Source organism: Balaenoptera ricei, chromosome 3, assembly GCF_028023285.1.
Source record: "Balaenoptera ricei isolate mBalRic1 chromosome 3, mBalRic1.hap2, whole genome shotgun sequence".
NCBI classification, from domain to species: Eukaryota; Metazoa; Chordata; class Mammalia; order Artiodactyla; family Balaenopteridae; genus Balaenoptera; species Balaenoptera ricei.
The window spans coordinates 95,028,904-95,172,917 of record NC_082641.1 but is presented as its reverse complement, the minus strand read 5'-3'; the positions used below and the strand labels follow the sequence as shown (position 1 = coordinate 95,172,917).

General features: G+C 42.2%; 1 long non-coding RNA gene and 1 pseudogene across 1 annotated transcript; one reads left to right on the top strand and one right to left on the bottom strand.

Moving 5' to 3' along the window:
* Positions 1 to 39,530: 39,530 nt before the first annotated feature.
* Positions 39,531 to 96,077, top strand: LOC132363725 (uncharacterized). Its single transcript, XR_009502650.1, has 3 exons — positions 39,531 to 39,554; positions 55,297 to 55,374; positions 95,833 to 96,077. It is a non-coding gene; the product is annotated as an uncharacterized LOC132363725 (long non-coding RNA).
* Positions 96,078 to 104,029: 7,952 nt separating this feature from the next.
* Positions 104,030 to 104,728, bottom strand: LOC132363371 (GTP:AMP phosphotransferase AK3, mitochondrial-like; annotated as a pseudogene).
* Between the last annotated feature and the right edge of the window lie 39,286 nt (positions 104,729 to 144,014).

Below are 144,014 nucleotides of genomic sequence, written 5' to 3'. Positions count from 1 at the left end.
CGCCACCAGGGAAGCCCGGGATTTTCAGTTTTATAAATTAAAGTCGAATCAAGGTTATTCTTATATTGATATTCTCCCTAGAAATCAATTACACTTAGTTAATGGACCAGGAAACCATAGAAGTATAATTGTGACCTTGGGCATGTCCATGGAATTCGGTTCTGAATGTGAACATTGTTTTTCCTCTGCCACAATAGAAAACAAAGTTGCTTAGAGCAGCCTGTAATGAGGCCAAGACTTGGGGCTGAAAACCTTTGAGCCACAGAGCGGTCTTCATTTTGTAGTCACAGACTGTAGACTTAGCTGAAGTAAACCCTGCTGCAATATCCACGGCAAAAAGGAGGATGAGAGTTTGTATAATGCATTTCCTCTAATTTACTAGAAAAATTCATTCATGGGTTATTTAGGGGGTACAAAGTACATCTTATATTTTTATGTACATGTATGTGAAACATTTAGTGTTTAATGGCCCTTTAAGACAATGTCATATGCCTCTAGCAACGAACTAGTATCTCAAGATATCTAAAAGAAGAAATGTGTATTTAATGTATCTTTTCATCATAAGCATTCCATTAATATATGCTATATATTGACCCTCATGACACTCCATTTAATATACACATATATAAATTTAAATATATACTTACATATGTGTGTTTGTGTATGTGTGTGTGTGTATATATATATATATATATATATATATATATATATACACACACACACAGAAAGAGAGAAGAGAAAGATCCTTCCCAAGACACGATTTAATATATAGCTAAATAGTAATGCACTTTGGGCTTCCCTGGTGGTGCAATGGTTAAGAATCCGCCTGCCAATGCAGGGGACACGGGTTCGAGCCCTGGTCCGGGAAGATGCCACATGCCACGGAGCAACTAAGCCCGTGTGCCACAACTACTGAGCCTGCGCTCTAGAGGCTGCAGGCCACAACTACTGAGCCAGCATGCCACAACTACTGAAGCCCGCGTGCCTAGAGCCCGTGCTCCGCAACAAGAGAAGCCACTGCAATGAGAAGCCCGCGCACCTCAATGAAGAGTAGCCCCCGCTCGCCAAAACTAGAGAAAGCCTGCGCACAGCAACGAAGACCCAACACAGCCAAAAATAAACATAAATAAAATAATAATAAAATAAATTAAAACAAAAATAGTAATGTGCTTTGTTGGATTGTGGCAACGGCATAACAGTATATTTGTTGCAGTGCTTGTGTTCACGTTAAGGAGTGGCTTATTTAGTTATAATGGGAGTACTGTTTTTAGTCATAGAAAATGACAGCCATTCAAATGGCAGGTGTCTAAGTACAAATTGGGTGCATCAGATGGGAACACACTTTAAATAATTGTGACCACATTTGTTTTGCTTGGTAGTTTCCTAGTTACCCAGGACAGAACTGCAGACACAGGGAAGAGGTGGTAAATTACCCTGATTATCAAACAGCTGAGAGAATAGTTTGGCTCTGGTGTTGAGAAACTTGTTTAGAAAATAAATCAAAGCTCATTGGAGCTTTTTTACTACATTGAATTCATTCAAAATACCTTCTTTGTAACAGACAATTACAGTGTTAAAGGATTAAGTATTCATTATGGATGTGTTCAGTTTCCTTAGGTAACTACTGAATACTGCCTTTTCAAGAAAGGTAAAATTCCATGTGATTTTATTTATTCATTCACTTAGATTCAACAAATCAATGGCAGTGATGAGCAGAACACAAAATTAAAAACTAATAAATAATTTATTAGGGGGTAAAGATTAATATATTACTTGACGCATGGGTCTCTATTACTAGCTGTGTGACCTTGAGCTAGTTAACTTTTCTAAGCTTCAGTTCCGTGGTTAATGAGGGTTAATAATGCCTCACAAGGTTTTGCTGAGAAGTAAGTAAAGCATTTAAAGTGCTAAGTAGAACACCTGGCACATAATAATGTCTTAATAAATGTAGTAGCTATTAATATTATTTGGTGGAAAAGTAGCTAATAAAATAAATGCTGGATTTATTTGGATTTTAATCTTTGAACAAACTTAATAGGTGCAATGAGCTTATTTTATACTTGGTCAAAAATGTAAATTTTTTTTATTTTCTGAAATCCAGAATATAAAACTGAAGAGTGCAGCTGGTATTCAAGACTAATAATTCATACTTTCTTAAGAGATGAACTTGGAAGGTAGTAGTAGGAGGGGAGAGCCTAGAATTAGAAAAGCTTCATTCTTTTTTTTTTTTTTTTAATTTTTTGGCTGCACCACACTGCATGCAGATCTTAAGTTCCCCGACCAGGGATGGAACCCACGCCCTCCGCAGTGGAGGCATAGAATCTTAACCACTGGACTGCCAGGGAAGTCCCAAAAAAGCTTCATTCTTAATTCTGAATCGCGAAGAGCAAGGCTGTGAGACCTAATACATTAAAATTCTGTAATATCTTTAAAAACAAGCCCTGCAGTAGCAGGCCCTGGAATGAGAAATGTGCTCGACTTTTCAAAAGCTTTACTTTGAAGGGTCACAATTGTATTGTCTTTCAAATGTGGAGAACTGATTTCTAATTCTGCATCTAAGAGAAAATTGGCCATATTTTCAGTATTATGAGCAGATTCCTAATGCCCAAAGGGGATTATGTTCTGTCTTTTATTGCCTGTGGGAGGGGTGTTGCTAAGAAACAGAATTCCTGATACATTCTGAGGAAGGCAGCCTGTCATTTTAGTGATGCACTGAGAATAAAACACACTGAAGGCAATGTATTTTCAAAATCTAAAGCTGTTACTATCCAAAGAAGACTGTATCTCTGGTTGATTAGATGTAACTCATCTGCTTATGTGAGGCTCAGAAAACAAACCTTAAAAGCCTGTATATTGATGCTCTAAAAGTATGTATGGCCTGCCAAATCATTCTTTTATGAGTGTTTGAAGGACAAAAGGAGATGACCTACAGAGTCTGAAGGCTGGAAGGAAGCAAGCATGCACTGAGGACTTCCGTACAAGCACTGGGCCGGGCTCTGTCACGGTCGCACCTTGCTCATGATCCGTGATGACCTGTCAAGCAGGAGGCATAATTTCCACTGTACAGATAAGGGAATAAGTTCATCTGAAACTCGACCAGTTGAGTGTCAGTTCTCATAACTTCAGACCTATGTTTTCTCACTCCAAGTGCGGAATTCTTGCCACTATGCTTACCATCTATTGGCTTCCATTTTTAGAGACTAAAGTAGGGTCAGGGTTAGACTACAACTGCAAAGGAGATTGGGGGAATTCTATGATTCATGACACAGGCCTAGATACTCTGGAAGGCCTAGATTTCTGGTTCCCTTCGGCTGCTGAAGAACAGGTGCTTCGTCATCATTTTTCATCCTCTGAGTTACTGTACCCTCAAGTGAATATGAATTCTTGCCAGAGATCTTTAAGGTACACAGACCAGGGAAGTACTGACAGCCTTTCAGTGACAGTGCGATCTGGTACAGTGTAGGGATCTCTAGGGGCCCTTCCAATTCTGCTTCTCTTATACCACCACATTTGCAGACATTTATTCTCACCTTCTCGGCACCCAGTGCACTCAGGCACTCTCAGCTTTTCGTAAGCTTTCTCTGTTACAATAACTGGGATCATAACTAGCTCATGGGAATAATCATTGTATTCAGAAGCAGGAGAATTCATTCATCCAGCAGGTATTGATGGAGAGCATACTGTGTGGTAGGCAGTGTCATAGGAGCTGGGAATCAGCAGTAAAGACAAAGTTCCTGTTCTCACGGAGCTTATCTTCCAGTGGAAGAGAGACGTATATAAAATAATTTCAGATATTAATATGTGCTCTGCAGGAAAAAAATAAGAGCAATGTAGAGGGATGAAGAGTGAGTAGGAATGGGACTGTGGTGATGGTTTAGAAAGGAAGGTCACTGCAGGCCCCTACAAGGGTCTGCCATTTGCACTGAGTCCTGAGGGCTAGGAAGGAGGGAGCCGTACCACCACCAGGAGACAGGGTGTTCAAGACAGAGATGATAGCAGAAGTGAGGTCCCGAGATGGGCTCTAGCTTGGTTATTTAAGGCCTGGCAGAGCCATAGCACCTGAGTGGGAGAGGCTGACAGGTGCATTATATCAGGTCTGGGTGGTCGTGTGGAGGAGTTTGGGTCTTCTTTTGGGTGTGATGGGAAGCCATTAGAGAGTTCTGACCTCAAATTGACATGCTATATGTTATTGAAAGATAGCTCTAGCTGCTGTCTGGACAGTCAGCTGTTTGAGTGGAAGCTGGGAAACCTTTCAGAGGCTCTTGCTATAGTCCGGATGAAAGATGGTGGTGGCGGGGGCTAGAGTGCTAACGATGGAACTAGAAGTGGAAGGATACAGGCTCATGCTTAGAGATGGTCCTTAAAGGTTTGCTGATGGGCTGAATGATGAGTATGAGGGGAAGAAGGAGTCAGGGCCTCTATAAGCAGATGCTTGGCAACTTGTCACTTTCTTAACAGTTATCAGACAGAACTCCCAGTCATTTCTGCCACTCCCTGAAACACAGCAGCAGTGACTGACAGTATACATTGCACTTGTGAGTGATGACAGGATTTTTCAATTTGAAGCTTTAAAAATTTTTTTAAATTATTCGTTTTAATTTTTCTCAAAAAGGGAAGAGCAGATATTTCTTTCGCTGTCAGAATCTTAAGAAAGACACACACACGTACAAATCCAGACACACACAAACACACACACACCACCACCACCCCAAATGATATTTGAATTCTACTACTTTTGAATACAATACATGGGCTTTTGAAAATAGCTGTCAGAATCTTTAAAAGGAAAAAAACCCCAAAGGCGTAAATAAATGAACTCTACAAATGACTTTGGTTCACATAGAACATAAAAATAAAATCCACAATGAAAAAGCCAGTTTTAAAGATGTTGGCTTGTTTAGAGACTCATGGGAGGAAATGTTAAGGCAGTTTAACCATCCATGATTGGAGTACGTTTTTTCCCGCCCAAGATAACAATGGAGCAAAAGTGCAAAAACAATATAACAATATTCAGTTTATGGGTGTCCAAGGAGTGCAGGGAATTAATACATCTGAGTCATAAAACAGAAAAAGTGAAGCACAAAGTGGTATATGTACTGTGAGAAGTGGATGAAAAGAATTTGTTAGCGCGTGGGAGAAGGGAGACAGTACCTTCATTGGAACACAGGATATTCCCTCCGGTGCAACTTCAAGACAATCACCAGGCAAAGTAGCTGTCCCTGATTGCTAAGCCAGTGCATGGAGAAAGAGACTTCTCCTAATATATTAGTATTAAATAATGTATTAAATCAGTCACTGTCATCAAATTAATACTGAGAAGTACATGACCAAGATGAAAACACCTTCCATCAGTAAGTCACTTGGTAATTGAGGATGGACCTTTATCCGTCCCTCCCCCATCCAAACCCCACCCCCAGCCCCCAGCATCATCCATTCTTATACATTTTTTGAAGTCCCATAGTCAATTTATGTTGCCTTTTCTGTCTTCAGAAGGGTTCATAATTCATTAAAATGCCACTCTTTCCTTTGTGACTTGCTCTCAGGGCAAATGGTAGAAGTCCAGATTGAACACAAGGCACAGATCAAGCCAGGGTGATCAGGCTTACAGAGTCTGACCTGACAGAGGCCTGAGCAGGGATTGGCCCAGCACCCAACACATGGAGAATGATGAGGGTGAGTTTGGGAAGATGGAAGAAAAAGAGGGTGTTTCGTTTTCTTCTTTTTCTCTACTATTTTTTTTTTTTCAGCACCTTCAACATGGTGTCATTCTGCACAATAAATCTGTTGCTTCCTTGGTTGAAATGAAGAACCTATAATTTAAGAAAGATATTCACAAAGATACAGAAGGATAATAAAGCCACTGAAGAGAAAGGCAACTTAATTTATAAATGACATGAAAGACAGGAGAAGTAGGATGATCATTAACTTATGTAACCAAGTTCATGTAGAAGAGGTGTTGTGGCTGGGGTAGGGCAGTGTGCGCTTTAATTTGCCATAGGTAAGGTATCAGTAAAGAAGGAGCAATGCACCAGATGAAAAAAAAAAAAAGGTCAAATGCCATCACAGAGACTGCATTTCTTCCAGCATTGAGTCATGGTTGGAGGAGGGTCTTCTGGAGATAAACTAGTCAACTTACTTGCTTTTCAGTCCATCACCTTAAACAATATTTGTTATTACCCTAAATTAAGAGAGGGATCCCAACTCCTCAGGCCTTGTGTTTCATGAAGGGTCTTCTGCTAGCAAGGCCTTCTCTCCATCCCTTACTCCCAAGGAGAAGTAGTATCTGATTGTAGAGCTTGTGACTCAGCCTGGGGGGGTTTCTCTCCCTGGCCAGCCTGCCCTTAAGACAGGGCCTTCTCCTGTCACTCCTGCCCCCATACAGTCTGCACACCTGGGTCAGGCCCAGAACCTATCTTCTACGTGCACTTTTGGAGACCTTTGTCTCTTTGTCCTTGCTGTCGGGGTTCAATCGGTTATAAGGCTGATTCAATCGGTTATGGTGCTGATTGGGTAAGTTTTGGATAGTCTAGAGGCCCAGTCTCTTCTGCAGGTGGGTCCTAAGATCCAGACCCAGGAAGCAAGTGGTACAAATTCCATCCAGAGGTCACCCTGATTCAAGGCAAGCCCAAGTGCCGTGGAGAAGTCATAGCAGTGTTAGGGAGTGGAAGGTGGGGGAGAAAAGGAGATAGGGTAGTCAGGGAAGACCCCTCCGAGGAGGTGAGGTTTAAGCTGACACATGAATAATGGGAAGGAGAAAGCCATTGTGAAGATGTGGGGACAGAGTTTTTGGGGCAGAGGGCACAGCAAGTGTAAAGTCCTTGATGGGGAATTAGCTTGGGTGTTCCAGGAATGGCAGAAAGGCCAGTGTGGGAGAGTGGTAGGACATAAAGTCAGAGAGAGGGGCAAAGGAATGTGTAGTGCCTTTGCCCCCTGATTAGGGGTTTGGAGTTTATTCTGAGCAAGTTGGAAACCATGGGAGGGTATTGAGTACAGAAGGGATGTTGTTAGGTTCATGTTTTGAAAATGACACTGACAGCTTTTGAAGAATTGGGGGTTTCTGCTTTTTCTCTTTCTTGTCCCCCCACCTCACCCCACCTCCCTCCTCCAGCAAAGAAGAGGAACCCGTAAGTTTTAGGGATGTTTGTGCATATAGACTCTCATCATATGTAACTTGGTTTGAAGAGAAGTGTTTCCATTGTAGGTGTGTCTTGCTGTAAATATTTGTTCATATTTTTGTGAATTCAATACTATGTACCACTGTATTATAGTAACTTTTATAAAGCAAACCATAAAAAAAAAAAAAAAAAAAAGAAGAGATGGAGTGGATCTAGGATGGAGACAGAGAAGGTGGTGAAGATGATGAGAAGTGGACAGACTTGGGATATTTTTTGGATATAACTGATAAGTCTTCCTAAAGTTTTGAATATTGGATATAAAGAAATAAGAGAGAATCAAGGATGCCTCCTCGGTACTGAGCTTGAGCAACTGGGGGTATGGGGGTGCCATTAATTAAGATGGGTGAGTGGAGGGAGAGAGTGGGAGTGGAGGGCAGAGTTCTGTTTGGGATATGTTACGTTTGAGATCTTATTGGGCATCCAAGAAGAAATGTGAAGCGTAGTCCAATCTGCAACTCTGGGGAGAGGTTGGGGCTGGAATATAAAGCCATCAGTGTAGAGATGATGATATTTAAAGTCATGGGTCTAGCTGATCTCACCTATGGGGAGATTTAAATAGGGAAGATTATTGAGGACTGAATGTTGGAATGCTTCCAGTATTTAGATTGGAAAATGGAAGCTGAGTCAGCAAAGGAGACAGAAAAAGTTGTATTAGTTAGGGTTCTCCAGAGAAACAGAACCAATAGGATGTGAATATATAGAGAAAGAAATTTATTATAAGGAATTGACTCACACAAGTGTAAAGGTTAGCAAGTCCAAATTTGCAGTATGGGCCAGCTGATTCAAAACCGGGGAGAGCTGACGGTGCAGATGAAGTCCAAAGGTAGTCTGCTGGAGAATTCTCTTTCACTTGAAAGAGGGTCAATCTTTTTGTTCTATTCAGTTCTTCAGCTGATTGGATGAGGCCCATCCACATTAGGGAGAGCAATCTGCTTTACTGATTAAAATGTTAATCTAGTCTAATGTTAATCTAGTCTAATGTTAAATCTATTGATTTAAATGTTAATTTCACCCCCAAACACCCTCATAGAAATACACAGACCAAATGTCTAGGCATCCTGTGGCCTAGTCAAGTTGATATGTGAAATTAACCATGACAGTGCTGGTTGGCTTCTTGGCTCTTAATACTTAACACTTTCTCTCATGCATATGCATATGAGCTGAACAGAAGTGGCAAAGAAAAATGGCACATTTGAGTCCACTTTTCAGCAAGAAGCATAGGACCCTGGAAGAGACCTTAAAGGCTGGCTAAGACAACTTTCCATCCAGTGTAGATTTTTCCGTCTCTGCTAAAACATTTCCAGTGCTAGGGTGCTCACTACTTTCTAAGATAAAAAGTTCTGTTAATGAGACTCTCTATTTCTTAAAAAAAAGTTATCCTTATATTGAGCAAAAATCTTCCTCATGAAGCCTGACTAGCTCTCAGCTTCCCTAGCCGGTAGTAAGAATGCAGAACTGCCACACCACCTCTGCCAAGGACTGTGTCACTTCTGGAGCTTTGCAGAGTTTGGAGAGCTTTATCAGTCCTGGAACACAAGGCTTTTTCTCCTCAGGGCACAGACATGCCACCCAGGTAGTTGGGTGAGGATGGATTCAAGTACTGTTTATCTGAAACCACTTACCAGGCACTCAAGCCTTACTGCTAAATCTGCCAGGCTGCTTCAAAATGGTGAACTTGCTCCCAGACACCTCTCTGACCCCACAAGCTGGCTTCTGTCAAAGCCTGAAGGCTGTCAGCCCTGTCTGTATAGGTCTGAGCCAACTATGGACATGCTTCTTTTTTTTTTTCCTCAGCCTATGTTTAGGTCAGTAGAGGTAAATAGATATGAGGAAGGAGGGGTGTGGTCCAACTCCAAATACCTATGCAAATGTTAGCTCCATTCTGACTGGAGATCCTTTAGTTGGGAAGACCAGAAATTGGTTCTGATTTTGTTCCCTGGTGACACATTCCCTTTTTAAAGCCAGTAAACTCGGATTTGCCCTAATACTAACTCCATCTTTATAAAAATGTAAGTTGTAACCTAGGCAGCGATGAACAAGACTATTTCCTTGTAAACAAAGCCCCTGAATGTAAACCACATTCCAGAGGCTGCCACACACCCAGCATTTCCAGTGCCAGTGGAGAAACAGGCCTCAGAACTGTGTAGACACCACTCTGCTAAGAATCTTTGATTGGAAGATTGACCACAAGCCTAGGAGAGAATAGTCATGTAATCCAAAGAATGAGGATTAGTACAGGGTTTGGTCCAATCCCTTTATTTATTTATTTTAAAAAATTTATTTATTTTCTTTATTTTTTTGGGCTGCATTGATCTTAGTTGCGGCATGCGGGGTCTTTGTTGAGGCGTGTGGGATCTTTCGTTGCGGCATGGGCTCTTTGTTGTGGCACGTGGGCTTCTCTCTAGTTGTGGCGTGCAGGTTCTCTCTCTCTAGTTGTGGCACGCAGGCTCCAGGGTGTGTGGGCTCTGTAGTTTGTGGCACGTGGGCTCTCTCGTTGAGGCACGCCAGCTCAGTGGTTGTGGCGCGCGGGCTTAGTTGCCCCGCAGCATGTGGGATCTTAGTTCCGCAATCAGGGATCGGACCCGCATCCCATGCATTGGAAGGTGGATTCTTTACCACTGGACCACCAGGGAAGTCCCTTGGTCGAACCTCTTTAAAGTCTTGCTTTCTACTTTAATAAATGAAAGCACTTAGTAGAAAAACTAGTTCTGGAGGGCTCTGACAGTCAGAGCACCGCTAAGCAATCTTTTTAGCCTGCTGTTTACAAACACTAGGACATAACACAAAGATGGAATGTTTGTGTCCCCCCCTACATTCATGTATGTTGAAACCTAATCCCCAGTGTGATGGTATTAGGAGGTGAGGCCTTTGGGAGGCAGTTAGGTCATAAGTCAGAGCCCTCATGAATGGGGTTGGTGCCCTTATAAAAGAGACCTCAGAGAGCTCCCTCATCCCTTCCACTGTGGAGGACATAGTGAGAACATGAGAACAGTCTTTGTACCAGGAAGCAGGCCCTCAGTAGACACTGAATCTGCCAGTGCCTTGATCTTGGGCTTCCAGCCTCTAGAACTGTGTGAAATAATTTCTGTTGTTTATAAGCACTCAGATCTGTGGTATTTTGTTATAGCAGCCTAAAGAGACTGAGACATATAACATCTTTTGTCTTTTGTTTCTTTGGAAAATTCAGTGGCCATGACTTTTTTGACGTGTTTTTAATCCTGAAGACGACTTGTTACACAAATATGCACCAATGATACTTCTGGTTATTGGGTTTTATTAAGGAATTTCGGACACCACTGAACTGAGGTCTGGCAAACAGGAACCACTCTGGATGTGAGTCCTTGTTTTCTTCCCTACAATGCAATGTTTATCCTTCAAATCCTCCCCAACCCCACCTCTCCTCACAGGATAACAACTTTGTGCATCCAAGAATTACATGTGCACATCAGCATTCACAACTCTTTCCTCAAAAAATGGACAGTTTCTCTTAACATAAATTTTTCTAAGAACACTTATGCCTTTTGTAGTATTTGTAATGACATCATTGGTTATTAAATTTTGTTGATTCAATTGTGAGCTTGAGAAAAGGATATCTCAAACATCTTTTTAGGCTCATATGTCTTAAATACAGTCCTGTGCTTAATGAACTATAAATATTTAATGAAGGGGTAAAAATAATAAATGCGTTATAAAGAGATTCCTGTGTACTAATATCTTTTGGGAGTAAATTGCTCTCTTTTTAAAAAAGGATTATATATACATAGTATATACAGTCGGCCTTCTGTGGCCACAGGTTCACATCCACAGAGTCAACCAGCTGCAAATAGAAAGTATTCAGAAAAAAATTCCAGAAAGTTCCAAAAAGCAGCACTTTGTACATAGTTGCCAGGGTGTTGTGCCCTGGCAACTATGTACATAGCATTTACATTGTATTACTTATTATAAGTAATCTAGAGATGATTTAAAGTATACACAGGCGGATGTGCATAGGTTATATGCAAATACTATGCCATTTAACACAGTGTAAGGGACTTGAGTATCTGTGGATTTTGGTATCCAAGGCAGTTCTGGAACCAATTCCCCAAAGATACTGAGGGACAGCTGTACATATTTTTGAAATTTTGAAAAGAATGAGTGTCATTACAATTCTGCTGTCCAGAAGCAACAATTACTGAAATTTTGGTGTGTTTACTTTGGTCTCTGGTTAGTGGAACTATCACATCAAACAACTTCCATTGTAAGTCAAACTTTCCTTGTATAATTGTGCTGTTTCCAGCTTTTCCCTCACAGTAGTGATCTATTAATAGGTAAAAAGAAGCTAATGTGATTTCTGTGGTTTATTTTGTTTAGCGAGAATCCTCCGTACTCAGGGGCAAGTTGCTTAATTGACCTGGCTGTTCAGATCTGAGAGGTGTGTGCATTGCTTAGAAGAAGCAACTCCCAACCCCTCCCTATTGAACTGCAGAGTTTCAAGATATGTCTACAAGTACAAAAAATGACTTGAGGCGATTATTCAAATTTTAAGGTTGCTTTTTTGGGGGGAGTGTTGTTAGTTTGTTTCTTACCGTTTGCCTTAATGATTAGGCAAAGTTGTTCTGAGATCTGAGTTATCTCGTTAGTCATCCCAGTTCTTCAGTTTTCCACTGTGTGGCTTTCACCAACAAGTTGAAATGTCTTCGTGGTGTCAACCCTCTAGGCAACCTTTGGAGATGCTACTTGTTTTCTAAAAAATGTGGTTATGACACAGATCCTGAGGCCGGAGCTTCCTTGTCCTCTGGAATGTCTGAATGGGTGTGTAGATAAAGGTAAAGAGCTTTGGGCCTCAGGATTCTCATGAAAGATGCTATAAACTGGTTTACTTAGCACCCATTCCAGCACCCTTCTCTCTTGACTTCCTGTTCAAAGGGGTGGAGAGCTGAACATTCCTTTCTCCACCTCCCTTGCCCTGAGGGCTCTGCATGTGACGTTGCATCAGCTAAATCCCTGGATCTGTGTGAGACTAGGAGTATGTGCAAACAGCAAGGCAGTGGCTAGGACTGGGAGCGGGATGGGACACAGCTCTTTTGATAGGCATTGCACTAGAAGCATCTATTCTTTGGGGGCAGCTGAGGCAGAGTTTTTGGCATTCAGCCCCTGCTGATGTAGATGCAGTGCAATAGACAGTAGGGGGTGTCCAGGTCTGCCAACACAGTCACATGGTGTGGGGTGGCTTTTTTCCAGTGCTTAGTTCTCTGGTCCTCCCAGATTCCATAAACTGCTAGGATCTTTTCTGTAATCCCTTTGCCTACCCTAAATAGAAAGGACTCTCTTGACCTTAAATAAGAACCAGGTTGTAGAATGAGATCTCTGGGCTACTGCCGTAGTAGTTCTCCACTGTTTGAATTTTCTTGGATAGAAAAAATTTCCAAAACATATTTTGGAATTCCATTAGTGTTGCCAACTTTTCTTTTTCCAAGAAAGGGGATTAACAATACAAAAGCAATTTACTATCACCATAATTTATCTGAAGAAATATTTTTGAAGACCAAAAAAAGTAGGAAGGACATAGATGCAGAAAAAAAGACAGTTTTTAAGTTGAAAAAATTTAGCTTTATGAAAAACCTCACAGAAACATCCTTATATTTTCTTTTATTGCCCTTGGTGAAATGTATTCTTAGAAAGTCATTGGGTAGGAGACCAGTGGTCTAGAAGCAGTCAGCACACTTCAACCCACCACTGACTGTTTTTGTGCATATAGTTTTTCTTTAGAACCCAGCCAGGCTCATTCACAAGTGCTCATTCACTATGACTGCTTTCATGGACAGCAGCAGACTTGAGTAGTCGTGGCTGTGACCATGAGGCCCACAAAGTCTGAAATATAACTATCTGGTCCTTTAACAAAAATTTGCCAACTCTGAGTGACCTATGAGACTCCTTCTACCTGGAAGAGTCTAAACCTTGAGCGCTCTCTTTCTGGACAAATCCGTTGTTTGTACTCCCAAGAGTCATTAGGGAATTAATTCCTTCAGCAAACATTTATCGAGTCTCTGTATGTGCCAGACTGTCTTCTAGGTGCTGGGACACAGGGATGAATTACAGAGAGAAGTTCTCTAACCTCATGGAAAGCATGTTCTAAGAAGAGACAGACATTAAATAAATACATGAAAAGATGAACAAAGATTATTGCGTTTAGTAATGAATGTTTCCATGAAATCAAAACAGGTTCAGTGATGATGAAGACTGACCCAATGGGAGGATGGCTGTATACTCACTTAGGGTGGGTACTCAGGGGTAGTTATCAGTTCTCATGTCTCTTTATGCTGAATGGGTTTGACCATAAAGGTACTAGTTGGAAATCATGTGTAAGCGCTTCTGCCTGGGCCAATGCATAACTGTGAGTAGGGCAGGAAAAGAAGATGCGGAAACACATAATCCAGAGAATGTAGTCACAGGCTACCAATAATGTAAAGTCCTCAACCTGGGGAAAATCGATCAAATAACAGAGAGCTACAAAACTAGATCCTAGCTCTAGGTTTTAGACTTTTTTCCTATATCAGGACACAGAAACAAGTTCAAAGTCAAAATGCTTTACTCTGCACAGAACATTGTGATATAGTTTTTGAATTGGGAGGGACATGTACTTTTGGGTATTTTTCTATGTGTTATGTGTTTTTGTGAAGCCACTGTGGTGAAGGTGGGGACATACTATGACCAGGTTGGGAATCTCTTAAACAGGAAATTAAAGGTGATACTAAATTGGCAAACAGGAGTATTATAGAAACCTTGTTCTCAGGAGAACAATGGTTGCATACTGTAAGCTATTTCATTTATTTTTCTTTTGTTTCTCATTATTTAATAATAAGGCATGCTCTTCTACCTAAATCAATGACACAGAATAAACCAGTTTAATTAGACTCAACTATCCCTGCCTGAATTTCTGGTCAGTCAAGTTTTTTTTTTTTTTTTTACAAATTTATTTATTTTATTTATTTATTTTTGGCTTCCTTGGGTTTCGTTGCTGTGCACGGGCTTTCTCTAGTTGCGGTGAGCGGGGGGCTACTCTTCATTGTGGTGCGAGGGCTTCTCATTGTGGTGGCTTCTCTTGTTGCAGAGCACACAGGCTTCAGTAGTTGTGGCTCGCGGGCTCTAGAGCGCAGGCTCAGTAGTTGTGGTGCACGGGCTTAGTTGCTGTGCGACATGTGGGATCTTCCCGGACCAGGGCTCGAACCCGTGTCCCCTTTATTTGCAGGCGGATTCTTAACCACTTCGCCACCAGGGAAGCCCCACATTTTCTTGCTTATAGTTTCCTTTGATCAAATTCCTCAAATCATTACCGATACTAAAATACAGACAGTCTTGACTGGAACCCTGCCACAGGGCTTAGGAGTGGTGGTGAAAAGTGGACTTGAAGTGTCTGATCTTTTGCTTGTTTTGGAACAATGAGCCCCATATTGTTAAAATGGCAGAGCTCTTACGGTCCCTGGTTGAGCATAGCTAATTCCCAATCCGTGGGAGCATGTTTGTATTACAGTGATCCTAATTTACCCATAAATAAATTATTCTCCTCTGAAGCCCATAATAAATATAGTTTTAATTGCATGCCAACTGTTAGACCCTAAAATTAGACAGCTTCAGTCTTCCTTTGCCAGTGGGAGGAGATTTTCTGTGGCTCCAGAGGCACTTTGGGAGAGAGAAGAGGCAGAGAGATTTTTGATGAATGTCTGAACAGATTTCAGTTGTAGAAGCCTTATTTCGGGGTCAGACAGAAGCCATGTTTGTATGTTTTTCAACCATTTGAAGGGTGGTGTCCCAGCCATGCCTTTTATCATCTCGCTTCGAGTCCCCGGGTCCATTTTCATAGATGAAGCCAAAGAGGGTGAGTCAGAAACTGCTCTGCTGCCTGTGCCAGCCTTCAGTCTGCCTTAATCAGCAGAAACAGTACCCGCTTCGAAAAGATGTTTGTGCCCTTGTGATGAAGAGCCTTCAAATAGAGTCACTCTCTAAAGGAAATTGTAGGACAATCTTACAAATTAACTTGGGCACAAGGGAATACAGGCCAGGTGTGAAATTAGGTTGGCCCCAATAGAAGTGAGGTTAGGAGCTGGGGGCAGATTTCGAGCTACCCTACCCTCGTCACACTCCTTTCCCAGCCCCCTCCCAGCAGAGCAGCTTGTGGGAGCTGAGTGACTTTGGGCAAGTGCTTAACCTCTTGACCCCCGTTTCCTCATTTGAAAAAACAGGGAGCATAACAGTACCTGCCTCACTGAGTGGTTGTAAGGACTGAATCAGATGATGTTTACAAAGTGCACCCCGCCCCACCCAGGAGTGTCAGTAAAAGTTACTAATTGCTTCTCCCCTTTCTTATGTAGAGAGTTATCTCCTAGCCCTGCTTTACCTTTGCTTCCCACTTTTCTCTATACCCACATTTTCCGTCTGTGGAATGTTGAAGGGCAGATGCACCAGGTAAGTTACTTTTGAGAGAAGGGGACTGTGTACTAATACTGAACCCCAAACCCTGTAGTTCTTGTTTAATGTGGCAGTTGATAGAAATCACAGTTAGAGCCAATCGAGGATCCTGGGGCTGCCTCAGGATCAAGTTGCAATGATGGAAATCAGGGTATTCTTGTCTGTTACCACTGTAGCATTCTAGAAGCATTCTTAACCTGCTTGACTTATTTTGGAGCAAGGCACCAAGTGTCCTTTTATTAGTCAGTTCACATTTTTAACAGATAAGAGCAAATCTTTTAAAACAATTTTTCAAGCAATTTGGAAGATTCCTGTGTTCTTTCAAACTGTATCATCTTTCTCGCCTTTTTTAAACCTTTATTTACTTAGGTATATTCAGAATGTCAATAACATATCTGCAACTCTTTATTTTGCAAGTATAGAGTAGTATTCAGTTAATAGAACAATTATTTGAATTCCTTGTTTCCTCTTTGGGAGGAGTGTAGGTGGTTTTTTGTGTGTTTGTGTTTTTTAAGGGTTTTTTTTTTTGCCTTTTTTTGGATTAATTAGTGCATTTTTAAAAAAAATTTATTTATTTTTGTCTCCCTGGGTCTTCGTTGCTGCACGTGGGCTTTCTCTAGTTACGGAGAGCGGGGGCTACTCTTCCTTGTGGTGTGTGGGCTTCTCATTGCGGTGGCCTCTCTTGTTACAGAGCACGGGCTCTAGGCGCACGGCCTTCAGTAGTTGCAGCAGGCAGGCTCAGTAGTTGTGGCATGCGGGCTTAGTTGCTCTGTGGTATGTAGGATCTTCCCGGACCAGGGTTGGTGTCCCCTGCACTGGCAGACAGATTCTTAACCACTGCACCACCGGGGAAGTCCCTAGGAGTGTAGGTTTTGATTTCTGTTTCATAATGGTCTTTGTTCACCTTTGCCATGCCTTCAAATTTACTTTCTCTTTGGCAGATCTGCTCTTCCACATTTCTGAGCATGTTTAGGAAATTTCCAAATAGTTGGCTAAAGCATTTGGGTGCTTCTTTTTTCTTGTGCTTCTTGGCTTCTTAGAATTTCCTTTGCCCGTGTTTAATTATTTTTCCAAAGATAAGAAAATATTGTTGCTGATTCTTGTGCTTCCACTATATAAGGAATAAACAGGAAGCAGGAGAAACAAAGGAAATAAATTCTGGAAGCAAATTCCAGTCTCAATCATACATCAGTCAAGCAATTCAGGATTTCCCAATGATTTCTTTTAAAATATCCCATTTGTTCGAGACTTTGCTCGTAGGAGGGTATGTTTTCTGGAAGGGATTGGGGCATCCTTGTTAACCCCCAGCGCTGCAGCTGACTTTCCATTTACAGTTTTGAATAGATAATACATATACATGTTCTAATCTTTTATGGATCTCTGGGGTAATATTGTGAACAAGTGCACCTCAACGTTTGTTTCCTTTGCTTTCACATCACTTTCCCTCCATTCCCAGTTCCCCAACCACCAGCCCCTGCTACCACTTTCATTAATTTACTCATATACCCTTCCAAGATATTTTAAACATATTACAAGTATGAACGTACATGTAATTCCTCCTGATTTTCATACGGTTGTCACGATACTCATCACAGTGTTCAGCAACTTGCCTTTGCCACGTAACAATACAGTATGCGTAACAAATCTTTACGCAAACTTTTCTATGTTTCTAAAGACGGTTTTCTTCCCCTCCTTGTTACCTGCATACATGTGAAGCTTTCATTAAATAATTTTTTTTTTTAATATTTGCTTATTTATTTGGCTGTGCCAGGTCTTAGTTGTGGCACGCGGGATCTTCGTTGCCACGTGCAGGAATCTTTAGTTGTGGCATAGGTGCTCTTAGTTGCGGCATGCACGTGAGATCTAGTTCCCCGACCAGGGATCGAACCTGGGCCCCCTGCATTGGGAGCGCAGAGTCTTAACCACTGGACCACCAAGGAAGTCCCTACAAATAAACTTCATATTTGATGTCTCTTCTTGTTTTTTACCTGCTCACTGTTTGTTGACCACAGCCACTTCCTCTCTGCTGAAATGCTAAGTTAGTGGTCACCAATGCCCTGCTAGTGATCAAACTCAGTATATTTCTTCTTCATTAAATAATTTATTTTGCACACTTAATGCCTATATCTCTCTCTTTTGTAAATAGGGGACTAGACATAGAAACTCAAGGTGCCTGACAGTTTAGTGAGGATTCTGTGATGCTCTAAACTACTTCTCTGCTTGTTACTGAATGCAAATTAGTGTGCCCGACAATGGACAGTGAGACCAAACAAACCGAAACGTCGGAGTTTGGATCAGAGAAAGGTTTATTGCAGGGCCATGCAAGGAGATGGGTGACTCATGCCCAAAAAAGCCCAATTTCCTGGGAGGGTTGGAGCAAGGCACTTATAAAGGCAAGGTGAGGGAGGGGCGTGGTTGGTTGTTCCCAACCTCTTGGTGTCAGAATCCTTTATTCTTGCAGCTGTCCACGTGGGTCAGGTCGTGATGTTCCTGTAAACCTCCAACAAGACAGATGTTCTTCTCTGTTCTGCAACTTTTTACCTTTCTATGAATGGACTCTTAAAAGTCAGAGCCTTCAGAATAGGCTAACCTGTATATTTCAGGCTACAGGCAACATTCTTTTACAAAAGGTACAGAGCCAGCATGACTAAGCACAGGCAACAGAGCACAAAGATTAAAGTAAAAGGAGCAGATCTAATAGCGAGTCAGATTTGTTCTTCCCTGTTACCCGCTGTTTCCCTCCCTGCCTTGGGTCCCGGGTATACGTCCAGGACAGTATTTTTGTCAAGAGGGAGCCACAGTGGACATGTCTGTTTCAGGTCCCATTCCAGCCCAATCTTGTCCTAGATTTTTAAACTGATAGTCTATGATACCTTTCTTCGTTCTCTTGCTCATTTACATTAGTTCCAAGGAAGTGGAGACTTTGGGGATAGGGGTTGGGGATATGTGGGAAGAAGTAGGAAGGTAGATTACTGTGTTGCCAGCAGTGATTAAATAAACACCCTTCTGTCCTCTGATCTTACAGATAGATATACTAAAAAAATTTAGAATTGACTAGAGATTTGTTTTCTTTTGGGTATGATTGGTGATAGACATGCTCCCAGATCTAGCACAGAGTTAACAGCTATTACGAGTTGAAAAGTCATGAGTCTTAAGCGATGGCCAGAAGTGTTTGTTGCTTTAGGACTATATAGCCAGTCACCTTTGCCCACAGTGCCCTGATTTTTTTTCTTTTGTAGATTGCCTTTGCACTTCTGTGTGTGGTCTTGGGAGGAAGCCCAGGAACCCAGGTGATGCCTCTTCCTTGGAATAGTCTTGGGGAGGACAGATGACAGGTTTGGCCACTGGATGGTATCTTCCCTAGACCTGGGCAAGAGGACCCCACTTTTATTCCTCTGGCTTCACCTCCGTCCACCCAGAGCCCATACCCTCTTTTCTAGACCATATTCTGGGCATCCTGCCCAAAGTGCCCCAAGCCTGCGAGGGCAGATCAGGCCACAGGGTTCGCACTCCCAGGTCCAAGGGGTGGCTGAGAGCATATTTTGGAGGGAGAGTGGTATATAGAAGGAGCTTGTATGAGAGCTACTCACCAGTGTGTAAAGGCCCCTTGTGGAGTGAAATGGGGCTGCAGCTGGAATGAGAAAGTGGGTGGGTTGTGGGCACAGGCCCTGGGCTCCATCTGAAGGCTTGTCCTGGACCCTGTGAATGTTAAGAGTGAGCCTGGCTGTGATCCTGATGCCTCAGACTCTCTGGAACAGCCTTGATTCCAGCCTGTTTTCAGAGCCTGAACTTCAGCTTCCTGTGGATTCTGTGAGTTCCTACTAACCTTCTAAACGGTTTTGCTTGAGACAGAGTTGGTTTCTGCTGTATGAAGAAGCACAAAGAACACAGACCGAAACAGAAATCTTAAAGGGAATTTCATCCCACCTTCCTTCCAGTAAACACTTTATCTCCCCATCACCCTGGTCAGCATCACGTTTTGTTGGGGTTAAACACCCAGGTTAGAGGCCACAGTCACCCATCCCACACTCACACCCAGCCACTGCTTCATCTTCAGGCCGGATCAGAAAAGGATAAACAAATGAAACCTATTAGTAGTTACACTTTTAGCAAGTCATCACCTGGGTTTCATCTGCTCTGGAAAAAATGACACAGTCTCACACATTTAAAATATTAAATGTTGTTAGAGAAACTTCACCTTCTGATGCTTTTTCAGTGACTTCCATTTCAAAACCTGTGAAATTCATTATTCTTTCTAAAAGGCCTTTATTACTTTAAATATTTATTTGAGAAGTATTTATATGTGTAATGTTTACTTAGTCACAAGTCTTCACTCCCAAACTGGAGTAGGTCAGCTCTTTGAGGGCAGGAACTGTGCCTGAGTCATCTCAGTAGCCTAGTGCCCTGCGCACAGTAGGACTTCAGCAAATATTTATTGACATCATATATTTTATTTAGCATTTATAATAAGCATTACTATGTGCTTAGCTAGCATTTTTCATATGCTGATTCAGCACCAGTCCCTGTGAGATGGGGAAAATAGATTGAACTTAAAATAAATAAAAAGAATACACGGGACTTCCCTGGTGGTCCAGTGGTAAAGAATCTGCATTCCAATGCAGGGGACGTGGGTTCAATCCCTGGTCGGGGAACTAAGATCCCACATGCCGCGGGGCAACTAAGCCCACGCGCCACAACTGTTGAGCTTGTGTACCTCAACGAGGGAACCCGCATTCTTCAAACTACGGAGTCCACGTGCTCTGGAGCCCGTGCACCACAACTAGAGAGAAAACCCGCACGCCACAACTAGAGAGAAGCCCATGCGCCACAACAAAGACCCCGCACGCTTCAATGAAGATCCCATGTGCCACAAGTAAGACCAATGCAGCCAAAAAAATAAGGAAAATAAATAAATTAAATAAATAAATATTTTTTTAAAAAAAGAATACACATACATGTATTTACCACCATCCCAGAGTAAAAAGTTCGAGGCACATTGAAGAGGTTATTAGTAATGATGCATAAAGATTTAGGTTGAAGGGAAAATGGAGTTATTGGAGATGATGGTAAGTAGTGACATAGTAGAGGATAAAGTTCCAGGCAGGAAGCCAAAGAAGAGTATGGGTGATAAGAAAGAATGAGACAAAAATTGGAATTGTTGGAAGTAAGTATAAATAATGTGACATTATATGTTGAGTTTCGGTCTTCAAAACTTTGTATTTGGAGCCTGTCATCTCTGGAGGGGTAGATGGGCTGATCATGTTACTGAAGAAGCACTCAATGTTCAGAGGCCACGTGGCTGTTAAGAGAAGGAGCAAGAATTGAAAGCCAGGTTTTTCTCTGCTGCTCTTGTGACAATTTGCCGAGTGAGAGACAGAATAGAATAACGGCATCTTTATGACAAAAGGACAAAACCTGCTAACAATAGCTGACCTTTATTGACAGTTTACACGGCAGGCATTTGTATTAACTCGTTTAATCCCACAACTGAATGCCTGTTACTCCATTTTGCAGATGAGAAAACTGAGGCCAAGAGATGGTTCAGTAACTTCCCCAAGATTACATAGCTCCTAAATGGTACCACTGGAAGCAGCTTGGATCCTGTTTGGTTCCACAACTGCATTCCTACATTCCTAATCTCTTCCCCTCATTCTGAACATGCTTCTGCGGCCCCAGAGAAGAAAGAGTCTACTGTAGTAGCACATATAGACATGTTCAATAGCTTCTGTGATTGTTGGCATAGCAACTGATCTGGCTTCTGTGCTTGTTGCTAGGCTAGAAGTACTAAAGATAGTTTCACTTATTTATTGAGCACTTACTCTGTGTGGCTTAATTTTATTCTCAAACATCCTTTAGATATTGACCTTCTAAGCTGTGGAAACAAAGGCATAAAGGGTAAATAATTGCACAGGTTCACACAATGAGAAAGTAGCAGAGCCAAGATTTGGGGTAGAACTTTGTGATTCCAAAGATTCTTCTCTTAAGAGTTACAGTAAACAGCTAAAGTGCCCTCTCCCCTCTCCCCTCTCCCCCATGTACAGCTCTCTCTCCTCTCTCTGTACTCTGTGACCAGAGTTTTCATCATCATTATCGAGGTGATTGATGTTGGTTGCCTTCTCAACAGCCATACCCACCTTCTTCCTTGCTAAGGGAACCATGATATTGTTCATCTCTTGAGAGGCCAGTGATAGCTTTAGGTGTTAGCATGTGTATGGAATTCTGGCTAATGAGTTGTTGTCACCCAGTTCAAACTTATGCTGCTCGCCATAGGACAGGCCAATAAATCGAGAGACGAGTTGTTGGGCGAGGAGTAGCGACTATTCAGAAAGCCAGCAGATTGAAAAGATGGTGGACTTGTGTCCCAAAGAACTGTCTTGCCTGAGTTAGAATTCAGGCTTCTTTTATGCTTAAGGAGGAGGGAGTAAAGCTCTGGAGGGGTTGTGTTAATTTCTTCCCTCCTGCAGTCATTCACAGGTAGGCCTGGTCAGGAAGTTTCCTGTGAGCTAAACAAAGGTATTTTAGCTTAATGCTCATTACCTGGGAGACAGAGTTCCCAGAGATGGGCCATATATATAATTTAAGTTTATAAGCAACATCCCTATAGTGATTAACTTGTAATAGAATACAAAGTTTCTTCCCTATTACACTGTGAGGGAAGGTCTGCTGATAGAGGGTGGCTTCCAGAAAAATTTTCCTTTTTCTTGAAAAGGAAAGACGTGATCTTCTCCAACTTTGGAGATTGTTAGAAGAAGATGTGGTATCCAGAGTGATGTCAGCCATCTTGCACCCATGAGGTTTAACCCAAGTTAGGAAACAGCCTACGTGTTGAGAAGCTCGGAATGAAGGCAGGAAAGAGCATAGCTGCTTGATGGCATTTTTGAGCCAATGAATTACTCATTCTGGAACCTCTTGACCTTGGGACTTTTCATCATGTAATAACATTTCCTTACAGTTTAAGTCACTTCTGTTTGGGGTTTCTGTCACGTACAGTTGCAGGCACCCTAACTAACACAATTAATATCATCAGCATCACCATCATCATCATTAATACCTGTTAAGTGCTTACTGTTGCCGGACGCTGTTGAATTTGTATGTGCGTTGTCTTATCTAATCCGAACTACAACGCTACGAACTAGGCACTTTTATCATTTTATTTTACAGATGAGGAAATTGTAGCTTAAAGAGGTTAAGGTTAATCTGTCCCAGGACCCATGGTGAGGGAGTGGCAGAACAATAATATGCAGAGCCAGGACTTTCCTTCCTTCCTCTTTATTAATGCTTGCAATAAAATACAAGTTTTATGATCCTTGTTTTATTGGTGAGGAACCTGCAGTTTAAAGAGATTAAGTTCTGCCTCCCAGCTATTAAGGGCAGATTTAAACTGAGGTCCTTCTTTTTTTAGGTTGTACAATGTGATTTTCTTTTTAATGATGTACAATGTGATGATTTAATATACATGTATAGTGAAATGATTACCACAATCGAGTTAATTAATAAACCCATCACCTCATATAGTTACTACTTTTCGTGTGTGGTGAGAACACTTAAGATCTACTCTGTTACCAAATTTTAGCAAATATGGTACTATTATTAGCTATAGTCACCATGCTGCACATTAGATTCCCAGAATTTATTGGTCTTATAACTGAAAGTCTGTACCCTGTGACTAAGCCGAGGTCTTTGTGACTCCAAGGCTGTTTTTACTGCCCTTCCCCGACTCTGAAGGACACCGTGTCATGAGTCTTTTCTTTAGCTCTTCCTTCCCCACCTCCTACCTGCCCCAATCCTTCCACCCCTTGCCTTCTCCCAGGTGATGATGGATACTAATCTCTGCTTACAAGTGATCTAACTAATCAGCTGCATCTCCTAGTAACAGGATGGCTTAAGTCTGCTACTGTGCATCTCCTAGTAACAGGATGGCTTAAGTCTGCTACTGTGCACCTGTCTCCTGGCAGCCCTGAAATCTTGATGACAAGTAGGCACATGACAGGGTAAAGCACGAGGACCCTGGGCCTGCTTTGGATCACTGTGTACTGGCATCCTGTTGGGAATGCTTTCCTGCATGTGGCTCTGCTCCTTAAACAATTAGAATGCAATACAGAAAAACCTGTATTTAGCCCAAGGTAGAATCAAAATATTGACAATGTTGAAACATCAGAGACAGACAGAAAAGGAAGAGGACAGAACGAGAGTCAGTCACTACTCTCAGTGATGGAGCGTTCATCTGGTCCCTCAAATTCCCATCCATTCTTGCCCGTGTGTCTCCCCCTCTCCTAGGGGCTGATTGCCCTCGGAAGCCGTGGCCCTTCCTCTCTGCCACGGTTCTCACACTTGTGCCAGACTCCTAGCCTTTATCCATGCAGAACTGCATAGTTCCTGCTGCTACCCCAGCCCATCTTTCCATCCAGTCCTGCGCATTCTTCAAGACTTGGTTCAGGGCTTCCCTGGTGGCGCAGTGGTTGAGAGTCTGCCTGCCAATGCAGGGGACACGGGTTCGAGCCGTGGTCTGGGAAGATCCCACGTGCCGCGGAGCAACTAGGCCCGTGAGCCATAACTACTGAGCCTGCGCGTCTGGAGCCTGTGCTCCGCAACAAGAGAGGCCGCGATAGTGAGAGGCCTGCGCACCGCGATGAAGAGTGGCCCCCGCTCGCCGCAACTAGAGAAAGCCCTCGCACAGAAACGAAGACCCAACACAGCCAAAAATAAATAAATTAATTAATTAATTTAAAAAAATAAAATAAAAATAAAGGAATTCCTTTAAAAAAAAAAAAAAAAAAGACTTGGTTCAAGTCCTGTGTTCTCCATGAAATTCATTGGCTCACCCATGTCTCTAAGTTTCCCTGAATTCAGGTTGCCATTTAGGAGTTGTGATGATTCAGCTCATAAGCGTGGATTGCTTCTGAAATTTATTCACCATTCTCTCCAAGGCCTTTGCGCTTATGCGCCACGGACATGACTGATCCTTGGAACTGCTGACCTGTGAGCTGCCCCTGCTTGTACCCTAAGCAGTCTTGGCTACACAAGACCACCACGTGCCCCTGTCGAGGGCATTTCATGTTCTTGTCTGACCTCCATCCTTTCCTTCTTCTGGTAACATCACCTCAATTTTCCTTTGGAGTAACAGGGCTCCGGAGGGCCAAACCTGGCCAATCAGCTTATTTCATTTTTCAAGTTTCCTGATTTGTTTAAGCAGAGAGAGCATGCCGTGCAGGTCAGTCCATTGTGAACCAGTCCTGGGGCTTATGTGGAGCTATTCAAAAGGAGAGAAGCTCTCTTTCCTTAGTCTAATTGAATGAAAGCCTGGATTCTTTGGGAGTGCCACATGATGGTGTGCTGAGAATGAAGGCAACATAGAGGAAATTAGATGAATAGTTAGCAAGAGAGAGATTGATTCCTGGCATCATTTGGTCTGAATTAGGTATCCAGCCAGAGCCCCCCGTGAAATGTTCATTTCCCTGAGGCAATAAATTCCCCTTTGCTCATGCCTGCTGAGCAAGGGGATGTTTCTCAGTTGCAACTCAGAGAGTCCCAGCAGATTCATCCACCCAACATGTGGGGTTTCCTGATGTCGTTATTGAACCTGTGCTCTAAGCCCACACCTGCCAGAAAAAAAAACTACTATCATCCTAAAACAACAACAAGTGCTATAGTTCTTCCTTGTTTTCCTCCCTTTCTCCCTTAGAGTGTAGGAAAGCAAGACGGGGCCCAACATGTAGTCTTGAAAACCTTGGCTTTGGACTTGTCCTCAGAACAGCGACTCTGTGCTTAGAAGGAACTGAGCCTGGTTCCCCAGAACTTTATACAACAGCACTCTGAGCCCAGTGAAATGGTTGCACCAAAGGGCCTTTGTTCTTGGGGAAATCTGGTGCTAGGTCTTTCCTGGAAATGCCCAGCATTCCAGACCCTCTGGACAGACTGGGGTGATTTGGGCACGTTCTGAGCTTGGAGGTTGTTGGAGATTCGGCAACAGGAAGGCATTTTCAGAGAAAGAACAGAGAATTTTCAGTAGTTTCACTACTATAGTGGTAGGGATTTTTGAACAACTTTTGAACAAGTTTGTATACTCTAGAGGCATGGCGAGTTTCAGGGCTCTCCGTAAAGCAAGAAAGCTAGAGAGGCGAAGCGGAGACGACATTATGGATACTCAAGCAGTTTTCAACCGGAAAATGTAGCAACTGCAAAAAACCAAAAAAACGAAAGAAAACAGAACTGATACTTCCTTGACTGCTCTTGCTGCAGGAGCACTTTTTTTTTTTTTTGTGGAACAGATTTAAAAAATCGAGTCATCAGATTGTTCCAAGGGTTTACAAGGCAGGAGGAAACTCCTTGTCCCTGCGTTGATTCCCAGCAGCCCCTCTGCGTTGGGCCCCAGCCTGAGTCCTGGTGTGGAAGGCACTGGCTATGAGTGGCTGCCTGAAGTCTCCCGGCTCAGCTCGTCCTGTGGGAGAAGGGAGGGAGGGAGGGGCAGGGGGTCTCCCGCCAGGGCTTGGAGGAGTGACCCAGAGCACGGATGTTTCCTCACTTTGCTTCATGCAGATGCCCAGACCTCAAATGCGGGAGAAAGGAAGTGAGGCTGATGGTGGGTTTCTAGGTGAGGCTGGTGGAAGGCCACTGTGGCGGGCGAGGCTGGGGAGGCTGCCGGCAGAGATTGCTGGCGTTTTCCTCAACCAGGTGACTCACTGGACGAAAACTAGTCAACTGACCAGTTGCTTTGGCATCTCGTAGGCCCCACCTCCCCCTGCGAGTCACCTCACTGGTAGTTAAATCCAGGGCTTTGTTCTTGGGGACTTTTTACTGTGCTTCCCAAGCCTCCCAAATTCCTTGAAGCATGTTTGAGACTGTTTTCTTTCTTCTTCTGTTGTTGTTGAACTGTCTCCTTAAAATTACACAAAGAATTCATGCTTATTTTAGAAACAGTAGAAAATTCAGAAAAACAAAATGAAGAAGTAAGAATAAGCCCAGAGGTCATCTTTGTTAGCATTTTGTAACATACATCTTTCTCTTTTTGTGTTTGTTGCTTGGCAATCTTCTTTTTCTTTGAGTATGATCTAGATACCTTTCTTTGTTAATACACTTTGATACAGTCATTTTAAAGGTTGGCTGCATTGTGTGGTCCAGGAGGTGGAAATTTCCTCCTTACCTGTCTTGAGTTCTTTTGGCTGGTCTGATAATTAAATTGACACAAGACCGATGAGCAGGAGAAAAAACCAATTTAATTCATATGCACAAAGGTCTCATAGAAATGGGACCCCTCTCCCCCAAAGTGACCAAAGCAGGCTGTTTATATATTATTTTTAGACAAAGAAACAATTATTTGTGAAGAGTTAACCAAGGGGCTTGTGCTTGGGGTAGCAGACTAATGGAGAAGCAACACAGTCTGTTTATACAGCTTTCTTAGCCTTGAATTCCCGAACTCTGGTGATAAGGATGCTTTCTATCCTCCTGGTATAGGGAGGATACTTTCACAGGGGAGAGTTATTTCCCCCTTTCAGGGGGAAAGAGAGGCGTCAGAGTGTTGTTTTTTTTTTTTTAATATCGTCCCCCCACCCCCAATGGCTGTTTCTGAAGTAACTTTAATTCAAAATCATCAATATACCATTGTGGGATATCTTGGGGCGACCTGCTCTGAGCTCCAACAGTGTCGTATTGTCTGGATATACATAATTTATTTGCATGTCCCTGCTGTTGGATGAGAAGGTGGTTTCTGGTTTTTCTGTATGTAACATCCTTACAGGTACAGGTTGTGTTTGTATACATCTGTGAATATTTCACATAACTCCCTTGACTTGGAATTTTGACAGAAATTGTGCTGGTTTTAAGGTTTTTATGCCCTTCGCACAGTTGCAGGAAGGTTGTGTCGGTTTACGAGTGCTGTCACTTGAACAGCAGTTTTCAGGTACTAATGATAATTCCTCTAGGCTGCTCCCGGGGTTCAGCCAACCACACAGACTCACTTTCTTTTGCCATCTATTTCCATCTTCTTTGTGGTTTCACTTCTCATTGTCCTGGATAGAGTAAGAACTTTCAGAAAAATGGAGACATCTTGCCCCTCCACACATTTAACGAATATCTGCTCGATGCCAACCGTGTGCTCGGGCTGTGGGCTCAGCAGAGCCATGAACAGGACCCAGACCCTGCCCTCAAGGAGCTTGCAGCCTATTAATGAGGACCAGAATCTCATGTGAGTGATAACTAATTTGTGCATAGTAATTTTTAAGTTCCCTCTTCATACGTATTACCTCATTTAAATTACACAGCAACACTGATATCAGTATTACTGTCCCCATTTTACGGATGAAGACATCAAGGCAAAAAAATACCAGCTGAAAGCTTATGCAACTAACACACGGCAGAGGAGTCACTGTACATCGCATGCTCCTTCCATTCTACCCCTAAGAGAGCAGAGGGGAAAGAAAAGATTATATTAAGGGCAGTAGAAAGGCCTGCTTGCACAGAGTTCTTTGCCTCGTCTCTCTTCGCTGAAAATCCTTCATGCACTTCTTTATGATAAACCTTACCTCTTGAGATGTACCTCTTGTTAAGAGGTAAAGAGGGACTTCCCTGGTGGCTCCGCCTGCCACTGCAGGGGACACGGGTTCGAGCCCTGGTCCGGGAAGATCCCACATGCCGCGGAGCAACTAAGCCCGTGCGCCGCAACTACTGAGCCTGCGCTCTAGAGCCCGCGAGCCACAACTACTGAAGCCCGCGCGCCTAGAGCCCGTGCTCCGCAACAAGAGAAGCCACCACAGTGAGAAGCCCGTGCACCGCAACGAAGAGTAGCCCCCGCTCGCCACAACTAGAGAAAAACCTGCGTGCAGCAACGAAGACCCAATGCAGCCAAAAAATAAAGAAATAAAGAATAAATAAATTCATTAAAAAAAAAAGAGGTAAAGAGACGTAAAGCCCCAAGAAAAATAACAATGTCTGTAGATTTTCTCTTTATAGGAAGGGCTAAGAGTGGAGGTTGGGTTGCAGAAATGGGAAAAAAGATGAGTGTACTTGATGCTACAGAACTGTGCACTTAAAAATGGTTAAAATGGTAATTTTTATGTTATGTATATATGTAAATGATCACACACCAGGTTTTAAAAACGTAAACAACAAGCAGACAAACAAGCACTGTTATATGTCAGGTTAAAAATAAAAGAAACGGGGGGGCAGGATTTCAGGAGATGAGCATCCCCTCCCCCACAGTTAGTATACATGGACCCTCCCACCATAAGATGTTGGGACTCTAATATGAAAATAATTGTTATTTTAAGAGATATCAATTTTTAGAGTTGTTTGACAGTTCAAGTTCAATAATTCATCTGTATTTCAGAAGTATAACTCTATACGTTATAACATCATCACATATTCCCTGCATAGAGGTGTACATAAAAGTCCAGAAACAAGACAGTGGCCTTCTGACTCTCCAGTGTTGGCAGAATCAGTTCCCAGGAACAGTAGGTCAGCCCTGACTGTGATTTAATCAAATTGGGAAAACCCAAGATCTGGAAGGGTCACCTTAGAGTTTAGAGACAGGAGAATTTTTGTTTCTGTTAATAAACAAGTATGTTTCCTTTTATTAGGTAAGAATTTAAAAATTAATAGTTTTCCTTTTTTGCCTTGGCTATCAGGAGCACGGAGCTGATTTGGGAGATGATTACAATGATTGTCTATAGCTTAGACTATATTATACAGTGCTTTCCTGGTTTTCCAATCCAGGCCCTGGTTCTTCTATTTTGGTTTTAAAGGGTCTGTTGGATTTTTGGCTTTTGTCATAAGCTTCCTCATTTTTTAAAAAGGTGAGGACTAAAAGATCAATAAATGGAAGGAGATATGAAAAGCAACCACTTGGCTGGCAGGCTGAAACCAAAGGACAGAATAAATGTCTTTATCAGTCACCCATCCAAGTTTAGACACCTACCCGGCTGCATTTTACCCGAGGCAGCTGCTTTCCTGCCGTCCATTTGCAAGGTGCGTGTTCCCTCATCTGTGACTTGCTGGGGCCCGGCCCATGGAAAGAAGCCCGCTGGTCGTCACTTTGGCTTCTGAAGTTAGTATTCTCATGCTCAGAGAGCCTCTGTTGGAGGAGAAGTGCGGTGTAAAAAGTCTACTCTTCACACACTGTCAGAAGAAATGTTACTCGAGCCTGAGTGGGCAGGGTCACCAAAGTACTGCTGCTGGAGAACTGAGGCCCCAGGACTTCTAGATGGTAGCAGGCACAAGAAGAAGGGCAGCCACAGAGCTTGCTCTGAAGGTCAAGCCTGAGTTGGGGTGGTCTTCCTCTGAGATGCCATCTTCCAGTGGCAAAGGGTGTGTCTGCAGACCCCTCTGTACCTGAGTGTGATGTAGTTTCTGCTGGTATCCTGATCCCTGAAGGCCTGTCTTGTGTTTTAGGCTGGTTGTTAGAAAGGGTTTTCTGTGTGAGATTTGGAGTGTGATGCATGAGGACAGTAGTGAAGATCCTCTGACCCTGTTTAAAGGAAGAGAAATGAGCCACTTGGGCTGGGGGCTGAATGAGAGCAGGGCCTGTCATTCAGGGTGAGGTCACTTCCTGTTCTTTCTGCTCCTCACCTACCCATCTGGCTTCTGCACCACCCTCGGGCCAAAATGATCTCGAGATCTAGAAGCTCACCAGGGAGCCTCCTGTAAGCATTTGTTTTGATTTTATGTGGGTGAAGTCTCTACAGAACTCTAAACAGTTTATATTGGGATTAAAGAAGTGAGGAAATCATATCAAAATGACTTATTTTTCTCACTTCTCTCATTTACTCGTCATTCTGGAAAATCACATATCGGTTCAAATATAACAAAAGTTCAAGATCTGTTTCTAGGATTAATTTTAATATGTCCTTAAGAAAAGCTGATTTTTTCCCTTCCCCAAAGCAGATAGCTTCGATTCCCAGGCATTTCCTTTGCACGTGGGTTTTCTCTCTTTATTTTCAGGGACCACACAAAGATGGCAAAAATGTTGGGAGCAGAGGTTCATTCTTAGCAACTAGGAAAAAGTGTCAGAGGATTTAGAAAGATGGAAACTCAGCTAAGAGCAATGACGCCAACTTATTATACTACAAGTTCAGGAGACTTCTTTGTTTGTTACTACTTTTTTAGAGGATCTGTGGCCATATATTCTAATTTCTGTTGCTCAAAGTATAGTATGTAAACCAGCAGATATGGCATCACATGGGAGTTTTTCACAGAAGTCTTGGATGCTCTAGATTTACATTAACATTGAAAGAGATTGCATCAACTGTTAATATTAAGAGAACCCAAATTTCCTTTGCTTCATCAGTTTATTAGTCCCAGTGAGCTCTCATTACCGCAACTTCCCTAGCTCAGATTTCCCTGGCAGTGCCTGAGACCAGATTCCAGTTCACCTTCAAAGTGCCCTTAAGCTTTTCTTGGGTTCCTCAGAAGGTTGCCACATGCTACCCAAGGAGCAGGTTCCCCTCCCCCACTGTTGTCTGTTGCTTACTGCCTGCTGGGGTGTTCCAAGGGAACCCCAAGTTCCCTCCCAGAGACAGACAATGAAAGGGCCATGTTTCCTTCAGTATTCACCACATCAGACTCCTCTAGGTCATGACCAGAAATGAGGAGTGCCACCTCCCCCAATCTCTGACACTCTCTTGTGTATACCTTAGTATCATTTCCAGCCCGACTCTCCATAGATCTAAGACATCATGAAGGCCACAATTTTGATAGACACCTATATCCTCACTTCTCATTTTCATCCAGGCACTCTGGCACCAAGTCCTCTCCACAAGCTATTTCCTCCATGAAAATTACCTCATGCATGGGCTTCCCTGGTGGCACAGTGGTTGAGAATCTGCCTGCCAATGCAGGGGACGCGGGTTCGAGCCCTGGTCTGGGAAGATCCCACATGCCGCGGAGCAACTGGGCCCGTGAGCCACAATTACTGAGCCTGCGCATCTGGAGCCTGTGCTCGGCAAGGAGGGGCCAGCGATAGTGAGAGGCCCGCGCACCGCGATGAAGAGTGGCCCCCACTTGCCACAACTAGAGAAAGCCCTCGCACAGAAACGAAGACCCAACACAGCCATACATACATACATACATAAAAAGAATGTAAGCAGACAAGAATAGCATTTAAAAATAAAAAAAATTAAAGTGGAGATCGTGGCAAATTTAAAAAAAAAAAAGAAAAATCACCTCATGCAGAATGGTCACTGCCTATGGGTCACCATTAGTACCAGTTCATCAGATAATCTCAGCCTCTGAATCCCAGTTCAGGCTCAGCTGGAACCACTACTATGAAAAGCAGTAGTATAATGTAGATGGTTTAAACAACAAATCAACAGCCATATCGATAGCCAATGCTTGCTTTTGTTTTGCTGCTAATCAAACCAAAATACTTGGAGAAGTATTCTTCCTGGATCACTGATGATACGCTTAGAGCTATCTGCTGAGATCACAGCAAGGATGTACAATTTAGTTTCGGGAACTAGATGTTAAGATGGACATTCATAAACTAGAGAGGACCGGTATAGGCAAGAAGGTTGTTGAGGTGTCTGGAAAGCATTTATATACAGAGTGAAAGGAAGTGGAGAGGTTTAACCTGGAAAATGGAGGTCAGGATAATATCTTTAAATTTTAAACACTGTCGTGGGGCCAGATAAATTCTCTTGTTCTGGATTATTCTGGTGCACAAAGATTAATGAGAGGAAATTACAGAGAGGCAGATTCTAAGACCACAGGTCGACAAAGAAGGAGTGAATGCCTTGGGAAGCAGAGTTCTATATCACTCATGTGTCTAAGCTAAGAGGAGCATGGTTACATTAGAGCACTTTAGGAGAAATTATTGGCTTAAGGGGGGATTTAATCCAGATAGCCTAGTATCTTGAAAAACAAAAGCTAGAAGGAATCTTAGAGATTATTATCAGAGTTTAGGAGACTAAGGCCCAGAGTGCAGATTTGACTTGCCCCAATTTACACTAATTGCTGGCAGAGAGGGGAATGGAGTCCAGATTTCCTGTCCCTGTCTCAGTGTACTTCTTGTTACATACCATTCTTCCCCACTCTCAACTTCTTTGATGCTATGTCTCCCCCACGGGGATCAGGTGAATGAATGGGAAAATGGAAAAAAATTTGGTGGAACTTGAAGAATTTAAGTAAGTTAATGCGTCCAGGCTAAACTGTCTACGTATCCTAGGACTAGTGTTTCCCACCAACCAATTGAATCCTTTCATATCTACAAATTGATATATCTTTTCCAGAATATATTAATAGAGTTCTAAGCTATTCTCCATTTACACTTTGACTTTATTTGATAGCCATTACAACATGGGGAACCTAATTGAGATTGAGATGGGGGCATTTAACAGAGAACTCTGAGGTCTTATCAGTGAACGGGAGCTGGTGTGGAGGAGAGCAGGAAAGTTTTCCGGGAAGCAGTAACAGCATGAGTCAAGGTCTTGGGGTAGTTTCCTGGTATCTTGAGAAACTGAAAGTTTGGTGGCCAGTGCTCAGTGGAAGGAGGGAGAGCAATAAGATATGAGTTGGTAGAGGCTAGATGATGTGGAGCTTTTTAAGTCATGATAAGGATTTTGGATTTGATTCTAAGTAGACTTGGAAACAGTTGAAACATTTAAGCACGGGAGTTACATGACTCAATTTGTGTTTTAAGAAGTGCCCTCTGGCTGTCATTAGAAAGACTGAAAAAGATGGAACAAGGGTTGATGTGGAGTCCAGGTGATGGTGGTTGGGATGGTACAGTGATATCAAGACCAATTTGAGTCTATGTTGGGATTAGAGAACAGGATGACTTTCTAATTAGTATCAATCGTATCTGGCTAAGCTGCATTTTGGGTTCTTCTCTTCCCACTTAGTGAGTTTTGAAGAATCTGTAATTTGTTTTTCAGTAATTGTCTCTGATCCCCTTTTCATGTTTTTTTTTTTGGCCATGCTGTGCGGCTCGCGGGATCTTAGTTCCCTGGACAGGGATTGAACCTGGGCCACCGCAGTGAAACCACCGAGTCCTAAGCACTGGACCGCCAGGGAATTCCCCCATTTTCATGTTTGATCGATATCAACATCAACTCACTCAAAAGTCTCTCGTCCTGGTTCTCACTCCTCAATTCCTGGATTTCCTTTGGCTCCACGGTGCCAAGCTTCCCTGGGCTCTGTCTTCTCTCTGTCCTTCCTTTCCCTGTCTCCTTCCTGTGGGGCAGAAAGGAGGAAGCTGGTGGGAACCTGTCGAAGGAGAAAGGAAGGACTATAGGGGAGGGAGCCAAAATGAAGGCTGGGGTCCAGAGGCACTTTGCTGACCTCTTCCAATCTTTGCCACGATTTTTCTTATTTCTGTCATCTGTGCTTAGAAAAAGAGAAGCTGTGGGCAAATCCCTTTTCACATCCTACCTCTCATACCCTCTCACAGTAGGAATGATGACGATGAGGCGGCTCCTATGAGCAGAAATATTGCCCTCGAGGCCTGGCATTCAAAATGCCGACAATTATAGGGATTCCCTTGGAAAACAAAACCAACCCCCCACCCTCAGCAGGAGAAAAGTGTTTTTATAATTTCACTGATGCCTGAAAATCTCTGAGGGAAGTAAGGGAGTGCTGCAGTGGGGCAGGACACAACCCCTGGCCTCTTTGGGGAAGGGGGAACCGACCAGAGTTGCTTGGGGACCTTCCTGGGGAGGGTTTGGAGTGGACCTCATACATCTGTTGCATCCCTGGGCTTAAGCACTGAAGATTTCTATGAGAAATCAGGTGAAGTTCCTGGAAAGCACAATACATGAATGCATTGACCTTTTAACTCTGAACGCTTTATTAAATTATGGAATGGGGAAGTGTTCAGCATTTTCTTAGTTGACAAGAGCTTCCACTGGACCTTGTGTTAGGAGTGTTTTTTGTTATTCATAATGAGCTCTTTTCAACCTTACCTAAGTTTATGCTGATGGGTTGACTCTTGAGCCATGAGGGGGGTCCTAGATAGTTTCAGGATGGGGCTAGTGGCCAGAAAGACCAAACAGGTGATGAGAGGGTTGGAACTGTCAGCCCCTGCCCACACATTCTTCGGGGGAGGGTGAGAGGTTAGAAATTGAGTTCAATCACCAGTAGCCCATGATTTGATCAGTTGTGCCTACATAGTGAAACCTCCATGAAAATCTCTAAAGCCTGGGCTTGGATAGTTCCAGGAGAGCTCTGATTAACCCACTCTCAACAATGTAAGTTGATCCTGGTCACCCAGTAGTTGTTTTTTTAAAAAATAAATTTATTTATTTATTTTTGGCTGCATCGGGTCTTCGTTGCTGCGCACGGGCTTTTCTCTAGTTGCGGTGCACGGGCCTCATTGCAGTGGCTTCTCTTGTTGCGGAGCATGGGCTCTAGGCACGCGGGCTTCAGTAGCTGTGGCTCACGGGCTCTAGAGCACAGGCTCAGTAGTTGTGGCGCACGGGCTTAGTTGCTCCACAGCATGTGGGATCTTCCCGGCCCAGGGCTCGAACCCGTGTCCCCTGCATTGGCAGGCGGATTCCTAACCACTGCGCCACCAGGGAAGCCCCCGCCCAGTAGTTTTGTTAAACATTTTTGTTGGCTAGATTTTGCTGCCCAGCATCCATCATCCAGTTCCCCTTTCCTCTGATAACAGCATGTTGATTTTCCTGCAGGACACATCCTCCCTCTCTTTCAGGCTGTGGGAAGAGCGACCCTACCCCCAGTAATAGGAGTAGTCCGTAACCCATGGTGGCCAGGCAATAGATTCCATCCTTTTAAAAAATAATAATAATAATTGTTTCAAGAATGGGCACATGAAACAAGTTAGTTCAGAAAACTCAATCCTTGGATTTTTGCCTGATATAACAAAAGAAAGTTCTCTTTTTCTTTTGAGATTGCTAACCTGGGTGAATGTAAACCAAGACCTTCTGGTGGCCATCCCACCTCCGTGAGGGTGGTGTTGCCTGAGAATGGAGCCAAGGCAAGAGGAAATTGGAGACAGGGTTTGGGGGTGGGGGGAGAGAGAGAGAAAGAGAGAGGGAGAGACTTTCTATTATAAGAACCACTAAATTCTTCTTTAGTGAGTTCAAGTTGGGTTTCTGTCACTTGGAACCAAATATAGCCTTCTTAGCATTTCCAAATTCCCCTTCCACTCTAGTCCCAGATGGCCTGGGAGAACATAGACAAAGCTCCTAAGTCTCTTGTCTGAAATTATTTAGGGTCAGGAGACTCAGTTTAAGTCCTGGTACCACCATCATTTACTAATGATGATCAGGACAGGCTATATAATCTCCTGCAAAGCGTGGATAAAAATGCCTCCCCTGCCTCCCTCATGGGTTTTTACTATAATGGACTGAGGTGAAGGATGTGCATTTACTATCTTAGCCATGTGAATATATTAAAATGTTAGTATGGAACAGAGGAGAAAAGCACTAATGATTTTTGGTGTCCGCTTGCTCCAGACGTAATGCAAGGCACTTCACATATATAATCGTATTTCATCTTTACATCAACCCAGCACCTAATATATTTCCTGGTTTGGAGAGGTTGCTCAATACATTTTAATTTCCTGTCATAACTGTGCTACCGGCTTAGGGATCTAGGATAAGTAACATCTCCAGTTCTCAGATTTCTTCAACTGTAATATGGGGGCTTGAATGGTATTTAACATTCCATCTAGTAGGCTGAATTGTTTAAGACAGACTTTGGAACTTGGAATTTGGAAAAAGAGTTCTGTGATCAGAAAAGTTTGGGACATGCTGAAATCAAAGGTAAACAGGGTCTTGTCCAAGGTCATGTAGCAAATCTGTAGCCAACTTGGGGTGACTGGGTGTCCTACATCTTGATAGGGGTTTGGGTCACCCAGGTGCAGGCATTTGTCAAAACACAGCACCTATTCTCTTAGTATTTGTGCAGTTCATAGTATGTAAATTTTATATCAGAAGGAAAGATCTGTAAAAAAAAATATCGAGCTCCAGTTAATAATATGCATGCTGCAGTATTTAGGGGGAAGGGTATGGAGGCCTGTAGGTCACTTTGAAATGCACCAAAATTAACATGGAGTAATGGATGGATAGAGGGATAGATGTGATCAAGAAAGTAGTATAGCAAAACAATCAAGATAGAATCCAGGTGGGATTATGCCAGTGTTCCCTGGAAAGTGCTTTCAGCTGTGCTGTATGTTTGAGATTTTTCAAAATAAAGTGGTAAAAACAATACCCTACAGCTAAGCCCAGATTCCTGCCCAGAGCTTTGTATCTCTCTGAGCAGCCCACAGCTTCTGCTTCCCTCTGAACAGACCCAGGAGAAGACCCACTGCCTACGGGCCTGAGAGCTCAGTGTCTGCAAGGCCTCTCAGCTGAAGCAGGCACACTGTTTCTTGTGGTGATTCCGCTCCTAGGTAAGATGTCTCGCCCTTTTACCTAACAAGGGGAGCTAAATTTCCTCATGTTAACAAGAGCCAAAGTGCTCCATAAGCCACAGTGAGCAGTTCCGCAGCCACCCCTCTGCTTCAGCCGTCATCACTTCTGTGCCCAGGTGGTGTCCCTTGGCCTCGGCACCTCCTCTCCCTCAACAGTCACTCTGTCACCATCACCCCCACCTCAGCTTCCCTCCTGGCCTGGCTTCAGGGCCTTAGAAGCCCTGGAACCTTCTGAGCTTCCTCCTTTGCCCTCTGTCTTTCAGTCTCATCTGAGATGAACCCAGGGCTTTTAAGCAGACGGTTTTTAGTTTTCAGATATTTATGCTTTTAGTTTGTTTAACAAATTAATCAGGCACATCAAATCTGCTACTGCTGTGAAACTGACTTCCGTCTGTATTTGCATAATAATAATTCCTTTCATTTGCATATGCTTTTCTTTTCTTTTTTGCATATGCTTTTCTTAATTCCAAGCACCTTCCATCTTTCTCCATAGCTCATTTAAATTTTCACAGGATAGACTGGCAGATATCATTCAGCTTTCACAGATGGAGAATCTGGGAGAGTGCAAACTAACATTTATTGAGTTCCTACTGTATGCATTCATTTCCTGCATGTTGCCCTGTACGCTGTCCCACTTAAAGCCCACAACCTCCCTGTGAGGCGCTCACTGTATTGGCACCACTTTAACAAATGAGGAAACTGAGGCCCGGAGAATGTTTTTTGAGGTCCAACAACCAGATGACAACCGGCACCAGAAGTGCAGTCCCACAGAATGACAGAGCAGGAAGGGACGTTAGTGGCTTCCTAGGCCAACCGTTATATTTTCCACTTGAGGATCCTGAGGCCGCGGGAGTAGATGTGAGCTATTTAGAGGAGAAGCTAGAATTAGAATTCAGGTCTAAATTTTCTGACTCAATTTAGAAAATGAGAAACTCCATACAGATTTAGACATACGGGGAAAGTTGGAGTGTTTCATGCCCACAGGATAGCTGTATGCCACTCTAGGCTGGCGTTACAGTTATTAAACCTGGCGTGAGCTGAGTGCCGGGTAGTGGTGAAAACTCAGCCACTCACAGTCTGTGAGACACTTGAGCAGCCCAGACATAATCAATGTTCCTTGTGTGACAATCATCTCATGTGCTAGGAGGCTTCGAAAGCAGGAGCAGAATCAACACTTGCCGTATAAACATTGAAATGAGTAGTAAGGGGAAAAAACATGGTGAGTAGACCCCAGACCAGCCAGGTACCTGGGCCTGCTCTTTTACAGCTTCTTCCTGTCACATCCTGACTCCATTTGATTGGGTCTGATGGTGAATGGCTTGCAAAGGCCCAATTTCCTCTCTGATCTGATCTGCATCACCTTCCTGCAAATAGCATAAGCTTGCTGATCAGATAGCTAGCCTTTGGATATTGCCGTTCACACCAAATGTTGCAGACAGAAAGATTTTCACTTCTGAGCTGATATTTGTCTCCATCTCCCAACAGAGTTAGTAGATAGGTGCGTGGTTTATTTGTATATTTAGGTGCTTGTATATCTGCTAAAATTTCTTAGTCCTCCTACATCCGGAGGTCCTGCCATTGAAGGTGAACCGTGCTGGGTGAACCATCCTATGGACAAGTGGCTTGTAGTCTGACTGGCCTGTAACAAGGCCAGACTTGAAAGTTCATTTGGACTCCTAATTAGCCTAGCTCACCTCTCACTGGAAGGGTGACTGGAAAGGGACAGTGTTGATCTTGTCATAATGCAAACCTGGATAGGATGGCTGATGTCCCACGCATGATATGTAAGACTGAATGAGCCAGATTTTGGTAAATGTACTACTTGCAGGCAATTGGAGTCTGACTGTTGTCCGGTCCCACAGGGCCTGATCATTCCCTTGGTTCTGGGGATGGGCTTTTCTGGAAAGGAATGGGTATTCTCACTGTCAGTCTTAAGAGTAGATTATTCCTAGTCAAGGTGACTATGAAACTTAACATCCAAACTAAGGCTGTCTGGGGAGTGGAAGGGGACCTACCAATAATTACCCTGGGACATCAGGTGTGGAGCAGGACGGATGGTTCACGGATGGTTTGCCCTCTCTTTGGGCAGTCAGAGGCAAAATAAGAGAGGATCCGGCCTCCCTGGGCTCTGAGGCCGGAGAGGCCTGGAGCACTTCCCTGCCACAATAGCAGAGGCTGGGCCCTGCGAGGGAGAGGGATGTAAGGGACGCTGAGGGGGGATCTGAGTCTTGGCACTTACTGGAAGCTGTTCCCTGAATTGTACACATCCATTATCTCTGGCGGTTATGTGTAGATTCCTTAGATGTCACTGCCTGGACATTTGTTGTGTGTGTAGAGTGAAGGGCGGGGCAGGGCTGGGCATAGAAAACCCCCGGGGGGCGGGGAGAATTGCCCCCTCCCTTGAGAGCTGAGTGGAGGGAGCAGCGGGGGAGGGAGGGAGTGGAGATGGGGTGTGCAGGGGCGTCTCCGGAAGAGCACAGCTGTGAACAGTCTACAGCAGCCTCTCCGGAGGCAGCAGGACAAGGGGCAGCAGGATGACAGCAGCGCCAGGAAGGACAGGGACCGGGGGCCAGGTGAGAAGGGGAGGGGAGGGGGCTGGGGGCACGGGTCCTGGCCAGCCCACTAAGGACCTTCTACCTTGGTCTACACAGCCTGGCTCCGGCTCCTTTACTCACCCTCACGTCCATTTCACAATTTCCTGTCTGAGTGATTTTAACAGGGCATTCACTTTGCAGTCACAAGTGAAAATGCTTTTAGATTTTGTTGCTCTTCTCTTCCTTCCTGTGGCTTCTCTTTGGGGAGACAATGGACATCTGTGGGAAGCAGTCTGAGCTCCAGACTTCCTCACACTCTGCACGCACCTGCAGGCTGGCATTTGAGTTCTGCATTGTAATTGCCTGTTGGCTTACCCATCTCTCCCACTCCCTCTGCTAACAGCAGCTTGAGGTTGTCACATACCCAGTGTCCAGTGCCTAGCAAAGAGCCGGCATGCAATCAGCCTTTGAGTAAATGATGGCAAGAGATGGAAAGGACTTTGAAGTGGGATATGGAGGTCAAGATGTAGACTTGATGCTTCTCAAGGTCTCAAATATCCATGTGGGTTTTCCAAGATAATGTAAAAACTCTAATTCTCTCTTTTTTTTTTTTCTCTATTGCTTTCAATTTGATTTTGTTGATCTGCTTTGTACCCTACAGAGAAAGAGAAAAAACATCTTACTATTGGGGCTTAAAAACGATTGGGGCAAGCAGGATTTATTTTTAATTAAATGCTTCCAGAAAAATTTCTCCCAATGCATCTTTTCCTTTGCAGTTCTTACCATTGATAATATATAGGGATGCTATTTTTTTTTAATCTCCATTTTTTCAGTTTCTCTACAGTACAGGAGTCAATTTAAAAATTGCCATTATTGTCTTTGAGTTCTGAAGTCATTTCATATCATAATCTAGAAGGAGTATTTTCCTCTTTTAATTTGGCTTGCAATTTTCTGTAGAAAATTTGCCATATTGAGCCCAGAGTGTTATGACAAATTACATGCTATAACTAGCTCTATGAACTGCACATTATAATCATTCAATAAATGTTACTTAAAGAGAACATTTCCTATTTAGAAAGGCTCAATAAAGTTTTTTAAAAAATTAAAGATCAAAGAAGCTTTAGCAGATATAAATGTATGCACTTATTCTTGTAGGCTTTATGTATAAACACAGTTTTTACAAATTCCCTGGTAAAAGATGGATAGATTTAAAGGTTAAGATTAAAAGTTTACTTTAAAATATTTAAAATTTTTCCTTTTGACATTTTTTAAAAAATTAATTAATTAATTTATTTTTGGCTGTGTTGGGTCTTTGTTTCTCTACGAGGGCTTTCTCTAGTTGCGGCAAGCGGGGGCCACTCTTCATCCCGGTGCGCGGGCCTCTCACTATTGCGGCCTCTCTTGTTGCGGAGCACAGGCTCCAGACGCGCAGGCTCAGTAGTTGTGGCTCACGGGCCTAGTTGCTCCGTGGCATGTGGGATCTTCCCAGACCAGGGCTCGAACCCGTGTCCCCTGCATTGGCAGGCAGATTCTCAACCACTGCGCCACCAGGGAAGCCCCTCTTTTGACATTTTTTATTTGAAAAATGAAAAAAAAAGGAAAAAATGAAAGTAATAATCATCCATAATTTTGCCACATTTTTGAGAAATATAATCCCCTCTGTTATCACCACTATGAAAATCTAGTCACTGATATAAACAATTTGGTGCATGTTCCAGACCCTTTTCATTACACACACAACACACACAAACTCACATATATTTTTACTTGAAAAAATGGAATCACACTAATTATATTATACTACCATTTTCTTTTTTCACCTAAAAATATTTTATAGGCCTTTTTCAAAGTCAGTACATATAGATAATATCTCATTCTCTTTTTAAAATTTTGTTTTTTGCATTTAGCTTTTCAATCTGTCTGAAATTTATGTCTGTGTGTGGTGTGAGACAGGGATCTAACAGCGATTTTCTAAATGATTGACAGGTGTCTCAGTGGATCATCAAATAAATGCTTCTCTACTGATTTGAAATGCTGCTTTTATCTTGACTTGGATTCCCATATGAATGTGAATCTGTCTGGACTTTTATTCTGTTTCATTAATCTATTTGTCTATTTCTGTGCCAAGTACTGTGTAACATATATAATTTATGATGTATTCTGATACCTAGCTTTCATTTAAATTTTTATCTGGTTGGAAAAATTCCTCTTATTTGCTTTTATTTTCTGTTTTTAAAAAAATTTTTTCATCTGTTAATTTAAAATTTTAACAAAATAATACATGTATATAATTTAAAAGCTAAATAAAATGAGAAAGATTATAATTACAAACAACATTTGTCCTTCTACTCTTCAACTCTTCATTCCTTGTCCTGAGAGGTCCTTTTCTTTTAGCTGATATTTCTAGCGTTAATCTTTATATTTCTAAGTAATATGATTATACTGCTAATTCTTGACTTATCAATTTTAAACATCATTTATTGGCTTCTATTAATAAGTATTCCTCTCTCTTACTCCATTCCCTCTTCTGCTCAACAGAGTATAACAGAAATTTTGGTTAAATCAATAATTAGTGTTTACATTAAGAATAGGCAAACACTTTTTTAAAAAGTTGAAGTATAGTTGTTTTACAATGTTGTGTTAATTTCTGTTGTACAGCAAAGTGATTCACTTTTATATATATATATACACACATTTTTAAAAATATTCTTTCCATTATGGTTTATCACAGGATATTGAATATAGTTCCCTGTGCTATACAGTAAGGCCTCGTTATTTATCCATTCGATGTATAGTAGTTTGCATCTACTAACCCCAACCTCCCACTCCATCCCCCCCTCCCCCCTTGGCAACCACAAGTCTGTTCTCTATGTCTGAGTCTGTTTCCGTTTTGTAGATAAATTCATTTGTGTCATATTTTAGATTTCACATATAAGTGATCTGATATGGTATTGTATTTGTCTTTCTCTTTCTGACTTACTTCACTTAGTATGATAATCTCTAGTTGCATCCATATTCTTTCCTTTTTATGGCTGAGTAGTATTCCATTGTATCCACGTACCACATCTTCTTTATCCATTCATCTGTCAGTGGACATTTAGGTTGTTTCCATGTCTTGGCTATTGTGAATAGTGCTGCTGTGAACATAGGGGTGCACGTATCTATCTGAATTATAGTTTTGTCTGGATATATGCCCATGAGTGGGATGGTAATTCTATTTTTAGTTTTCTGAGGAACCTCCATACTGTTTTCCACAGTGGCTGCACCAACTTACATTCTCACCAATAGTGTAGGAGAGTTCCCTTTTCTCCAGAACCCCTCCAGCATTTGTTATTTGTAGACTTTTTAATGATGGCCATTAAGAATGGGCAAACACTTTTTAATTGCAGAATCAACTAGTATATTATGATTTCATTTCCTTTCTTACATAAATGAAATCCTTTTTTTTTTTGGAGTTACTCATTGCTTCTGTTTTTACTTGTGTAATTTTTTATAAATCTTTATCTAAATTTTTCCAAATATTCAATCAGAGGTACCATAAACCTATCAGCAGATTTCCCCCCCACCCCACCCCTATGCTCAGAAACATTAGTTTATCAATGCCCTCCTTTTACCTGGAAGCTTTCTTCTCAGAACCTTCTGTCTTCCTATTCCAGTTCCCTATTTCCTTGATCCCATTTCTTTCTCTTTTTAAATTTATTTCCTCATTTTGTTGGAGTATATTTTCCAGTTGTTGTCAACATTTCTATATGGTTATGTTTTAGATATGTTACTTTTATTTTATTCTTTATTTTATATTTTTAAATTTTTTAATTTAATTTTATTTTTTAACTTATTTTTATCTTTATTTTTTGGCTATGTTGGGTCTTCTTTGCTGCGCGTGGGCTTTCTCTAGTTGTGGCGAGCGGGGGCTACTCTTCATTGCAGTGTGGTGGCTTCTCTTGTTGTGAAGCATGGCCTCTATGCACACAGGCTTCAGTAGTTGCAGCACGTGGGCTCAGTAGTTGTGGCTTGTGGGCTCTAGAGCGCAGGCTTGGTAGTTGTGGTGCACGGGCTTAGTTGCTCTGTGGCATGTGGGATCTTCCCTGACCAGGGATCGAACCCGTGTCCCCTGCATTGGCAGGCGGATTCTTAACCACTGCGCCACCAGGGAAGTCCCTATTTTATTTTTTAAATTCTTTGCGTATATAGCCAATGATGTTTATTGGCTACACACTTTTTTTTTTTTTTTTGGCCACACCACGTAGCTTGTGGGAATTCCCAACCAGGATTGAACCTGGACCACGGCAGTGAAAGTGCTGAATCCTGACCACTAGATCACCAGGGAACTCCTGATATGTTACTTTTAAATAGCATATATTTGGGATTTCTTTATTGGTTTGTTTTTTGGTCTAGATAGGCAATCTTAGTTTTTTAACTGGAGCAATTAGTTTATCTGCATTGAATGTATTTACTGTACCTTGTGTTTAAATCTACCTTTTTATTTTGTGCTTTCTATTGTGTCAGCTGTTCTATGTTTTCCCCTCTCTTTCTTTGCCTTCTTTTTTATTTGATTGATTGTACTAGTTTGACGTTTTCCCCTCTACTAGTTTGGAAGCTGCACCCTGTTTCTTTTCTCTTGGTAGTTGTCCTAGAAATTACAGTATGCGTTCTTGACTTCTTAAATGTTAATTCATACCTTTACCCTCCTCCTAGACAACACAAACACTTTAGTATTGATTACCAACTTCCCAAATTCCACGCTATTATTACTATTTTTTTCAATTCTTTCTGTATTTACAATACCATAAGGCATAATAGTCATTGTTCTATGTAGTCAATATCCATTTAGATTTACTCACACATTTATCATTGTCTTTGCTTTCCTTTCCCTCCCCCTCAACTTTGCCTTCTGCCTGTGGTCACTTTTCCTTCTGTCTGAAGTGCATCCTCTAGGATATCCTTAGGTGCAGATTTACAGAAGGCAAACTCTCTACATTCTACATTTTTACTTGTCCAGTAATGTCTTTGTGTTGCCTTCATTTTTGAAATATATTTTTGTGGAGTATAGAATTCTAGGTAGGTGCTTTTTTTTTTTCTCTTAGTATATTGAAGATAATATTCCTGTGTTCTGGCTTTTTATCTTATTTATTTTTTGATATTGAGAAGTCAGCTGTCACTCTGTTACTCCTTTGAGGGTAATCTTTTTCTCAAGCTTCGTTTAAGATTTTCTCTTTCTTTCTGCTTTCTCTTAGAAACCAAAGTGTGGATTTTTAGATATTTATCCTGGGGACTTATTGGACTCCTGAATTTGTGAATTGCTGTCTTTCATGAATTCTTGAAAATTCTTAGCGATTTTTTCCTTCAATTACTGCCTTTACCCTATTCCTCTCTATTTTCCTCTGAGGCCTAATTGGAGACATAGCATACTTTAGATCTTTTAATTCTATGTTAAGTGTTGACAAACTATGGCCTATGAATCAGCCACCTATTTTTGTAAGTAAATTTTGAATATAGTCATGCTGATTTATTTACCTTTTTTTTTCAAGCTGCAGTGGCAGATGTGAGTAGTTGCAACAGACATAGTAAGGCCTACATAGCCTAAAGTATTTACTATCTGACATTTCAAGCAAAAGTTTGTCAATGCCTACTCGATGTTTTTTTATCCTCTCTTCTGTTTTCTCTCTCATCCTTTTGGTCTTTCTATGAATGCATTCTGGATACTTTATTCTAATTTATATTCCAGTTCCCTAGTCTTTGGCTGTATGTGATCTACTGTTAAACCTGTCCATTAAATTCTTAATTATGAATATTGTATTTTTTATTACTAGAATTTCTACTTGATTCTTTTTCAAATCAAAGTCACTTCTTAGTTTTCACTGCCCAACTGAAATTTTCAAGCTTTTCTTTTTACCTTTTATTTTTAATTTATTTTATTTATTTTTTATTTTTGGCTGCGTTGGGTCTTTGTTGCGGTGTGCAGGCTTTCTCTAGTTGTGGTGAGCGGGGGCTACTCTTTGTTGCAGTGTGCGGGCTTCTCATGACAGTGGCTTCTCTTGTTGTGAAGCATGGGCTCTAGGTGCGTGGGCTTCAGTAGTTGCAGCACGTGGGCTCAGTAGTTGTGGCTCGCGGGCTCTAGAGCGCAGCCTTTGGTAGTTGTGGTGCACGGGCTTAGTTGCTCCGTGGCATGTGGGATCTTCCCGCACTAGGGCTTGAACCTGTGTCCCCTGCATTGGCAGGCAGATTCTTAACCACTGCGCCACCAGGGAAGCCCCGCTTTTTACCTTTTAAGACAGGAAACATGGTTTTGGAGTCTGTGCCCAATACTTTCACTATCTGAAGTCTTCATGTCTTTGTGGGTTTGTGTCTGTTGTCTTTTATCCCCCCCCTGGTTCTCAGCCATAGAGACCTTATGCTCGATATTGAGTTTGAAGTTTTATTTATAGAACTAATTTGAGGCCCAGGATGAAAATATACACCTCTGCAGAGAATTCTCATTTGCTCCCGACACCCTGGGACCACCTGATTGAAGTTCCAGACCTGAGATTGCCTGAGTCATCCATGTGGGAACAGTGTTATTTCCAATTCACTCTTTCTCCTGTAGTTGTGGTTCCCAAACTCATCTGCACACTGGAACCACCTGGGAAGCTTCAGAATACATGGATGCCTGTGTCCCACCCCTAGAGACTGTGATTTAATTGGTCTGTGGTGTGGCCTGCACTTTGGAATTTTTAAAAGCTCTCCATGATTCTAATGTGCAGACAAGTTTGGGAAGCTCTGCTCTAAGAGTAAAGCCCTTCGGGACCTCAACTTAATGTGTGGGTATTTATCAGACTCTCTACTTGGCAGGCCCTTTTATCTGGTTTGCCCAGCAGGCTGCCAAATACCCCAGCTCCATAGTGCAGCTGTTTCTTCCTGATCACATCAAAACAACTTTGAGTGCTTGGTATGGCATTCACATTTTGGCATGGTAATCCTTTGCCATCTTATAAGCTCTTTGATGCTTTTAAGAAAAATTAAAATATAAATATTGATTATTTATAAAAATATATTTACTTATGTATTTAATATCGTTACATATATGATATTACATATATATATATATTCTATACATTTTTTTCCATACAACAGTTTTAGTTGACCTGAATGGGAGGACTGGTCTAGCCTGTCATTAGGAGATTTGAAAGTCCTCCAGTTGCTTTTTTTTAAAAAATAAATTTATTTATTTATTTATTTTTGGCTGTGTTGGGTCTTCATTTCTGTGCGAGGGCTTTCTCTAGTTGCGGCAAGCGGGGGCCACTCTTCATCGCGGTGCACGGGCCTCTCACTATCGTGACCTCTCTTGTTGCGGAGCACAGGCTCCAGACCCTTAGGCTCAGTAGTTGTGGCTCATGGGCCCAGTCGCTCCGCGGCATGTGGGATCTTCCCAGACCAGGGCACGAACCTGTGTCCCCTGCATTAGCAGGCAGATTCTCAACCACTGCGCCACCAGGGAAGCCCCCTCCAGTTGCTTTTTAAAAGAAGGAACGGGGTTAGTATTGTAGAGTTCTTACCCTTCTGAAAATATGTGATTTTATCCAGTCTGTGCAGTGATGACTTGGCTGCGATTTGAAGTCTAGGTTGAAACTTAGTTTTCTTTCACTTATTTGAAGGCACTGTCTTACTGATCCCTAACATTCATTGATCTCTAACACTCACTGTAGCTGTTGAGTAATCCTAGTCCTACCTGATGCCTGTTTCCTTGTCAATGACTTTTTTTTTTCCTTTTGGGAACCATTAGGATCTTCTCTTTTCCCCCAGAACTCTCACATCTCAGTTTATGTACTTTGGTATGGGTCTCATTCCATTCATTTTCTTGGGCATGAAAGAGACACTTTCAATCTGGAGATTTTTATTTTTTACTGCTAGGAAATGTTTTTGCCATATTTCATATTTCCCATCTCTCGATTTTCTCTCTTCTCTTTTTAAAGAAATCATTTTGGTTGGGTGATAGACCCCTTGCATTCATCCTCTACCTTAATTATCTTTTCTTTCCTAACTTTTAGTGCTCTTTTTGTGCTAGTTCTTAAAAGATTTCCTCAACTTTATTCTAGAACTTTTCTATTGAATGTTTTATTTTGATTAAATTTTTATTTCCAGAAGAAAATTGTATTTCTTGTTCTTTGATTTATCCTTTTACATAACCTCTATTTCTGGGTGTAAGGATACAATATCTTATTTCCCTATAGTTGTAGATTTTTAAATCTTATATCCTCTTCTGTTTGTTTCCTGTAGATGTTTTTCTTTCCCTTTATTCTCACATTGGTTTTTCTCTTTCATGCTAGAGGTTTTACTCAGTTGTTTGAGAGCCTTGGCACTCTGTTCATGTTTAAGAGTGAGCCTCTAAATAGTGTTTGGGGGCCCTGAGTGAGTGGGCAGGACGAGTGTACCTGTGGGGCCCGTTTAGGGGTGATTGAACAGGGGGTTCATAAGAAAGAGAGAAAGAGGGAGGGAGGGAGGAAGGGAAAAGAAAACTGGAAGCTTTTTCTTTAGGGCCATTTAGCTTGTTGAAAAAGAATCTTCTGCTGTTCTTTATGTGCCTGTCAGCTTATGGAGGGCAGTTTGGGGAAAGGTAACTATGTAGTTCAACCATTTCTTTTGCAGACTTCCAAGTGCCTCCCCACTGCTGCTCCATTGGGGTAACCCTGAGTCTCAGCCTTTCCCATTAAGTTTTACAGAAAATAACTTTTTCATCACCAGTCTGGGAAATTAGTAACCTGACTGTGTGAGGTGAGGGAAAGGTATGATTACTCCATAAACAAGTTTTCAACAACAGCCTTTTTTGGCTCGTCACTGCAACCCAGCCCTTCAGTGTACCTGCAGTCTCCAAAGCTGAGCATCTCAGGTTTCCCACTGGGGTGACTTGACTCACTTACTAGTGGTCATGCCCCTCCAGGTGACAGACCGTTGCTTCCTCTGCTATGATCAGTCACTTACCTCTCCTCCATCTGGTTCTGTCTTCCAAAATTGCACTGAATTCTCTTGTCTGTTTCTGTCTTTATTCTCTTTGTCTTTTATAGGTTTCTACTTTCTTTTTGTTGTTGTAGTTCCTTTATTATCAATCAGTGGAGTTCAAAGCAGGAAAGGAGATAAAAATCTTTATTCTTAAAACATATCCCAATTAACTTTAGATGGCTTGTCTATTAAGAACAATTCTCCTGTGGTTTTACTAAAATTGCTTTGGATTTATAGGTTAATTTGAGAATTGTCAATTCTATGTTACTGTGTCTTCCTATTCAAGAACATGGTGAATCTCTCCATTTATTGTGATCATTATGACCTTCTGCAAATTTTCACAGTTTTCTTTATGTTAGTTTTATTACTAAAATATTCCTCTGATGAGGAGCACAAGTGACACAAAGGAAAAGCAAATTTGTGAGCTTGAAGATTGACTGAAAAACTGACCCAGAACATAGTACAAAAGGACAAAGAGAAAAAATAGGAGGGAAGAGTTAAGAGACTTGGAAACAGATCCAGCAATTCCAACAGCCTTCTAATAAGAGTTTTGCAAGGAAAGAACAGAGAGAATAGAGGGAAGAAGCCATCAAATAAATGAAAGAATAAACTTTCCTTATGTTGCAGAATGAGGCGAACACACAAACACACACCCTACTCCACATGGTGGGCAATGTTTCTAAAAGGTAATGAGGAAATTCTTTTTTTTTAAATTTTATACATTTATTTATTTTTGGCTGCATTGGGTCTTCATTGCTACACGTGGGCTTTTTCTAGTTGCAGTGAGCAGGGGCTATCTTTGTTGTGGTGCGCAGGCTTCTCGTTGCAGTGGCTTCTGTTGTTGCGGACCACAGGCTCTAGGCGCACGGACTTCAGTAGTTGTGGCACGTGGGCTCAGTAGTTGTGGCTTGCAAGCTCTAGAGAGCAGGCTTAGTAGTTGTGGTGCACGGGCTTAGTTGCTCCTCAGCATGTGGTATCTTCCCGGACCAGGGCTCGAACCCATGTCCCTGGCACTGGCAGGCGGATTCTTAACCACTGCGCCACCAGGGAAGTCTCGAGATGATGAGGAAATTCTAAAGGATTCAAAAGAGTGAAGATAAATTCCATTAACTTATACCCTGAGGACTTTGTCTACATATCATAGAGAGGTTAGAATCACTGACGATAGAACTGGCAAATAAAAGCTGCAAATATTTGTCTCTTGGGAGCAAGCATCATCTGTCACCATCACCAGGAAGCATGTGAGCATCAGATTCCTATGTTTATCACTGTACTTGCCACCAGTTAACAGCAGATAGCACAGGGCCCATCTATCTTCCAGGCAGATGTGATGCCTCCACACTCCCTAGTCCTTCATCAAACATGCTCCACTTGGAGAAACACCTTCTCCCCTCATTCTTCCAACATATCAGAACTCCAGAAAACTCTTTGGAAAAGAGCAGGGCTTGAACACATAGAATTGAAATCTCCACTGCATTGGAATGGAGGAGGAACATCCCTTACATGAAGGGAGAGCCCAGAGCAAGGCCTGAGGCTGTTCAGTTCCCGACCTCATATTTCCCTACCTTTCCTTCAAAGATCCACGAAGGAAAGATGTTCATTCAAAGACCGTTTTGAGATAAGTGCTCTTCCAGATATGCCGCTAACGAGATGTGATATATTTATATGCAAATGTGATATATATATGCAAATGTGTTCTAAATGGCAGCCTGAGAGGTGTGGGTGGACAGTCTCACTTGTCATGAGGGTTATGGAGAAGGGGAATTTTTATGCTGATTATGTATATGAGATACCTAATCTGTTCTAGCACAAACTTTGTTTTTTTAATTAATTCATTTATTTATTTTTGGTGTGTTGGGTCTTCGTTGCTATGCGCGGGCTTTCTCTACTCTTCATTGCTGTGTGTGCGCTTCTCATTGCGGTGGCTTCTCTCGTTGCGGAGCATGGGCTCTAGGTGTGCAGGCTTCAGTCGCTGTGGTGCATGGGCTCAGTAGTTATGGCTCGTGGGCTCTAGAGCTCAGGCTCAGCTGTTGTGGTGCATGAGCTCAGTAGTTGTGGCTTGTGGGCTCCAGAGCGCAGGCTCAGTAGTTGTGGCTCGTGGGCTCCAGAGCGCAGGCTCAGTAGTTGTGGCGCACTGGCTTAGTTGCTCCGCGGCATGTGGGATCTTCCCGGACCAGGGATCGAACCTGTGTCCCCTGCATTGGCAGGTGGATTCTTAACCACTGCCCCACCAGGGATGTCCCCTAGCACAAACTTTTGAAACCCTTTCCCTTTGCCTCCTTTAGATGCCCCTGATTCCTGCCCAACTGCATGTCTGGGACTCCACAAAGCATAAGCATCAGAGCCATTAGCCTGAGAACCTAGACTAGCCTGAGAATGTGAGCCTGTGTTCGAGACACAGTCCATTCGGTCATTCAGTTGCTCAATAAACGTGAACTTAGTCCTTCAGAAGAGAATGATAAACATGGCCCTGCCTTTAAGGGACTCAGATTTCAAGTCCATCACCTACCAGGTAGGCTCAAGTAGGTCATTTAAGCTCCCGATCCTTCTGTTCCTCCCCTTTAAATATCAATAGAATGCTGGCTTTGCCTAACTGACAGGTTTTTTTGTGTGGATGTAGTCAGATAATATACACGAAAGTGGTTATGGGAAAGCCTGTAGGACATTTTTTATCATTTTCCTTACCATGTCTTTGTCCTCATTAATCTGAGTTACTAAGTAAACACTGAATTCAAGCGATGCTTCCATTTCCCACCAGAACAGGCGTGTCTGCTTCTCGGCAGGCATGTGGCGGTTGTATTCCCCTCCCTTCTCATCTCCTGTCATCTCTCTTCTGTTGGGGTCTGCAGGGCACGTGTGAGTTACTTCTGCTCTCGGTGACTATAAAATTCTCTGCCCTTCCCTTGAAGCACCCGGAAGGAAGGATGCAAGGCCACTGGATCGCTGAGGTCTCCTGGGTGGTGACATCCACCATCCTCAAGCTTCCCGAGGGGTGTCCTGGCTGCCATATGGTGCTGCTCAGGAGGGGGAGGCTGACTTGCCATTGCTGGGGTTCTAATTTCTGTCCATGGGTCTCTTGGCCACACCACCTATCTTAAATCAAGTTAATGATAGTTAACACTTCAGTGTGCTAAGAACGTCACACTTATTAACTTCACACCTATTTAGTTCTCACAACAACCCTGTATTATCCCATGTCATAGACGAGAAAACTGAGACTCAGACAATCTAACAAACTTGTTCATGGCCACAGGGCTGGTGAATAGCAGAGCTGGGGTTTGATCCCAGGAAATCTCGCCCCTGAGTCTAGGCTCCTAGCTGAATTGTTATCCTAGCTCTTACATTAGATTTGCTTAACTAGCTCAGAGTCAAGAAAATCTCCCAGCATTGAAAGCATCTGGCAGGGTGCTGGCATTCCTTGATTCTTTGATGATTTAAAGAAAAGTCAACTCTGAGGTTCCACCACCTCTGTACCCAGTACTCCAGCCAATTGGACACTGATCTCCCAGATACCTGAGCAGCAAGCTCATGGCAGGTTGAACCATATGAAATTGTCAGTGTTCGGCCATTTTTGACCCAGACAAATGGCAATCACATATCTGGTTCCTAGGGGGGTCCTTTTCCACAGCGTAGCATCTGCAGGCTGAGGCCTGGGGGCTGAGTGCAGCTGCTGCTCCCAGAGGCAAAGCAGAAGGGTCACGTTCAAGTGGCAGGTTCAGGTTATACTAGTTTTGAAGTGAAACATGAGTCAAAAAGGGAAAATAATGTGACCTCTGGAAAACAGGCAGATATGACTCAACCAGCAGTAAAAGGCTGCTTTGGAAAATTGAGTCAGACCTGCTCGATTTGATTCAATGTGGTCACAGCCACTGACATCCACAAACTTGTGGGTGTGCTTGCTGCACCTCTAAAGAGAATTTGGGGGTTGGAGGGTGGTTTGCCTAATTGAAGAACTCTGCTGTGGGTAGTTGAGCAGGGAGAGCCCAGATGGAGGGCACCTGGAAGAGCCGGAGGCCGTTGGGGTAACAAGTTGAGACAAATACACCTAGAGAACTGAGGGGTAGTTTGGCAGAGAGGCGGGATGGGGAGGTCTTTCGCAAGTACAACCAGAAGAGTGAAAATGTGGGGCTCTCCCCAATCCCTGGTGCTGGCTGAGTTGCCGGGCGCTGGAGAATCCAGTTTAACTGCCTGGAGACCTCTTGGAATGACCTTAGGCTGTAAGGTATGAAACCAGGGCTGGGAAGGGAGAAGGGAGTGTTAAATGGGCACGAACACAGGAGATGTGTTCCAAATAAGGGGACTATTATTCAGGGATAGATGCAGAAATAGTGGGAAAGTGGTTCACAGGCGTTCATTTGAATTCTTTGGTTTTCCTCGGTGGGAAACTACTTTCATCTGATTCTTTTCAATATGGATTGACTCACATCCTCTTTATTGTACACAAGAATATATGTGCCATAAGGATTTTAAAGCATTGAACAATTGCTACCTCATTCTTAGGGCTTTGATTGGGGCACTCTTGGCTGAGCTGCTGTCTTGCCGAGGGTAGGAATTTGAGATGAATTCCCAGCCACTGGAACAAAAACTACCAAAAGAAAGTAGGAGTGAGTGTTCTGGATCAACACAGATCTTTGTTTTAACTTTTTTCTGGGCAATCAGGTGTTGGGAGTACAAAGGCTTGCAAGGCTGCCTTCTAAGAGCTTATAATCAATTTGGGGGAATATGACATATACACAGAACACAAAGACAATGTTTTGTAAATGCTACATGTATGGTGAAGAATCAATCAAAGTTAGAGGAAGCAAAGAGACTGATATATGCCATGGAGATAATGAGGCAAGGATTCCTGCAGAGGGTAGATTTGAACTAATCCTTCAAGAATGAGTGTTTAGGGGGACAGGGGAGTGAGAGGAAGTCATTGCAGGCAGAGGGAGTGGCGCGTGCACACACACACACACAGGTCCAAAGGTGGGAGAGCCCATATTTGCTTAGAACCTAAGTAGATTGGTTTGAGCGGAGTGAAAATTTGTTGGGGAAATAGTATGAATGCCCCCCTCCCTTTTTCTGTATTCATGTTCCCCTGGGTGAACTCATTCAGTCTTTATTTAAATAATGTCCATATACTGATTCCTGGATTTATAACTCCAGCACAGACCTTTCCTCTATGTTCCAGACTTGTTTGTCCAACCACCTACTCAACATCTCCAACTGATAATCCCACAGGAGTCTCAAATTGAACACAGGCATGATGGAACTTTTGGGTTTACCTTCCTGACTTGTCCCCATCCTTCTACCTCCCATGTCTTTGCCCTCTTGGCGAATGGCATCATGCTTCACCCAGGTATCAAGCCAAAACCCTGGGAATCATGCTTGACTTCTTCTTTCACTTACTCCCCCACCTCGACTCCATCCACAGTAGATGTCAGCTCTTCCACAGGAGAATCTCAAATCTGTCCACATCTTTCTGACTCTCACTGCTGTCACCCAAGTACCCAAGCTCAAGGCACCAACCTCCCCTGCATGTCATTCTGTAATACCCCCTAATTTCAACCCTTCCAAGTTTTGCTACTTGGAACCCTTTCTCTGCCCAGTCAAATGCCAGCAGACCACTCCCTTGCTTGAAATCCTTTGATGGCTTTGCAGGGCTCTTAGCGTAAAATCCCAACTCCTTACCATGGTTGACCATAGCCCTGCGTTGTAGATACCTCCTCCACCCCCATGCCTGCCCAGCATCCATGTACCTTCTTTTGATAGCTGCTTCTCCATTTTTCTTTGGGGGCATGACCCCTGCCTTGATTCTTACTGTGAGTGGTCTGGGCGGGCTCACTCCACTCTACTCCCTGTGTCAGGGGGCAGCATGTAACTCTAGTATGGACAATCGGCATATTTTTGCCCTATGTCACAGTGATTGGCTCAGAGATTAGCACGTCTCCTGAGTTTATCCAGTAAGACTGAAGTCCAGGTCTTTTGCTAGAACGTTGGGGATTGCTGGCTGTAAAGAAGATGTGTGCCTGGAGCTACAGAAACCCATCCATTGGGAGAGGATTCCTGAGCTAAACCCAACTCAGAACAAAGACGACTGAGAGATGGAGAAAGGCCACGTCCTCTTGACTCTGTTTGAGGCCAGTTCAATCCCATGTGATGCCTTCACATTTCAGTTGAGCCAATCAATTCCCTTTTTAGTTCGGATTTGAGTTGAGTTTCCAGGCTCATTTGTCCTGCAGGATCTGAACACTGCCTAGACTTGAACCTTACCACAGCCCATTCTCCTCTCTACACTCACCTTGGACCTGGGACACATTAAGCCCTTTATCACCTCAGCATCTTTGCCTTTGGTGTCCGTATTGCTGACAATTCTCTTCCCTAGAGTTTTAAGAGGTTGGCATATTTTCATTTCTTAGGTCCAAACTCAATATCACCTCCTCAAAGAGCCCTTGAAAAAGAGACTACGTAAAAGAGACTCCTCCATTTCCCTTCTATCATGTCACGTTGTTTCATTTAGAGCAGTGATCAGAATCTGTATCTCACTTGTTTATTATCTGGCTCCTCCATTGAAAATATTAGCTTCATGTTGGCAAAGGCTTTCTATCTTGTTCAGTCTGTTCTCCCAGGGTCTAGCTCAGTGCTTGGTCTACACCACGCACCTAATAGGTGCTTAATAAGTGTTTGTTAAATGTGTGAATGAGTGAATGCATGCATGCATGCTCGATGCCATAGATTCATCTTGATGGGGAAGAAGAGATAGGAAATATTTGCCATAAAGGACAACAGGCACAGTTGGAAAATGCAATCTTCCTTTTTCTTGAAGGCTTTACTCGGGATTCATGGAACAGAGTGTCCTGCAAAGAAGGTGATCGCAGCCCGATGTGGTCAGCACAGACCTGGGGTGAGTCAGGGTAGCAGATGGGTGAACCAGCTGGTGTTCTATGCTGGCCCCAGGCCAGGGTGCCACCCTCAAGTTTACCTGCAAGTCGCCCACGGGAGCCACATCAGGTCGTGGCCAGGGTCGCCGTGCTGGGTGGAGGTATCAGGTCAGAGTTACACCTTCCTCTTTCTAAGACGAACCACCGTTTATCTGAAGGGTTGTGGAGGGAGGTGGACAGTCAACTGTGAAAGGTGCTGCTTCCCTGATCTTGCCAGCAAGGCTTTTGAATGTACTGCTACTAATAAAGTTATAGCATTGACAGCAAACGTGCATTAAAAAAACAGCTTGCTTCGTGCTAGAACTGTTCTGAGTGTTTTATGTGTACCAACACATTTAATTCCCACAGCCATTGAGGTAGATTAAGGATGGCCACAAATTCTTTGATACTTTTCCCACCGAGAACTAGGGTCCATGTCCCCTCCTCTTGAACCTGGGTGGGCCCCATAACTGCTTTGATCCATAGAATATGGCAGAAATGCTGATGGGCCCGTTCTGAGCTGTCTTTTGGAACACTCTAGGGGAGGCCAGACACCACGTAAGAGCTTTGTCTACTCTGCCAGAGAAACCATGGGGAGGGCCCCTGAGACCACAAGGAGAGGGACAGGGGCCAGTTGAAGCCAGCCTCGAGCTTTTCCTGCTGAGGCACCAGACCTGGGACAGAAAAAGCCATCTCGAATTCTGCCACGCCAGGTGACACCACATGGATCTGAGAACTGCCCAGCTGAGCCTGCTTAAATTCCTGACCCACGATCTTTTTTTTTTTTTTTTTTTAAACTGAAGTATAGTTGATTTACTGACCCACAATCTTGTGAGCAAACTAAAATGACTGTTCTAAGCCACTACGTTCTGAGTAGTTTGTATTCAGCAATGAACAACTAGAATAGCTACCCTACCTCGTAAGTGCTACTATATCTGCATCTTACAGATGAGGAAACTAAAACATGGAGAGGTTCAGTGACTTGCTCAAAGTCACACAATGGTAAGAGGCAGACGTGGAATTCAAGCCCAAGCAGTCTGACTCCAGAGCCTGAACCACTCACGGTAAGGCCACCAGGCTTTACTGGTGCCAGGTCTTAGCTGCCAACGGCAAGTCCTGCCTGACCTGGGCTTCTTAGAGTCAAGATGACTTAGTTCTTAGGGCCTCAGTCTTTGCAAAATGACTAGGGCTGGACTAGATTAAAAATCTAAAGCAGTTTCTCGACCTGCTTTTTAGCTGGATAATCAGGCCAGATAATTCTTCACTGTGGGCTGTGCTGTGCCCTGTAGGATGTTTAGCTGCATCCCTGGCCTCTACTCACCTTCACTGTGTGGTCCCCTTCCCCTCACTGTGATGAGCCAAACTGTCTCCAGCAGTCCCCAGATCGCCTCCAGCCTTGAGCCATCAACGTCTCTTCCAGCCATGCCTTTGCTGTTTCCCCCCTATGCAGCACTGCCCCGTCCTGCGCCCTTAGCTACGCTTAACTTTTGTTTAAAATCGAGGAGGTGTCATCTCCTCCAGGACTCCTCCTCTGGCCTCTCTGCCCCTTTTGTGCTCCATCATGCCTGGCGTCTTTCCATGGTACTATACAGAGATGGTGATATAGCTGTGTCCCTGCTGGCCTGTAAATTCCCTAAGGACAGAGACTATGTCTTACTTGTCTTTGTATCTTCAGTGTTTAGCCCAAGTCCTGGCTTTCTTAGTGTTGGTGCTCGGCAAATTCTTGTTAAAACAAGGAATGAATGACGCGATACTGATGCTGAAAGCTCAGCCTCTGTGCACCAGTGCTGAATCGAATCTCGGAGACAGAGTTTTGGGTGAAGTAGAAACGAATAGCTTTATTGCTTTGCCAGGCAAAGAGGGACACAGTGGGCTCCTGCCCCCAAAAACTGTCCCAACCCCAGAGGATTTGATGAGGAGTTTTACAGCAACGGTTCAAGGGTGGGGTGTGTGCAGGGCCTGCATTCCTTTAATCTTGTCTCAAGTAATCTTGATGAGCTTCTTTGGTTCTTTTAGTCTGGCCTCAGATGGTCTTCTCCAGTATGAAGAATGCTGACATCTTCCATTTGTTGGGTTTTAGTTCTATAAAGACCTTAAAGATATTGTTACATGTATCCCTTGAGGCAGAACCAGGACCCTGCCCCAAGGCTGCACTGTTGTTTCCTGACTGCTCCTCCCTTGTCTCTGCACCCCCTCCCTTCCCAGATTAGCAACTGTTCTTTGGAACTCAGGGAAGGTCATGAAGGCTGGAGTCTGTTCCCTACAAGAAACGGGGGACATGGAAAGGCTTCTGTGCCCAGGAGCCCCACAGCATCCTGTTTGGTTTCAGTACCTGGTGGTTGTGGAGCATGGGCTTTGAGTCAAGCTGAAGCCAGCTTGAATCCTGGCTCTGCCATTTACCAGCAGCCTAGAGTTGGGAAAGTTTCATAATCTCCTCAACATTCCTCTCTGGAATAGAGACAGTGAAATCTCTATACCTCACAGGGAAAGCGAAAAGGAGAAAGAGTAAGGAGAAAAGGAGATTACTAATTGCTTAGCACAGTTTGACATGTAGTAAATGCTCAGTAAATGGTATCTTCTACAAAACAAATGAATGTTATCATTTCATGTCTCCTCCCCCCTTCACATGCCTTATTCTGCCCCTGCAATTCTGCAAACTTTGTTGGCACAGGTACTGTTAGAAAGTCTCATTTCTCTTTTCCTTGAGACTTCCTCACTGTTGATGTGGACTTTTCTCTACTCAGTCCTGGATTCCAATTTGTACAGTTTTCTCAGCATTGTCACCAGGTGCCACCCCACCTCTATGTCCTCTGATGGACCCAGAGAGGAAGGGGCAGGGCATCTGAAGCCTTAGAGAGAAGTAAGGCTCATGTGATCAGGTGTGTTCCTTATCCTCAGGGGCTGAGGGCTGCACTGGGAACCAGAGCAAGGGAGCTGGTAGGCAGCGCAGGGCAGTGGAGACTGTAGCCGACTGTGGACAGCTGTAGGGTAGCGAGGTGTGCTTGTTACCCTCCCCTCCTCTTTGGGGGGGGGGCATCACCGTGCATGGCCATTGCTAGCAGAGAGCATAGTGGTATGCAACAAGGCTGGGACAGTAAAGGGATTTATGATCTCGCTTAATAAGAAATCTAGCAGAAGGACCGCTCCAGACTTGGCTAATTTGGCTATTCAACCATGTCATCAAAGACCCAGGTTCTTCCCGACTTCAGTGTGTTGGCTTGTCGGGCTCCCCTGGTCTCAAGGTGACTGCCACAGTTCCAGCTTCACACACAGTCAGTCATGTGCAGAGGTAGAAAAAAGGGCACTCTTGTTTGCTCTCTCTCATCTCTTTTTTTTTTTTTTTTAATTTTTTGAAATTTTTAAAAATATTAAAAAAAAATTTATTTTTTTGGCCATGCCATATGGCACGTGGGATCTTAGTTCCCTGACCAAGGATCGAACCCGTGCCCCCTGCAGTGGAAGCGTGGAGTCTTAACCACTGGACCACCAGGGAAGTCCCCACTCATCTCTTTATAAGAGCTGAAAAAAAAAAAAAAAATTCCAAGAAGCCTCCTTGGCCGTCTTCCTCTGTGTTTCATTGTATTGGTTTACATGTTCATCCTAAACCCATTCCCAGCGGCTCAGACCATCCCTGAAATGCACGGATCCTTGGGGGAGAGCGAACAGAATTTGGGTGCTGTTGGAAAGGGGGCAGCCAGGTAAATGTTGGTTAGGACTTAACAGGGTCTGCTATGTAAAGTTATCTTGTTTTCTTTTGGAGGAAAAAATAAAACATGTGAAAAAAGAAACACGTGAAAGAAACATGTGCTGTAAATGTGAAAGGGGCCTAAAACCATGAATAAGGAGAGCAGTTAGTTGTGGCAGGAATTCAGAGTTCCTCAGAAAATCTGCATGGAGCTCGAACTAACCATAATTTGTGTATAGGGCACAGACTATCTCAGATAGGTAGATTTTAAAAGGGGGTCTCTTTCTTCACAAAGTCAGGAGCTTTTTGAGGATTTACTAACTACTTTATCATATACTAGCTGTATAGCCTCAGGCAAATTTAAAAAAAATTTTTATGGGTGTATATTGATTTACCATGTTGTGTTAGTTTCAGGTGTACAGCAAAGTGAATCAGTTATACATATACATATATCCACTATTTTTTTAGATTCTTTTCCCATGTAGGCCATTACAGAGTATTGAGTAGAGTCCCCTGTGCTATACTGTAGGTCCTTATTAGTTATCTGTTTTATATATAGTAGTGTGTATGTGTCAATCCCAATCTCCCAATTTATCCCTCCCTCCCCCCATCCCCTGGTAACCATAGGTTTGTTTTCTATGTGTGTTAGTCTATTTCTGTTTTGTAAATAAGTTCATTTGTACCCTTTTCTTAGGTTCCACATATAAGCGATATCATATGATATTTGTCTTTCTGTGTCTGACTTACCTCACTCAGTATGACAGTCTCTAGGTCCATCCATGTTGTTTCAAATGGCATTAATTTGTTCTTTTTAATGGCTGAGTAATATTCCATTGTATATATGTACCACATCTTCTTTATCCATTCTTCTGTTAATGGACTTTTAGGTTGCTTCCAGCCTCAGGCAAATTAATTAGCCTTTCTGAGCCTCAGTTTCCTCATCTGTAAAATGGGGATAATTGTAAATATATTTTTTCAGTCCAGATTTTTTTGTTCTTTTTCTTTCATTTTTAAAAAAATTGTATTGAAGTATAGTTGATTTACAATGTTGTGTTAATTTCTGCTGTACAGCAAAGTGACTCAGTTATACATATACATATTCATTTTCATAATCTTTTTCATTATGGTTTATCACAGGATACTGAATATAGTTCCCAAATGGGGATAATTATAAACCTTCCTCCCAAGGGTGGTTGTGAGACTTAAATGAAGTAAGAGTATAGCCCAGAAGCTGGAGTATAGCACTCAGTAAGTATTGTTATTATGGTGGTTGTTGTTGTTATCGTTGTGTTGTTACATAATCATCATCATCATTATTATCATTATTATCTTTATCATTATCTTTGAATCTTTAGCACTTAGTCAAGGCACGTGTTATATGCTCAATACATGTTTGTTGCATGAAAATAAGTGTGGGAATGAATGAACAGGGAAAGAGCATATAGAAAGTTAAATACTGATCATGAAGCTCATTACTAAAGCAGGCCAACGATGCAAGGAGACTGACAAGATGGCAGGGTGTGTAATTCATTTCCTCATGGGAGGTACTTACAGGCAGTTCTGTGACTGCAGAATGAAGTATCCCTGTGGGATGGAGCAGTCAGAGAAGCCCTCACCAGGAGGCAGGAGGGTCTGAGATGATCTGTCTAGGATGGTGGGAGCTGAGTAAGGGGACAGGGAAGGGGGAGACATTTACAGGTAGAGGTCCCCCATCCTCAGACCTGACATCTTAGAAATTATGAGCCTTGAGGAAGTTCCCTCAGGGAGCTGAAGTTTAGTTTGGTTTTGAGATCTGTGGCTTAGTTCCTCAGGGGCCAGCCCAATCCCAGAGTCTGTTTTATGCTTGCTTGAAAGTGGGAGGCTGCCACAGTGCAAGCCCAGACATCTGCAGAAACATTTTCTTTGTAAACCCCACTCTCTGTGACAGCCATTGCATGTGTTCTGGGGTAGGGGCCAGCTGACTCAGGAATTCATCAAACCCTTTTATGCCAATTCTCATCAGCTTTCAAAGGGTCTTTACACAGAACACTCCTAAATGAGTAGTGGATGAATATTCATAGATGTATTTTCCCTACCGCTGATCTGGAAGGACGCCGCTTTCAGAGCTGTTTGCTGTCTCTGGGTGGAGGGACTGCCTTTGGCCTTTGTGCTTATTGCAGAGGAGAGGGAAATGAGTCAGCCTCTGACACTGAAGAAACAGAATGTCCTCCTCCTGTCCATGCTAAACTTGTCAAAGGCCAAGCAGTGTTGGGGAAGGAATCCGAGAGTTTCTAATTAGAGCCCTCGTCTGCAGTGTGTAGAACAGACTGGCTCGTGTCTTCTCCACAGCTGACCCAGGTTATACGCTAGGGACCCGGGTGACTCAGTTTCTCATAACCTACTTCTCATTCATTTGCCCTGCCTGATCCACTGTCCTCAGCGTTCTGATTGGACACCGCCTTTCAGTTAGAATAACTCCCACATTGGAGAGCACTTTGCAGTTTGTGAGGGGGTTCCATCCACATGATCTGATTCCCTAGAGAGGGATGCAGGACAAGAATCGCTGAACGTATTGCCCAGGGAGAGCGAGGTAGTCACAGCCAGGCAGAGGTGAAAGGAGAACATGATCCCTAAACCCCGACAGCCCTCCTGCCATTCACCAGCGTTCGAGCCACGGATGCTGAAAGGCTCATAAGCTCAAAAACTGGTCTTTTTTTTTTTTTTTTTAATTGAAGTATAGTTGATTTACAATGTTATGTTAGTTTCTGGTATATAGCAAAATGATTCAGCTGTGTATATATATGTATATATATACATATATATATATATTCTTTTTCAGATTCTTTTCCATTATGGTGTATTACAGGATATTGACTATAGCTCCCTGTGCTATACAGTAGGACCTTGTTGTTTTTATTTATTTATTTATTTATTTATTTATGGCTGTGTTGGGTCTTCGTTTCTGTGCGAGGGCTTTCTCTAATTGCGGCAAGTGGGGGCCACTCTTCATCGCGGTGCGCGGGCCTCTCACTATCGCGGCCTCTCTTGTTGCGGAGCACAGGCTCCAGACGCGCAGGCTCAGTAATTGTGGCTCACGGGCCTAGTTGCTCCGCGGCATGTGGGATCTTCCCAGACTGGGGCTCGAACCCGTGTCCCCTGCATTGGCAGGCAGATTCTCAACCACTGCACCACGAGGGAAGCCCCCAGAACTTGTTGTTTTTGTATTTTATTTATAGTAGTTTGTATCTGCTAACCCCCAACTCCTAATTTACCCCTCCTCTCTTTCAGAAAAGCCCTTTGGTAACCATAAATTTGTTTTCTATGTCTGTGAGTCTGTTTCTGTTTTGTAAATAAGTTCATTTGTATCATTTTTTTTAGATTCCACATATAAGTGATATCATAGGATATTTGTCTTTCTCTGTCTGACTTATTTCACTTAGTATGATCATCTCTATGTCCATCCATATTGCTGCAAATGGCATTATTTCATTCTACAAAAACTGGTCTTGAGGGCATCAGATCTTTTTTGAGTTCTTCAGATTAGGGTCTAAAGCAGTTGTTCAAGTTCTTTTCCCAAAGGCGACCATGCTGCAGGGCACTTTCTGAGCCCTGTGGTGACGCCAGTGGATTTGGCATCTCTGAGCCTCATTCCAGTGCTCTTCTGGGTACCACTTAGTACAACACAGAACAGTCTGCCGCCTCTCACCTCTCTCTCACAGAGCATCTTCAGAGCCGTCCCTGCACAGGGAACCGGCTCTCCTCAAACATTTATCCCACCAAACAGGCACTTTCCTACAATGCTTGTGAGGGGCACACAGGCCAGCTGTGTGGAAGAGAGTTGAGTTATATCCCTCAAAATTACAAATGCATTGACCCTAGGATCTAGCAATCTCACTGCTGGGAATTTTCCTACACATAGATTTGCGTATATATAACAGGATGTATGTCCAAGGTTTTCCTTTGCAGCTCTGTTTTGTAATAGCAAAGACTGAACACAGTCTAAGGGACCATCTACCAAGGACCAGTTAAATGAATTGTGATGGAACCAGATAAACACTACACAGCTACAAAAATGAGTGAGGAAGTTCTCAGTAAACTGAGAGAGAATGATTGCCAGCAAAAATGCAGAACAGTGTATATTGGCTACATTTTGTGTAAGGGATGGGGAATGAGTGTACTTTCATATTTGGTTGTATTTGCATAAAGGAACACTGGAAGCATACTGAGGAACCAGTAAAATGGTTACTTTGTGGGGTAGAGAATGGGATGGATGGGGTGATGGTGGGTAAGAGAACGTTAGATTTTTCAATGGGAACATTTTATATCATTTTGAGTTTTGAAGCACATTAATGGATTGTCTAATCAAATAATTAAATTCAATGAACTTTCCCGCTACCAGCCAGCCAAGGGTGGGGCTTCCTAGAGATATGTGAACTTGAACAGAATCTAAATCCTTAATCCTTGAGCCGTCAGCCAGGCATCTCATCAAGTCATGGGAACAAACTGTTACCTAACAGGAGCCAGTCAGGGGAGAATGTGTCACCCCAAATGTAGAGGTGATAAAAAGTAAGGCACGTTCTGAGCTGGGCAGGAGCAGAGTGATTGCTTGGAGGATTGAGAAGCTGCCCAAGGTTGTTGCAATAACTTTGGGATTTCGTGGAATTCAGGGCCTCACCCTTTGGAATTCCCAGGTCATCATCTTCCTGCTATGCTCTGGCTTGACTGAGTCCTGTGGCACCAAGATAACACCACTGGAGGAATTAGTGGACATTCGGATGCCAGCTCCGCTTCTGGTCCTGGCCTCTCCTGGAATGAAGCCTGGCTTCTGAGTGCGAGGTCTTGGCACCAACTGCTCTGTTCTATTATCAGGGTGATGTTGGAGACCTCAAACCGTCCCAGGGCATCAAGTTTTCCACTCAGCAGCGACCAAGTGCCTGACTGCCCTGGCCCTGCCCAGGGGCGATTGAACAATTCAACTGCACCTTAAACCCCCTCCCTCCTAACACGGACCCTGCCCTCTCCTCTTCTTACTGGTACAGAGTCAGTTCGAGAAACCTCCTATGTCTTCATTTTACTTGACAAAACTAAAATGAGTTCAGCCTTTAGCAGCAGAGCTGGCAGGAAGCCCTGATGGTCACATTGCTCCTCCTGCCCCACCTCCCCTTCACTGAGGGGAGGGGACAGGTGTGGGAGTAATTTTGTCATTCTTACAAGTTTCCTAGAGCAGTTAAAATAAGGTAGAAAAATAGCAGCTTTTTCCTGCCAGGCAAAATAGCCTTGCATTTCACACCTCGCAACGTCTCCAAGTTGGCTTCATTCGTTAGGAATTCTGAACCACGCGCTTAGCACACACTCAGCACCCGGCAGCACTCGGTAAGTGCTGGGGGACGGTGTGGGGCGCACAGGAGCCTCTGGCCTCTTCCTGCGGGTGTAACAGAAGCACGCAAGGCAAGTGGGGCTTTGCTGAGCAAAGTGGCTTAATTTGGCTGAATTGCTCCACTCTTCATTTGCCTCCACCATGAATGACAGAAAGGGAAGTCTTCATCGGTTCCTTAGTTTTCGTCCTTTACCCAGATAGAAGAAATGCTTCTTTTGCTTCTTCTTGCATCTAGGGAAATATCTAGATAGGTCAAAGGCAGACAACACAGCTTAATAGAGAGAGCTCTGTGTTGAAAGTCTAGGCTCAGATCCGGGCCCTACCCACACGTGGTCTGTGGTTGATTTCATCAGCCTGTGGGCCTCAGTATCTTACCTGAGGAATGGGTAGCATGAATCTCTTTTGAACGTTGTAAAGGACGTTATGAAAAGAGATAAGCTGGTTCTTGCCCTCTGTGTCCCTGTCTCTTCCTGTCTTCTAGCCCACCGAATCTTCTCCCTGGTACTGCCGTAATGCCCCTTAGAAACACCCTCTGTGAAAATACCTGCAGTCCATGTCTTCAGGGAGCTCCCTGTTTCCAGCAGGAAGGAAGCAAAGCACATAGTGACAGAAAAGACTGAGAAGAAACAGATGCTACGCTCTCAACAAGATTAAGGTCACGTGGTACGACAGCGCCGGAGAAGCCGGAGCCCCGTGGGGACGAGTCAGGAGTGGCTGGAAGGTGCTGAGTCACGACCTCGGAGCCAGGTGTTGAAGGGATGGGGGCGGGGTGCTGCGCTCACCTTCAAGACAGGAGCGAGTGAAGCGCGGAGCCAGGTGTTGACGTTTGGTGGGGGGGACCACTCACCTGCGGGGCATGTGGAGTGAGTGGCTGAGTGCAAAACAGTGAGCCGACAGAACACTCTGCAGATGAACAAACGCTTCCTGCAGGCAGGGTCCAGCCTCCCCTCGGCCGCCAGCTTGGGAGCTCTGGGCTGGCAGGGCCTGAGCGGACACACAGGGGTGGGAAGGAGACATGGCAGGAGCCAAGACTTCCCAGCCAGAGAGGACAGCGTGGCCCCGAGTGATGGGTGTGGGTGCCTCGGGGGGGAGGCGGTCGGGGTGCTGAGCAAGCCCCCACCTAGGTTAGCACTTAGCCAATGTCTCTGAAGCAAGGAGCCTCAGCTGACTCTCAATTCCACAGAAGCCCGAACTGGGCATGCTTGTATTATTTTTTTTATTATCGTCACTGCTGTCACCAGGAAAGTGCACGTGGGAGCCGGGCCTTTGTCTGGGGCTGCCGGAGCCCGCCCACGGCCATTGCCGGCACCTCCGGCAGGCTGGCCTGAGTCTGCGCAGCTCACCGGCTCCCGGCCACAGGAGGGGTCCTGGCGGGCGCGCTGCCGCTGCACACGCGGGGGGCAGAGGCGCTGGTGAATTAAATCGGTGACCTTTAGTCCCTCCAGTGCCAGGCCAGCTGCATGGCGGATAGTTCCTCACAATAACATATGTCTAGGAATCTGTATTAGGTACATTTCTGGTCACAAATCAGGCTAAGGAAGAACTTTTCACCAGAAAACCCCCAGCTTCTTTAGAGTTGAGGCACCTGGAAAGGTGACAGCATCTCACTCCTTGTTTGCATTAAAAACAACCTAGGTAACATGCTCCTGATGCATCTAATTGTGTTTTTGCGAAGTGGTGGAAGTAGAGAAGCATCAAATCTTAGCCAGTGTATGTACAGTGTGTGTTTATATATATATATATATATATATATATATATATATATATATATATATATATATATATATATATATATAAATTTTCCCTCAGAAAAAACTAGCTGTGGGTGAATCAGATTACAGTAAAACTTGAGGAATTTGACGACACAGTAATTGAACACACACTTCCAGCTGAAGACTTGCCCTGTTTCACTTTTCATCTTAGCTGGGGTGCCACCCAGCAACTGACATTTCATATTCATCATTGGAGTTTCTGCCAAGATAAAGGGTCAAAGGAGTTCAGTCTGTTCACAGACCATACTGTCTTGTTCCGTTATGGAGACTTGAGTCTGCAGTGAACGAGGTAACTGGATAAAAAAGGGTAAATTCCATTAATTATCTGGAGGATTCCTGGGAGTCCCTAAATATTTGCTTTATAAAAAAATAACCAGATGGCTTCTGGAACTTTCGCATTTTATCTAAAAACACTTCCGGAACCACTAGTGCTGAATCCTTGCTTAACTCGGGAAAGTCCCTTCATTTTCCCCTGTGGTCCCGTGGCCTCTGGGCCGTGTCAGACTGCTGCTGTTTGTTCTGTGGAGGTACTTGCACTTGAGATGGGTTGGCAGTCATTGCTCTACTTTGTTCTTTAAGGAGAGTGAGGTCGAAAGCTTGTTTTTGTTTAGAATTTTGGCTTCCTTTCACTTGAAACAAAGGAGACGAAAGGCCGAAGGAAACGAAATGAGGTCACAGGCATTAATTGGTGTAGGGAATGGGTCCACTGGCCCCTCTGAGATGGACCTTCATGGGTCAGCCCGGAGATGGAGGTCAGCGTGAAATCTGGAAAACTCCTTAGCATGTTCTTGTAGGAAGAACCTGACTGGTAGGTGGGCTACAGAATGAAGTTATGGTCCTGAATGATTTAGATCAGGGGTTCCAAAATCCTGTGTCTATTGGGATCAGGCTGGTTCTTTAAATAGGGTGAGAAGGAAGTGTGGCTAATTGGAGTCTCTAGGCCCTGTCCCAAGGGGGGCACATGAATCAGCTCCAGCCAAGTGTCAGCCAGTGGGGAATATAGGTCCAGTGTTGCTAAATGTCACTGTTTTTCGAGAGAAGCTGGAAATCCAGCTTTTGCATGCACACTTCTGATTTATTGAATGTTAAGAAACTAATTTTAAAATGTTTAAAACCTTACGAGGATCATCAAAATATGTTTGCAATCGGTATGTGGCCACCGGTTTGCTGTCTCTAGTTGAAATATTTTCCTGGCTCAGGGCAGGGTTGTTTTTTCCAGGTCTTTTATTAAAGTCCATGAGCCCCTCAAGTAACAGAGTTGTATTGAGATCTCTGTGTCCCACACCATCCAGGGCTTGGAATGGGAGTGGGAATAGAACAGTATGACCTGAGCAAAAGTGTGGTGAGTGAGAAACCAGCTGTGTTTAGGAACATTAAGGAGGCTCATTTGCTGGTGGAGTGAGGTGGCTATTGTGAAAGAGGAGATGAGCCATGAGGAGCCTTCACCAGGATGGTGGCAGTGAGAACATAAAGAGAAGGAATGGTGTGTGAGAGACTCAAGACAAAATGGTGGTGGAATAAATAGTGCTTGGAAACGAGGTGGATGTGGGGGCCAAGGCAAGACAGTGGTCAGAAAATACTGCTAGAGTTGGCACCTGAGTACTTGGAAAATATGGTACATTCGTAGTGGGTTCAGTACCAGGAGTACACACACACACGCACAAACACATAGACACACACACACAAGCACATAGACACACACACACAAACGCGCAAACACATAGACACACACACAAACACACACACACAGACACACACACACACACAAACACATAGACACACACACACAAACACATAGGCACACACACACACATACACACAAACACATAGACGCACACACACACAAACACAGACATAAGCACATAGACACACACACACATAGAGACACACACAAACACACACACACACATAGACACACACACACACAAACACACACACACACATAGACACACATACAAACACACACACACACAAACACACACAAACACAATTTTTTGGCAAAGAGACATAATAACTTAAAAAAAATTTATTGAAGTATAGTTGATTTACAGTATTGTGTTAGTTTAAGGTATACAACAAAGTGATTCAGTTTTATATGTACATATTTTTTTCAGATTATTTTCCATTATAGGTTATTACAAGACATTGAATATTGTTCCCTGTGTGATATAGTAAATCCTTGTTGCTTATCTATTTTATAGATAGTATTGGGTTGGCCAAAAAGTTCCTTTGGTTTTTAAGTAAAAATAAAAGATACTTTTCATTTTCGCCAAGAACTTTATTGAACAATGTATTCACCCTTTTGCTCCACTACCTTCTGCCATTTTTCAGTCAACTGTCTGTTAATCCCATTCTCCTAATTTATCCCTCTTCCATCCCCTTTCCCCTTTGGTAAGCATAAGTTTGTTTTCTATGTCTGTGAGTCTGGTTTGTATATAGATTCATTTGTATTATTTTTTAGATTCCATGTAGAAGTGATATTGTATAATATTTGTCTTTCTCTGTCTGACTTACTTCACTTCGTATGATCGTCTCTAGGTCCGTCATTCTTTTTTGTGGCTGAGTAGTATTCCATTGTGTAGATACATGTATCTTCTTAAACCAGTCATTTGTTGATGGATATTTAGGTTGTTTCCATATCTTGGCTATTGTTAATAGTGCTGCTGTGAACATTGGGGTGCATGTATCTCTTCGAATTAGAGTTTTCATCTTTTCCAGATATATGCCCAGGAGTGGGATTGCTGGATCATATGGTAACTCTATTTTTAGTTTTTTAAGGAACCTCCATACTGCTCTCCATAGTGGCTGCATTAATTTACATTCCCACCAACAGTGTAGGAAGGTTCCTTTTTCTCCACACCCTCTCCAGCATTTATTACTTGCAGACTTTTTGTTGTTAGCCATGCTGACCTGTGTGATACCTCATTGTGGTTTTGATTTGCATTTCTCTAAAAGTTAGTGATGTTGAACATTTTTTCATGTGCTTTTAGTCCATCTGGATGTCTTCTTTGGAGAAATGCCTATTTAGGTCTTCTGCCCATTTTTTGATTGGGTTGTTTTTGTTGTTGTTGTTATTGAGTTGTATGAGCTGTTTGTGTATTTTGGATATTAAGCCCTTCTTGGTCACATTGTTTGCAAGTATTTTCTCCCATTCCATAAGTTGTCTTTTCATTTTGTTTATGGTTTCCTTTGCTGTGCAAAAGCTTATAAGTTTGATTAGGTCCCATTTGTTTATTTTTGCTTTTATTTCTTTTGCCTTGGGAGAATGAGCTAAGAAAACTTTGCTATGATTTATGTCTGAAAATGTGTTGCCTATGTTCTCTTCTAGGAGTTTAATGGTGTCATGTCTCATATTTAGGTCTTTAAACCATTTTGAGGTTTTTTTTTGTATATGGTGTGAGGGAATTCTCATTTCACTGATTTACATGAAGTTATCCAGCTTTCCCAACACCACTTGCTGAAGAGACTGTCTTTTCTCCATTGTATATTCTTGTCTCCTTTGTCACAGATTAATTGATCATAGGTGTGTGGGTTTATTTCTGGGCTCTCTATTCTGTTGCATTGATCTATATGTCTTTGTGCCAGTACCACGCTGTTTTGATTACTGTAACTTTATAGTATTGTCTGAAGTCTAGGAGGGTTATGCCTCCACCTTTATTCTTTTCCCTCAGGATTGCTTTGGCAATTCTGGGTCTTTTCTTTTGTGGTTACATATAAGTTTTAGGATTATTTGTTCTAGATCTGTGAAAAATGTCAAGGGTAATTTGGTAGGGTAAATATGTAGACTGCTTTGGGTAGTATGGCCATTTTGACAATATTCATTGTTACAATCTAAGAACATGAGATACATCCCTTTGCATCATCTTCAGCTTCCTTTATCAATGTTTTGTAGTTTTCAGCATATAGGTCTTTCATCTTGGTTAGGTTTGTTCCTAGTTTTTTTCTTTTTTTTTTTTTAATGCAGTTTTAAATGGGATTGGTTTTTTTACTTTCTCCTTCTGATATTTCATTGTTAGTGTAAAGAAATGCAACAGATTTCAGGACTTCCCTGGTGGCACAGTGGTTAAGAATCCACCTGCCAATGCAGGGGACACGGGTTCGAGCCCTGGTCCAGGAATATCCCACATGCCGCGGAGCAACTAAACCTGTGCACCACAACTATTGAGCCTGCATTCTAGAGCCCGCGAGCCAAACTACTGAGCCTGTGTGCCACAACTACTGAAGCCCACGTGCCTAGAGCCCATGCTCTGCAACAAGAGAAGCCACCACAGTGAGAAGCCTGCACACTGCAACAAAGAGTCGCCCCCACTCACCGCAACTAGAGAAAGCCTGCGCACAGCAACAAAGACCCAACACAGACAAAAATAAATTTTAAAAATGCGAAGCATTGTATGCAGGAAAGATTAAAAAAAAAAAAAGAAATGCAACAGATTTCAATCTAATTATCTTGTATCCTGCTACCTTGCTGAATTCATTTATTAGTTTTAATATTTTTGTGTGGAGTCTTTAGAGTTTTCTATATAGACTATCATGTCATCTGCATGTAATGATAAATTTACCTCTTCCCTTCCAATTTGGATACCTTTTATTTCTTTTTCTTGTCTGATTTCTGTGGCTGGGATTTCCAATACTATGTTGAATAGAAGTGATGATAGTGGGCATCCTTCTCTTGTTCCAGAATTTAGTGGGAAGGCTTTCAGCTTTTCACCATTTAATATTATGTTGGCTGTGGGTTTGTCATAAGCAGGTTTTATTATGTTATGTACCCTCTATACCCACTTTGGTGTGAATTTTTATCATGAGTGAATGTTGAATTTTATCAAATGCTTTTTCTGCATCTATTGAGATGATCATGTGTTTTTTGTCTTTGTTGTTTGTTTGTTAATGTGATTTATCACATTGATTGATTTATGTATGTTGAACCATCCTTGCGACTCTGGAATGAATCCAACTTGACTGTGGTGTATGATCCTTTCTATGTATTGTTGGATTAGGTTTGCTAATATTTGTTGAGGAGTTTGGCATCTATATTCATCAAAGATATTGGCCTGTAATTTTCTGTTTTGGTAGTGTCTTTCTCTGGTTTTGGTCAGGGTGATAGTGGTGTCATAGGATGACTTTGGGAGCTTTCCCTCCTCTTCAGTCTTTTGGAATAGTTTGAGAAGGATAGGTATAAATTCTTCTTTGTATTTTTGGTGGAATTCCCTAGTGAAGACGTCTAGTCTTGGACTTTTGTTTGCAGGGATTTTTTTTTTTTTTTTTTTTTTTTAATTAGAGCTTCTATTTCACTTCTAGTGATTGGTCTGTTCAAATTATCTGTTTCTTCTTGGCTTAATTTTGGCAGGCTGAATGTTCCTAGAAACTTGTCCATTTCTTGTAGATTGTCCAATTTGTCAACATTTAACTGTTCATAGTATTTTCTTATGAGTTTTTGTATTTCTGTGGTATCAGTTGTTATTTCTCCTCTTTAATTCCTTAGTTTGTTCATTTGGGTCATCTGTCTTATCTTCTTGGTGACCCTAGGTAGAGGTTTGTCAATTTTGTTTATCTTTTCAAAAAACCAGCTCTTGGTTTTATTGATCCTTTCTGTTAGTTTTTTGATCTCTATTTTATTTATTTTCTCTCTGATCTTTATCATTTCCTTCCTTCTGCTTACTTTGGGTTTTGTTTGTTCTTCTTTCTCTAATTCTTTAAGGTGGTAAGTTGGGTTGTTTATTTGAGATTTTTCTTATTTCTCGAGGAAGGTCTGTATTGCTATGAACTTCCGTCTTAGAACTGCTTTTGCTGCATCCCATAGATTTTGTAAGGTTGTATTTTCATTGTCGTTTGTCTTGAGGTATTTTCTAATTTACTCTTTGATTTCATCATTGACTCATTTTTTTTTATTAGTAGCATTTTGTTTAGTCTCCATGTGATTAGTTTTTCTCCCCATTTTTCTTTCTGTGGTTGATTTCTAGTTTCATACCATTGTGGTCAGTAAAGACGCTTGAAATAAATTCTATCCTCTTAAATTTGTTGACACTTGTTTTGTGTCCTAATGTGTGGTCTATCCTAGAGAATGTTCCATGTGCACTTTAAAATAATGTGTATTCTGCTTTTTTTGGATGTAGTGTTCTGTAGATATCAATTAAGTCAAACTGTTCTAATGTGTCATTTAGGATCTCTGCTGCCTTATTGATTTTCTGTCTGGAAAGTCTGCCCATTGATGTCAGTGGGATGTTAAAATCTCCTACTCTGATTGTATTCTTATCACTTTCTCCCTTTATATCTGTTAGTGTTTATATTATATATTGGGTTGGCCAAAAAGTGTCTTTGGTTTTTAAGTAAAAATAAAACACTTTTTCATTTTCACCAAAAACTATAATGAACAATGTATTCACCCTTTTGTTCCACTACTTTCTGCCATTTTTCAGGAAACTTCATAATTCCATCTTCCCAAAACTTTTTATTTTTTTGAGCAAAGAATGGTTCCAGGTGCCTTTTACAGTCTTCCATTTTTCAAAAAATTGAAATTTTTTCCATTAAGAGAATTTTGTAAAGACCTAAATAAATAGAAATCCAAAGGTGCAATGTCTGGTGAATACAGCAGATGAATCAGAACTTCCCAGCCAAGCTGTAACAGTTTTTGCCTGGTCATCAAAGAAACATGCAGTCTTGCGTTACCCTGATGGAAGATTATGCGTTTTCTGTTGACTAATTCTGGATGCTTTTCGTCGAGTGCTGATTTTAGTTGGTCTAATTGGGAACAGTACTTGTTGGAATGAATCATTCGGTTTTCTGGAAGGAGCTCATAATAGAGGACTCCCAATCCCACCATATACACAACATCACCTTCTTTGGATGAAGACCGGCCTTTGGTGTGGTTGGTGGTGATTCATTTCACTTGCCTCACGATCTCTTCCATTCCACATTATTGTACAGTTTATCTACTTTTCATCACCCGTCACAATTTGTTTTAAAAACGGAACGTTTTCATTACATTTAAGTAGAGAATTGCATGCAGAAATATGGTCAAGAAGTTTTTTTTTGCTTACCTTATGTGGAAGCTAAACGTCAAAGTGATGAACATAACCAGGATGGTGCAAATGATTTTCAACGCTTGATTTGGATATTTTGAGTATGTCATTGATTGTTCTCAATTAATGTCTTGACTTGATCGCTAGCAACTTCAACTGGTCTACCGACTGTGGAGCATTGTCCAGTGAGAAATCTCCAGCACAAAACTTTGCAAACCACTTTTGACACGTTCGATGAGTCACAGCACCTTCTCCATATACTGCATAAATCTTTTCGTGTGTTTCGGTTGCATTTTTACCTTTCTTGAAATAATAAAGCATAATATGCAGAAAATGTTGCTTTTATCTTCCATCTTCAATATTAAAATGGCTACACAAATATTCACCAATTTTGATAAGTTTTTTTAAAAATGCACATTGATATGACAGCTGTCACAATACAGTTTAACAAAATTGTTTCGAATGAGGTTAAAGACAACTAAGCCCTACTAGAGCCATCTTATGGAGAAACCGAATGAACCTTCTGGCCAACCCAACATTTAGGTGCTCCTATATTGGGTGCATATGTGTTACTGAGTGTAATATCCTCTTCTTGTATTGATTCCTTTATCATTATATGGTGTCCTACTTTGTCTTTCTTAATGGACTTTGTTTTAAAGTCTGTTTTGTCTGATATGAGTATTGCTACCTCTGCTTTCTTGTGGTTTCCATTTGCATGAAATATCTTTTTCCATCCCCTCACTTTCAATCTATATGTGTCTTTCACTGTAAAGTGTGTCTATTATAGCATCATTTTGTAGGTTCTTGGTTTTTTTATCCAAACAATGATTTTTTGACATATTGAGATTTAGGTACCAGAGGGACAGCTAGGTGAAGAGGTTCTGAATATGGGAAAAAATATTAGCCTAGAGCTTATGAGAGAGGTTGCAGCTAGAGATACACATTTTGGAGTCTTCTTTATCACAGTGATGACGTGTGGGGGTAGATGAGATTGCTAAGGAGTGGTGGAGGAGAAGAGAGCCCAGCTGAAGAAAAACTTTGGGGAGTACTGTGCTTAGGATGTCAGTTAGAGATTCTCCTGCAAATAAAGAGTCAGGGGGAAAAAAGCCAAAAAGAAGGGCATAGTAACAGCCCCAAATGCAGCTGAGGGTCAAAGGCAGTGTGGACCCAAGAGAATCTGATAACTAATGAGTCATCAAGAACTCTCTAATGCATGGCTTCAGTTGGGTGGGGGTGAAAAGCAGAAGTCAGGGTGCAAAAACATTTAAGGGTAAGTGGGTGATGAAGAATCAGCAACAAGCCATAAAGGAAATTTTCTATAATTTGGGCAGGAAAGGAAAAAAGAGGGCACAGCTGAAACAGCACTGAATACTGATGGAATGTAATGGGGACAGGTGATATTCTGAAATACTACTTGAGGATGTGGTTTCCCACATGTGCTTGTATCCCAGGCCTTTCCCCCATACAGGCAGCTCAGCCTTGCAGTATGTATGGCCTCAGGGAAGGGCTGCTGCAGCAGACAAAAGATTTCTTAGAATATCATCAATAACTTTGGGGGAATTCGAGGCTCTCTGGTTTCAGGACTAGATATAGGCCCCCCCTGGTTAAGGAAGAAGGAGAGTTGAGGGGAAGTTAGGGGTGCATTAACATTGTATTTCTGAGAAAGGAGCCCTGCTCTCTGCTGCATCTCTGTGATGGTTAATTTTGCTTGTTAACTTGGTTAGGCTATGGTGCTGAATTATTTGTCAAACACCAGTCTGGATGTTGCTGTGAAGGCATTTTTAAAGTTGTGGTTAACACTTACAATCAGTAGACTTTAAGTAAAGCAGATTACCCTCTGTGGTTTGGGTGGGCTTTATCCAATCAGTTGAAGGCCTTAAGAGTGAAGACTGGGGTTTCCCAAAGAAGAAGGAATTGTGCTTCCAGACAGCAACATAGAAACCTTGCCTGAGTTTCTAGATTTTGGACTCAAGACTTCAAGATCAACTCTTACCTAAATTTCTAGCCTGCCAGCCTGCCTACAAATTTTGGACTTGACAGTCCCCACAGTCATGTGAACGAGGCCGTTAAAATCAATGAAAATATCTCTCCACTCCTCCCTGTATGTATGTATATGTGTGTGTAGATAGGTAGGTAGGTAGGTAGATAGATAGATACAGGATATCTGTCTATATCTTTATCTGTCCTGTGAGGTTCTCTTTCTTTGGAAAACCCTTACTAATACAAACTTCTTAAAACTTTCAGAGAAAAAATGGTAACTGAAGTGAGTGAAGTAGGAGTGACAGAGACAATGGTGAATGAGGGACCCAGCCTCCTTCTAAAAGGAGTGATGTCTTCTCAACCCCAGGCAAGGGTTCCTATGTGGGAGTGGAGTCTGGTGTTATCAGACAATGTGATTAATTAAGAGAAGCCAAAACCTGAATTATTGTGAGAAATCACTATAGAAAGGGTTTTGTAGAAGAGGTAGGTTTTGAACATTCCCACAGAAGTGCAATCTACCCTGAAGTGTAGGAAATACTGAGTTTGAAGCCATATAAAATAAGCACGGGCCTCCCTTTACACCCGGGGACCTCCCCACCCAAAGAAGAAAATAGGTCCCTTGAGTTTGAGCCTCTTTGAAGAAAATAAATAAAGCTAAATTTGGTCAACTGAGGCATTTGTTTTTATTTAATCACCAAAAAGTTTCCTTTTTTTAAAAGGGAGGAGTGAAGAGGGTTCACTTTCCATTGACTTCATTTATGTCATTTTTTAAGAATCCTGTCAGATATATTTTAAGAAGTCTTTTAAGTGAATAGCGTTTCATGAAGGCAAGGTAACTTCCTGAAACTTCAACCGAAGTTATTTCCAACTTGCTACTTTCAAAGGGCATCAGAGCTCACAAAGCAGAGAGAAGAAGGAACAAACAACAGAAGTGAAAAGCAAGCCCTTGCACGTAGGAGGCAGGCTTGCATGGAACATGCGATTATGTGGCAGGAGGTATGGATGTGAATCATGAAATTGTATAGCAATTTTTTCCTAGGAAAAAAGGTTCAGTGAAACAGACAAATCTATCATTGAAAGTGACATAAATGCTGGTTAGTATTATTGAACCATAGAAAGCTCAACTGATTATGATTTTTTTCTTTTAAAAAGCAGCTAATTGCCAAGGATATAGTTCCCCCTGCTTTTCCATGCATTCTGATGTTAGAGCAAATTTGATGATTCATGTAATTGAACAAAAACATTTGTTATTACATAAGAGGAGGAAAATCATTAAATTATCACTGGGGTGTCTCTCATTTCCTAGTTCATTATGCAACATGGGAAGTACCTTGAAGTTTTCTATTCTCTTAAAAGTGAAAAATATCCTTTGGCTGAAATAGTTTTAGGTAAACCATTTGTACTAAGAATTCACCAAAAATAATAATACCCTGATTCTGGAAACCTGCCCTGGAATATGCTGAGTGCCAGATGGCACTAGGCACAACAATAAAAGACAGTAATTTCTAATGCAGTAAGTGAAATGCTCATTGCAGATGCCACTAGCTGCAGGGCCACAATGGCTGCAGACGGGGTCTCTGGGAGCTGTGCTTTGTCGGTTCTCATTTTCCACCCCCTTCAGCTTGCTCTTCCAGAAGATTGCAGAATGAAGCAGGATAGTGGTTCTTAACCTTGGCTGCAAATCACCTGGAATCACCTGGGGGAGATTTAAAATATGTATTGAGGCCTGCTCCTATCACCAGAAATTTGCATCTAATTGGTCTGAATTGTGGCCTAGGCATCAGGGTTATTTTTAAATCTCTCAAGCTATTTCTAATGTGCAGTCAAGGTTAGGAGCCACTGCCCTGTTACAGAGCTCAGGAAGTTGTGGATTTTAGAATGCCAGAGCTTAAAGAGAACAAATTCCTTGTTTTATAGATGAGGCAGCTAATGCTCAGAGAGACCAAGTGGTTTGCTTAGAATCACACATCTTTATTAACAGCAGCGTGGTGACTAGAACCCACCCTAATGTTTCTTTCTGTAATGCTCTACCACACAGGCTTTGGTTGTTCGGCTGGTGAGAAAGTAGGGACTTAAAAGTGCTTGTGAAATTGTCAAAATTTTGTGTAAGGAGCTACCCAGTTCCCCTATACACAGGACCAGCCACAAATTCACCACTCAAAAATGTTGTTCTGGGTGTTGGGTATCTAGTCTAGATAGAGTCAAATCTCCTAGCCTGTTCGGGCTTCCTGTTTGAAGTTAAAATGCCAGAGACTCATTAAAACCTGTGTGATTAAGCTCTGCCCTTTGGTGAGGTCCTTTGTCTGCAGACTGCCATGCATGGCCTTTGGTCAGAGCAAACCCCCTGGTTTTTTATTGTTCTGCTGGAGTCAGTCAATCAACAAATGGCGTTGAGTACCTGCTAGAGCTGAGGGTCTCTGCCAGCTGCTTTGAGCAGGAAGATGCAGGACATAGTTGCTATTTTCAGTCAACATATGATATGAATGAGGGATAAGGCATAATGGTAAACACCTTTTCTTGCTTGCCCAGCATCTCTTGCAGAATCATCCCTTCTCATTCTCAGTTCATGTGTATGTGGGCAACCCCACCTCCGGATTTATGGCTGGAAGTAACCCCAGCCTTGGCCAAAATAGCCTGAGACTAAGGCTAGGGCAAGTGATGCAAGCTGAACCACACAGGGACAGCCCCAAATCTTACTGAAGTGATGAAGAAGAGGCTCCAGTCTGTGCAATGACCCCAGTGTTCCAGGCAACCAGAACTGAGGGAAGAAAGACAGGAGCACTGCCCCAGTGGCACCGTTCGAGCCCCTGGATTCAGGCTTGCCCAAAGTCCCCTGACTTTCCTGAAGACCCAGGGGTCCCCATGTACATAAACCATAACCTCCCCTCCTCCTTTCTTTCCTTGTGCTAGTTGGAGTTGGGTTTTTCTCCCTGTGGACTAGAAGAGCCCTAAGACGTGGAGCTTTACGTCAGACCACTTGAATTATTTGCACAGTCTGCTCCCATTCATCTCCCGGACGTCAAACCCCCCATTCATCTCCTGGACGTCAAACCCCGCTGAGGTTTTAGGCCAGCATGAGTGCTGATAAATTGGCTGTGCTGCCAGACCTGTCTAGTGGCTATTTTAAGGTCAATTTGTTTTCAGTAGCTGGTAGAAAAACCTGGGGACATTTGTTTGGTGATATGTAGATTAATTTGATTTTTACTGGTAATACCCTCCTTTGATGGGGCTCTGACATCACAATAACCACCCTTGGTAAGATTTGCCACTTTTTTGTAAAATAAATTCACCATCTGCCTGAATACTAACCAGAGGGCCAAATTTGGAGCATCTTTTAATTCTTTGGCTATTATGTATATTGGGTATAGTTGAATATGTGACTTGGGACTTCAGCCAGCTTTTCAGTTCATAATTCTATGCTGCAAAATGGTCTGTAATCTTGGGTGTGTCACTGATGGCGTTACTGAATAGGCAAACTTAGCCTATGATTAGGGTGCCAGAAAGTAAATATTTTTTGAAATATGTTTGATATTTCAAAAAAGCATCAAAATATGCACAATAGGAAATACTAGAACTTTGTTGTCATTCTACTAATTTTGTGATTTAGAATTGTGTTAGTTTTCAATTATGTATCAGTAGGGAATGGGAAATGTATCATAATTTAGCCTCTGGAGGTTTTAATCTGTCTCTAAGTGCTAAATAGCATAAAAACAAGAACTGGAGAAGAAAAAGGTTTACCAGCGTGGGAAATGAGTGTCCAAAGATGGGGGAAAAGGGATGGGCCATAGACTCTTTAATCATTGGGCTAAAAATACTTCTTAGTAAAGAATGTTCTAGAAATGTGCGAAAGGTTTGCATTATTTTATGTAGAAAGAGGAGTCTCAATTCTTTTGTAAACAGTTTGAGGTTTCAAAGATTCTTTGGCTTTCTAACTTATTTAAAACATTCATTGCTTTATGAATTGGCCTCAAGCACTCCTTGGTGAATTATTTATGTGATACTTGACTGCTGCTGCAGGTTTAGATCAAGCCACAGCTGTATAAACAGAGACTATAAACCTATGGGTTGGATTTAGCAGGCACTTTGGTCTGTTTAATGCACTGACATTTCAAATTGTGTGTCTACAGATTCTTTGCAGAACAACCACTGAAGGTGACAGGGCTGATTTCTAAATAGCCCTAAAGACAAACAATATGTGTGTTCTAAAGAATGGCCACTGAAGAAATGGGGACTGGGGTTTTATTTACACTCAAAATGATGGAGAGAAATTTCAGAGAGGATGGAAGGGAGTTAAGATGGCTCAGAAAGGAAGGAGGTTTCAGACAGTCTTATGTTAGTGGTGCAAACTCTTGTATTTTCCACATAGAGTGAATGATTAATAGCAGTAGTTTATCGGCCAATTGTGAAATATTGGGATTTCCTGCCTCTATATTCTTTTTTAGATAAGATTTTAGATGACTGTTTTTGTTTGGGCTCCCCCCAACCAGACCTGGAGACAAGGCTGAGGTTAGCCAGCTATTTGGGAGTGGATCCCAGAAAGCATCTCTGAAGGGCTGGGACTAGGAAAACCGGATGAAAGCCGGTAATAAATGGATTACCACTGCAGGCAACTGCGGCCGAGTCCTACCAGGAACGTTCAAGTAAGTGAGTAGAATGAGCTTTACAACTTTCCCAGGGAGGGTCAAGGAAGTTGGGAGTATTTATCCATCAACTCTGCTCTGTTGGTTGAGAATTGCCCCTGGGGTCTTTGAATGCTGAAGAAAACTTCCAGGCAGAAAAGGAGAAAGCCTTGGTGCTTTAGATGAGAAGCTGTCAGGGGGCAAGGAATGGGTCTAACATCTTGCAGGTGAATAGATCAAGAGAAGTATGGGGGAGGGGACATCAATAGGGTCAGTCACACTGGCCATTTTTATATCGTTGGAAAACAGATTTGTCATGAGAAATTCTAGTTATTTTTTCCAACAGGAAGCGGGTCTATTTGTCTGTTTCCTAAAAAGGACTTCAGTGCAATGATTTGGGCAGGTTTCCCAGTCCCACCCTCTAGTAACATTAACATGACATGTGAACAGAACAGTAATAGAAGCCTGGCTAAATTGTCAGAGTACCTCTGTGATAGGAAATATTATGAAGCCATTAACATCATGCTTTTGGAATTTTTAATAACATGAAAAATGCTAAGTGAAATGTTACTGCTAAGTGAATCAGGTTGCGAAACTACAATTTCAGTTACATGAGAAAAAAAAAGACTAGAAAGAAATATACCAACATGTTAATGGTATTTATTCCTGGGTGGTGAGATAATGGATAATTTTATAACTTTGTGCTCTTTTCTTCATTTCCCAAATGTTCTGTGTTGAACTCTTTTGCCTTTGTTTTTGTTTTTTGTCTTTTAAGTCAATGTGTTTTTGGTTTTCTCCGGATGATCAGATTAAGTGGGGATCTTGCTGGGTAGACAGGTGGGTTTACTCTTAGGCTTGTTGGTTTGAACACAGGAGGCAGGCTGTTACTCAGCTCTGTCTTTGCTGCCCAGTTCCCCAGGGCATTCTGACAGTCTCATTTCAAGGTTAGCTCATGAGACTCTTCTGCATGAACCCGAGAGACGAAGAGGGCAGTTCACAGGTGCAGTCTACCCAGCAAGACTCCTGCAAGGGCTGTAGGGAGCCAGTGGCTGTTACCTGCTTGGGTCAGAGGAGACCGCTGGGCAGGCAGTACCTGGGAGGGGTTATCTATGTGCCCTTTTTGGGTCAAGCGGAGGAGCACATCCTGGTTCACTTTTATGTCAATTTGTTGTCCTCAATTAGCAGCCATCCAGGCTAGTGGTGGTCACAGGCAGTGCATTCTCAGCCCCATCTTGGAATAAGCATGGTGCTGGGGGTGGTAGAGGAATACAAACAAGAGTATCCTTAAGGAGGTAATATTCCAGAGGGAAGGTTTTGTGAACCATTGAAAATGATTGATCATGTAAAGAGGATGTGTTTAAAGACCAACATAACATACAAGTAAAATGTGTGTTAGGATTTCAGGAGGTGGTTGGGGAGGGGTGCTCTAGGAAAGATTCGCTGTGGACTGGAGTGGTTCGGAAAGGCTTTTTAGAGAAGGTGGTGCTTTGAATAATGGGTCACTCATAAAATGATGAAAATCCACCTACATTAGTCTCAGGTCATGTATAGCCCTGAATATCTAGAAGTCCGATCATGGTTCTGCCTCAGATTCCCTTTGTGTCATCAGCAGTATGTTTCCTGGTCCATAAAATGCCAGTGTTCACACGCCCCTGCCCTATAGGCCTATTAAGATGAGTAACTGATGGTAAACATCCTGGGAAAATTTGGTGGTACTGTTGCTAAAGCCTTAAAAATGTCAGACAATTAAATAGAGAGACAGGCACCAGTGGGTCCTAGAGATACAATACAATGATAGTGATAGAAAGCTCAGGTATGCTTGAAGTGGCAACCAGAATCAGCAAGTTGATTCAGGAGTAATTTCTCATCTTGGGTATTCTAGTTACAAGCTGACTACAGAGAGGTGGAATCAATAGAGGCCTATTTATTCAATTCCTCATTTGTGCTTAGCACTAAGTTGGGTAACGTTAGGGGAATTTCAAACATCATTAGCGAGAGTGTTGTTTTGGCAACTTTGAGGCACACAGACCTTAACTGGAAGCTACAGTCCTCAGGAGTGCAGACGCTCAGGTAAATTTGTATCGCAGAGTTCACAAAGCCCTTGGGAAGAACCCTAAGAGAGGCTCACTCTTTCCCAAAGATTTGATTCATCACATCTTTGAGCATAAGAAACCTTTATGCACTTACTTGTTCCATTAATGTGAAATGGATTCAAGCGATCAGGAAGCCGTGCACCAAAAACAAACAAACAAGCAAAAATAATAGAGGACTGACACTAGTTCACACAGAGAGCGTACATTGCTTTCTGTTGAACTGTTTACAGTATGGCTGGACCTCCGTTGCCCACAAGCTGCGTAAATACCCACAGCCAGTTCTCCTGCCCTTTGGGGCTGGGGCAATCCTGCTGATGAAGGGACCAAGGAGAGGCCACGGTTTACTTGGTCAGGTCTGGCTTTCAGCAGGGCCTGTGTGGCTTTTTGCTCAGCAGTGAACCATTCTACCCCAAGCTGCAAACCACCTGATAAGATTCCTTATAATGAACCTGGAGTAGAAAAACAATAAGCAAACAATAAAAACAAGGCCACGGGAACACATTAATAACATTTCCTTGAGGTGATATTTGCAGCACTTTTGCAAATATTGACTCCTAAATATGAGGGTGAAAACCAAACCTGGTTTAGAGCTGGGCCAACCATGTAAAGCGCTGGGTACTCCCTTAGGCAGTTTTTCCTTGGCCCGGGGATCAAGCCTAGAAATGAACACTCCTTTATATGCAACCTGTAGTATCTTCCACACCCCATCTAAATTCAAAAAGGGCTTTCTCTTCTGGCTTGTAACAGCCTTTTCTCCCAGCCATTAGAGACATGAGGAGGCAAGACCGGCTGCATGTGACCGACTTATAGAAACAATCATTCTATTTTTATTTTTTTAAATTTTATTTATTTATTTATTTTTGGCTGTGTTGGGTCTTCGTTTCTGTGCGAGGGCTTTCTCTAGTTGCGGCGAGCGGGGGCCACTCTTCAACGCGGTGCGCGGGCCTCTCACTATCACGGCCTCTCTTGTTGCGGAGCACAGGCTCCAGACGCGCAGGCTCAGTAGTTGTGGCTCACGGGCCTAGTTGCTCCATGGCATGTGGGATCTTCCCAGACCAGGGCTCGAACCCGTGTCCCCTGCACTGGCAGGCAGATTCTCAACCACTGTGCCACCACCAGGGAAGCCCACAATCATTCTATTTTAACATGGAAATGTACTGTTTTCTTTCCACTCTTCCTTTTTTGTCTACACTAAAAGGACCTAACATAAAGTCTCCTCTCTTCTTGGGAGTGTTTGCTGATCAGGGCCTTCTACCCCATGCATTTGGTTTGTTCATCCTCAGACTCTGGGTAGAGTAGACCAAAACAATTATCTTAAAAGAACAGAAAAGAGAAGAAGCAAGTGCCTTGAAGGAAGCTGCTTAGTGAAGAGGAGGTTCTCTTGTAGCAGAAGAGGAAAGAGGTCAGTGGGTTTCTGGAGGAGGGAGTGTGCCCGTCATTTGGTTCAGGAGTGTTGTTGAGTCCAAGCTCGTACTGCTCACCACACAACACGACAAGGCGTTGGGACAAGGAATAGCAGCTTTATTCAGAAGGCCAGCAGACCAAGAAGATGGTGGACTAGTGTCCCAGAGAGCCAGATTGCCCGGATTTGGATGCTAGTTGCTTTTATAGAGCAGAGAGGGGGAGTTGAAGAGATAAAGTAAAAAGTGATAAGTTGTTGCAAATATTTCCTGGTTCCAGCCAGACTCCAGAGGGAATGTGTTAATTTCTTCTTTCCTGCAGCTCTTCACAGGTGGACTTGGTCAGGATGTTTCCTGTGAGCTAAACCAAGGTACATTAGCTTGACACTCAGGCGTGGGAGGCAGGGTTCCCGGAGATGGGCCCTTACGCATACTTTAAGCTATAGGCAACATCCCTTTAGTGATTAACTTGTAGCAAAAGCAGTAGAATACAAAGATTAAAGTAAAAGAAGGAGATCCAATATGGAGTCAGATTTGTTCTTCCCTGTCAATGGAGCCCAAGGAAGTGGCTAATCCTCAAGGAAGATGGTTGTATGATGTGCCTGAGGGGATGGGGACACAGGCTCTGAGGTTCTCGGTCTTGGCAGCAATTTCTGTGCCTCCAGTATGGACAGAGCAGCCCTCCTCAGGGGTGTGTGTGTGTGTGTGTGTGTGTGTGGGTGGGCGTGTGCGCACGCGCACAGCCGCCCAGCAGAGTAGTGCTTCCAGGTGGCAACCAGGTTGATTCACAGAAAATAGAGAGATGTGGTCCTTCTTGCACATTGAAGTGGAAGAGGCAACTCTGAGCATTTTCATCCAGGACCCACATCAGCCTGGCCTACACATGTAGCTCTGTTACAGAATCTCTACCTGGCACACTCAGGGGCTCACCCAGATTTTGTGGGGCTGAATATTTAATCGGGAGAAGGGGACTTCTTTAAGAAAAAAAATAAATTTATAAACATAAATTAGCTAGAGAGCCTTAGAAGGAGCCTTTTGCAATTGAGGAAATCTGAGCTTATGCTTCACTGGTTTTATGATAAAACCTCCTCTCCCTTATTACATTTTGTCCTGGTTGAGCCCTGGAGGGCTTTTCTCCCACCATCCATGGATGTCCTTCCTTCTCTTGAAGGTATTTCACACTCTCTGTTTTTGCCAGCATCCATACTGTCCAAACCAAGGGAAGATCTGAAAATCATGTACACAATTTGTTTATGTGAAGGCTTACTTGCTCCCTTAACTAGGTTACTCAACCTTTAATTTAAAAAAATCTTTTATTGCAGAATGAAAAGTTTCACTACTTTGATAATCTCTCTCCCTGCCAAGTCTCAGCCTTACCATTTTTAAAAGAAAATTTTGGTATCGGCAAGCAGTCCAGAAAATTGGGAGGAGGGAGGAAGGGGACCTTGTACCAAACCTCACTGGAACTATTTATCTGGGTCTTGAAGGGAGACTGATTTGCTCTCTTGATCCTGAAAGCAAACATAGCTGAGTCTCTCTCCTAAAGCACAACAGATTTTCGAAGACGGTTGGTTTTCTCAGAGCTGGAAGAATACTCAGGTTCACATAAATGGTCTACATTCTCTGAATCACCACAGTGGAGAGATGAAGGTGCACAAGGGAGTCTTTTTTTCGGTGGCCTTTGCTAGAGAAGGTGCTAAGAATCCAGTTTCACCAAGATGTAGGATCATTTCACTGAAGACATGCAAAGACTCTAAAGAAAATGCTAAAGAAATTCTGAAGAAAATTCCAAAAGAATTCCAAGACATTCTGAGCATGGTGTTTATGCCACTCATTCAGACACTTGGTCTCATTTGAACAAGGAAATCTCATTGTTTAGGAATTAGGCTTCACATATATTTAAAGAAAAATACCACAGAATGTTTAAAGGTGTAGTGCTTTATGTATAAAATGTCATTTACTTTAGTTGACATCTTCTAATCTTCCTTGCATTGGGCATAATGAGTAAAGAAACAGCAGGATCTTGCATTGGTAAAGGAAGCGCTTGTACTTGTTTTCCACATTTGGGTTTACAACCTTGCCTCCTTTGTTTTTTCAATGCCTTCCTAAAAAACAACGGAAAATCCCAAGTCTTCAGAAGAGGATTAGAAGGTCAAGAAACAGCCTTGGCCTAAGGTGAAAGAGCAGTACACAAGGAGTCAGGAGACCTAGGGCCTAGGCTCCCTTCGGCCACTGGCTAACCAGTCTGGGAATTTGGTCCACGTCCCTCAAGCTGTCTGCCTTGATTTGCTCATTAGTGCCGTGAGAAGCTGGGCTAGGTCATCCCTCAAGTCCTTCCCAGCTCTAGTGTTTGTTTAATGATTTCCCTTTGAGAATTCCAGAGCCTTTATATAACTCACAAGGCTAAGAGTCCATTTAGGGAAGTACAGGGGCCTCAGCTCTGCTCTCATCACATACAACTAGTCAAGCTCAGAAAGATCCTTTGGCCAAAGGTAGTATGGGAACAGTCTGTTCAGACACAGACTGGGGAGAGCTAAGAGAATTCATCATCCTAGGTATGCAGGTATTGGGATGGGGCTACTGTCCAGCTTGGGGGTTGATAAAGGAAAACTGGCTCTTGGTTAGAATCCCAGTGTAAAGAATAGGTGTAGAGGGAGACCCAAAGCCAAGGGTGGGCCAACTCTGCCACGAACATTGTCCTACCTTTGGCCAAGTCACTCGCCTCTCTGGGACACTATTTCTTTATAGGTGTGAAGAGAGGGTAATAAGATCAGCCCTGCCTTGCTCAGCAGCTTTTGATAAGGTCAAAATACATATGGACGTAAAAGAGTTTGAAAACTGTCCAGTGACACATAAATAGAAGGAATGTGATCAGCTTTGAAAGATGTTTCTGCCCCTGTGGCCGGCCTAGGGAGGAAGCAGGGCAGGGGAATTTCAGCACAGGGATGAGGGGGGAAGAGCCTGGGCTGAGGGAGGAGAGGCAGGATTAGGTAAAGAACAGGCCTGGAGGACTGGTGAATACAGGGAAAGCCTCCTACCCAGCAGCCAACTTCAGGCTGGGGTAGTTGGCAGCTCGGGCCTACTGTGTCCACTTCCAAAGGCCCTCTGTTTATTGACGGTGGCCTTCCTGCTGGAAATGTCTGTTGCACTCTTTCTTCTAAACAGAAAATGCCTGGCTATGGGACCACAGGGGCTGATACCCTGACGTCCCACCCTAGGGCCCTCTTGCCTTGTGAGACTCATGAGATCCCTGTTTGGTGGCTCCTGGCAGCTACACAAGAAGCAGGTACCCTGATCACTTCTCAGGAGGGGGGTCCATAGACTAGTGAGGCGGTGACAGCGCTGAGATAGAAACCAGGTCAAGTAATAGCAATAATGATAATCATAGTTACTATTTATGGAGCACCATGTGCCAGATGCTGAGGTAAATTTTCTACATACATTTGCTTGCTTAACTTTCACAGCTTCCCAATGAGCTTGTTGTATTATTATTTTTTTTTCCAATTTAGAGAGGTTAGGAGAGGTCGTGAGACCCTAAATCTCCTAGTGTACCTTAAAATTTTTTGAATTAAAAAATATTATTTAAATATGGTTAATTTACAATGTTGTATTAGTTTCAGATGTGCAACAAAGCAATTCAGTTATATATATATATATATTTTTTTCAGATTCTTTTCCATTATTGGTTATTACAAGATATTGAATATAGTTCCCTGTGCTATACAGTAGGTCCTTGTTGTTTATCTTTTTTATATATAGTAGTGTGTATATTTTAATTCCAAACTCCTAATTTATCCCTCCCCTGCCTTTTGTAACCATAAGTTTATTTGCTAAGTCTGTGAGTCCATCTGTTTTGTAAATAAGTTCATTTATATCATTTTGTTAGATTCCACAATATTTGTCTTTCTCTGTCTGACTTACTTCACTAAGTATGATAAATCTCTAGATCCATCCATGTTGCTGCAAATGGCATTATTTCATTATTTTTTATGGCTGAGTAATATTCCACTGGATATATACACCACATCTTCTTTGTCCATTCATCTGTCAGTGGATACTTAGGTTGCTTCCATGTCTTGGCTATTGTAAATAGTGCTGCTGTGAACATTGGGGTGAACGTATCTTTTTGAATTACGTTTTTCTCCAGATATATGTCCAGGAGTGGGATTGCAGGATCATATGGTAGCTCTATTTTTAGTTTTTTAAGGAACCTCCATACTGTTCTCTATAGTGGTTGTACTAATTTACATTCTCACCAACAGTGTAGGAAGGTTCTTTTTTCTCTGCACCCTCTCCAGCATTTTTTATTTGTAGACTTCTTGATGTTGGCCATTCTGACCAGTGTGAGGCGATACCTCATTGTAGTTTTGATTTGCATTTCTTTAATAATTAGTGATGTTGAGCATCTTTTCAAGCGCCTCTTGGCCATCTGTATGTCTTCTTTGGAGAAATGTCTTTTTAGATCTTCTGCCCATTTTTTTTTTAAGTATTTTTTTAAAAATATTTTATTTATTTATTTATTTATGGCTGTGTTGGGTCTTCGTTTCTGTGTGAGGGCTTTCTCCAGTTGCGGCAAGCGGGGGCCATTCTTCATCGCGGTGCGCGGGCCTCTCACTATCGCGGCCTCTCCCGTTGCGGAGCACAGGCTCCAGACGCGCAGGCTCAGCAATCGTGGCTCATGGGCCCAGCCGCTCCGCGGCACGTGGGATCCTCCCAGACCAGGGCTCGAACCCGTGTCCCCTGCATTGGCAGGCAGACTCTCAACCACTGCGCCACCAGGGAAGCCCCTGCCCATTTTTTGATTGGGTTGTTCTCCTAGCTTATCTTCATGATAGAATTGACTTTGAAACCACTTTCTTTGGACACTAAATCCTATTCTCAATCATTGTACTGTTCTGCTTCTCCTGGTTCCACAGATTCTTATCAAGACAGCCCAAAGTTGTCTGGACTTTAGCAGAATCCCAAAGTGATGATTGAGTCAGTTCTGAGCAGTTAAGAGACCAAGACACAACAGTGATCCAAAAAGGGCCTGATTTGGTCCTTTTGGGGGGACAAAGGTAAAGTAAATAAAACCAGTAGTTCTATACTGGTGTAGGAAAAGTGAGATGCCCTGGAAGGGACAGAAGTGATTTGTTGTTGACCATTCCAGCCAGTGGCGTGCTGATGCCACCTTGCACTGGCTCACATCTGCCTTCAGGAGTCAGTTGTGTGCATCTCCTTCCAACTCTACGTTCAGCCAAGTTAGATTAGCTTGGTCTTGGCCAAGGTGGGAGTATTAACAGTGTGCAAAATGGCAAACACTACAAATCAGAGTTTATTTCTCTGTAGAGCCAGTTGTTAAACATGTATCTGTACTGATTCTAGCCTTGATTGTCGTTTTTTTTTTTTTCTCAGTGAATTGTAGGTCCCTATAAAGTGTTGTTTCTGAAATGTGGTGTCTAAAAGGAAGTCTTAATTCTACATATGTAGATATTATACTTGGGTTAAAGGAGCCATTCTAACATGTGCAGGTGAAGACATCACTGAAAGTTGCTCCATAACTAAACATGCTCAAGACAATTGAATAAGAGTGGCAGGACTTTGCTGCCGGTTCCAGAAGAGCATCTTGCTCTCAGAGCTGCCATCTGGGCCTGCAGGGGAAGGGATCTGTGGTCAGTTTCCTTTGGCAAGGTCTGGTGGCTCGGATTATGACAGTGAGACTGCGTGTCTGTGTGAATGACCTTTTCCTTTTTTGCATTTAAAAATAACCTACCAAAGATAGCATGGATAAATGAATTGAAGCACGGAGCTGAACGGATTCATTTGAGAAAAATATTTTTTCAGATCACCTGTCTTTTCAGCTACATGTGCCTTCACTGGATATGGCACTTACAATGTTATCTGTAGAATCACCTCCCCTGATTTTCCATAGAAATGGGAACTAGGAATAGAATGGAAAAGTAGAACTACAGGTGACCTCCACATCTCAGTTTTCCTATTGCTTCCCGAGTCTCTCGTATTAAGCCTTTTGTCTGAACTGGAGGAGAAACGTGCTTTTCAGCTGTTCTCCCAGCTCCCTCCTTCCTCCCTCCATGCAAGGGCTCCTGGGGAGGTGGAAATGTCTATTAGACACTTACCCTGATGTCCTTTAACTACAGTTATGAGAGAGTAGCACTCGACAATCTCTCTTACTAAGGTCCCCTCTAGTTCAGAGAGATTCTGTGCCTAAATAACCAACATCCATGGGGCCTGCAGCACAGACAGTCCCTTGAAATGTGCCGTTCCAACTGCTTGAAGGGGGGACTGGGTTTCAGTCCTAGTTCTCTGGCCAGTTCAAGACATTTTTTCTTTCTTGATCTGGACTTAACAGGTAGAAGGATACCTTCCCCCAGATTCTCTAGTAAAGTAGCAGCCAGAGCTGTAGTGGAAATAACAAGAGATAAAATTAGCCACCCTGAGCAGCCGAGAGCTCACATGATGGGGTCGGGGAGCGCTGGGCCAGCTGGGAGGCGCTGCCTGGCGCGGTCCTGCTTCTGTTGGGCTCTGCGCCACCCTGGAGGGTCTTACATAAGACATGTCACAGCAGCCTGCCCCTCCCTGCTGGGGCAGTTTGCAGGGCACAGGGTTAGCTGACCAGAGCCAAGCTCTATTTCTGGAAGGCAGAAAGTTCAGCTAAAGGGTAGCCACTGAGAAGATATTCGTTTACTCCATTGAAGGGAGCAGACACAGAGGCTGCTAGAGGGAAAATTATTTTAGGAGATCATTTTGTACAGATACGCCAAGAACATTTGGGAGCAGAGCAGAGGAAGAAAGCAGAGCGTGAACAAACTTGAAAAGTAACTCTGTTCCTCTGTTGTCATCCCTCCTTTGGCTACTGCACTGATTCAACCCCAGGATTTTAGAAGTATGATTTATCCAGTAAGTCTGCCGAAACAAGACTGTATGATTTCATCTTTGCCACCCACCTAAACTTATGTTTGGATGCACATTATATATAATATATTATACAGTAAATTATGATCATTCAACATCCTGGGGAATCTCTGTTAGCCAAATAAATACCAGATCCCCATGTTGGACTGGACATTTGTTATTATATTCAGGTCGTGGGGAGGGGTGTTGCTATCATGAATGCATTTATCCATTTCACTGCCTCACTACGCGATTAATTCCTTCAAGACAGAAGGAAATACGAGGTATGGTGATAATGTGGCCAATTAAGGAGAAATTATTTGAACTCATGTCTTTGCTGGTGGTGATGGGTGTGTGTGTGTGTTGGTGGAGTAGGTGTGTATCGCCTATTGGAAATGACAGTTTTGAAGCGGTGTAGGTCCAAAGCTAGGAAGGGGAGAGCCAAGCTGGGATCTAGGAACAGAGGTTAAAAACTAGCAACCAAGGCAGGCCGAAAGCAGGGACACTGAGGCATGCGGGCAGGGAAAAATCCAGAAGGCAGAAACCAAATCAGGAAAGGGCTATCTGACAGCAGGAAAGACTAGAGAATGTGAACCAGGAAACTGGACTTTAATGAGCCCCAGGACATTCCTGAAGCCCTAGGGTTAGCAAAGAGAGTGCACGCACCAAGGCCCAGAGCGATTCTGTCTGAACAGTTGCACCACTTGATACCTGATATTATATGTTCAGGTGAGCACCCAACATTTTTGGAGGACACATCTTGGAAACTGCTTTCAGAGACAAGTTTTTGAACAACGCAAGAAAAAAATATCATAAGTTTTTTGTGAATGATCTTATTATTTTACTCTATTTAAGCAGAGGGGTGCAAGACCAAATTTGTGCCAGGTGGAAGACGGATGGGTGCCTGGGAATGCCCATTGCGAGGCCATCGCAGTGGTCCAGGAAGAGATGATGGTGGCCTTGACCAGGGTGGGTGGCTGGGGTGGGAGATGGGGGCTGGGGATGCAGAAAAGGTGACAGATTTGAGTACTAGTTAGACCACCGGCTGCTAACTGAAATGCCTACAGGCTTTTATATGTGTTTTAAATTTTTCATAATAAGTTTATTTTAATTGTAAGAAAACAAGAGATGGAGAGCTCCAGTAACTATGCTGGAAACCTCCAAATTAAAAGAGACTTAAAAATAGATAGCTAGTGGGAAGCAGCCGCATAGGACAGGGAGATCAGCTCGGTGTTTGTGACCACCTAGAGGGGTGGGATAGGGAGGGTAGGAGGGAGGGAGACGCAAGAGGGAGGAGATATAGGGATATATGTATACGTATAGCTGATTCACTTTGTTATAAAGCAGAAACTAACATACCATTGTAAAGCAATTATACGCCAATAAAGATGTTAAAATAAATAAATAAATAAATAAAAGAGACTTAAACATATTTACCAATTGCAATACAGGGGCCTTACTTGGATTCTTTGTTCAAGCAAATTGTTAATTATGAGGCTTGGAAAGTTGAACACTGACTTTTTGTATTAAGGAGTTGTTATTTTTACATGTGATAATGGCATTGTGGTATTTTTTTAAGAGTCTATATCTTTTAGAGATATATGCTGAGATATTTATAGATGAAATCATATGACTGGAGTTTTCTCCGAAAAATATGGGGGAGTGGGAAGGAATTAGCTGAAAAGAGATTGTCTCTGAGTTGAATTTTGTTAGAGCTGGATGATGGATTCATGGGGACTCGTTATTCACGGAGCCAAGGCCTTGCTTGTGATGACAGCTGCTAGTGCCATGTGCCAGAAACTTCTCAGAGCTACATGTCTGCTCTGCTTGTATGGACGAACATTGCTGTTGCTCTAGGATGAAGACATCCAAATGCCCACTTTAATAGAGAGATGAAACAGAGCCACAAGAAGGTGGGAGTTGTAGAGGAGCTTTTTTGTTTTAAATGTATGTATCCAGCTCTTTCTGCTAAAAATTGAAAAGAAGAAGCATTTTGGAATTTATCAAGATGAGTAATGATGTGTGGGAGAAGTTAGTTGCCCCCTTTCTCTTTTCCTTCCTTAGAAGCTGAACCCTAATTGTTTGGCAGGCTTCATTGCTGCCTAAACATTTCCCAGCCTCCTTGTTATAAGGTGTGGCCATGTGATTTAGTTCTGGTCCATGAGATGTAAGCAGAAATGTTATGTGGATGTGTAAAACAGAGAGCTAGTGGGAACCTGCTGTATAGCGCAGGGAGCTTAGCTCCGTGCTCTGTGGTCACCTAGATGGGTGGGATAGGGGGGGCAGTGGGAGGGAGGTCCAGGGAAAGTAACACAACATTGTAAAGCAACTATACCCCAATTAACAAAGAAAAAAAAGAAACGTTATGTGGAACTTTCTGGAAGGCTCTATAAAGGGAGCTGACTCATCTAGGAGGTGTGTCCCTCTTTTCTTCCCTCTCTTTTTCTTGCTGCCTGGAATGCAGGTGTGAGGTGTAGAGCTCCAGTAACTATGCAGGACCACTGAAAGTGGAAGTCACATACCCAGTGTGGCAGAGCAGAGAGAAAGAAAGAGCCTAGGTCACTGATGACTCTCTGAACTTCCTGTCTCTGGACTTATTTTTCAAAGTGAAAATATACTTTCATGTGGTTAAGCCAAAATTACTCTAGATTTTTAATTAGATGCAAAGAGCCTAAATGCTAATTAATACAAGTAACAGATTGTTTATTGTTAATAAATAAAACATTAATCAAAAATAAAAGTGTATAGAGTTGTTTATTCAGCAATTCCAGTCAGGATTTCACCCTGTAGATATGCACCAAGATATAGTATTGTTTGCAAGAGCAAACACTACAAGCAACCTAGACATCCATGCATGGGCACTGGTTACACAGAGAAGCCTTTAGTGGGTATCAGGGAGCCAGTCGAACAGTGAGATCTGTGTTGCCGTGAAAGAGCCTCAGTTCTTATCATTCAGTGAAAATGAGTAAGTTACAAAGAAGCATGTGTAGTTTGATCTCTTGTGTAAATTATATAAATATAAATTATATTATTATATATTTAATTACTATATTTTATTATACCGTATATAAATTATATATGATCGTATATAATTATACGTATGTTTTATCTATTTACTATATTTTATTGTACCATATATATGAATTATATATATAAATTGAATTGAAAAAATGAATTATATACCATATATAAAAATTATATATACATATATTATGTATATATGTATCTGTATACATATATACATATATATGGTATAAGTTATATATGTATATATATAATTTTTATATATGGTATATGTATAACCATATATATATATATATATATTTTTTTTTTTTTTTTTTTTTTCACCTAGAAGGAAATAAAAATCTGCTAACTGAAGGAAGAGAGGGCCAGGGAGTTGGTGTGGGGAGAGGCTTTTATTTGTCACTGTATATATTTTTGTACAGATTGAATTTTCTCTCTACAGTCTTTCTTTATATTAATAAAAGAATTACTTCTAATAGCACACATTCTCTCCAAGCCTAATTTTATAAATTAATAGCACAAAGAGTTTGACTCATTAAATTTCCTTCAGTATCATTATCCTAATATTTAAGGTATACACTGATTTCAGTCTGTACTAATTTAAATGGTTACAATAAAGGTATTACTGTCCCCCTCCCATCTCCCTGACACTGTCCTTCTCTCCCTCTTTCTCCCTCTCTCTTTTACTCCCACTCCTCACCCTCCTCTCCTTCCCCCGCTCTCCTCCTTCCATAAATATGTAATATTACTGACCAAGGGCCTGGTCTTCCCAAGGCCCATGCAGAGGATCGGGGAGACCAGAACACAGGAAAGCATCTCCCCAGGAATGGCTGAGCTAGCTAGGGATTCTGTCCACCAGTGCCGGGACAGAAACAGATACTGAACACACAGTCCTGGGAACTCTCAGTGGCCTCCAAGTGGATTTCACCAGGTTGTTTGTTTGTTGCAGATGAATGAGGTCACATGTGCTCAGATAGGAGTTGGCACACGTCCAGGAGTTTATTTACTTAGGCTTCAAATGAAGGCAAAGGTTTATTTTGACATTTTCCTGTAGCATCAGAGCTCTGCTTACGAGAGCAGGATGGGAACACAGCAGGAAGACAGCAGCAAGACAGCCATGTGCCACGAGGCAGATGGCAGAAGAGGTGACATTTGTTTCCAAGGGATCTCAAGGCCCTGTGAAGCCCACAAGAGCCGCACAATTGGTGTTTTCAATTTTAGAACAGTTATTTCTATGGGAAATGGTATAAGTTATATATGTATATATATATAATTTTAGTTATATATGGTCAGGTTATATATGTGGTCAGGTTAGTTCCTGACCACATACTTTAATGATAAAATCTGAACCTTGGCAGCCCCGTGAACCAGAAAGGATTACCGTAGGATGATCAAGAAAACTCATGTCTAAAGAATGGCAAGTTCCACGGTTGCTTCAGGGATGGATTCTCACATAGATTAATATGAGTTGATAAAGTCTGAGAGATGAAGGGAAGAGCATGGGGGAAATGAGGGGTCTAGGAATTTGTCACTAGACCAGGTGTATTGGTCCCAACCATTTTGGTTTTGAAATCCATGCCTGAATGTTTGGTGGGTGATTTCAGGCACAGTTAGATCCAGGGCTCTCAACAGTACGTGAAGGACTTTTGTCACTGCCTCTTTCCCTCAGCCCTGCTTTCCTCTGTGTTAGTTTCATGCACAGTCAGGCATTCCCTACATGTTGGTAAAGGGTTACCAAAGGGTTCCATCTACCAGTTTAGCAATCCTGGGGTCAAATACCTTTTTCTCTGTATTTCTAACAATGTCAGGGCTGATTTTCACTGCTCAGTTTGGGACACATGCCCATCTCTGAACCAGTCACTGCCCCTGTGATCTTCTAGGCCCAGACCTGGTACCCAAGCCTGGAGCCAGTCACACCAGACTGGGGAATGGGAGGGGAATTTCAAGGGAAAATTAGTGTGTTGTTATCTATCAGAGGCAGGAGGGGATAGCTGACAGGCAATTAAATACCCCCTACACTGGCATAGACTGCCTAGCTTCAAGTTTTTTTTCGGTAGTAAATGAAAGGGAGAAGGGGGACTACCAATGTACCCCCAGTATATGATCCTTCTTGGAAATGTTAGAGATCACAGGCTCCCAGATCACAACCAAGGCTTTGGGGCTTACTCTAGAGTTTTTGGGTGTCTTGTAGTTTTCCCAAGTATTGGGGTTGAAAACAGATTGGGACTAGAAAACATAAATGTGTTCTTAGAGGTATTCTCCAAGCCTGGATGAATTCCTGGTCTAGGATTTTCCTCAGAAAGGTAGAATATTAGAAAAATTTTCCTAGGGGCTTTATAATTCCTCCCCTAATCCTAAGGAGTCAGTCTGTTTTATTTTTGCCATTGTTCCATTATTGCCTCTAATTAAAGACTTCCAAAGCAGTGAATAAAGGGAGAGCTGGACTCATACTCAGGAGTTCTGCCCCCAAATCAGGGGGCTCTGCTCTGCTCTGCTGTGGGTGGGTAGAAAAAGCAGTAAAGAACATTGGTGCCACCTTCCAGAAATGGCATGTTTGAAAATAAATCTTTGTAAGACTGAGAAATGTTGCCTTTCTTAATACACAGATTGAGTGGAGTCTACAGAGACTTGGAAAATGCTGGATCAGAAGGCAAATGATGTGGTTGAACCAAGCAAGCAGAGAAAAATGCAGCACTGCCAGCCCTTTTCACCATGTCGGAACATGAGAACTAGGTGAAGACAAGTAGCTCACCTGCCAATTTTTTTTCTTACTGGGGAGAGAATATTCTGGAACTCTTCCTACAGGAAAGGCCATCAGGCATAGACCTCTTTCCAAACAAACATTACTAGTAAGGAGGAGTGGTATAGTTTGGAAATGTGAAGAAAGAAGAGAAAGGAGTCAATTTTGGCTGCAGGAACAGCTCAGGTGATTGCCCGGGGGAGAAGCGCCAGCTACAGACCTGTCAGTTGAGTCCCCCTCTGAGCACGCTGGGAAGTTTTCACAGAGCCTCTGGTCATTCCTCATTCCTTTTACTGAGGACGGTTCAGAAAGTCCAGGTTAGACAAACCCTGTGCCTCCTTCTCAGTTCCAGAACATGACCCAAAGAGGAAGCAAGATCTGGAAATGTCGACAGAGGTAACCCAGTTGACCTGCCACACATACTTCCTCACCTACAACTACTGGAAAGGGCCATCCTACCCACCATGGGACTGGACCAGGAATGGCCCCTAACCAAGCCAGGAACCAACTGAGTGACTCTTTCTGAAATCGGAGACATAGCTACAACTGCCAACATGCTGGAGGAACATAAGGAAACAGATACATGGAACGTAAGCTGAGGCACCAGGGCAACCACTTGCTGCACTGGGGACCCTGAGCCTGAGTGACGAGCACTTTTCTGTTTTAGACCCACTGATTCGTGTGTGTGGACCCCCATAGGCTTTGGAGCCTGTGACCCCTGTGCTAAGTAAGGGAGCTCAGCTCTGGCCGTGGAGGGTTTCTCAGGGATCCCAGTTCCTGTCCCTTCTGAGGTCTCATTTATTAGTTATCCTGAATTCCCAAGACTTTTTCATACATAGAGTGAGCACTCTCTCTTCTCCCTGCTACCCTCACACAATACACAACTTATCTGAGCAAAGTTGAGTGGGTTTCAGACCCAGCTGCCAAACGAGCTTTCGGTAAAACAACTTCTGAGCATTAACCTAGCAGAGGCAAGATGCCATGGGGAAGGGAACTGGAGTGTATGGCATTTCATTTCCATGCCTTCACCTGGAGCCATTGGCCCCTCTAAAAAGGTCCTCCACACACCTCCTCGGCGGCCTCCGAACCCCTGTTAATGTGGATTCTTTCAGGCTTCACCCCACCCCAGCACCTGGGCGTAGCTAACTATGTCATGGAGACATCAAGCTATAAATGACTTTTTGCTCCTACCTTCTCGCTCAAGTTGTCAACTTGTATGTTCAGGAGATAGTTTTAGATATTTGCTTGTTTTTTGCGGAATTTTGATGACCTCACTCACTGGGTCTGTGTATAGATGCCAGGAGGGGAAAGGGTCCTCACGGTCGGCACTCAGAGACCTGGGTGTTTTGGGGCTGTTGCCCAAGGAAGTGGGTGTGCAGCATGCTTTAAAGCCATCGTGCAGTACTTTGCTCTCTTCTGTGAGTCAGTCATGTGCTGTCTAAAATACGTGTTGAGTGTGGGCGGGGCAGTTCAAAGACAACAGGACTCATCGAGTTTATTCCCAGGGACAGTGCGACCCCTCATACAAAGGCTTGGTGAGGCTCCTTTTGGCTGTTGTAAGGGTCGGATTGAGCATGCAAACCCACTGAGCTGACTGGTTCAGCTCGGCCCTGGTGATCCCCACATACAGCTGCGTGCTGTGTCTTTAGGGAGGTGGGAGCAAGTGGATTTTATCAAATGTCTGGACGTGAGGCAGGCGCATACTTGTGGCTGGGCTTTCCTAATAAACCCTACAGCGTGTGGTTCCCTAAGAATGCACAAGCTCACTAATGGAGCTTAAGACTGAGGCACGCTAGGGATTTTCACACTTTTAGAACATGTGTTTGGAGATGAGGAACCCTCCCCTGCTCCACACACTTGTATGAACATGTTCTCATGTTGGTCATGTGAACGTTTAACCAATAGCTCAGGCTGATACAGGACAATCGGCTGAGTTCTAAGGCTACCCATGGCCCTTCCTGCTCAGCTGGCTGTTCCATGTTAGATCATTGAAAGGGTCATCACATGACTATCAGCAATCACACGTGAGACCTGAGGAAAGGAGCCTTCTGATTTGAAAAGGCCATGTGGTGATGAGCAAACTCCAGGCAATCTGCAGCTGTAATGCATCAGGGCATGGAATGGACACCTTTTCTGCAGTGCAAGGAGGGGGGGAAGTAGTTGTTTAGAAACATTGCAAATACTGGTGCAAGAAAAGCTAGGAATTTCCAAGGATTACATGTGGCAGGTGCCTGTTGTGTCAGAGAAAACTTTTAGAGATCACTCTGTAGGGGGCGAGGAGGAAGGTTTGCTGGACTAACAAAAATACTTGCTTTCCACCCAGCCTTGCCCTAGGCAGATATGTGGCAGAAGGTTATCCTTCAACTTCCCTTTCTGTACCATTTTCTTGACCTCGCTCTTAGCTTTCACAACCCATATCACCACCATATCCATGCTGTAGGCAACCATCACTCTCTCTGCCCTCTTATATCCCTCATTTTTATCCTAGAATAAGTATTAGTCACTGTGTTAAGGCTTCCGAGATGATTCTAAGCCTTACTGTTAACTGTGAAATATTAGAAGAATGTGTCCCCCTTTTAGTGACCATCATCAGAAGAGGAAGGCCCTGTGGACAATAGGAGGGCTTTTGTACTTTCTTGACACTGCAAATCATGATTTAAGGCAAACTCTGCTTAAGGCAAAGACAATAGCATATCCAACAAGAGACCAGAAGCAGAAAGTCATCCAAACAGAAGGACAGTATCCCTGAAAGGGACTCACATTTTTCTTATGTGTTGCTGCTTTTTTTGTTGTTATTTTTGTTTGTGTTAATTTGTTTTTTAAATTATATTTTGTTTTAGTTTGTTTTTTGAGAACTTGACATTTTCCCTCCCCTGGTGCCCACAGCTGTGGGAGCAGCATTGGCTGGCCCATGGCATCTCTTTGGGACTCAGGAGTCACTACAGCTTCCAGGTAAGATTTCAGGTCCTGAGGGTCCCTCCCTACTGCATTTTGGGAAGACATTTTAAGTAACAAGGGAGCTACTAACAAACTACAATATAGTTGAAAACTTTGCTGTCAGATGGTGGTTATATACAGCCTGAATCTCACCTTGTCATCACTTGTAAAGGCTACCTCTGAGCCCAAGCTCCCAGTACATACAGATACGTCATCTGATTGCCTTATTGCTTAAATTTGTTAACTTCTGAGAGCAATATCATGGAGACTAAGTAAAGGAAGATTCTAGGATTGTTAAACTTGCTAAAGCTTTTCACCAGTTCTCAAATGATTTCTGAAATGATCACATTTGGAGACATATTGCATGCAACGTTTCCACCTGTTAGAGCCCCATGAAATGGCCATTCCAAATGGTAATAATGCCCGGAAGTGAGTCCTATTCTTGCTAGATGAAAACCCCATTAAGACTTCATTTGCTTCAAAGTAATTTACCTGGACCTCTTTACTTACCTGAGTTAATGGTTCTTATCAATGTCCCAGTGCTCAAGGGATATAGTAGACATTGTTTTTCTTTTTTTATAAGGAGAAAAGAAATATTGAGAAGGCAGAACTACAGCTCGTTCCCTCTGAGTGTGGGTCTGTTCTTTTTTTTCCTATAACAATTCTGTCAATTCTCTTGCCAATATTTTCTAATTTCTTTCTTAGTTCTAAAGATTTTCTTCTAATTTATTCCACCCTCCAATTCGATGTCCCTCCAAGTAACAATTTCCCATTCTCCTCCCAGCGTCTTTCCAGTCAACATCTAACTTTACTTCCTCCTCGTTTCTTTCACCCCATGACTTCTCTTACCCATAATCATAATTGGGTGGGTTTTTGCCATCATGCAACAGTGGCTCAGTGGGATATCTGATAAATTCCCAAAGCCTTACAGTTTGACAATAGCCAAATTCTGTATCCACATGGCCTGACCTCCACTTTACTAAACACACATTCTCATTACCTATAAGTAATCCTAACCCCTTTGGAGTCCTCCACCACCACCACCAATTTTGAATATTTTTTTTCCAATCTCCTGACATTATGAAGATTTTCTCAGCTTGCTGTAAGGAGAGCAGTCCTACTGTGTCATAATATTCAAAGTTCTCTTATACACATTCCCCATCTTTTCTTCTTCCTAATACCTACTCCCCACCTGCACTCTATTCAAACTCATTTCATTCTGGATACCTGGTGTTTTCCTATTCCTTGCTGGAGAAGGCATCACTGTAAAGCTGTCTAGATGATCAACCACCAAAAGTGTGCAAGGATCTCACAAGACCATGATCATAGGCCTAATTGGAGAATAACGACATCCCACAATTGCACATAAACATGTTCCCATTTCAGTTTATGTAAGTTTTTGTCAATTACTAATAGAAAATTTAGCTGTTTTTTAGAGAAATGCGTTGTGTTTTGGGTTACTTCATCTTCAGAATCCATTTAATTGGCTTTTCCCAGATTTTTAGTAAGAACTAAACAAAAGCTATTGTAGACTAGAAAACATCAAACAAATATATCATGATTTCACTGCAAGTTGGTTTCACAACTTGCATACTTGAAAAATGAGCATCACCAGCTGAGTTTAAATACAATAGAGATAGCAGAGCTCGACCCGCTGGCCACACAGGGAAAGATATTTATGTAAGCAAGCTTCCAAAAATCAGTAACTAGAGTGACATTTGATGTGGCACTTGATAAACAACACAGGTAAAATGAAAAGTGTTAGTTATCCATGGTGATGACTAATGATAAAATAATGATAAAATATCCATTGCTTAAATATTTCCATGTGTGGGAGAAAAAAATACGACAAGGAGGGCAGAGCCTTTTGTGATGAATGTTCCAGCTGGTGAGACTGCCAGGTGGTTCTGAGTCTCTGTTGAAAACTGTTTAGAAGGCTGGCCCTCTCAGAGGAAGTCAGCTCTGCTGCTTTAAGGTAGTGGTTTACAAAAGCCAGGGAGCTTTGAAAATACAACAAACATAGCAATAACCATGGCCTCCACCCATGATAACCAAATAAAAATATCCAGGGTGTCCATGTTCTGTCTTAAAGCTCCCAGCTGATTCTAATGTGCAGCCAGAGTTGAAAGCCATAGCTCTAGGCCTGATGACTCATGAATTTTGAGGGTGGACGAGGCAATGTGGTTCCATTTCAGGGTGGTGGACTAAGTATATCGTCCAGCATCTTCATTCCTGCAGCAAGGGGCTTAACTGATGATCCTAAGTAAGAAGTGAAACTTTCAGTGAACCAGAAACCAGGATAAATCCTAAAGTATGGGATGTACACTGGGTTGATGCAAAAACACAGAGCCCAATCTAAAATGTGTACAGAAGACTAGTGCCAAAAAGGTGAAGGAGCACCAAGACTCCATCCCCAAAGGTGGCAGACACCCGAAGCAGGAGGGTAACAAGGACAATCAACACTTCGGTCTTTGGGGCACTGCTGCAGGAGGGACCATCAGTTCATCCTCTACTGATGCCTTTCCATCTGCTCTTGAGCCAAACAGCAGTGACAAAGTGTCAGCCTCCAGGTAGGAGTCATGGCCAGGGAGCCCAGATGAGACAGATATGGCTCTGTGTCATGAGGAGGGGAATTGGGCACCAGACCTGAACACCCCAGAGAAATCTCACCCAGTGGCTTTTCCTTCTTCACTGTCCCTGACAAAAAGCCAGAGGACAATTTAGACCAGCAACCTCCCCAAGAAGATGACTACTCATTGACAGACAATGCAATTTAATGGAGAATCTCAACCATACAGATTACAGAGACAAGATCACCACACATATGAAGAAGACCAACACTACAAAAGATTACAAACTCAACAAGATGGATGAACTAACAACACTCAAGCAAGATAAATGATAGAGCAAGCAAAGCAGGAATTAAGAATAAGCATAAGTAGATTTTTCTGATAGATGTGTGAGGATAGAGCAGTCACAAATAAATCAACTGGAGGTCATGGAGATTAAAATTTGGTCCTTATAATAAAAACCTGAATAAGCAGATGAAACTGATATTTTTCCTGAAATTTAATTTTATTATAGTAAAGACTAATGATGTCTTATAACCTAGTGACTAGTGATAGTTCATAAGTTTAGTAGTTTACTTTTTGGAAAGCATATAACAATATTCAAATAAGACATTATAGAAAGTATTTTAAAGAATGAAATGTTTTCTGTAATTTTTAAAAGGCTTGGTCCATTTTGAAAAATTGACAATAAATGAAAAATTAAATCAAAAGAAAGAAAAATAAGTTTTCCCCTCAAATACATAAGAAACACTTGCTGGTATTTGCATTTTAAGTGCCTGGAGTAAGATGGGCTGAATTTTTCAAAGGCAGTTAGTAATAGCTTGTACAAGGACTTGTTTCATTTGATTTAGCGCCAACTAAAATAAAAATAAATACATCATTTAAGATATAGTCTGGTTTCTCCTCCATTTCTCATACTGCCCCACTACTCCAGGGCACAGTACATAAGCACTCATTCTCAGATTACACACACTGGCAAGATTTTTTCCCCTTAAGATAGGATGTCAGCGAACGCCAGCAGGTATCAACTTCTTTGATCAGGAATAAAGAACTCCACCTTCAGCAAATTCAGTTACTTTCCTGGTCCTGTCATATAAAGCCTTTCTATTGCCACATCTGTTTACTAATTATGATGGTTATTTCTGTCAAGGAAATTTCCCACCAGGCATGCTTGATCTATTTCTATTTCCTAATGATACGGTATTTTATTTTATGCAGTATCACAAGTTTTCTTCTATTCATTCTTCTTTTTAAAATACTTTGTTACTCACCAAGGCATAGCGATCAAAAAGAGAACTGGCAAGTAGATCCTAAAACACACTTTTTTTTTTTTGGCTGCATGGGACGTGGGATGTGGGATCTTAGTTCCCAACCAGGGATTGAACCAATGCCCCCAGCAGTGGAAGCGCACAGTGTTAACCACTGCACCGCCAGGGAAGTCCCCTAAAACACGTTTCTTAACCTCAGTAACATCTGAAAACATAAGACATCAATTACATTTTCCATTAAAGAAAATTCATTCAATTTTGGAGCTTGTACAAGAACTTATAATGTCAATTTCTAACATGTTATATCCCTCAGTGAACACATATTTTCAAAAGAAAACAAATCATATCAAAGTAATACTTTCCTAATTTTTTTTATAGCAAATTGAAAATTCTGAGTCAACTGAAGGTATGTTTAACAACAAAAGTAATATAGCTCATACGGCCTCCTTATAGGTTTCTTAGTTTAAAGACAGCAGTAAACTCGCATTCTGCAGTGGATTGGTAAATCCAGTTATTTTTATCTGGAATTTTATAGAGGTAGCATCTCACAAAACCACATCCCCTGTGCTAGAAATGTCTTTTTTGGTATCTGGCTACACAAAAGCTTCTGATGAAATACTTTCTGCAAATTAGTATAATGTTAATTTTTTACTTTTCCAGAAAAATATGAAACCTTACCAATCACTTATTCTTACTGAACACAAGTTAGATTGCTACCAGTTGCTCTTGTACTTTTGGTCTAAAAGAATTTTTTAAAGTTTAGACATTTTTAATGTTTCTGAATTGCACACGCATAGAAGACAGCTGGATAAAACACACTAGACAATTTCAAAAGACAAATCGTTTTTTTATTAATTAATTATTTTTGGCTGCATTGGGTCTTCGTTGCTGCGTGCAGGCTTTCTCTAGTTGCGCAGGCGGGGGCTACTCTTCGTTGTGGTGCGCAGGCTTCTTGCGGTGGCTTCTCTTGTTGTGGAGCACAGGCTCTAGGCCCGTGGGCTTCAGTAGTTGTGGTGCATGGGCTTAGTTACTCCGTGGCATGTGGGATCTTCCCGGACCAGGGCTCAAACCCGTGTCCCCTGCATTGGCAGGCGGATTCTTAACCACTGCGCCACCAAGGAAGTCCCCAAAAGGCAACTCTTAGTATCAGACTCATTTGGCATATCCTTAATATCCCGAATAAAATCCACAGAAGTGAAACTAATATAATTTTAAAAGAATTCATTCATGGTGGGGTCTTAGAACAAGGAACTCCATGTGAAGAAAGGAGTTCTGCTCATCTTGCTAATCACAAGGATTTTTCCTCGTGGGGTAACTGAGTTTTTTGGTGTCTCTGTGGGACTTTTGTTTGCAGGAAAGCATGCATACAGGGCCAGATCTGATTGGTTTCTGTTCCAGAAAATGTTTCCAACACTCCCTTTTTCTCGTAATATTCCAGGATCGGTTTTGTTTGGTCTTCGTAAACCTTCATTCTCTTGATAAGTGTCTCTGGTTTATCATCCACATGCTGAATGAGGGGCTCTGCAGTCACATCATCCACGTCGACTACTTTGGGAGGGTTAAATTCGAGGTTGTAGACGCGGCCACTGGCTGGATGAATCCAGCGAGCCGTGAGGCGTTGCCGGATGACTTAAAAGGGCACGTTCAGGTTCATCACCAGGTGTACCTGATAAACTCTATCCAGGGCTTCAGCCTGTGTAAGTGTCCTGGGGAAACCACACAACAGCCAGTTATACTGGGTGAAATTTTTCAGCTCCTGGAGGATCAGCCGAGTCATGAGGTCGTCTGGGATGAGCTTCCCCTGGGCCATGAAAATGCTGGCCAGCACACCAATTTCTGTGTCCCTCAGCATGTTGTCTCGGAGCACGTCCCCGCTGGAGAACTTCTTCAGCTGGAAGTGTTTGATGATGCGTAGCGCCAGGGTGCTCTTGCTGGAGCCCCGGGCGCCCATGATCACGGAGCGCAGGAGCTGCCTTGACGCTCCCATGGCTGCTGAGTGAGGCCAGGGCCAAGCCCACGGTTGGGCTCCTGGTTGGACGCCGGCTGCGCCTGCGCGCTCGCTCCCAGTCTCGGCGGCCCGACGTCGGGGGCAGAGCCACGAAGAAGCGCCGAGGGCGAGAGGGCGTAACCCACGCGGAAACGGACGGACGCTACGGAAGAAGTGCGTATGCGTGAGTTGAAAGATTGAGTCAAGGAATTCTCCCACAATGCAGTGTGAAGGGCGGAAGAGGTGGGAGGTACGAAAGGAAAATGAAGAAACAAAGTGTAGATTTAAAGTTCCACCTTTCACAGGAGGAAAAGGAGAGGAGGGAGGGATACAGTACTTAAAGAGATAATTAAAGACAAGAATTTCTGGAATTAAAGAATGATACAAGTCACGGGACTAGACAGCGGAACAGTTCAGAACATCTAGAAGCAAATGTTGGCAAACGTGTAAGTAGGTCTCTCACATTCCGCTGGTGGGGTGTCCCCACAGCTGGTTTGGAAGGCAACTTGGCAGTGGCCATTTTTAAAAAAAATTTCTTCTTAGTATCTTCCTTAGAAAAACAGTCTCAAGTGACAAGAAGGCTATAGGATGTTCATTTCAGCCTTATTTATAACAGCGAAAAATTGTTAACAATTTAACTGTTCATTAATTAGAGAATAGCTAAGTGAACCTTAGCCATACTATGGAATATTATGCAGCAGCTAAAAAGACAGATCTCTATGTGCTAACATGAAAAGATTTATAAGACATTGTAAATGCAAATAGTTGCAGAATGATACAATTTAGGTTAAAGAAAGATGTAATGTATGTTTAAATATAACTATTAAGTGAACTGGGAAGCTGGGTTTCAAGCAGTGGAAGGACATGACTTGATTTTTGTTTTTAGATGATTGCTCCATCTGCAAGAAGGAGAGCAGTTAGAAGGCTATGTCAATAGACCAACAAAGAGGTGAGAAAGTACTATTTTAATTTTAATTTCTTCAATATAAGTGAGATTGAGTATCTTTTCATTTGTTTATGGACCATTTGCACTTTATTTCCATGTAGAATTTTTAAAGTGACAGTTACCTTCTAATCACTTCCCTGGAAAAATACTTGGGGTTTGGTTTACTCAACAAGATGTGAAACAGATCCTCAGCTTTGTCTCAGGTGGTCCAAGTGCACTGGCTTAATACAGCATCAGACTGTGCATCATATGGCGCTACTCTAATTAGAGGCTGCTGAGCCACCAACCCTGCATCCGCTTCCTTCTCTAACCATTTTTTAAAAATAAATTTATTTATTTACTTATTTAATTTTGGCTGCGTTGGGTTGGGTCTTCGTTGCTGCATGCGGGCTTTTCTCTAGTTGCGGCAAACGGGGGCTACTCTTCATTGCGGTGTGCAGGCTTCTCATTGCAGTGGCTTCTCTTGTTGCGGAACACGGGCTCTAGGTGTGCAGGCTTCAGAAGTTGTGGCCCGTGGGCTCAGTAGTTGTGGCTTGCGGGCTCTAGAGCGCAGGCTTAGTAGTTGTGCCACATGGGCTTAGCTGCTCCACGGCATGTGGGATCTTCCCGGACCAGGGCTCGAACCCGTGTCCCCTGTATTGGCAGGCAGATTCTTAACCACTGCGCCACCAGGGAAGTCCCTCTAACCATTCTTGAACCACTTTATTTCTGAAAAAGATCCATAAAAATGATGTGATGGCTTGTTCTCATTCTATGAGCAAGAGAGAAAGCTATTTCCAGAAAAAAGATTTTGGGATTGGAAACCTAATTTCTGTATTTGTATTTTATGGTAGCAAAGTAGAACTGCTGCTCTGATTTCTCAGACTTAAAAAAAAAATAGTTTTTGCTATTTTAGATCTTTAAGTTAGTCACATAATCTCTTTTATTGTTGCTATATTCAAAAGAGTTAACACTGAATACATAAGGTGTTTCAAAAGGTATATGAATATTTAATAGAAATTTAGCTCATATCTTCTAGCAAAGGAAAAAAAATCATGTTATAACTTGAAACAGTATTTTGCAAAATACTAACTGCTTTGCATAATAAAGCAGCACATTATGACTGTCTTTTAGGATAACTAATTATATACACCAAAAGTGATCCTGCCAAGGCCTTTCTATCCTGCTAGATAGATTTAACCTTCTAGTGTATTCAACCTTTAACTGAGATATCTAATTTGGTACCAGACTCTGATCACAGAATATTTCAGAGGAGTGTCTGTGGAGTGTGGTAGGGTTCACTTGGCTGTAGGTGTGAGTGGGAGAGGATGTGTCCCAGAGCAGCTTAGAGCAGGCACAGTCGGTGCTGGCCTGCTGGTAAGTGTCAGACACCTAGAGCACACTGACTCACTTTTGGCTCCTGAGATTACCTCGCCCCTTCCTCCTTTTCCAGACTGATGTTGAACAAGCCACTTGGGACAAAGGGTTATAAAACTTACTCTTAATAGCATCTGGTAAGAGGTTCTTTGACCAAATACATACAAACCAGTAGTAGCCAAGTAACATCAGACAATACATTTGATCTCATTTAGCAAAAAGCATCCAGTGCCAACCAGATGTGATTGTGGAAGTTTATGGAAACTTTCTAGATATTTTTCACAGTAATGGAATCCAAATGGCATAGCAGTAAAAGAAAAACAACAGGGGCTCTTCAGATTATGCCGGTTTTTATAGTACTAATCATTCATTCGTTGACTCAGCAAACTTTAATCAGGCATTTATCTGTGTGACCAGTTGTTCTAAGCACAGAGGATGCAGCCTATGAGATAGAAAGAAGCCTGAGTGTCTGTCCCTGTGCCATGACCTTCTCACGGGTATTATGGGCCAGTGTTTCCCAAGGTGTGACAGTTGCTTCTCTGGAGGATGTGAGATAAGTTTAGGTCTCTGTGAAAGAACATTCCCCTCCCCACCTCCAGGTTTGATAATTGTGTTTTATTTTATTTTTAAAACTATTTTATTATGAAAATTTCACAGATACCTAAAATTAGAGAGGTAATGGTGTAGCCCCATGACTCTAGTTTCAACAGTGATCAACCTTTTGCTAATCTTGTTCTATCTCATATTTTTTCTTGAGTATGTTAAATAATAACACTTTTAAATTATAATGAAGAGTATGTATGTTTTAATGTGCATAAGAAAAATATAGCTAGCACATCCAACCCAATACTTCACAGTGTTCTTGCTTAGGACAAAACTAAGCTATAAATTTGTTTTAAAACTGTTACACAGATAGGGCAAAGTTCAACGAGGGCGAACATGACTGACTAAAAGACACTCCCCTTCATCGATTCCTTCCCTCATTGAGGCTGGGATGGTTAGAAGTGATTCCTTCTTCTATAGGAAATGCTTAGCACCATGTGTGACACTTAATAAGCACCTACAAAAGAGAAGCTAATATGGTGTTTGGGAGTCATCTTTGATTCCACAGAACTGATACTGGCCAACATTTATGAAGCACTTACTGTGTACAGGCACTGCGGTGGGAGATTTACATATGTTATCTCATTTCCTCTTCACAGGCACACTCTGAGTAGATGTTATGATCTCCATTTTCGGAATTAAAAATCAAGGCTCAGAAAAATGAAGTGACTTAAGGTCACCAAGCTATTAAGTGGCAGGGCTAGGACTTGAGTTGAAAGCCTGTTTTCCTCCCAGGTCCATCATGTTTTCCACCCAGTTCCCAGGACAGCCAGGGCCTACATCCCCACCTCTGGGAAACAGCTGGGGAAAGAACTAGATATGTGGAGTTTGGAGGCTTGGTGTAAACCTGATTCTTCCATTTGCTAAAGTTGTGACCTTAAACGTTTCATTTCACTTTTTCTGGCCCTCTGTTTCTTGTGCATACAGTGAGGACAATAATACTAATTACCCAATGTTGGAGCACAGAGTACAATCATTTATATGGAAATTTGACACCGTGGGCACTAAATAAATGTTTGTACTGTATTCACTAACAGGGCATGTTTTCCCACGCCACTAACAGGGAATGTGCTCTTGAACAATCCCCTTCCCTTTCTGGGTCTTGGTACCCTCAGCTGTAAAGATGATGGCGTAGGCCCTCAAAGTCCTGCTAGGGATAGTTGTTCCACGATTGTATTCCAGTTGGACCACAAGAAATATTAGTGACTGAAGTTAATGGAAATAACTAGGTAAACTTCCATTCAATGTGATTTTATTTATAATTATGTATACTTGTCTTAGTCTGATTCCTTAGAAAGCAGAGCCAGACAATGACATGTTGCTGCTGCTTTGTTAGGAGGTACAATGCCAAGGAGCAGAAACCAGAGACCTGAGAGACACAGGAGTGAGGCAGGGAAGGAGGGAGAGAAATTGGAGCTGGCGTAACTGAGCTGGTTGCCACCCAGTGCTCCTGGTTGCTCTGTCTGAAAGAAGCAGCCTCTGAGAAGGTGCATCTCAGTCTTTCTGGAGTGAAAAAAAAGAGAATGAATTTATCTACCAGTTTCCGTCTCCTGTTTGGCAACACCTTGACCACGAGGTGTTCATTCCTCTGCAATTATGGGTTGTACAGTTCTGGGCTCTGGGGCAAGATCGCATGTGTCCCACATCTCAGTGTGAACAGGGAGGCCCAGGATGAGAGATGAGAGGGGTGTGGCCTGGGCACGAGGCTGGGCTCTGAGAAGTGTACCTGCAAGTAGTTGGAACTGGTAGCCATGGTGGTATTTGGAACAAGAGCTGGGAGGCTGAGAGGACCTGCAGTGGTGGAGGTGTGTGATACGATAACTTCTGCCCCATTGACTTTTAAACAGAATCTAAAGGGGCTTACTTATAAAATAAGGACGATGAGGAGGAGGAAATAATTCATAGAAATATGAAAAAGAAATGACCTCAGTTTATTACCTGCAAAGGGAGGATAATAATAGTACTTATCCATAAGGTTGTTGTAGTGAAAGAATGATTTCAAGAAGCTAGTATTTGTAGAGCATTTAAAATATATGTGGCATATAAAAGCCGCTATGCAGATGTTTGTTTTAAAAAAGAAAATATTTAGCCACGTGAGCTTTGATGGTTTCTGCAACTAAGCATTACATTTACCTCTAAGCTTTCTAGCAGTTAAGGAAAAAGGGAAAGATGGTAGTTTTCATAATTTACATTATCTGATCAAAATGAGCCTGCTAATTCTGAAAGAGAGCCAGGAGTCTATCTGACAAGAAAACCTAAAGGGAGCTGATCCCAAGGGACATTAAAAAGCAGAATAAGTAACGTTTTCAAAATGATTACTTTGGTAAGATGTGCTGAGGAATGTCTCACATGGCGAATTCATTCACTGATATTTTACCAGACACAGTATTTCTGGGAGCTAAGACAGAGAGGTTCAGATCTGTAGCCTTCTGATGTGTTACCCTGAATTAGTGGTTCTCAAGCAGGGGCAGTTTTGCCCCCCAACGGACATTTGACAATATCTGGTGGTATTTTAGGTTGTCACAATTTGGGGAGGGACGGTGGTAATTCTGCTGGTCTCCGATGGATAGAGGCCAGAGATGCTATTAATATTGCGTGGGATGTACATATACTAAAACAAACTTGCTGGTTATCTGAAATTCAAATTTAACTGGGAACCCTGTGTTTAAATTTGCTAACTCTAGCAGCTACACTTCCTACATTGCACAGGACAGCCCTCCACAACAAAGGATTATCAGGCCCCAAATGTGAATAGTACTGAAGGGGAGAAACTCTGCCCTAAATGAGTATAGATCTTTGCATACTTTCCTGGAGCAAGGGAGACATAGTATGGACATTAAGATATCTTTTTTTTTTTTTTAATTTTAATTTTAATTTTTATTTTTTTTAAAATTTTTTTAAGATATCTTTTGTTTAAGATTAGTTAGCTGACAGTTTCAGGTCCAAACCTCTGGCCTCAGCCTAGCTTATTTATATCTGTGATGCTGACAGAAGCTTGAATCCTGTCTCCAACAAACAAGTGTCAAAGTGGACATTGCATAGGCAGCTTCTTGAACACTCCCATTGCTCTTTAAATATGTCCTCTTCGTGGCACTTGTCACCTGGTGCCTCATCTGGTTACCTGGAGAGATTTATTGCATAAGCACTCAGCTAATCTGATGTTGAACAAGGTGATTCAGGCAGGAAATAGAGCATGCAGTACTTGAGGGGTTTACATTCTAGTTGCAGAAGTCATTCAATGGAAGGATACCCTAGGAAGGCACTGGCAATCCTGTCTTCATGTAAGAGTAAGGAAAGGTTCGGGGGTTGACTGAATGACAAGCTGGGACAGAGAGCTGGGTGAAATCCATTTTCCAGAGGAGGGGCCCGTCTCTTGACTGAGCGGTGCGGGTGGGCCATGGTCAGGCTCCAGGGAGACATGGTCTTTCCACGGAGAAAGCGCAGGCAGGTGTACATCCCTGAAAGAGGATAGCAGAAAAGACTTGGTGGGAAGTCAGGATTTTAATCCCCCTCCTCTGCTTCTCTGGCGACCTATCACCAAGACTCATGTCATACTGCTTTCTTTGGTTTTATTAGACACTCCTACATGTAATAGAAGCCAAATAATTCCCCCATGGTATACATCATAAAGAAAATATTCCCTAAGTAGAGCTGGAAAGGGTCACAATTTAAACTCCCTCCTGAAAATATCAGTGAGCTTACCCCTCACCTCCACCTGCCTCCCAGGCCTGGCATGAGATAAATAAGGATTATTGGGGTCTTCAGTTGTCCAGAGGATACGCTTTGCATTCAGCAAACTACAGAAATTGCATTACAAACCATGAAAAGGCACAGAAAGGGGAAATCAGCTGCCAGCTGCTCCCCAGCTAAATTGCTTATTTAAGAGGGTGGAAGATGCTCTCTACTCCGTGCTGGCTCACCTGTGGTTACACGAACACCTGTCATATTCTTAATCCACATCCATCATTTTTGGCCTCTCCTTAGTCATTTCTTAGGTGTGGGGAGATGGCCTCTGCATTTCCAATTCCATGACTCAGTAAAGAAAGCTGAAAGCAGAACCATGCTTGGTATGATGTAATGTAATTACAGACATTCACACCGGTGACCCTGATTAACCCAGAAAGGATTCAGTTACACTTACTGTTCTCTGCTCAGAGGGCAGGGAACTTTATCATCTACTTTTCAAGGCTTGCCATCAAAAAAAATTGCTGAAAGTAATATTTTTTGTGATTGAAGCGTTAGTTTCAATTTTCTGAAAAATTGACCCCCATGGTGCATTCCCTTATCGATTTAGGTTGGGAAATAAGGTACCACTGTACTTCATAATGTGCTGCGACTCCCAAAGGTACAGGTGATTTCTCATTGGCTTCATTTTGAGTTGGAGGGTTCTTGATGACATACAGTCATTCTTTAAAAAATAAACTTTTTTTGATGGAATAATGTTAGATTTGCAGAAAAGTTGCGTACGTAGTATGGAGTTTTCCTGTGCCTCATGCTCCAGTTTCCCCTGTTGTTAACATCTTACATAACCACCATACATTTGTTGCAACTGAGAAACCAACCTTGGTACATTGCATTAACTAAACTCCAGACTTTATTTGAATTTCACCACCTTTTGGATTAATGTCCTCTTTCTCTTCCAGATTCCAGTTCAGGCAACCACATTACATTTAATTGTCATATCTCCTCAGTCTCCTCTTGTCTGCGACAGTTTCCTCATCTTTCCTTGTTTTTTGTGACTTTGACAGTCTTGAGGAGTACTTGGCAAGGTATCCCATAGAATGGGTTTGTCTTTTGTTTTTCACATGATTATAAGTTTCTGGAAAGGATACCAAAGAGGTAAAGTGCTCTTCTTGTCACATGATATCAGGGGTACATGATACCGCCTGACATCTCTGGTGATAGTAAATCTTTTTGCTTGGCCAAGGTAGTGTCTGCCAGGTTTCTCCACTGTACAGTCAGTACTTATCCCTTCCCCTACTATGTCTAGCCTTAGGAACTGAGTCTAGCCTACCCTTGGGAAGGATGGGGTTAGGCTCTACCTCCTGGAGGGAGAGTACCTACTTATATTATTTGGAATTCTTGCATAAGAAAGATTTCATACAGCCATTTTAATGAGATGTTTTAATAACTATATATGCCAGACTCCCAGATTCAGCAAATGTTAACATTTTGCCAAATATGCTTCAGATCTTTATTTTAAATAGATTTTAAAAAATTGTTACAGATATGGTTGAAGTCTCCTTTGTATTTCTTCGTTAGCCCATTCTTCTTCCTCCTTCCCTTCAGGTAACAATTAACCATGTTTTTACATATATGTGTATATCCATGAAAGGATTTTCCATATTTATGTTTCATTGTGCAACCTGCTTTTTTCATTCAACTTTATGTTTCTGAGGTCTATCCAGGTTGAAGCAGACATATGGGAAGGCATCTTAATCTTAACCAGTAAATTGTCTCCAAATCACTTTATAAATTGGATTATTTGTGGAAAAGTTTCCTGCAGACTGTTAATCCTCCTCATGGTGTGTGAATTTGTGGAAAGTGAAAGATACCTCCTAACCTTGGTCTTAGAAGCTGGGCTGGGGGTGGGGTGGCTTCCAGAAAGGTGAGAGGGAAAACAGGAACTAATTACCCTTTTTGATGTTTCCTACATTCTCTTTCTACTGGCTGTCCCTCTCCTTATTCTTTCTATCTGGCTACCCCTTTCTGCAACATCTGTCTCCTGACTTCCCACCTTCCCACCTTCCCACCTTCCCCAGTGTAGGTGAGTCTTCAGACCAAGTACCTGATAATCAGTGAGGATGACTGGAGATGGCCCCATCAGCCCTCTAGAGACAGTGCAAGGCACTATAGGGCTGAAGGTAATAGGGTTTCAACACCTGAGCTCCAAACTCAAATATCTTATGACTCAAACTCGATATGTCTCAAACTAACCTTTTCCCACAAGCTGTTCTTCCACCAGCGTTCCTAACTTCAGTAGCCATCCACTTGCCAAAGTCAGAAACCTGGGAGTTGTTCTTGACTCCTACCTTTCTCTCTCCTGCTAACTCATGCCCCAAGTCCTATTATTCTTATTTCCTAAATAACTTAATTCTTCTATTTCTCTCTAGCTCCATGCCACCACTCTCATCCAAGTTATATTAACTCACACCCAAATTACTGCAGCATGTGCTCAGCTGGACCCCCTGCCCCCAGTCTTGCCCCCTCCAATCTCTCTTCCTTCCAGTCTGCAGGCTAGAGAAATCAAGTCATATTACTCCCCCAGCTCAGCCTTCCCCATTGGCCTTAGGACAAAATCTGAGCTTCTAACAAGATTTACAAAACCCCCAAAGCTCTCTTTTGCTTATGCCTCTAGTCTCACTTCCTACCCTCTTTGCCTCAGACTTTATTGACCAGTCGTAACCAGTTTCTTTCACTTTCCCAAATGCACTGTGCTCGCCGAACTCTGAGGCCTTCACACATGCTCTTCTCTCTTCCAAGGATATGCCCTAATCCAACTTTAGTCAGCTTTCAGTTTGTAGCTGAAATACTCCTTTCTGTGCAACAATAACTCTGACAAAGACTTTCTTCTTGACCAAACTTTAGACAGCCTCCTCTGAGCCCTTTTTTTGACTAGACCTTGTCCTTGGGCCCTGTCCTTAGCCTGCTGAGGCCAGTTTTCTCAAGAATCCTGCTAAGACAGTTTAGTGAGAATCCCCCCTTCCTTGATGTCTGACCACCTTTGATATCTCATCAAGTTCCTCATCCCCCACCCTTGATGTCTAAGTCCCTGGCCTGCCTTTAGCAAAAATCCTGTTAGGCCAGTTTAGCAAGAATCCCTAACCCTTGAAGTGTCCTCTTAGTAATTTTCCATCCACTGACCCCCCTCACTCTGCTTGTTGGCTGTGAACCCCTATCTGTCTATACTGGCTTTGGAATTGAGCTCAGTTTTATACTGAAGTCTCTTTCCCCTACTGCAGTAGTTACTGAATAAAATCTGCCTTTACTACCTTTAACTGGTGTCTGGCTTTATTTCTTTTTAGCAAGACCCCTAGACTACGTTAGGGTTTCTATCATACCCCTGTTCTACTTCCCCTGATTCTCATTATACTTGATTGTGACTTCTTCTGTAATTGTGTTTTTTAACCTCAAGTTTCCTGAGAGCAAGGATTAGGTCTTGTTCACCATCATATCCCCAGCACGGCCCAAGACTTGCATGTGTAGGACACGATCATTGTGGAATAATGGAATGAATTTTCAGAGTTGCTCACTTGCTCGTATGGAACGTTCCACCGTGACAGGCAGTTTCAGGTAGTGTGATACGTTCCGGAGGTAGTGTGGTGGGCCCTCGCCATAGATGAAATGAATCTGTATCTACTTCTGTACTGTTAGGCAACTCTTTCCTGGGTCTGGTCTGCCCTGGAGCAGAAACACTGAGCTGACTTTCTCTAGCGATGTCTCCAAGTGGAACTGGCAGCTGCCTAACTCATTCATTCACTCAGGCAGACTCTCTCATCACAAGTGCCTAAAACCCATGATTGTACATTCTATGTTTGTTTACCCATCTTTCTCTCTATTTTCTGCCTACCACAAAAAATAGACTAGACCTAAGTTAATCAAATTTAATGCTCAGGCACAAAAGATGATTAAGTTCTTTATTTAATGTAACCATTCCTCATTTTACATCTGTCTCTCTGCTTATTTATTTCATTGATGCTTGGAAGTAATTGGTTTTGATACATTTTGGCTCACTGATAAAGAGTGTCAGACACATCTTAAGTTTGACTGAGGGCTCTCTGCTATCTTGAAACAGAGACGTGGCTGATCATTTTCAAACAGAAATATCTTCATTTTCTAATCTATTTTAATAAAGTTTGGAATGTGGGCAAACAAGACGGTGATTACATTAGGTAAAAATTATCTTTTGTCAAGCAAATAGGTTAAAAGCAAAAGACTATTATTAATACTGATATGAAGAGACCAGAGGGACCACCTGTGACTTCTTCACAGACCACCAGTACTGCCCTCCGAAGGGGGGAAGGTTTCATTGAAACTCCTCTGACTCATGAGGCTGTGTCACAGTTTTGAAGGTTCATGGAAAAGGGAATTCTGTAACCTTCCTGGCAAACCCTTCTAGGTATTAGAAATGCTGACTCTAGGAAACCTGAGTCTATGAATTGTTCACTTAAATTCTTCATGCTGCAGGTAAAACCTAATTCTGTTTATCTTTTTGCAGTGTAGGAGGAAACAGAAGCTTAAAGATGCTAAATTACTTGCCCATAATCTTATCTAGTAAGTGGTAGACTTAGATTTGAACCTAGGCCCGACTCTACAGCAGCCCCTCTTTTGTTCTTAGCCATTGTACTGCCTTGCCCAGTTAATGAGATGGTTCAGTAAACAAGGTCATTCAGTTCCTTAGCTAGCTTGGATTAAAGATAGTGCCTACTATTGGCCATAAACCTGTGTGACTCCAGCTCTGTGTCCAGGGCTCAGGTGATCGTGAGGCACCTCACAGGCTCCCTTTGGAAATAGTGGAGATGGATGTAGAAAACTGCAGTGCCGCATGGCCCAGTGTGGTTCGGGAACAAGCCACAAAGCTCTGGCACTGAGCATCCCAGGCCTTTGGTGCAGTTTTACGCTTCATGTTACTCCATAAATTTAGCTCTGACATTTGAAGAGTGGTAAAGGCTAATCTGAGTTTGAGACTAGTAACTCTGTCTCAGATCCCTTGTTTATAGATGAGGATAATATAGTTCTAGTAGGATCAATGCCATATTACATGTGAAGAGGTTGGAACAGGGCCTAGCGAATAGTAAGCTCTCAATAAAGCTTAGGTATGGAAAATATATTTAAACAGTTGCTATTATTTTTGTTATTATAACAACATGAGAACAAAGTGTTTAAACACAGCCATAGCCAATTAAGCAGTGACTAGGCCCTCTGTACTGAGGTTCCTGACTGGCCAGTGACTAAGCCAGTAAAAGATGGTGACCCCAGCAGCTGCTGCTACAACACATATGCTTACACAGGTGACTAGACACCTTGAGAATTCTGTGCATTCAATATAGCTCTTCCCAGAATTACATACACTCTTTGAGAAAACGTTAGTGTTTACTAATAAAAAATTATTGTATTTAACTCTTGTCCCCAAAGCCTTACTTTGTAGTACTCCTGTTTATTTACTCTTGGGTTTCTCTTTTTCATTTCAGCCCAAGATTGTTTTCATTAGTCTTATATTTATTCTTCACATTTTTAACCATCCTTTTTACTGAACTCTTATTTTTACATTCTTCTTACTGAATTCATCTTCCTTTTCTCTCTTCATTTGTGTAGTTTTATTTGTTTCATACTCTGACGTTTAATCTTTCATAAACAGTTCTTACATATAGCTCATCTGTTTTTTAACACTTCTTAAAATAAAACTTAAAACCTTTGTTTAAGTGCCTAAATGCTCAAACTGCACAGGATTATTTTCTTGCTGTTAAAACACCTAGAAATGCATAGAATTCTTATAAGCACTTGCCCGGCCTTTATTAGCTTCAAAATACTGAACATCTATTTAAAAGTTATAATTGTAGAAACTCTATGTTTTACGTTAAAACATGTAACAAACAAAGCTCAGAAATGCATAACATGATTATGAAGTGTCCCCTGACATTGTTAGCAGTTCCTTAATTAACAGACATGGTCTTATGAGCTCACTAGATACTTGCACATTCATTAGCTGGAGGGGTCCCATGAGGAACTGTTTCAGAGGAATTAGGAGGATGCACGTCTGCGTTCTCCATTGTCACCTTAGCCCACAGGTAAAGCTGATGGGGTTCCCCTTCCGCCTTATACACAGACACAAACACGCCCACATGCCTTGGGCTATCCTGAAACTTTCTCCTTGAAGACCACATTAGATGTTCATCTTGATCAGATTTTATCTCCCCGTAAAGGAAAGGAGGGAGACTGTGTCACACAAACGTACCCACACCCGTGTCTGCAGCCGCCCCCCCGCCAGCGCCGACAGCCCTGTATTTGTGAATGAGTGTACGTGCATGGACCGAGTGGGGTAGAAAATACCTAAAGGGAGTTTGTTAGGAAGAGAAACCACATGTTTCAGTTCTTCCTAACATTCTAGCTGCTGATGAATGTGAGGCCACTGTCATTCATGTCCTTATCTTTCTCTAAGCAAAAACCCTGTCATGAAAATGACAATGTGACTGTGCAGCTGGACTCATGCAAATATAAAGAGGTTATTGAGAGGTCAGGGCCCTAATTTAGGAAGATTTAATGGGACCTGCTTACAGGACCTTCTGGGTACCTTGCTAGCGCATACACACTAATCATGTACATCTGCCCAGGGCCAGCTGCCCACGCGGAAGGTTCTGAGTGTCCACACGGTGAGTCAACAGGTGGCTGCCACCTCCCAGGCATGTAAACGCTCTACCTCTTTTAGCTTCTTCTTCTGGCTGCTGGTATCAGGAAGTCGCTGCATTAATGCAGATGCATCCTAAGTGTCAAGGTTGGAGAAATAACAAGTATCAGAAAGTGAAGGGTTTTTCAGAGATTTAAAGTTCCTATATGAACTAACGTTGAATTTGTAGGAAATTTTGCTTTGGAGATTGAGGTAAAGAGAGTCTGATTTCTGAAGTCTAACTATGACTCAGCAAACCACCACGGGCACCAGATATCAGAGGAATGCACCCCTTGCTCTTTGTCAAGGCAGCAGTTGGAAACAGCTGCTCCGTGCAAATTTATCTGGATGATCACAGCATCAGAAAGAGACCCAGGTTTATGTCAGGACCTGGGCCAGAGACCAGCGAGACTTTTTTCTAGGAAATGGCTGCAGCGCCAGCAAACTTTTTGTACGAGATATAGAAACAATACAACGTCAAGCTCTGAAATAATTGTTTTTTTTAAAAAAGCTCTAAGACTGTTTATTCTTTTTTTTTAATCTTTTATTTATTTATTTAGTTTTTCACACACACACACACACACACTGTATTTTATTTTTACAAGAGATAGACTGACACCAAACATTGTACATGGATGACCACAACAAAAGCAACAATGATTGCAATTACCAAACATGAAACACACTCATACTATGTCATAATATTGACATTCAGTCCAGTAATCCTCCACTGTAACAGCTCCTTTACTTTACAGTGAAAATTGATTTGTATATTCTTTGCCTCTGAGTCCTTGTGGGATTTTTTTTTTTTAAATTCAAACAGAAAGTCACAAAAATTATACTCATCCTCATCAGTTCACTCAGTCCCATCTAATTAATTTTTTTTTTCATCTTGATCTTTTGTTAGCACTTTTATGAGTTCATCAGTTTTTCATTAGAGTTCTGAAAATGCTTATTCATTCAGTTCAGCAGTACAGTCAGTTACCAGAAACCTGTACTTGTCAGAGTCTTTTCCATGAATTTCTTGAAGATGAAACCCTTTTATAGGAACATATTTGCAAAAGCATCAGAGTACACCCAGAACTGTCTGTAAATGACAAAAGACTTAAAAATGACCACGGTTAAAGATTTGATGAAAGTTTGTAATAATGCAGTTGACAAGAAAATTAGTTATTTCTGAGATATACATTTTTAAGGTAATAACTAGGATTATGACTTATAACATTATACCAGAACATATAAGATTTTTAGAAATTTCATGTAATGTCTGAAACATTTATATTAACATATTTCCATACAAATAACCCAATGAAAGTTTAGTATTAGTTGTTTTGTTTGTTTTTTTATACTGCAGGTTCTTATTAGTCATCAATTTTATAAACATCAGTGTATACATGTCAATTCCAATCGCCCAATTCAGCACACCACCATCCCCACCCCACCGCAGTTTTCCCCCCTTGGTGTCCATATGTCTGTTCTCTACATGTGTGTCTCAACTTCTGCCCTGCAAACCGGCTCATCTGTACCATTTTTCTAGGTTCCACATACATGCGTTAATATACGATATTTGTTTTTCTCTTTCTGACTTACTTCACTCTGTATGACAGTCTCTAGATCCATCCACGTCTCAACAAATGACTCAATTTCGTTCCTTTTTATGGCTGAGTAATATCCCATTGTATATATGTACCACATCTTCTTTATCCATTCGTCTGTCGATGGGCATTTAGGTTGCTTCCATGACCTGGCTATTGTAAATAGTGCTGCAATGAACATTCGGGTGCATGTGTCTTTTTGAATTACGGTTTTCTCTGGGTATATGCCCAGTAGTGGGATTGCTGGATCATATGGTAATTCTATTTTTAGTTTTTTAAGGAACCTCCATACTGTTCTCCATAGTGGCTGTATCAATTTACATTCCCAACAACAGTGCAAGAGGGTTCCCTTTTCTCCACACCCTCTCCAGCATTTGTTGTTTGTAGATTTTCTGATGATGCCCATTCTAACTGGTGTGAGGTGATACCTCATTGTAGTTTTGATTTGCATTTCTCTAATACTTAGTGATGTTGAGCATCTTTTCATGTGCTTCGTGGCCGTTTGTATGTCTTCTTTGGAGAAATATCTATTTAGGTCTTCTGCCCATTTTTGGATTGGGGTGTTTGTTTCTTTAATATTGAGCTGAATGAGCTGTTTATATATTTTAGAGATTAATCCTTTGTCCGTTGATTTGTTTGCAAATATTTTCTCCCATTCTGAGGGTTGTCTTTTCGTCTTGTTTATGGTTTCCTTTGCTGTGCAAAAGCTTTGAAGTTTCAGTAGGTCCCATTTGTTTATTTTTGTTTTTATTTCCATTACTCTAGGAGGTGGATCAAAAAAGATCTTGCTGTGATTTATGTCAAAGAGTGTTCTTCCTATGTTTTCCTCTAAGAGTTTTATAGTGTCCAGTCTTACATTTAGGTCTCGAATCCATTTTGAGTTTATTTTTGTGTATGGTGTTAGGGAGTATTCTAATTTCATTCCTTTACATGTAGCTGTCCAGTTTTCCCAGCACCACTTATTGAAGAGACTGTCTTTTCTCCATTGTATATCTTTGCCTCCTTTGTCATAGATTAGTTGACCATAGGTGCATGGGTTAATCTCTGGGCTTTCTATCTTGTTCCGTTGATCTATGTTTCTGTTTTTGTGCCAGTACCATATTGTCTTGATGACTGTAGCTTTGTAGTATAGTCTGAAGTCAGGGAGTCTGATTCCTCCAGCTCCGTTTTTTTCCCTCAAGACTGCTTTGGCTATTCGGGGTCTTTTGTGTCTCCATACAAATTTTAAGATGATTTGTTCTAGCTCCATAAAAAATGCCATTGGTAAATTGATAGGGATTGCATTGAATCTGTAGATTGCTTTGGGTAGTATACTCATTTTCACAATGTTGATTCTTCCAATCCAAGAACATGGTATATCTCTCCATCTGTTGGTATCATCTTTAATTTCTTTCATCAGTGTCTTATAGTTTTCTGCATACAGGTCTTTTGTCTCCCTAGGTAGGTTTATTCCTAGGTATTTTATTCTTTTTGTTGCAATGGTAAATGGGAGTGTTTCCATAATTTCTCTTTCAGATTTTTCATCATTAGTGTATAGGAATGCAAGAGATTTCTGTGCATTAATTTTGTATCCTGCAACTTTACCATATTCATTAATTAGCTCTAGCAGTTTTCTGGTGTCAGTTTTATTACTGGAAAAGTAGAGATATTCTTTCTTTCTATAGTTGCTGTAATCCATAGCAGGCAAGGGAAGCTGCAGGGTTCCTAAAGGTTCTCTAAGGGAGTCTGTTACAGTTCCCCACTTTTGTGTCTATAGGACAGAGAAACATTAGACAGCAGACTACATAGGGACTTACAGAATCATGGTTCTCAAACATCCAACCTAACCACAAATCTGTTTCTATATAATTGGTTGAAAGTTCATTTCTTAGACTATGCAGTCTTTTCTTGAGCGATTTGTAAAGTGAAATCTTAACTTCACCTATATAGAATTTTTCCTGTATTTCGTCCAATCTACTCAATATCATTGACTCGGATCCCTGTCTTGGAAGAAGGACAAAGGGAGATGGGAGAGAAAAACAGTGATGTTGGTTGCCAGGTGTTTTGGAAATGGACCATTATGCATAAAAGTTCATTTTCCAGAATCAATCTTGGAGATAACCACTAGCTACTCTATTTTATCAGATAGCTTTTGCCACATAATAAACTGCCTCCAAAGCTGTGGGTTAAAACAATAGCAATTTGTGTTGCTAACAATTTTGTGGATCAGCAATTTGGACTGAGCTTTGCTGGGCAGTTCTTCCGGTCTGGGAAGGCTCAGTCGTGAGTCTGCTGGGTTGGCTGGGAACTGTAGGGTGGTTCCAGATTGGTCAGCTTGTCACTGCTTTACATGGTCTCCTACCTTCCAGCTGGCTAACTTAGGCTTTTTCACATGGTGTCTGGATAGGGATCTGAGAGAGAGCAGAATTGTTCCAGGCCTCTTCAAGGGACTGCCTTGGAACTGCACAGCATCATTTCCACCACATTCTATTAGTCAAAGCAAGTCACAGGGGGTACTCCGGCTTCAAGGGCTAGCCTGCCTGTTGATGGGAAAGGTTGCAGTCACGTTGCTAAAGGCTCAGGTACAGGGAGGGGAAGAATTGTAGTCATTTTTGCAATCTTTTACACCTACCAAGTAAAAGTAAAATAGATCCAAATAGTTTTATCCATAGATGAACTTCCCATAGAAGAAAAATGGGCTGATAAGTTGTACCTTATTTAAAATAGTAAGCAGTCATTCTTGCTAGTATTGACACCATCAAAAGAGGAAACACAAATTCTCAGTTAACTCTAGTCTAGCTTCCCAGATTTTATAGACAATAAACGTAAGGCCCTTCCACTTAATATAATAACTTCTGTTTTATAACAGTTTGTGTAGATGTTGTTACAAGCTGGGTTCTTTGGTAGGTAGGCTCTGAGGTGGAGTGTAGTGTGAAGGATGTTTATTAGATCCCATCCCTGGGATCAACACCTGTGGGAGAGGGAAGGTGGATCAGAGGGAGAAGTTGAGTGGCCATGCAGGTCCACAGCCTCCGTCAACCCCATGGAGAGCTCTGGATCTGAAACAGCCTATCAGAGTTGTCCCAGTTTGGGCCAGTGTGGCTGGGCCTTTGTAAACAACCCTTCCTCCATCAGTGACTGGATGTGGGCTTCCTCTGGGAAGGACATGACCTTGGGCAAAGTGGCTTTCTGCAGCTGAGGCATCTCTGATGGTGCCAGTGGATGAGGAGTGTCTGCTGACAGCAGTTCTGCAGCTGAAGGCCCTGCCTTGCAGATCCGGCACAATGCTGATGGAATTATGGTAAGATCCAAGCTACACACCGCTGATTTCATCTGCAGGAGAAGCAGCATGGACACACACATGATGATATTTATTGACTCTCTTGTTTTCCTCAGAGGATTTCAAATAGCTTCATGAAGAGTCTCTCTGACTCACGGCACCGCTGAGTTCATTTTGCTGCTGGAGCTGAACAATATGTAGTGGGCTAACTGAGGAATTAATTAGCCGTCGTGCAAGGTTGCTTTCATGCATGTTTCAGGCTACCTCCTTCTCCTCCTCCCCCTTCTCCCCCCAAAGGAACACTGATTCCTGCCACTCTACCCTCTGGCCAGCAATTCTTGGCCATTGGGGATGTGGGTTTTCTCTGTCTTCTGTCTAGATTACAAGTTACCCACATTGTCAGCAGGGAGTGAATTGGGGCTGAGGGGGGTCAGGGACCAGCAGTTGAACCTAACTCTAAGGTAGTCGTATCCATAAAAATTAAAGCTCACCAGATAGATCATTTGGAACTAATTGTATTGCAATAATCACATTTTTCTTCTCTTTGTGAAGGAATAAAGCAAGCTTCCCTGGTGAATTTAGAATAGGATTTGATTTTTAAAAATTGAATTTGCATACGGCCATTCAATCATCTGCTGCACTACAGCTGGATTAAGAAAGCCGTAGCTGTGCTTCCTGTCTGAATATGGGACTGCCCTTTTAAGGGCCTTAGAGTGGTCTTTGTAAGAGTTTGACCAGCCACAATGGGAGGCAGTATTGCCTAGTAGCTAAGAGCCCAGGTGCTGGAGTCTGACTGTTCTGACTCTGATGCTTTCTAGATGTGTGTTCTTGGACAAGTCAATCTATCAAAGCCTCAGTTTCCTCATCTACACAGTGGAGACTATAACAGATGTTCCCTCCAGGAACAACTATAAGAATTTAGTAAGGTGATGCCCTTGAAGAGCCTGGCATAGGCCCTGGCACCAAAAGTGTTAGCTTTTCTTCTTTAGGAGGGGGAAGATAATGATAATGGTGGGGGTGATGATGGTGAGGCATTTGGTCTTTGCCCTCTGTCACATCGCCCTTTGTCACATCCCCACGAATCCTCACTCTTTATGGTCTAATTAATCTGCTAATTCTTTGAAGCAATAGGTAGTGGGTAGATGTGAAAGAATGAAGAGGAAAGAAATGTATTTTTGAAAAATATCTGAAATACAGATTGGCATTCAAAATAATAAGGTAGCTTAACATGAATTAAGTCTAGGAGAATTACCTAGAAATAAACCGCTATGGCTACCTCAGTGATGCCTGAGAGCAGATACCCAAGACAATAGAGGGAGGTATGTATTTATGGGGTGGTGGCAACACCGGGAGTGAATTGCTTGGGTTTAGGACCAGGGGGTGGGGAGTGGGATCAGCAAGCAGAGCCTAGGGCCCGTGGTTTGTGGGCATGTGGGAAGCACACAAAGCCACAGGCTTCTCACTTGTCGGATCCACCAGTGTCTAGCCAGCAGTGACTGATGAGGGGGCTGACAGTGCACAAGGTAAATTGAGCAAGGTTTCTAAATAGAAGGACTTTTTTTTTTTTTTTTTTTTTTTTAGAAGGACTTTTGATGTAGTCAATGAAACCTCAGCTCTTCTGTAATAAGCTTTGTCCACTGGAGCAAGATTTCACAAGAGGGTGGTTTCCTCTTCCTTGGCCTCAAGTCACAACAGTTTGTTGCAGAGAGGGACATTGCTGAATTTATAAACCAGAAATATAAAGATACTTGTTTTTAAAGTGTGGGTTAGCTATGAGCTTAACATTCGACAGTGGAAAAGAAGATCTCTGTCTCTGGCAGTAGTGATTTAGTAGTGTACTTCTAGATTTGGTAAACTGCTATTTAGTTGGCCTGATAAGGATCTGGTGTGTTGTAATTAATCACTCTGCCTTACTGAGTTATTTATCATGGTTATACTCAAGTTACCAACTTTCCAAGAACTAGAATTCAGCGAAATGCATTGACACTGAAGCAAGTAAAATGAGTTTACCCTTTCTTTGGCAATTTACAAGAGCTTTAGGATCTTCGAGGACCTCATTGCTGTCATTATCACTGTGCAGTCCTACAGGTTAGAAGATGTAAACTGTTGGGCCCAACATATGCCCTGAACCTGTCTCGTGACTGTGTCCTCAGTATCTGATTCTGGACTGCTGCTACTTTTTTGCAAAAGGACGTGCTTAGGGAACTACTTCCGGTTGTTTGAGTCTTCTGCTTGTCTGGGTTCTGAGTCAATGGGGTTGTCCTGTTGGAGAAGCTCTCAAATATCTGCCATCCCCGAGACATGCTAAAATGGAGCTACAGGCAGAACTCCTCTGGAGGGAAAATGTTGATGGGAAATACTTTGCCTGGGAATTCCAGACACTTTGCTCTCTCCAGCCTGGTGACAGGCTTGAATATGGGCTGCCTGATGTTTTGGTCTGATTTTGATAGCCCCTTAATGAAAGTAGCCTGAAGGACTTCTTAAGTCATCAAAGAAAATGTAAATCCCTGTTCAGCTAATTAGTTCATGGCCATAATCAGACATGATCTATAACCTCTAAGGGCCTTATATCAAAGTCTTTTTGGTGTTTTTGTTCCAGTTGTTTTAGTCGTCTTTAAAAGGAGGGAAAAGCTCTCACTGAATTCTTGATCCTACCGTGTGTACAGTTTAAAACAAGGAGACTGTTCTTGGATAACGTTAAATGGATTGAATTCAAGTGGGAGTCCGGGGGGGCTTTGAAGAGCACACCAAGTGTGCAGCTGTTCCTTTTAAAACGTGTGGTTTGGGACTTCCCTGGTGGCGCAGTGGTTAAGAATCTGCCTGCCAATGCAGGGGACATGGGTTCGATCCCTAGTCCGGGAAGATCCTACATGCCGCAGAACAACTAAGCCTGCGAGTCACAACTGCTGAGCCCACGTGCCACAACTGCTGAAGACCGCACGCCTAGAGCGCGTGCTCCGCAACAAGAGAAGCCACTGCAATGAGAAGCCTGCGCACTGCAATGAAGAGTAGCCCCCGCTCCATGCAACTAGAGAAACCCTGCGCACAGCAATGAAGACCCAATGCAACCAAAAGTAAACAAATTAGTTAATTAAAAAACAACAACAACGACAAAAACAAACAAACAAAAAAAGTGTGGTTTGCCCAGACACAGGCTATACCACCCATCACTTGGCCTGGCGCTCTCAGGTGAGCTGGCCAGGCTCTTCCCCAGCTAGACAGCCACGGGAGCAAACTCCTCAGCATCCTTCCTTGGTTCCCATCCTATCTCCTGAGCACTTCTCTTACCCTATCTGCTATTCCTCTCTAGTTCTTGACCTTCTTGGCATCGTAGCTTTTGCCTCACCTGTAGTTTCTGGCCTCACTCTTGCCCTTCAGCCCTGGTGCTTGGTGACCTGCCCTTGTCACCTTCCATGTGCTCTGGTTTGCACTCACGCCTAGGGTTACCTCTCCTCCCTGCTGCTCTTGGTCACACCTTCCTCCAGTCCTGCTGGACCCTGGGCCCTTGCCCCGTGGCTAGTGCATATGTGTGTGTGCGTGTACTCTTGCCTCAAGAAAAAGGTACTAACAAACTTGTTTTACCACAAACACCTTTTAATGGGTTCTAAACAGCTTTTACCAGTTCTGCAATATGTTTATTCCTTAATTCTATAGGTTCAACATTTTTGGTTATTGATAAGTTGGCAAATATCTGTTGAGACCTACTCAGTATCCATTGCTGGCTCGGCATTGAGAAGTTGGCTTGTTACCTTCAGTCTTGAAGAGGATGTAAGGGCCATCTGGCTGTGAAGTCTGTCTCCCCACACTTAGAGGAGTTGACTACACTTACCTCCGTGGTTGAGATAGACCATTTTCCCTCCTAGTCCACATGGGCATCTCCTGAAGCTGTCAGAAGAGAGACATTGTTCCCGGATAGACCATTCTTCATAAAGTGCATACACATTGTCAAGTGCAGAAACAGGAATTTTGTGTAGAGTATATTTATGTCAGTTGAAAAAGCAAGGGAGAAACTAAATATATAGTAGCTCTGGAAGAACATGCAAGAAAATGATAGCATAGAATGCCTCTGAGGAAGGGAACTGGGCATCTGGGGAGTCAGGTGAAGAAGGGAAAGTTCACTCTTTGTGCTTTTGTAACTTCTGAATTTTAAACCATGTGAATATTGTGGCTATTTTTTAAAAAGAAACAAGTAAAATCTATTTTTAAATGTTAAGTCCTCAAAGAGGAGGTGGGAGAGTGTTAGAATATGGGGAGCCTGCAGTCCTGTGCTATAACCTGGAATCTTGAGCAAACTGATGAGAGAGGTACACAAGTGTAGATACAGAATGTGAATCCATAGGAAATCAGAAGAAGGAAGCAGAACTCAGCTTTACAGGATTAGGTGTGGTTGTTATTGTTGTTTTTTCTGAAAAATATATTAAGATACCTCTCATGAATGTGCATGTGCTGGGCCCCCTTGGTGCATGGCTGGGAAGGGCCGATGACAGGCCAAAGTAAGATGCTAGAGGGAAGCATCTAGAAAGCGGTATTGAATCTGAGTGGTTTATCCAGCAGAGATTGCCAGCTGCATTAATTCTGCATAAGCGCAAGTGTGGGTTTCTGTGAGGGCCCAGCACCAATTAGGGATTTGAAAACTCACAAAGTGTTTAATTTTGTGAGGCTCGTTTGAATTTTAGGCAGGAAGATATTGGGTTTTGATGATATCCTGCACAGTATCTTCCTTAATGAATGTCTGTTCTCCTCAAAACAAAATAAATTTGTGTTCCCTGGTATAAACAATAAATAATGTTCACAGAAAGTGCCTTACGATATTGGCCAAGGCTTTGTCTACAATCTGCTGTTTACATTCCCATCACTTTTTCTTGATGGCAAATGAGCTTAATACAGTGAAGAAGCTACAACAGAGTCCTGTGCAGCCCACAGAAGGGAAGTCACAATTCACCAAACACCCAGTTTGGTTATCAAATTTGTAAATCAATGACAACAGGGCACCAGCACTAAAACTCTTCAAAGCAATTTACAAATGTTAAAAATTAGAATTTACTTATTAAGGATACTGAAAGCTGTACTGTAATAGCTTCTATGCACAGTCTTTAAAACCTGGGCTTTTTTTTTTAGAAAAGCAAAACATGCACAAGATTTATTCTTTGGGTCACGTTTGATGGACATTAAAAAGGTTCATACCCAAGTAGTCTTATTGCAACTCTAAACCATGGGAAATTGGAACAAAGGCAAATCCCTGAGGTGGGCAGAATTCTCTGCTGAGCTAAAATCAAATGAGCCACCCCTTCTGGGATCACAAAGCAGGACCAGAGCGCTTCATTTTGTTTCTCTCCTTACAGTCAAGTTGAACATGTTTGGCTGCCAACTCATCTTCTTAGTTTCACAGATTAAGCAATTTACGTGGATTACTTCATTAAATCTTCACAACTACCACTTGAGTTGTAGTTATTCTATTTTATGGATGAAGAAGCTGGGACACAGAGAGGCTAAGTCATTTGCCCAGAATCACAAAGCGAGCCAGTGGTCAAACCTAGGCAGCATGACTCCCAAACCTGCATTCTAAGTACCAGATTAAAGAAAAATACTTGTGTTCAGTGGGATCATTTTATATATACTACGTTTAATAGAAAAGTATTAACCTTAACTATACTTGAATATTAGAAGAAAAGAAAACGGTAGTAAACTTGGGTGGCCATGTACAGTTGTGCAAGTGAGTGCTGCACAGCTGCAGGGGCCCATCCATGTTACAGCCCCTGTGAAGGGCACCTGTTAGTGCTGTGCAGTGCAGAGCGTACACAGGCACGTGCCATGACCCTGAGTGCCTGAAGGATTGATGAACTTTGGGTAACTATTTCTTTACCATGAGCAATATTAGTTCCTGAATGATCCCTATAAAGTTAGGAAAGTTGATTATAGAAAAAGAAAAGCAGGAGAGGGAAAGAGATTATGTAAACCATTAAGAGACTGGCAAATTTATTTTTGAACTATATGCTTCAAATTTGACAGACAGTGAGCTCATTCTGCTATGAGAAACTTGGTAATTTGAATTATCACTATCTTCCCACATCTCTTCCCTCTATCTTCTGGATTTTGTTTGTCATGTCATTATTTTTACATGATCCAGATTTATAGTATTTACGATGTGCTAGAGATCATAATTCCCACAGTCACTTAGTCTTAATCCCACCTCTTAATGGACCACCAGACCTTATATCATGCTCTTTCCATTATTCATATTGATTAATTTCTTAATTGGCCCCCAGATTATCACTGGGTACCTATAATTTTGTGATTTTAAGTATTTCTGTGGGATGGATTCCAAGGACTTGGAATTCTTGGGTAACAGGAGACACGCATTTAAAAATTTCATAGGCATTGTCAAATTGGTCTCTAGAAAGGCTGGACCATGTTACGCAATCACCAACAACAGTCTTAGAATATCTTAATTTTTATGCCCTCATCAACCTTGAAGATTAACACTTAAAAATTTTCTTAATTATTTGAAGGATTGAGAAGAGTATCCTACTCCAGTACCTAGAGATAGTGACTATTCATAGTTTCTTGTATATTTTCCACAACATTTTGCTGATACACAAGTATAAAATGTACACACACACACACGTCTTCTTTTAACATAAAAGGGCATATACTATACAAACTGTTCTCCATCTTGCTTTTTTCCCCTTTAATGATCTTACAGAAAATTTCACATCAGCACAAATACATCTAATTTTTAAGAGCTGTTACAATATGTAGTTATAGATGACTATAATATAACTGTTCCAGTATTTATTCAGTGTTTTATTAATGGTCTCTTAGGTTGTTCCATACTTCTACTTCAGAAAAATGCTGCAATTAACATCTTTTATCTACATCTTTGAAAACATGTGTGAATATGTCTTTTGACTAGATTCCTAGAAGTAAAATTTCTGGGTGGAAAGGTCTGTGCATTTAATATTTTGACCAATATTGCTGAAATGGCCTCTAAGGAGAGTGCACCATTTGCAGCTCCCCCAGCAGTGCATGAAATTGCCTGTTTACCCACAGCCTTTGCAGAATAGTGTGGTGTTAGCCTTTTGGAACATTGCCAATCTAGAAAGTGAAACACATGATATCTCAGTTTAATTTTAATGTACACTTGTCTTAAGGATGACAAATGACAAACATTTTAGTATGTCTAACAGGCATTTATTTGTATGTTTTTTTGTGTGTCTTTTTCTATGAACTCTCTTTTTATGTCCTTTGCCCATTTTTCTGTCGGGTTTTTGGTAACTGCTATTTCTTTTTGGTTTGTCAAGTTATTTATGTATTGAGTGAATTAGCCTCAGTCATCTGTTTTGTTAATATTAGTTCACATTTGTAGTTTGTCTTTTGTCTTCCTTTGACGTATTCTTGACCATGAGGAATTTTTTTTTTTTACTTTTATGTAGACAAATTATAAATAGTTTGTCTCTAGGTTTTGTGTCTTCCTTAGAAGACCTTTTTAAAAAATTTTTTTATTGAAGTATAGTTGATTTACAATGTTGTGTTGATTACTGCTGTACAGCAAAGTGATTCAGTTATACATATATATATATATATATACATTCTTTTTTTATATTCTTTTTCATTACGGTTTATCATAGGATATCAAATATAGTTCTCTATGCTATATAGTAGGACCTTGTTGTTTATCCATTATATATATAAAAGCTTACATCTGCTAACCCCAAACTCCCACTCCATCCCTCCCCCAACCTCCCCCACCTTGGCAACCACGAGTCTGTTCTCTGTGTCCATGATTCTGTTTCTGTTTCATAGATAGGTTCATTTGTGTCCTATTTTAGATTCCACATATAAGTGATACCGTATGGTATTTGTCTTTCTCTTTCTGACTTACTTCACTTAGTATGATAATCTCTAGGTCCATCCATGTTGCTGCAAATGGCATTATTTCATTCTTTTTTATAGCTGAGTAGTTGTATATATGTACCACATCTTCTTTATCCATTCATCTGTCAATGGACATTTAGGTTGTGTCCGTGTCTTGGCTGTTGTCAGTAGTGCTGCTGTGAACATAGGGGTGCATGTATCTTTTTGAATTAGAGTTTTGTCCAGATATGTGCCCAGGAGTGGGATTGCTGGATCATATGGTAATTCTATTTTTAGTTTTCTGAGGACTCTCCATACTGTTTTCCACAGTGGCTGCACCAACTTACATTCCCACCAACAGTGTAGGAGGGTTATTTTTTCTCCACACCCTCTCCAGCATTTGTTATTTGTAGACTTTTTAATGATGGCCATTCTGATCAGTGTGAGGTGGAACCTCATTGTGATTTTCATATGCATTTCTCTAATAATTAGCGATGTTGAGCATCTTTTCATGTGCCTATTGGCCATCTGTATGTAAAAAGACCTTCTTTATTCCAATATTGAAATTTAAAATATTTCATATTTTCTTCAAGTGCTTTCATGGTTTCATTTTAAAATATTTAAACATTTGACATCTGCTACTTATTAGGAGTAAGGTAGATATTCATTGTCCTTTTTGTTCCCATTGTTGGCCTATTGAATATTGAATGATCCATCTTTTCCCCACTGCTTAGAAATACTACTCTCAAGAAAATTATAGAATTTCCATACAGTATCCTTTCAACTAGTTTCCAGCCTATACATACTCTGCCCTTGCCTGTCCTCCATCTCCCCAGCCATGGTGGGAACAGTATAGAGTCGAGTGGAAGTTTTACTTCTTATTAATTGGGTATTTTAACAGTCTAGGACAACCTTAGGATATTTTTTTTGAGAAAATTAAAACTAAACATCCCTGTAGCACAGGAGTCCACTCATTTCAGACAGGGGACAACATCTGTGCCACTTGCCCAGAGCTCTCCTTCTCTTCTTGGTTTTTTGTTTCTGTTTGTTTGTTTTTGTTTTTTTAACATCTTTATTGGGGTATAATTGCTTTACAATGGTATGTTAGTTTCTGCTTTATAACAAAGTGAGTCAGCTATATGTACACATATATCCCCATGTCCCCTCCCTCTTGAGCCTCCCTCCCTCCCTCCCTATCCCACCCCTCTAGGTGGTCACAAAGCACAGAGCTGATCTCCCTGTGCTATGCGGCTGCTTCCCACTAGCTATCTATTTTACATTTGGTTGTGTATGTATGTCCATGCCACTCTCTCACTTTGTCACATCTTACCCTTCCCCCTCCCAATGTCCTTAACTCCATTCTCTACATCGGTGTCTTTATTCCTGTCCTGCCTCTAGGTTCTTCAGAACCTTTTTTTTTTTTTTTTTTAGTTTCCATATATATGTGTTAGCATACGGTATTTGTTTTTCTCTTTCTGACTTACTTCACTCTGGATGACAGACTCTAGGTCCATCCACCTCACTACAAATAACTCAATTTTGTTTCTTTTTATGGCTGAGTAATATTCCATTGTATATATGTGCCACATCTTCTTTATCCATTCATCCGATGATGGACGCTTAGGTTGCTTCCATGTCCTGGCTATTGTAAATAGAGCTGCAATGAACATTGGGGTACATGACTCTTTTTGAATTATGGTTTTCTCTGGGTATATGCCCAGTAGTGGGATTGCTGGGTCATATGGTAGTTCTATTTTTAGTTTTTTAAGGAACCTCCATACTGTTCTCCATAGTGGCTGTATCAGTTTACATTCCCACCAACAGTGCAAGAGGGTTCCCTTTTCTCCACACCCTCTCCAGCATTTCTTGTTTGTAGACTTTTTGATGATGGCCATTCTGACCGGTGTGAGGTGATACCTCATTGTAGTTTTGATTTGCATTTCTTTAATGATTAGTGATGTTGAGTATCCTTTCATGTGTTTGTTGTCAATCTGTATATCTTCTTTGGAGAAATGTCTATTTAGGTCTTCTGCCCATTTTTGGATTTGGTTGTTTGTTTTTTTGATATTGAGCTGCTTGTATATTTTGGAGATTAATCCTTTGTTAGTTGCTTTGTTTGCAAATACTTTCTCCCATTCTGAGGGTTGTCTTTTCGTCTTGTTTCAGGTTTCCTTTGCTGTGCAAAAGCTCTTAACTTTCATTAGGTCCCATTTGTTTATTTTTGTTTTTATTTCCATTTCTCTAGGAGGTGGGTCAAAAAGGGTCTTGCTGTGATTTATGTCAGAGAGTGTCTGTGTTTTCCTCTAAGAGTTCTACAGTGTTTGGCCTTACATTTAGGTCTTTAATCCATTTTGAGTTTATTTTTCTGTATGGTGTTAGGGAATGTTCTAATTTCATTCTTTTACATGTAGCTGTCCAGTTTTCCCAGCATCACTTATTGAAGAGGCTGTCTTTTCTCCATTGTATATTTGTGCCTCCTTTATCAAAGATAAGTTGACCATAGGTGCGTGGGTTTATCTCTGGGCTTTCTATCCTGTTCCATTAATCTATATTTCTGTTTTTGTGTCAGTACCATACTGTCTTGATTACTGTAGCTTTGTAGTATAGTCTGAAGTCAGGGAGCCTGATTCCTCCAGCTCCGTTTTTCTTTCTCCAGATTGCTTTGGCCTTTCGGGGTCTTTTGTGTTTCCATACAAACTGTGAAATTTTTTGTTCTAGTTCTGTGAAAAATGCCATTGGTAGTTTGATAGGGATTGCACTGAAACTGTAGATTGCTTTGGGTAGTATAGTCATTTTCACAGTGTTGATTCTTCCAATCCAAGAACATGGTATATCTCTCCATCTGTTTGTATCATCTTTTTTTTTTTTTTACTTTATTTTTATTTATTTATCTATTTTTTAACATCTTTATTGGAGTATAATTGCTTTACAATGGTGTGTTAGTTTCTGCTTTATAACAAAGTGAATCAGCTATACATATACATATATCCCCATATCTCTTCCCTTTTGCATCTCCCTCCCTCCCACCCTCCCTATCCCACCCCTCTAGGTGGTCACAAAGCACCGAGTTGATCTCCCTGTGCTATGTGGCTGCTTCCCACTAGCTATCGGTTTTACATTTGGTAGTGTATATATGTGTTTGTATCATCTTTAATTTCTTTCATCAGTGTCTTATAGTTTTCTGCATGCAGGTCTTTTGTCTCCTTAGGTAGGTTTATTCCTAGGTATTTTATTCTTTTTGTTGCAGTGGTAAATGAGAATGTTTCCTTAATTTCTCTTTCAGATTTTTCTTCATTAGTGTATAGGAAGGCAAGAGATTTCTGTGCATTAATTTTGTATCCTGCTGCTTTACCAAATTCATTGATTAGCGCTAGTAGTTTTCTGGTAGCATCTTTAGGATTCTCTATGTATGGTATTATGTCATCTGCAAACAGTGAAAGTTTTACTTCTTCTTTTCCGATTTGGATTCCTTTTATTTCTTTTCACTTTTTTCACTGAATAATAGTGATGAGAGTGGGCAACCTTGTCTTGTTCTTGATCTTAGTGGAAATGGTTTCAGTTTTTCACCATTGAGAATGATGTTGGCTGTCAGTTTGTCGTATATGACCTTTATTATGTTAAGTTCCCTCTATGCCTACTTTCTGGAGGGTTTTTGTCATAAATCGGTGTTGAATTTTGTCGAAAGCTTTTTCTGCATCTATTGAGATGATCATATGGTTTTTATCCTTCAGTTTGTTAATATGGTGTTTCACATTGATTTGCGTATACTGAAGAATCCTTGCATTCCTGGAATAAACCCCACTTGATCATGGTGTATGATCCTTTTAATGTTCTGTTGGATTCTGTTTGCTAGTATTTTGTTGAGGATTTCTGCATCTGTGTTCATCAGTGTTACTGGCCTGTAGTTTTCTTTTTTTGTGACATCTTTTTCTGGTTTTGGTATCAGGGTGATGGTGGCCTCGTAGAATGAGTTTGGGAGTGTTCCTCCCTGTGCTATATTTTGGAAGAGTTTGAGATGGATAGGTATTAGCTCTTCTCTAAATGTTTGATAGAATTCGCATGTGAATCCATCTGGTCCTGGGCTTTTGTTTGTTGGAAGATTTTTAATCACAGTTTCAATTTCAGTGCTTGTGATTGGTCTGTTTATATTTTCTATTCCTTCCTGTTTCAGTATAGGAAGGTTGTGCTTTTCTAAGAATTTGTCCATTTCTTCCAGGTTTTCCATTTTATTGGCATATAGTTGCTTGTAGTAATGTCTCATGATCCTTTGTATTTCTGCAGTGTCAGTTGTTACTTCTCCTTTTTCATTTCTAATTCTATTGATTTTAGTCTTTTCCCTGTTTTTCTTCATGAATCTGGCTAATGGTTTATCAATTTTGTTTATCTTCTCAAAGAACCAGCTTTTAGTTTTATTGATCTTTGCTATTGTTTCCTTCATTTCTGTTTCATTTATTGCTGTTCTGATCTTTATGATTTCTTTCCTTCTGCTAACTTTGGGGGTTTTTTGTTCTTCTTTCTCTAATTGCTTTAGGTGTAAGGTTAGGTTGTTTATTTGAGATGTTTCTTGTTTCTTGAGGTAGGATTTTATTGCTATAAACTTGACTCTTAGAACTGCTTTTGCTGCATCCCATAGGTTTTTGGTCATCATGTTTTCATTGTCATTTGTTGCTAGGTACTTTCTGATTTCCTCTTTGATTTCTTCAGTGATCTCTTGGTTATTTAGTAGTGTATTGTTTAGGCTCCATGTGTTTGTATTTTTTATAGTTTTTTTCCTGTAATTGATATCTAGTCTTGTAGTGTTGAGGTCAGAAAAGATACTTGATATGATTTTGATTTTCTTAAATTTACCAAGGCTTGGTTTGTGTCCCAAGATATGATCTATCCTGGAGAATGTTCCATAAGCACTTGAGAAGAAAGTATATTCTTTTGTTTTTGGATGGAATGTCCTATAAATATCAATTAAGTCCATCTTGTTTAATGTGTCATTTAAAGCTTGTGTTTCCTTATTTATTTTCATTTTGGATGATCTGTCCATTGGTGAAAGTGGGGTGTTAAAGTCCCTTACTATTATTGTGTTACTGTCGATTTCCCCTTTTTTGGCTGTTAGCATTTGCCTTATGTATTGAGGTACTCCTATGTTGGGTGCATAAATATTTTCAATTGTTATATCTTCTTCTTGGGTTGATCCCTTGATCATTATGTAGTGTCCTTCTTTGTCTCTTGTAATAGTCTTTATTTTAAAGTCTATTTTGTCTGATAGAGAATTGCTACTCCAACTTTCTTTTGATTTCCATTTGCATGGAATATCTTTTTCTGTCCCTTCATTTTCAGTCTGTATGTGTTCCTAGGTCTGAAGTGGGTCCCTTGTAGACAGCATATATACGGGTCTTATTTTGTATCCATTTAGTCAGTCTATGTCTTTTGGTTGGAGCATTTAATCCATTTACATTTAAGGTAATTATCGATATGTATGTTCCTATTACCATTTTCTTAATTGTTTTGGGTTTGTTATTGTAGGTCTTTTCCTTCTCTTGTGTTTCCTGCCTATAGAAGTTCCTTTAGCATTTGTTGTAAAGCTGGTTTGGTGGTGCTGAATTCTCTTAGCTTTTGCTTGTCTGTAAAGGTTTTAGTTTCTCCGTCAAATCTGAATGAGACCCTTGCTGGGTAGAGTAATCTTGGTTGTAGGTTTTTCCCTTTCATCACTTTAAATATGTCCTGCCACACCCTTCTGGCTTGCAGAGTTTCTGTTGAAAGATTAGCTGTTAACCTTATGGGGATTCCCTTGTATGTTATTTGTTGCTTTTCCCTTGCTGCTTTGAATATTTTTTCTTTGTATTTAATTTTTGATAGTTTGATTAATATGTGTCTTGGTGTGTTTCTCCTTGGGATTAACCTGTATGGGACTCTCTGTGCTTCCTGGACTTGGGTGGCTATTTCCTTTCCCATATTAGGGAAGTTTTCAACTATAATCTCTTCATGTATTTTCTCAGTCCCTTTCTTTTTCTCTTCTTCTTCTGGGACCCTATAATTCGAATGTTGGTGTGTTTAATGTTGTCCCAGAGGTCTCTGAGACTGTCGTCAATTCTTTTCATTCTTTCTTCTTTATTCTGCTCTGTGGTAGTTATTTCCGCTATTTTATCTTCCAGGTCTTCTCTGTTCTTCTGCCTCAGTTATTCTGTTATTGCTTCCTTCTAGAGAATTTTTAATTTCATTTATTGTGTTGTTCATCATTGTTTGTTTGCTCTTTATTTCTTCTAGTTCCTTGTTAAACGTTTCATGTATTTTCTCCATTCTATTTCCAAGATTTTGGATCATCTTTACTATCATTACTATGAATTCTTTTTCAGGTAGACTGCCTTTTTCCTCTTCATTTGTTTGGTCTGGTGGGTTTTTACCTTGCTCCTTCATCTGCTGCGTATTTCTCTGTTTTCTCATTTTGCTTAACTTACTGTGTTCGGGGTCTCCTTTTCGCAGGCTGCAGGTTCGTAGTTCCCGTTGTTTTTGGTGATGCCCCAGTGGCTAAGGTTGGTTCAGTGGGTTGTGTAGGCTTCCTGGTGGAGGGGCCTGGTGCCTGTGTTCTGGTGGATGAGGCTGGATCTTGTCTTCCTAGTGGGCAGTACTGCATCCGGTGGTGTGTTTTGGGGTATCTGTGACCTTATTACGATTTTAGAGAGCCTCTCTGCTCTTGGGTGTACTTGTGTTCCTGTCTTGCTAGTTGTTTGGCATGGGGTGTCCAGCACTGGAGCTTGCTGGTCGTTGAGTGGAGCTGGGTCCTAGCATTCAGATGGAGATCTCTGGGAGAGCTCTCGCAGATTGATATTACAAGCGGCCGGGAGGTCTCTGGTGGACCAATTTCTTGAACTCGGCTCTCCTACCTCAGAGGCTCAGGCCTGACACCTGGCTGGAGCACCAAGACCCTGTCAGCCACACGGCCCTTTCAGCCCTGATTCATGCGCTTCCCACCACTCCACCAGCTCCTGCCTCCACGCCTCCCTCCCTTTCAGTTTGATCTTTACTTCCTACACCGGGTGGTGGGTGGAGGGCAGTGCAGAGGATGTCAGCGGGCAGCTGCCCCGCCACATCCTCGTCCGTACCCCCGCCAGGCTTGCCAGGTCCCTCCTAGTTATGGGGCAGGGTCTGCAAAGACAGCCTGACCTCCGGACGGACCCACAGACCTGGCCAGGAGGGAGGAGGTGGAGCAGGCACGGCTCTCTTTTTGTTTAGAGCCTGCTCTCCAGTCCTGTGCCTACACAGCATCATGCAGCTGCAGCAGCTGCTTGAAAGCAGGTTGTGCATGACAATTTATATCAATCAAGCTGTAGAGGATGCTGAGGTCTTTTATTTTATCTCCTGGAGGTTTCAGGGCGGACAAAAGAAAACAATCAACTGGAAGTAGCTTGGCGTTTCTTGATAGACTCACGTAACAATTCATAGTCAAAAAGACCGTTCAACTTTGCCATAGCAACAAATCCATTTCCTCCAGTGAGGTAGGCCCTGGCAAGGTTATTAGCTGCCCTCATAGCTCAGCATACACTTGGCCTCTGGGCTGCAGGTTCTGTGTGAGGTGCCCTATGCAATTCCAAATTCAGGCCCAATGAGCTCCTGAAGTGTCATTTGGATTCCAGGCTTGTCAGATGGTCCCAAGGCTCAGTCCTACCCCAAGGAAGTCACTGAGTAGGTGGTGCTTCTCCTCGTCCCCCTCAAGGGTGATGCTCGGTTTGGGGGATGTATGGGGAGGCTGCAACAGCCTGGATTCAGCCGTGCTCCTTGGAGGAGGTTTGTCTTTTCATGGAGCAGGCAAGGGCAAAAATAATCTAAAGCAGGAAAGAGAGGAGTCCAGAGTGAGTAGAAGAGAAGAAGATCAGAGCGTCTAGGGCCTTGCATGGGAGCCAGTCTCTCTGCTTCTCCAGAGCATGACCCCCTGCACCCAGCACCCTGCAGAATGGGCTGAGGGCTAGGAAACAACTCTAACTGCCCGAGCCTGACCCCCTGCACCCAGCACCCTGCAGAATGGGCTGAGGGCAAGGAAACAACTCTCACTGCCCAAGCCTGACCCCAGACTGCCACTGCCTTCTCTAGAGCTCTCCAGCCTCTCCCAGAGGTAATGCAGCCCCTCAGGTCTTAAATAAAAAGATGACTGCTGTTACTGAGGAGAAAGAGCAACCAGAAATCTCCAAGGACTCAGGGAAGAAAAGGGGTGGCCCTCAGCCCAGGCGTGAAGAAGGGGTAGGCCTTCAGCATTATTTGGGCCCAGCCTGATCCTGCCAAGGCCTGGAGAGTAACAGTCCAGTTCAAGTTGGAGGTCAGACGTTCAAGAAGAGCCCCAGGAAGGAGGTTAGGGAGAAGGACCCAAGATCCTGAGAGTAAGGCCTCCTCCTCCACTTGACCCCGCCATCTTCTTTCCTACCATCGTCCTTGCCTGAGGTTATGCCTGGGTGAGTTGGAAAGTTAAGATTCTTTCCTGGGGGGTGGGAAGGAGACACTGAGCAGAAAAGGAATCAAGGAGCTAACGCTCTGGGCCCCAGAGGCATTCTCCTTCAGTCCATCTAAACATGACAGAAGCTTTCCTTCTTCATTCTCTTTGCATGTAGATTGACTTCTGCCCTGTGAGATAGTATTTTCCTTCTTGTGACAGGCCTCCTACGTATCACTCCCTTCCAGGCAACCAACCCACTCATTTGGGGGAGGTTATTTTTGTGCCCAATTTGCTTGTTGGAAACTACTGTGCTTCAGTGTGTGCAGTGCAGATGGAAAGGAAAACAAAAAAATCCAGTTCTCTGCCTTGGTGATGAGAGTGGAGAATCAAAGCAGCATTACTTGCAGCTAACAAACATTTAGTGGTGAGGGAAGAGGTGAGGGAGGAAGGGTAGAGGGCCAAAGGTCATGGCCAAGATATGTTTCCTCTACTCAGTATTTGGTCTAGGTCTGGCCGTCTTTCTATACACCCGGTTCGGTCCTCCAGAAATAGTTGGGGTGACCCCAAATAAAAAACACTAAAAGCAAATGGGGTGCTTCTTTAACCCTTTGATGAGTTTAAAGTTGTCTTTGCAGATCAGTTACAGTCAGAGCAATCTATAGAGAAAACTTTTTTTTTGAAATGAAGAGACTTAGCACCATGATATAAAATTGACAAATTGACATAAAATAGCCTGGGATTTTGTGAAATGAAAAATAACAGAAACATTAGCCCTTTTGTTGTTAAGGAAATGAAAGAAATGGAAAGGGAGAGGCCACTGTGCCTTGAAGAGGGAAGTGCAGAGTCTCCAAGTGCATGCTGAGAACCATGAAATACTGTGCCTGAGCATGTAAGAATGTGGCTGTAAGATTCTCTGCACAGAAGTACTTTCTTGACATGCGAAGCATATGAAGTAAACAGACAGCCGTGGAGACCTCACCCACTTTACACTGTTCTAGTAAATACTATGAGAAAACACTTGTAGCTTAAACATTCTCCCTTCCATGACACTGCCCACCATCTTGGAACATTTAAAGCAGTGCCTATGGGAAGTCAGAATGAGCTGGAAAATTCCCTGCCAAAAGGGGAGCACTCCAGCTCCAGAGCACTCCCACTGCCCTGAGCTGAGTGACGTCAGCTCCCCTACACTACACTCTGCAGAGGCAAGGGAGAGGAAAGGGGGTGGCAGCAGCAATGAAAGATGGTCTGATTTCAGCCTTTTGGTATCTATCCCAGGATGCAGAAGCCCTCCCTGTGTGACCATCAGTGGATGAAACCATTAGACAAAATGTTGATGGGAAATTTTACAAAGGAGTAATCAAGATACACCCACTAGAACCCATCAGGCCCTACCTGATGAAACTTGACATCTGTAAGGGTAGGACAACCGTACATGTGTCCCCTGGTATTGTGCACTAGGAAATACATAGCATCACCTATCACATATTCTTGCCAAAAAAGTTAAACCTAAATTCAATCAATCCTGTAAGTCTAACCTGTAGGAACAAAGTTAATTGATCCTATCAGGAACCAAACAGTCAAAGGCAGATCGTGGAACATTCTACAAGGCAGTTGGCCTTGTTTTTTTCAACACATCATTGGGATTAACAGGTAAGAAAAAGAAGGAAAAGGAGAAGATGGAGAAGGAGAAGGATCTGCTCTGTATTAAAAGATACTTGAGGGACAAAATAACCAAATGTAACATATGGATCTTATTTGGATCCTGATTATAACAAACTGTGGAGAGAATATTTGAGATAATCATGGAAACTTGAATATAGACTGCCATTAAGTAACAAGGAATTATCATTAATTTTGTTGATTATGATATTGGTGTTGCAGTTATGTGAGAAAACGTCCATAGTTTTAAAAGCTACAGCTTTTAAAGTTTGTAGGGGTGAAATGATAAGGTATATGATATTTGCTTTAAAATACTTCAGAAAAAAAAGGATAGGTAAGGCAAGAGTACTGTTTAGAATTCTTATGAGGTGCTTTTATTAATGATTTTATATACATGAATATACAATGTGCACCAGTAAAACACATTTTCTCTGTGAAACACACATGCACAGTGAAAAACATGTTACGCCTGTTATTACTCACTTAAGCAGGATAAGTGTTTTTCTGAGTCACTGGAAATAGATCTGTTCTTTCTCCATCTTTCAAAATAATCAAAACCAAAAGAACTTCTTTAGGACAGAGATGGATGGCTCACATACAAAGAAATATGGATGACTTTTAAAAAATATGATTTCTTTGAAAACCCACTGATTTCTAAGAAGCTTAAGGAAAGTTAACCTCAGATTTGCCCCTTGGGACAAAACGGGGCTGGATTCGGTCTGGTGCCCAGGCTTTCTCCAGGACGGTAGTCTTCACAGCATCACCTGGGAACTTTCAGAAATGCAGTTTCTCCGGGTTTACCCCAGACCTACAGAATCTGAAACGTTTGGAGATGGGGCTGAAATGTTGTTTGAACAAGCCCTCTGGGTGATTCTCTGCACACTAATGATGAGACTCAGTGCTCTAAGAGCAGCAGATTAAATGTTAAGAAGGTCCATCAATTCTGGGAGCCGCTGAGAGGATGTTTACTGCAATGCAGAAGTAATGCACTAAATGATTCGTGGCTCTTATTTGCTAAATGGTGGGGGTTTATCCAGCCGTAATATCCCACATCCCCTCTTAGGAACCTAACTCAGCTGTATCGCTGGCGTCAGGAAGTGTGGGTTAACAGTTCTCTTTGAATCCAGACCTGGCCAGGAGGTTAACATTCTCAAAGGATTTTGAATCTGGTTGCCAGTTTGTGTCCATTTAACATCTCATTCCTTGTGCACATCTCAGCCCCTGATTTGATAAACCTCATCCTTGAAGTGTTGTCAGCTTCAGAATATTTGGCAGAGTCCTTCAGCCTCAGGAGACTGACTGTATCCTCTCCTTGAAAGGTTCCCACTCAGGCATTTATATTTCTTCAGCTAGTTGGTTTATGCAAAAGTTTGAAACAGAGGTAGAGAAAGGAGCAGAAATCTGTGCTTACACCAGAAACGTTTTCTCTCGCTTAATCTCAGTGAGAAGTGAGAAGTCTTTGTTCTGCAAAAAAAATATCATATTGTTCAAAGAGATTAGAAACTCTTCTTGGAAAATTTAGTTGTACTTCTAAAATGATCATCTGAATGCTGTCGAGTGAAAGCGGGACAATGGAAAGTCACCTGAACAGGCTGAGGCCGAGTTGCTGGAGGGTCCAAGGAACCAAGTCTTCACCTTGTAGAAAAATCAACTGGCACCAATCTTTAGTTTCAAAGACAATACTGACTGTGCAAGTCCAGTCTCAACAGGGTCATGACTGCTTACCAACTTGGAGATGTAGGTCTGAATTTCTAAATGTGGAAGCTGGTTTCCTAGTAAATGACAAGACAAGGTGGAAAGAGAGTAGATCTTAAAACCTGAAAGTAAAAGCTTCAGATCTCAGCTTAACACTTACATCTGTTTGAACTAGGTCAAATTTGTTACTCTGAGCCTCCACTTTCTCATTTATGAAATGAGAATAACAATAACACCTGGCTTGCAAAGGCTGTGTAAATTCTCTCTCTCTCTCTCTCTCTCACACATGGCGTGCGTGCGCACGCACACACACATACACAGAGAACATTCTGTTCTGCTACAGCCAGTCTTCTGCAAACATGAATGAGCTCATACATGATTGGTACAGAGTGGGACAGTGGCAGTCTAACATGGAAGTCCTGATGAATTTCACCAGCATGCTAATGTTTTCCTCCATGGATACCAGCAGCTCGTCACAGGGTGTATCTACACAGCTGAACATGGCAAGTGTGAGGAATACAGTATTGTCCACAATGTCTAGGCACCCCTTATTTTTTTGGCTCAGTTCAATCCACTGCTCTGTCCAGAAAGTGTTTGTTGCATAGTTTCCCCCAATCTTTGGGCATGTTGCCCTTGCTGCCATAACTCAGCAGCCTCACACTCCCTTGTACCCCTTCACTCAAGGTACATTCACTTTTTAATTATTTTAAGTAAAAATTTTAGATTTATTGTAGTACTTCTTTATCAGGAATTTAACTTTTTTTGCTGTACAAATATTTTTATTAGGATTGTTATTATTTATGTTGATGCTCTGGTTACAAATTTGTATAGATTTTAAGAGGTATGCTCCTAATACTATTTTTCCTGTAAGCCCTGTTAGTTTTGATATGAAAGCTAATTTTAATATTAATTTTATAGAATGCTAGGTTTATCAGGAAGACAAATATTGTAATAAAGCAGAAATTGCATAATGTAAGTACACACACACATATAAATATATACACACATGTTTTGATTCCTGGTAGCAGTGGAGAGCTCTTGTCACTCATTTTAATTTAAACTTCTGTTTTTGGAGAAGTCACCCTTACCCTTATGACTTTGATGGCGACAAAGACTACCTCTCAGTATAGAGTCTGAAAATGCTGAATACTCACTCATTTGCTCGCCCCCTTGCAGCAAGGGCAGAGGCCTGTGCCTCAGGCTCTGCCAGTCGTAGCCACGCATGAAAATACTGACGTGAGAGAGAGTGACACTGAAACCGAGGGGCCAGGTTTACCATCATTTTTGTGGTAATGATGTCAATGATTTCCTCCCCAGAATGGTTTTGGGCCGTAGCTTTGGTGTTCTTATTTCCTGCTTAGCCTGGAGCTAGATCTTCAGGCCTTCCTATGATTCATGACTTACCCACTGTGTTTTCAAAAAACTTGTCTGTTGGGCTTCCCTGGTGGCGCAGTGGTTGGGAATCTGCCTGCCAATGCAGGGGACACGGGTTCAAGCCCTGGTCTGGGAAGACCCCATA